The 144,179-nt window shown below is 42.5% G+C and overlaps 1 protein-coding gene across 1 annotated transcript; it reads left to right on the top strand.

Annotated features, from left to right (window-relative positions):
* The first annotated feature begins 23,085 nt into the window (after positions 1-23,085).
* ANKFN1 (ankyrin repeat and fibronectin type III domain containing 1) lies at positions 23,086-121,379 on the top strand. Its single transcript, XM_073311045.2, has 17 exons — positions 23,086-23,286; positions 33,017-33,227; positions 40,341-40,535; positions 42,306-42,419; positions 66,006-66,103; positions 76,706-76,796; positions 80,919-81,026; positions 88,988-89,087; positions 90,318-90,450; positions 91,644-91,760; positions 95,914-96,129; positions 98,121-98,287; positions 100,584-100,734; positions 104,018-104,186; positions 108,886-109,052; positions 114,861-115,080; positions 120,580-121,379. Exons 1-17 carry the CDS (start codon positions 23,101-23,103, stop codon positions 121,377-121,379), a joined length of 3,243 nt encoding a protein of 1,080 aa, XP_073167146.1. The 5' UTR covers positions 23,086-23,100.
* Positions 121,380-144,179: the final 22,800 nt, after the last annotated feature.

The raw sequence follows: 144,179 nt of genomic DNA, 5'->3' as shown, positions 1-144,179 counted from the left end.
GAAATTCAACATTCTCCCCCATGTACTTTGTGTCTGATATGTAAGAACGTTCTATTTTTAGACACTCTTGACATTGTCAATGTTCTCTTAGGCTGCTAAGCACATTCTTGTTTCCTTTCTGACTTTTTTGCCCCTGTCTTTCTCAGGAATCAAGTTTCAAAGGCTGAACTTTATTAATGACTAGCAGTTCTTTCAAACTTCCATGGGTATCTTTCAGCTGACGGGAAGATATAGTCAAACTGTGACATTTTGCTGTAATAATGTTTTCATCAATCTGCAGAATTACTTCTGCAGAAGGCTCTATCACATCTTTAGCATGTGCATCTACACTGTATATTTTCAGTTAAGAACTTCTTTACACGCCTCATTTCAAAACCAGTGATGGCTTGGGGAAATGGTAACAGGATATATCGCCAGTACTTTGCCCACTAAGCCTGTGTCTAGATTAATTTCATTTTACCTAATCTAATCTATGTTTTCATATTGCAGTTATCACCCTAATATGTGAGTGGCTTGAAATTCAATTGCAAAAGGGGTGGCAGTTCCAAGATAGAATTTTAAAAGAGAAAACCAAAGGTTAGCGAACCCTGGGCAAGGCTCTCCTCTCAAGAAGGCAGTGTGGATACAGTGTGAGTAGGCAGCACAGCCTAATGAATAAGGCATGCATAGACCTTGGGTCTATTCCTAGCTCTGCCACTGATCTAGTGAATGACCTTGGGCAAGTCACTTTACTTCTCTGAACTTTTGTTTCCCTCTCACCTATACAGCACCTAGCACAGTGGAGCTGTGATCTCCACTGAGGTATGTAAGTGCTACTTTATTGCTGCTAGTACTAATAGACCCAACAGTGTAAATCCATTGATTCCATGGAGTGATTCTGGATTTACACCAGTCTGTGAGCCTGAGATCAGGAACTATCTCCGTCTGGGTTGGGTTTGTTTGTTTGTTTGTTTTGTTTTTAATATTTCTTTATTGGAATGAGTAGGCAAGGAGTATCAGAATAGAATGTTCTTTCCTAACACAAAGCAGACAATTGTTGTCATTGTACTCCTTTGTTTTTAGCTTAAAGTGGCCTATAACAATGTATGATTTTACTTGGCAAGTCTCCTCTGCTCTTACGTCAAGTGATTTCGCTATAATAAGTGATTGCTATGTAGACAACAGAAAAAAGTGTGGATTTGTTTCAGTGGACAGCTTTAGCCTCAACAAATTACGAGCCCACATACAAGCGAGCCGTGGTTCTTCTCAGCTTGATTCCCCGTTCCCCCTTGTAGCTTAATGTTTGCCTCGAATGAAATTAATCTTATTCATAGCGTACGGTGGGCAATATAACCAGCTGCACTATTGATTCTGAGAAAATATCCTATATTGATAATACTTGTTCATATTGCTTTTCACTAAACACAGCTGGGACCTTTTGTTGTATAGTGAAGTTTGTTTATTTCAGAAGGAGGAGGCTGTTTCCTGGCTGAGTCCCTGCCAACTGGGACAGATAAGAAAGAAAGTTTGCAAGCTCTCAAGGATTTGAAAGATAAAAATTGAGTAGTATGATCCTCGTTTGTTTAATTGTCAGGGAAGAACTATTGGAAGATGAAGGCAAAATGCCTACTGAATAAAGTTCTGTTCGTTCAGGGAGAGTGGATAATCCTAAAACTCTCATTGGGGTCTTAATTAAAAACAATGTGGTGTTGTAAAACGCAAACCCTGCAAAACATCGCAAAGAAATGCACTGTTAAAGCGTTAGGGCTTATGTTAGTGGACTATATGTAATAAATCTGTCTTCCATCTGAGAATCTCTGGGCACTTTACAAGCATGAATGATTTAAGCTTCACTACACCTCTGTCAGGTAGTTATTTTACAGTTCGAACATTGAGGCACAGAGAGTGAAAGGGACAGATTTTTAAAGGTATTTAGGCACCTAATTCCCATTGAAATCAATGAGAATTAGGTACCTAAATCTCTTTAAAAATGTGGTTTAGTGTGACTTGCCCTGGGTTGCACATCAACTGGCATTGTAATCTAGGTCTCCTGAGTCCCAGACCTGTTTGTTAGCCCTCAGACCATCTTTTTCCTCCCCTTAAAGGAACAGGTCATTCCATCTGAAAAGCGGCTGCCCTCCCTAGCAATCGTTGAGATGAAAACATGAACCTTCTTTGCAAGTAGCACTGCCTTCCCCATTCCATTTTTAAATTCATAAGTAGTCAGTCTGTTTCGGCAATATACCAGTAACTAGAATGGTTTTCTATTGGAAAATGCTAATTTGTCAGAATTGAAATGTTCTGCTGGAACATGTCAATTTTGATGAAATTCCAGCTGACCCAGTCAGTTGGGACTAGCCCTTTAAATCATGTAGAAAGAGAAACAGAAAAACAAGCTCCCCCCAGAAAATCCCACCTGTCCTCACCAGTACTTTTGGGAAGGTGTGGTTTTAACGGGTCCTGACCAGGCTGGTGGTAATGGCAGCACCCACGTGATCCCTGCTGGCAGGCAGAGTGTAACCGTCATGTGAATTTTTGTATATAAGAATCATTACTTCTTCCATTTTATATGAAAAAAAGTATTTGAGGGAAAACAAAAGTGGGGCGCACATGAAAGAGGAGTGGTTTAGAGTTACAAAAGCTGGGGAAGGGAATAAATAATAATACCTAGTTCTTACATAGCACTTTTCAGCCATAGATCTCAAAGCACTTCACATAGGAGTCAGTATCATTATCCCCATTTTACAGATGGGGAAACTGAGGCACACAGATGTGAAGGGACTGGCCCAAAGTCACCCAGCAGGCCAGTGTCAGAGCCAGGAATAGCAGCCTGGTCTCTCGAGTCCCAGTCCAGTGCTCTACCTGGTTTTGCAAATCTCTATAGGTCACATGACTGATATAAGGCCAAGGTGTTTCATATATGCCTTTTCATGCCAGAGAGGCTGCCTCCTTACATCTCAATTCAGCTGATTTTAATTAAAAAGAGTAAGGGGGGATTCAGGATGGGAATCTGTCATCTCTCCTTTTGATAGTAAAAAGGGGCTGGTTCTCTGTTGTTTTCTTGGTTTCAGTTGATGAGAACTCCAAGTCTTCAAAGGTCAGGAGTTAGGTCTCAAAATTCATGAGATTTAATAAAATGTGGGTTCTTCTTATTTGCCTTCAGGCTTTTTGAATCCATTGGGAGCATTTGGGTCATATTTTCTCTCCTACTATGAGGGCTAGAATTTATTTTTTAAATGAAAGCTGAGGTTCTCTTGTAGATACAGGAGTCCAGGTGCTGCGAGAAAAACACCAAACATCCCAAAACTCAGAATAAAATCGCGTGTGTTAGCAATGCTGTAATTCTATGCATGTCCAAACCTTGCTCACATGCTGGTATTTCTTCTTTTAAAGCCCTACTAGTTCAAGTGATCTGTGACAAATTTTTATACTAAATTAGGAAGGTTGTTTTTCATGAATAGCGCCCTAAAGACAGCACAGATCTTTGATGTCTCACAGAGGCAAGATTCATTCTTTTGGCTGATGGCGTAACAACCATAGCATAAAAACTATGTAGCTTTCCAATTGCAGCACAGGCTGGATGTTCCTTTCTAGCATTTCGATAGCTGTATGGTCTATAATGCGGGAGAAAAATCCAGTGGTATCTTGATTAAAACTTTATTCAAAAGCCAACCTATATTTTAAATGGATCCCAACCCTGCCTCTGAATAATCCTTGATAAAATGTGGCTCTGGATCCAGATCTGAACTTAACTATGCAGGGGCCATATCATGTAACTTAAATTACTGGGAAATCATTCGTTCTCACAAACTTCTGCAAACCTCCAAAACAGTGAGATTTGCAAAACCTTGAACTCTAAAAGGGTTTCCTATCCCTTGTTACATTGCATTGACATTTAAACCAACACATTTTATACTGTACCAAAACTCAAGTGTTTTAGTTTATCATTTCATTGTTCAGTGGTATATGAAATGGCAGTTTCACCAGTCCAATATATGGTTTCAAGGGACTCTAGCTGAACATATGGGTGCTTGCATGCATCTCATTGTAGGACCAGGGCCTGTGTATGTGCATACATCATCTGCATGTGTATATGTGTGTATGTCTATGTTTATATATATATATAAAAACCACACACATACAAAAATAGAAACAGAAGAAACACACCTTTGGACTTACGAAAAATAATATAAGCGAAAAGTTATTCAGTCAGGTTTTTTTGCATTGTGTGAATTCAATTAATTTTTCCCTCTATTGCACCTCATAATTTTTCTGAACAGAGACTATTAATCATTCCAAGTTGTGTAAAAGTTTGTGGGATAGCTGTAAGACCACCAAACTCTGACCCGGGAGGAAATGAGTTCCAAAAGGTGAAAAGCAAGCGGTTTCTTAATTAAGCCACCTAAACCACCTGCTCTTACAAACACTTATTAACTCAATTCAGATGAACTCAAATTAGCACTTTTAGCTCAAGTGAATATGCGCTTCATTGGACCATGTGGCCTAGTTTGCAAACTGATATTCAATCATTTAACATAACTGCAAATTATTCTGCCCATCTGTCTCCTGTGACACCTCAGACTAAATTAATATTAGGGTGGTGAAGTGCAAACATTTTCTAAGTGTTTTCTTTTAAAAAAAATATATTTAGCAGATATTTGTAGAAGCTTGTTACATTTTTTACACCTTTTTGAAAAACTTATTTTAATGATTTTTCTTTTAAAAAATTGCTGGATGGGGAAGTGGAGTTGGGACTTACATATTCTACCTTCCTTCTAAAACGGGAGTCCATTAACATACAAGAGGGTCATTTTGTAACTAGGCGTGCCAGGCACCTTAAACACGTGGATTTAGTGAGTTTGGTATAAGGAGGACTACTTCAGACAGTGATTCTCTAGATGGGACCAAGAATTATCTTAGCAGCAATATGAAAGATAAAGGACACTTCTGTGACCCGGGGCCTGACTGGAGGCAGAGCTGACCAAGAGTATAACTTAGAGTGGCCCAAGGACTGTTCTAAATTACATAGACACCAGAGAACGCCTGTCAACCAGGGATCACCCAAGCCAGCCCAGAATCATCCTGTATACGTTGGGAAAAAGTGAGAGGCATAAAGAAGGAGAGTCGCCAGCTGTCCTGTTAGGGCAATGAAGGTGCAAAGGGGGCCAAGACAGGAGGTCAGGATTCAGCCCAATATTCCTGCCTTTCGGTGTTAGCTGTAGCCATCCTCCTCCCGTCTCTTGGTTGCTGCCCTGTCTTCTCTCAAACTGAACATATGACACATGCTTACGTACCTTGCTGAATCAGGGCTTAAATGGGGAAACCCATACTAGGAATCTTCTTATTGCTGCTTACATTCTCCTTAACCAGGAGGAAAACAAAGATAAATGAATTGCTGAAACTTGCTCTGAGAAGTTGAAAGGTGAAAACAGTTCAGAATCCTTGTCCTCCGCACCCTCCCCCCATGTGGGGTTAATTGATTCATCACTCAGGACATACTGGGGGTGTCAGAATGAAAAGAGAAGCTCTAAGCATAGTACAACTAAAGGTACATAATCAGGTACATAAAAGAACAGGAGAAACCACGAGGAGTCCTTATAGACCTTATAGACTAACACATGTATTTGGGCATAAGCTTTCGTGGACTAAAATCCACTTCATCAGAGGCATGGAGTGGAAAAAAAGTAGGCAGGTATAAATATACAGCACATGAAAAGATGGGAGTTGCCTTACATGTGCTTTTACATGCTTTCATGTGTTGTATATTTATACCTGCCTACTTTTTTTCACTGCATGCATCTGATGAAGTGGGCTTTAGCCCACGAAAGCTTATGCCCAAATAAATTTGTTAGTCTCTAAGATGCCACAAGGACTCCTCGTTGTTTATGCTGATACAGACTAACACGGCTACCCCTCTGAAACCTGTCAACATTAAAGAACAGGGATTGCCTTCTATTACACTTTGGACTGTGGTAGAGGAGTTGTGATACCAGCAGTGACTAAACAGGAAATTGTAAGGATGTTGATTATTACTGCGGGACTAACATAGCTATATTTGAAAACACGGATGAATCATCTTTGGGGCTTGAGGGAGGAGATGAAAGCGGCTACCCTTTGAAATTATTGTTCTAGTTACTTAACCATATTAAAAATCTGTTCTCAAATGGGAAGTAATGTGTTTTGACAGTACGCTGGGCGCTCTGGTATAGATCTCTTACGCTCTACATGGAAAAGCTAACCTCAAGTTTGGTTCAGTTCCCTGTGTGAATGAGTCAGGCCTTTCATTGTTCCATTTATAGAAGAAATGGGCATTTTGTTTGTCTCAGATGAAGAAAGGAAGTTGTGGTTAAGGCACTGGAGTGGGATGCAGGAGAGTACTTCAATTCCCAGCTCTGTCACTGACTTCCTGTGTGACCGTGGCCAAGTCACCTAGTCTCTCTGTGCCTCAGTTCACCATCTGTACAATGTGGATAATAGCACTTTTTGTCTATTTAGAATGTAAGCAATGTGAGGCAGGGACTGTCTGTTACTGGAAATATGTACAGTGTCTAGCACAATCAGCCCCTGATCTCAGTTTGGTGCTTAATGATGTAAAACTCACCTTAAGAGACCAGCAATACTGGCTGATTAGACAGGGTCTTCACTAAATGTAGAATAAAATTGCACTGGAAAGATTGGAGTTGCTTCAAAGTGATCATTTCTCTTCTGTCTGTGTTTCTGTACTGCTCCTATAAGACTGGGGTTTCCAACTGACAGCAATTTTCACCCTAACTAATAAATAAATAAAGAAATAATCAGATCTGCCCAGCTGATTCAAGTATCTACCAATTTTAGTCTTTGCAGAACTAGCAGGCCCCAAAAGGGTCATGTTCTTATGTTATTAAAATGACCCTATGTCACGGTTTTACTGGGATAGTCCTGATGTTTCATTTTAGTAATCAAAATATTTGATTTTTTTTTTTATCCCTACAGAACGTTTGTTCAAGACGTATCGCTGCCCTGAGTAGACACTGCTGTGGTTACCAGGAACAGACAGCCCTGTGAACAAATGTTTGGTGTAATGAACAATGTTTGCAGGCGAACGGGAAAGTCAAGCGATTGCAGACACTATCAAATCTGTTCTTTCGCTCAGACTAAAAACTAATGACACTAGTTCAGTGTTTCATGATAGACTTGTTCAGATGCTAGGTTACGGGGGTGGGGGAATGTGCCACTCCCAGAAACATCCCATCCTGCTGCTGAATCAGAAGCTGGTCATAGTGACACCGGCCTGCAGACATTTGTTCCTCAAGCACACCGTTGTCATTGGTGTGACAAAGGTGTCACACGGTTACAAAATGTGGCTGAAATTGTTCCACTTTCCAATATTAAAGATGCTGTCACCTCATAGCTAATGAGTAAATGAATACCTTTCTTTATATCTTTCTGGAATCTTTCAGAAAACGGTTTCTGCCACAATTTGTGCTCTTTTCACACTAGTTTTGATCAATGGCAGCTTTTTCCCCCTTCTTCCTAATCTAGAAATTGCCAGTTATGAAAAGCTTGTTAATTTCTCTTTGTAAAATGTGCTCCGATTACTTGGATATAAACACTGTTGCATCACTGCTGGAAGTAGTCCTAACCAATCGATATGTGACATAAATTATCTCCATGAGGAGCGGCTGAATAGATGGCATGAGACTGACAAAATATCACAGCTGCACTTTGGCTGTTGACAGCTTCATTATTCCTATGGCATTCAACTGGGTAATTCATTTCGGAGGAACAGCAGTATCTCCTGTTACTTCTAATGGCCTGAATGTAATTTTGCAAGCTTTTTGAAAATGAATGTGCTCCCTCATGTTTAGCTTTGCCCTGGAATGGAAAACAATTAGGGCAACCATTAGCTAACAACATTGGAACACTCACTGTTTTACCATAGGGCAGCAGCTCCAGCAGGAAACATTAGTGATAAGTTCCGATCTATGTATGGGTCATGGGTGGCCTTAGCAGCTGCTTTTTGATTCATAATGATTATAGTCTTCATGGGCCTGATTGTGTTCTCTCTTACACTAATGTTACAATGAAGTACCTTCATGGATCTCAGTGGAGTCATTCTTTATTTACACTCGTGTGGGAGAATTCAGACCCCCAAGTGACCAGATAGTTTTCTAACCACAGGAAATGATAAGCCTGTCCCACTGAAGACAAGGACAGTTTTTCTATTGACTGAACTGGGAGCAAGATCAAGCCCCATATGAAGTTTTTAAAAATCCTGACATGATTAGTTAGGCTTCTTAACCCCAAACTTTACTTCCAGTTTCCAAACCCCACTGTTCTTTTGAGCATTTTGCATCCTCTCTATGTGCATAGGGCCGGACTCTTAGCTGGTGTAAATCAGTTCAGCTCCGTGCTTAATTTGTGCCCGGGCTTGCCAGGGGTGAGCCATAGCCCCTCTGGGCTTGGCAGTTCAAAGCCCTGGCACCTCTGCGCTTGCCATGTCAGATATGAATGTAAAAAAATTGCTTGAGCTTTCGCACCTAATTGCTTGAGCCCCAGAACCTCTTTCATTACCAATTAAGCACTGGTTTAGCTCCATTGACAATAGTAGAGCTAAAGTAGCTTACATACACGGAGGATCTGGCCTAGAATATGCAAATGATTCCTACTGAAATATCTTGTGCAAATTTGCCTGGTAGTTAAGAGTTGGACGTGGTGTAACTGGGACAGCGCAGTACATGTGTGTTCCTGCTGTTCCGTGGTCCATTATCTTGCCTGTGAAGAACTGAGTGAATACTGCCACCTATTGTTTGATGAAATAAAAATTTAGTAAAAAGAAAAGGAGGACTTGTGGCACCTTAGAGACTAACCAATTTATTAGAGCATAAGCTTTCGTGAGCTATGCTCTAATAAATTGGTTAGTCTCTAAGGTGCCACAAGTCCTCCTTTTCTTTTTGCGAATACAGACTAACACGGCTGTTACTCTGAAACCTAAAAATTTAGTGTTGCCCACCTACCTTGAGATGCAACACACCATCTGAGCATTCCCATTCAGGTAAGCAAAATGCTACGTATGTTATCACTTTGCATAAGACATAAGTACAAATCTGATCAATGGAACTGGAATCCAGCAAAACATACTGCTTAGCTGCAAAAATATCTATTGTATATACATTTGAGGCTACCACAGGGTAAAAATTATGTTAAACATTCCAGTTAGTCAGCAAATTAGGGAGGCCATGGTAAATGAAATATATTGCAAAACTCACATCTACAGGAAAATAAATCATCTGCTGGAATGCAAAGTGGCTCAGTTAGTGATATGCTGGACGCAGCTCACCTTGTAAGGTGATTGAAAGAAGGATATGAAAATGTCCCCACTGCAACGTGTTGCTTCCCTAGTACAGTTTGTGGAAACAGAGTAGTTGAACTATTCAGCTCAACTAATTCAGGATGAAATATGGGCAGCTGAAATATTAAATAGCTGATGTGTATATAAGTCAACCAGTGGAATCCCCTTAATCGCCAAAGTCTAAGAACATGTGAGTTCCTGCACCAGATCAGACCAACCTGTGGCACTGTTTGTTTTATCTTAATCCCAACTTCTTCTTCTCTCTGTGCCTCTCAATCTTTTCTTCCTCTTCAGAAATCAATGTCGGTATCTCTGGAACTCATTTATACTCTCTTACTCAGTCACCTTTCCTGATCATTTATTCCATGTTTCTTCTCCTTTATGATAAGTTCCCTCCTTAGCATATTTATTCTTACTTTATTTATTAAATGTTATTTTATGTCCTTTCATTTCTGAACTTGCAATCAATGAACTTAAACCCACGTGGCAGGAAGGATTTTCAATGCATTAATTTCAGTTAATGTTAGCAAAATAGTTATTTGTTAAAGAAGTAGCCTGGACAAGAGAAAAGTCTTTGTTTCATTTTCTACCAACTAATGTTTGCACTGAAGAATACGGAGAAATACTAGACACCATGAAAAGATAAGTCATGAGGTCAAATCCAATAGCCAATCTTCAAAATGAAAGCAGAAGGGATAGGAATATTGGCACCAGGGAAGGAACCACCAGGAAATGGTCATGAACTGACCAGTTGTATTAAATTGTCATCACACTCTGTTTGTCCTAAAGCAGCCAGAGAGCTCTCATCCATAGGAGAGCTGCACAGGTAAAGAACCTAGATATAGGCAAACCTGTCCCTAGACTAGTGATGACTGAAGCTAAATCAAATATTTACATCTTTATTCCAATGGGGATACAAGAACCCCTCAAAGTGGCTTTACTTGCTTCTGTCGATTTGGTGCTCACGCTGTGGGTAAGTTAAATTAACTGTCATCACTCAGATTTTCGTCTAAGCTATGTATCAGACTTCATCTGGTCCTTTTGCTAAATTCATCTGGCCCACAGGACAAGATAAGACTCCACAGAAGAGAAGAAAATCGCTGAAAAAATAAGTTTCTAATCCTCGGTTTCAGAGTAACAGCCGTGTTAGTCTGTATTTGCAAAAAGAAAAGGAGGACTTGTGGCACCTTAGAGACTAACCAATTTACTTGAGCATGAGCTTTCGTGAGCTACAGCTCACTTCATCGGATGCATACTGTTGAAAATACAGAAGACGTTTTTATACACACAAACCATGAAAAAATGGGTGATTATCACTACAAAAGGTTTTCTCTCCCCCCCCACCCCACCCTCCTGCTGGTAATAGCTTATGTAAAGTGACCACTCTCCTTACAATGTGTATGATAATCAAGGTGGGCCATTTCCAGCACAAATCCAGGTTTTCTCCCCACCCCCCTCACAAAACACCCCCCCCCAACAAACGCACTCTCCTGTTGGTAATAGCTTATCTAAAGTGACAGGTTTCAGAGTAACAGCCGTGTAAGTCTGTATTCGCAAAAAGAAAAGGAGTACTTGTGGCACCTTAGAGACTAACCAATTTATCTGAGCATAAGCTTTCGTGAGCTACAGCTCACTTCATCCGATGAAGTGAGCTGTAGCTCACGAAAGCTCATGCTCAAATAAATTGGTTAGACTCTAAGGTGCTACAAGTACTCCTTTTCTTTTATCTAAAGTGATCACTCTCCTTACAATGTGTATGATAATCAAGGTGAACCATTTCCAGCACAAATCCAGGGTTTAACAAGAACGTCTTGGGGGGGGGGGGGGTAGGAAAAAACAAGGGGAAATAGGTTACCTTGCATAATGACTTAGCCACTCCCAGTCTCTATTCAAGCCTAAGTTAATTGTATCCAATTTGCAAACGAATTCCAATTCAGCAGTCTCTCGCTGGAGTCTGGATTTGAAGTTTTTCTGTTGTAATATCGCAACTTTCATGTCTGTAATCGCGTGACCAGAGAGACTGAAGTGTTCTCTGACTGGTTTATGAATGTTATAATTCTTGACATCTGATTTGTGTCCATTTATTCCTTTATGTTGAGACTGTCCAGTTTGACCAATGTACATGGCAGAGGGGCATTGCTGGCACATGATGGCATATATCACATTGGTGGATGTGCAGGTGAACGAGCCTCTGATAGTGTGGCTGATGTTATTAGGCCCTGTGATGGTGTCCCCTGAATAGATATGTGGGCACAGTTAGCAACAGGCTTTGTTGCAAGGATAGGTTCCTGGGTTAGTGGTTCTGTTGTGTGGTGTGTGGTTGCTGGTGAGTATTCGCTTCAGGTTGGGCGGCTGTCTGTAGGCAAGGACTGGCCTGTCTCCGAAGATTTGTGAGAGTGTTGGGTCATCCTTCAGGATAGGTTGTAGATACTTGATAATGCATTGGAGGGCTTTTAGTTGGGGGCTGAAGGTGATGGCTAGTGGCATTCTGTTGTTTTCTTTGTTAGGCCTGTCCTGTAGGAAATGGCCCACCTTGATTATCATACACATTGTAAGGAGAGTGATCACTTTACATAAGCTATTACCAGCAGGAGAGTGGGTGGAGGGAGAGAAAACCTTTTGTAGTGATAATCACCCATTTTTTCATGGTTTGTGTGTATAAAAACATCTTCTGTATTTTCCACAGTATGCTTCCGATGAAGTGAGCTGTAGCTCATGAAAGCTTATGCTCAAATAAATTGGTTAGTCTCTAAGGTGCCACAAGTCCTCCTTTTCTTTTTCTAATCCTCGTAGTTGCAAAGAAAAAGCTTGGAAAGATGACCCGAGTGTAACTGATGCAGCGATGACTGCTAACAGGATTCCACCAGTGGGGAGAGAGATGGCGGAAGAGTGGGTGGGTCGGGGCAATGTATATCATCCCCCATCACTGGCCCCACAGACCTCTGGGAGCAAATACATACCGGCTTATACTAAGGCCCCATTTCAGAAAGGCACTTAAGCATGCACTTAACTTTAGGCATGTGCCTAAATCCCATTTGCCTTGAGTAGAATTAGGCAGATGCTTAAGTGCTTTGCTAAATAATAATGGTTCTTATTATTCCTCTCATCTGTAATCTTTATGGGAATTAGATTCTTGTCATCGTAATTTACAATGGGCAGCTGTAGAAACTATTGTGGCATAACAAGAGGAGTATCAGGATATTAGCTGAAAAATAGGCAGCAAGAGCAAATTAAAATCCTAGCAGAGACAAAGGCCAGGTCGCTGTGCTAATGTCTACAGCTGAACAAATAATTGATACTGAACAATTTGCTGGATGAGTCTGGGCACTTTTTATGTTTGTCAGAATAACTGAGAGGATCTCATCTTCCTCAGATATGTGTGTTAGAATTTACTCATGAGCTTTCATGTGACGTTTCCCCTTCTCCCTCACTCTACGGATGGATCACGTTTCCCCTTTTCCCTCACTCTATGGATGGTTTACTCTTAATGTTCAAAGTGTGGTATTTTAAATCTGAGTTGTGTTGGTCATTGTATTTTTTCCGTTCCCTGAATCAGGAAGAGCAGGACTTGATCTGGGTCTTCCACTCCTCTCCCCCCCCACCTCCCAGTCTTCTTAAATGGAAACGTATTTTAAAAACTCAAAATTGCTCATGAAGCAAAATAGTTGTTTACCAGTCAGCCCTACTGTATATCCACATGGATATGTTACTAGCCTGAATGAGACCAAACCCAGCTCGGCCACTAACTTTCTGAGTGACATTGGACAAGCCACTCTGAAATAATTGTAAGCAATTTAAAACTGGAACAAGAAATTATTGATTCCGTATATTTGTCAGCATTGTTTAACTATTGGCTAACAAAGTGCTTTCTGAAATTCTAAGATAACTTCAGGAACTGATCCATTATCAGACCGAGTTATACTTCACAGAGCTCAACTCAGATGTCTGAAGCCAGCTGCGATTGACTTTGATAAAGAGACCTGCAAGGTGCTGTTCAACATGCCAGCTAGAAAAGAATCCTGAGCTGAACTGAAACTAAGGCATTTGTTCTTGCTTTTTAACATCTATACCTCTGTTGCCTTGAAAGGACTTTGAGAGGCTTTCAAGTTCTCACAACCCACACTAAATGCCCCCAGCTGGTATAAATGAGTGTCGCTATATTTACTTTGATTTACACCAGCTGAGGATTTGGCTCTTAAGTTTTATATTTGAAACTTAAATTAAAAACTTGGGAGAAATAGGGAGCTCTCATAATTATTCAGCAGTCCTTTAATTACATAAACAACACTTTTTTTTCAATTTATCCCCACACCCTCAAAGATTTCCACAAACCACGCTTTTCCTCATGAGAATATGTGAGCAAGATTGGCACTTCCATCACAGTGGGCCTTGTTTAGCCTTACGTCTCCCTGCTGATGTGCTTTTGAACAAGACCCATTCTGACAGATCTCCTTTGCCAAACGAGTTCATCACCACTGAAGTAGTCTCCAAACTAGTTCATCCTCCACCATTGACAGAATGGTGCTCAAACGGGCCCAAGCCGAGATGCAAAGATTTTCTGCAGTTGCAATTCACATGTGATTTATTTGCATCCCAGTAGGTTTTCACTGAGTCTTGAGATTGAATGAATCAGAAAACCTCAAAGCAAAACAACCACCAAGTTTCACCCAGTTCTGATCCAAAACCATTTCAATGTCAAATATTAGGCCCAGTTTGGCAAATCTTGTTACTGAAACCTGGGCTGGGTTGCCAGCTTAGAACAAAATCCGAAACCAGGTGAGTTCTGTGGAGTGCCAAGGTTTTGCAGGGAACACTTTGCACTGCTCTGACCAGTTAAACATAAGCAGCTAACATGTCGGCATTAAGCAGCAAACCTGTAGACGCTTAAAATAATTCCAGTGCTCGCCTTCATGAGTCCAGACCTCTTCTCAGCTTCACTAGGTTTACTGAAGTCTGACACCAAGTTTCAAAAAACAGATTGGAATTCTTACTCCATACTATGCAGCTTATGCCTAACAGATTGCTGAAGCTATAGTTAGTAGAAGGCTATGATCGCTATTAGTTGGCTCCAATCTAAGGATCATTGTTTTGACTAATCACCTGAGATGGGCTCACGCTGCAGAGCGCCTAGATCCACATTTCAAACTCCCCAAAGTTTGAAAGCACTTACCATTCAACACAGAAGTCAGAGTTATATTCAGCTGTCCAGCCAGTTCTGCTGCAGGCTGTGTAAGAACAGACCCCATGTCATGTAGGGGCATAGGGACAGATTCTGCTCTCAGCTGCACTGGCGTAAGCAGGACACCACCCTGCAAGAAGAAGCTCAGCACCCTCAACTTTCTTTTGAAGTGGGTGAGAATCAAGCGTGGCCACCATCTCCCAGAGCATGCTCAGCACTTTCCAGAATCATACCTGAGTAACTGCACTGAGTCAGAGAGGCTACTCCAGGCTCACTCTAAAACCCACAGTGCCTATAAAAAACTGAACAGTGGGCAGGCTACTAGTATGTGAGGTCCCTGCCTATCACGCTGGCCAGTACTGTTTCATTGTTCTGTTGTACCCCCTGGTTGGTCTGTTTGTATCCACCTGTTGTTTTATATGTAGATTGTAAGCTCCTTGGGGCAGGGACCTAGCACAGTGGGATCCTTGCCCATGACTGGGGCTCCTGGGCGCTATGATAATACAAATAATAATAGTAAAATCACTCTTATAGACAACTGATATAGACACATCCCAAAGTGAGAATCTAAAAGAGTCTTTTCATTTTATTCTGTTGCTAGGTGCTTAACTTTTATGGTTGTTCGAATTTAACCAGGAAGGCGATCCAAAAACATATAGTGCTTTACTTGAGCGTCTTTGTTTATCTTCAGTCCAACACATATCTGTATTTTTAGCATTCTGAGGTTTGGTAAACTTTTTGCATATTCTGACTTTGTAACATATTACTGGGTTCAATGGGATCCAGGTTTTACATTTTCTACTATACATTTAAAAAAAACCCCACCTCTTTTTTGTCACTGTTTTTGTACCAGGCTGTACTGTCAGAAGCATTTTAAAATTAATTCTTGGGGACCTGTTGTAACTAAAATATAAGCATCATTAAAGTTGTACGTGCTGGGGTGGGGGGAGTTACGGGTTTCATAACCTTTTAAAGATAACCTATTCATGCTGGGAGCTTTGAAATGATCTTGCAGATGTCCCAGAGCTATGGCTATGGTTGCTGCTTTTGTTGCTATGATTGCAGACAGCTGTATTGGTAGCTTGGTGAAAGAAAGAACAGTACATCATATGCAATCATGAATTGCTGGACAAAGTGTAGGGCGAGGATTATTTTTCTCTTATTGATTTAACTTAGAACTAATTGTTTTAAGATGACTGCATTAATGTCTTTTTGTTCATACTGAGTGACAATTGACTACAATTCTCGTTTTGTTTACTCTGGGCAGTGATTACTTGTTCTACTTGCATGCTGTGCTGATCAATTCTTAGAGACACAACAGGCTAAAAGCATACAGAAGTCATGGCATCTTTGACTACAGAAACAAGAGCCTTAGATACCGGTCATTACTATAGCTGCAGCACTAAGAGCACAAGTAGTGTTAAGACATCAGATATTTTACTTCAGATGTTTCATAATTTGTTTTTATCTTTGGTTTTTGCACTGAGATTTAATCAGTGATCTTGGACGTCAGTAATTGCTTGTAGTAAGCTCTTTCCTTTTTTGATCATTCATACAGTGTAGGAAAGAGGCTGAACCAGAAAAGAAAGCAAAGCCAATGTGAAATATTGAATGAAGATAGTGGACAATTACTACCAACTTGTTTCCATTCTGCATTGTACAGCCTAAGCTGGTAAGTCAAATTTAATTCTCTAACTCATATGTTCTCTAGCTATGTGTTGGTGAATGAAATCACTTAATAAATACGTGTGTGGGGGGGTTATTATTATCTATTGTGTGTGTGTGTTTTTTTTATCAAATCTTCCAAAGTTAACACATCTACACCTATGCTGTATTTATACAGTGTGCCTGTGTATACAGTATGTTCATATGTGTATAATCGACACACACCGATACGTAATCCAGGGATTTGTTTTTCTTTTGCAATGTGATTTTAGAAACTGTGCGTGAATATTTGATCAGTTCCCCAAGATGAAATAAGCTGCTTTCAAGGGTAGGTTATTTAAATGGATTTTATCTCAAATCTGCACTTTTAAAACACATGCCTGTTAGGAAAGATTACTTAAGTAGTGCCTGGGATGTGTGATCAGAAACCTGATCACAAAAATTAGATTACATTGTGTACAGTATGAAACATGTGTTGGGTGACTTCCCTCTCTTAGTTGGTACATGCTAAATGAGAGTGATAATGAGAACCAGTGTCTGCATGTGATGGCCATTACTAGTGTAAAATGTCTGCAGAAGACTGTTTGCTCGGTGATTCAGATATTCATTATTGGAACCATTTTTGTTGTGATTTTTAATTCGTAAAAAAGTGGACTACTCACAGTATTGGTTATGCCCAGTTATAATGTGAGCAGATGCTCTGCAGGCTACCCTGCAGAGCACTACCTATGCCCCCAAACCTGCAGCACATTTGTCGTCAATTTCTTGATTGACTGTGACAAGCGTTAGCCAGTTAGGTCAAATATTGTGACGGTTATTGTGATGTGCACAAAAAGACCTATTCAGAACAGCACTGAGATCACCTAACTCATTTAAATTTGTGACCTAAGCTAGATATGTGCTGTGGTTTCCAGAGGTGAAAGCCTTGAATATATCATCCCCACTGCACCACCTAGCACCTACCGGGTTTGTTTTTTTATAATACACTGCTACCAGTTTAACTCTAGAAATCATCCATCCTTCATCATAGCACATCTTCAATTGTCCATATGTTAAAAACATGAAGACATGTCCAATGTGTAACTTCAGTGATAATGATGTATGTTTTGCTGTATCATCTGACATGGCTCTGAAAGCTAACCTGAATTTCTTATAAAAAAAGCCTAAAGATGTTCTTATAAAATTGCTTAGATGTTATAAAACTGCTACCAGCCAATTTGAATATCCCTGCATTTGGAGTAGTTTTGAATCATGTGAGTTAGAGATGAAAAGACCCCATAGATTATCAAATTGCCTTCCCAATGCAGGATTGTTCCGTGTTTTTACTGAGTCTAGTTTCCATCAATTCCCTTGGGAGACAGCTCTCCAGCTTAATAAGATCACACTACTAGAAAGTTTTCAGTGAAATGCAGCATACATTTTCCCTTTCCTTTCTTTCATCTCATAACTGCTTATTACATATCCCATTGTGCTGTCCTAAATGCAGTAATCGTCAGCAATAATTTGCATTTTACAAACATTCTATGAACATGCTGATCAGGACTCCAATGAATTTGCATTACATTATTTCCAACTGTTACTTGGCTGTTGTGTGCTTAGTTCATGTGATGTTTTATGTACTTCTGTTCATATATAAAAATAGCCCAGTGAACATTTTTAAGGTCACTGATGACCTAATACAGGATCAGTGTGGATGTGCTACTATTGTCACATAGAAAAAAGGTGTCACTGAATCACTGCAAGCTTTATAGCTATGTTTACTCAACCTCCTCTTTGACCTATCTCTCCTTGGATAAAGAGCAACACCCATGGGGTTATGTGGTCATAAAGATGTATATTTTTCATATATGCACAAATAAAATAATAATAGGTTTGCTCTTGTATAGCAGATCTCAGATTTCTTTACAAATGAGCCATATATTATCTCCATTGTACTGATGGGGAAACTGAGGCACAGAGCAGTTAAAGTAACTTGCCCAACATCATCCTGCAGGCCAGTGGCGGAGCAGGAAATAGAACCCAGGTCTCCTGACACCCCATTTAGTGTTATAGCCATTGGGAAATACTGCCTTTGTACCTGCATATTGATTTTAAAGATCAGTTATGGCTAACTCATAAAAAACCACTCATGGGTAATTAAAGAGACAAGGTGGGTGAGATAATATCTTTTACTGGACCAGCTTCTGTTGGTGACAGAGACAAGCTTTCGAACTACACAGAGCTCTTCTTCAGCTCTGGGAAAGATACTAAGAGTGTCACAGTTCAATACAAGATCAAACAGATAGAATATATACTAACTACTAATGCTAAACTAAGGGGCCATTCAAGGTGAAGTGGCCGGTAACCCTCCAAGCTCAGCATCAGGAGCAAGCTCCCCACACACCAGGCCACATCAACTGAAAGCTGCATCAGACCCTGCCAGAACAACAGATGCAAAACCTGCACACACATCTCCACGGCTACAATGATCAACATCCCCCACAACACACCTTTCAAGATCCAGTGCACTAAATGTTCCAGTAACAACTATGTAGGTTGAAACCAGACAATCACTATACTCTCAAATGAGCACACACAGGAAAATGATAAAAGACAAAAACATCACATCACCTGTGGGTGAACATTTTTTTCACAAAGTGATCGCGCTATATGTGATCTATCAGTCCTCATCCTCAAAGGAAATCTGCACAACACTTTCAAAAGACAAGCCTGGGAGCTTAAATTCATAACTTTGCGAGACACTAAAAACCATGCCCTTAATAAAGACACTGAATTTATGGCTTATTACAAAATCTGTTACCAACTAACCCCCTTTTTGTCCTGTGACTGCAGGGGTGTTAATGGTTCCCTTTCCCCTGGAATGGCCCCTTAGCATAGGTGCTAACTACTTATGCTAAACTATATGTTCGATCTTTTATTTAGCTGTGACGCTCAGAGTACCTTTCCCAGACCTGAAGAAGAGCTCTGTGCAGCTTGGAAGCTTGTCTCTCTCACCAACAGAAGTTTGTGTCATAAAGGATATTACCTCACCCACCTTGTCACTCTCATAACCTGGGACCAACACAGCTACAACACCACTGCATACATCCATGGATAGAGCAATCTACTGCAATGGTCCTCAGAAGGGTGCTGTTCAAATGTTTGGTACCTAAACGTATTTTGTCCCTGAGGTTACACTAGCATCTTTCTCATTTGTATGTAGCAAGCCTCATTCACCACCATGTTACTCAAGCTGCACAGTGCTATAACTGTCGAAGTCAATGGAGCAATGATATCGATTTTTAAGGGCCAAAGCAACCATCATGATTATCAAGTCTGACCTCCTGCCTATCACAGCTTCCCAGAGGGATTGCCAGTGTGCAACACAATGGTCCAGCTGTCCATCCTTAGCAAATGGGGGACTGGGCTCTCCTTTAACAGAGCATCACCCAGCAGTCAGAAGTCATGGGAAATCAAGACTGCTGACATTTAGAGAAGATTTGTTCAGGCTCTGCCACCAGCAGAGGCTGAATTCCCCTTCTTATAAAAGAGGTAGGCGTTGGTGGCAGGGTCCACCTGGGTCGGTTAGTGTATGACACAGTAGTGGGCACTAGCATTTACACCCCCTGGTGTGGACTAATGCGCCATGTGGGTAAGCGCTTAGAATGGCATTGACAGGCCAATACATAGGTTGTTTGGCCTGGCTCTAGATGGAAAGGCAGCCTATTTAGTTGCACAGGCCTAGATTCTCAAAGGTGTCTAGGTGCCTAACTCCAGTTTATTTCAGTGGGAATTAGGTCTGTAGTGTAGACATAACCTGACAGCAGCACTGCTGTACCACTGCAGCTGTGCCGCTGTAAGGTCTCCTGTGCAGCCATTCTGTGCCGATGGGAGAGAGCTCTCCCGTCAGCATAATTAAACCATCCCCAACAAGCGGCAGGAGCTATGAAGTGCATCTCAGGCGGCATAGTGCTGTCCACACTGGCGCTTTTGTCAGTGAAACTTATGTCAGTCAGGGGGACCGGTGTTTTTTTCACAGTCCTGATATGGGTGTAGTTCACACTGTTGTTCTTAGTTCTTTAATGATTTAATGGGATCAGCCGGAAGTAGCAAGCATCGAAGGCCACCATTGCTTGTTCTTAGTCGTAGCATGATGGTATTTCTAGGCTTAAGAAGTCCCATTCAGTACCAAGCAGAGCTGTTTGACTTGTTCATTACAAATGAACCTAGCCCTTTTCTCTTGCTGTTATCAAGGCATTTGCAAACCATTCATCATCTCTGCAAATGCAAGGGGAGATTTTCAGAGGCGCAGATGGGAGTTAGGTGCCCAAGTTCCTTCGACTTTCAGTGAAAGTTGGGTGTTTCCTGGTCCCCTGGGCCTCTGAACATCTCCCCTGCATACACTAGTCACAAATATCTGCTCAGCCACTTGGACAAACTATTTGCAGCCCCTGGATTATTCATGAAACTTCCCCTTTTACTATTTGCAGTACATGACTGCTCACTTTTCTTGTGTGGGGTAGACTCTGCTCCATGACTGGATGCCTGGAACTTTTAAACAGGCGCAGAGTGAATTGAACTATGTTGTGAGTGTTTGCAAGACCCTTCACGTTATTGGTACACAGCGTTTGGCGCTGATTCTTCGCACACGCTGCTGTACAGAAGGAGCCATATACTGTAGTCAGTGCAGGGTAAAGCTGATGTGAGAGCAGATGCCCTTTGTGTTTCAAATCTGTTGCTCAGTGGAATACAGGGAAGCAGGTTATCATGGGGGCATTCCGAGGGGCTCTTTGCCATCACTCTGAGCGACTGAGAATAAAGTGATCTTTGGTAAGGTGCTGAGTCGCCATTAAATATTAATAACATGAGACTGTGGGATCTGATGATCTCTGGGGGCAACACACCAAATCCAACCACCTCTTTAAACGTATCTTCACACTTTCATTAGAAACTTATTGAACTAATGGCAAGAGTCTGAATAGGGAGTTAATGCGAGCACACTCTTAACAGCCATTTTTAAAAAATCGTTTTATTTCACTGACTGCACCTTTGCTCGTGTTTTCAATTAAAACTCCTGATTGAGCCGCTCACTGCATCAGTAAAACAGAATGGTTTTTGCACTTGTCGTGTGTTGGCCGGTAAAATCAGCGCTTACTGACCGTTTCCACATCTGGTTCATGGAGTATGTGGGGGCAGATCAATGCATGCTGCTCCAGATGTAACCAATGTGATTCCACCATGCGGATGAGGAAAAAAGGATTTGTGGCACCCATGCTGAGTGTTCACATCCCTTGTGTGCCATAGAGACCAAGTTTGGAGGGGCTCCTTTCATACCCCCATGTCGCTAGGTATGGGGAACTAGGACTAGGGGGAAATCTTCCAATATATGGATCCACGGGATATTGCCCCAGTAGGGGACGACTGCAGCACCATGCAGAGTGATTCCACTGCTGCTCCTCAGCCGGATGGGATGGAGGGGACCTTCCAACCCAGCTTCCTGCTACCCTTACAGAAACCCCCTTCCACTAAACTTGGCCACTCCTGTGTGTTACTTTGCAGGGAGGGAGGAGAAAAGAAGAGGATCATTTACCTCAATTTCCCTCTACTGCAAAAAGGAAAAATAATTCCAGAATTTCAGGTAAAGGTAGATTTTTATTTTTATTGTAACCTCTGTATAATATTACAAGGTTCCTTGGTCCAGTGAATGGAACACACTGTAATTCAAAAGACCTGGATTCTGTTCCTGCCTCTGCTGTTGATCTGCTGTGTGACCTAGGCAAAGGCACTGACTGTGTCTCTGTTTCCCCTGCCACCCTTTGTCTGTCTCATCTATTTAGACTAGCTCTTCGGGAAAACGACTGTCTTACTCTGTGTTTTGTGCAAGTGCTTAGTGCACTGGGGTCATAATTTCAGTTCAGGCCACTGGGCTCTACTAAAATGCAAATTAATAATAATGAAAAAGCAAGATAACTTCTAGCGTGTGCAGTCTCACATGGCCATCAGGCTCAATGAAAGACGATCCTGGAGATCTTCGAAGGCCTGCTTTGCCTTGCATCCATTTTTTGCTCATTAGTTGCAGGGATGCTGCTCACACAGAGTTCTGTTCTTGTTTGTATACACTGGTGTGCTGATTTAACCAGGAAGTCTCCTTGTCACATGTCCCAATTATCTCGAGTCTCTGGGCATATGTTCGTCATTCAGAGAACTTCTTTATTTGTAGTACCTCGTTAGCCTGGGAAATGTGTGAGGTTATTTGTAAATGGACACCTTTGTGTTCAGAATGTCTGCTGTGCCACCATTGACCAACGGGAATGGAAGACTTAGAGGACTTGTGAGAGTTGGTGTTGAGCTTTAAATCTTAGAGGCAAATTAAAGGCAAAGAGTAGCCGCAATTACGGGACAAGAAAGTGTTTAGTAGAAAAGCTTTTATGACAATAAATGGTAGGGCCAAATTGCTAGGTCCTGATTCTGCAATCCTGCTTGTTCTGGTTGAATTTAGGGAATATCATCACTTTACATACATAGAGTATAAATCCCTTTTCCCAGTTTTCATTTAACCCAAACTCCTCCCCCACTTTTTAATTTTTTTTTTACCAGAATTGTTGTTTTTCCCACAATGTGACTCACTTCGTCAGTTCCCTGGGTATCAAACCCACATGTTAGAGCTCTTATTCCTCCCATTGGCTGGCACTCATAGGGGTGGTCCCATTGGTGTCCACATCATACACACTCCCATCCACTGATGTCAATGGGACTATCTCTGTAAGCAGCAACTCAGCAATGGAAAGGATCTAAAATATGGCCCTTCGTATTCTTGGGGTGGGGTTGGCCTACCTTAATGGAAGTCCATTGCTGCATAAGTCTTGCTGTGTGTGTGACAACAATGAGTTTTGAACAGATGAAGATAGTGTAGCAAACCTGTATCCAATGGCTGCATTGCCTTCTTTCTAGGAACTGCCCCGTGAAAATGACACAGCAAATGCAGAACTTGAACCTTTCGCAGACAAAAAAGAACAGTGGGCCGTCGTCTCCGAATGCTGCTAAACGACTGTATCGCAACCTCTCCGAGAAGCTGAAGGGGAGTCACGCATCTTTTGATGAGGCATATTTCAGGACCAGATCAGATCGACTCAGTCTCCGAAAGACTTCTGTGGTAATTACTTCATTTGTAACAGACTGTCATATTAGCTAATTTCACCTTGACCTCGCTTCTCTGTTGTACCCCTGTCTTCATCCTTCTTCATCTGCATTTTGTCTGTTCACTGACCTGCTCGACACACACCTGTTCCTGAGCTTATGACACAGAGGAATCCCACTGATGTGAAGCACATGGTAATAAGCACTGTGCTTGATAGCAGATATTGGTTTTTTTCCTGGGGGCCAGATTCTGGAGCCCCCTTGCAGTACCAGTTCTTTATTCCATGAGGAGTCCACTTTTAAGGTGTAAGGTTCGACACAGTATGAGTAAATGTGGCAGAATCTGGCCCTAAAGATAAGGAAAACGTCGAGCCCACTTTGGACACATAAGGAACGATCATTTTCTCTAGAAGTTTGATGTATGCGCCAATGGCTCTAAACAGCAAAGGAAGTGACAGTCGAATAAGTACAAGGGTCCCAGGCTAGGATGGTGAGCACCAGATCAGAACCTAGACAGAGAGCCAAGGACCCATACACATCCAAGCTTTTGGCACTCTCCTCTGGTCGCAAAGCCCATCTATGGCCTTGATTGTACGAGATGCTGAGCACAGCACGTAGGCACTCACTTAACCAAGCGCAGGACTACTCCTGTTGACTTCAGTGGGGCTGCAGAGACAGCCTCGTGCGCTGCATTCTGACAGGCTCGGACAAACAGGCAAAGACCTCCATGGAATGACTCAGGCCCAGGTTCAGTAAGCAACACAACCTCATCTGTTTATTACTGGAGGGAGGTTCCGAGGCAGCTGCCCTCCTGCTGCTGGTGTTGCAGATTTCCTCCCCTCTGGAGGCAGGAAGGACACGCCCTTGGATTTCTACTCCGAATTGCTTCTTGAGGGAGGGGAGGAGCAGCCACCTGGAGGGGCTGCCTGTGGATGTGCCAAGAAATGTCTGCTCACCCAGCCAGCACAGTAACAACGCATGGGCTTAAAGTTAAGTGCTGTGCTGGATCAGGGCTAGTGTGCTCAGCACCTTGCAGGACAGTGCTGCCTAAGGCCCATATTGCTAATGGGAACCGTATGACTGGCCAGAAAAAGATGTATGGCTTAGATTTCCTTAACATGTGCAAATCTGCCTTATATGTAAGAAAAATTGCATGCAGCAGTATAAGTGCTGAAGCCCTAGGAGAGTTAATTCAAAACAATCACAGCCCGTAGATCAGGCTAGATGTTTCTTTCATGAAGTTATAGGGCTAGATTCAGCCTGGCCCTGTTAGAGGAGCATGGCAGTAGAGAGGGCATTAGCAGACTGCTGTTCTCTTACATGGCCCGCAGAAGAGCTAGGCAGAACTGCAGCCCCTGTGCGCTGGACATGATAGGACGGCTCTGTCCCCATTCCTATGATGGGCACAGGGGATTGGCTGTCTCCTGTCTTCCATGCACTGGCCAGGGGAGCTGCCTGGCTGTGGGAGAGGTAAGCAGCTGTGCATGGGCTTGGTAATGGGAACATAGCCTGTGTGCGTCAGGAATTTCTTCTTTGAGGCACAGCACCTCCTGATGCTGCCGTTGCGTCAGAGCAGCTACACCCCTCCCCTTAACAGGAGCTGCAAGTAAATGGCACTATCTAGCCCAGGGGTGGGCAAACTACAGCCAGGGGGCTGCATCTGGCCCTTCAGACGTTTTAATCTGGCCCTCAAGCTCTTGCCGGGGAGTGGGGTCTGGGGCTTGCCCCGCTCCATGTGTGCCATGGCTCTGCGTGGCTCATGGAAGCAGCAGCATGTCCCCACTCCAGCTCCTACACATAGGGGCAGCCAAGGGGCTCCTCATGCTGCCTCCGCCCCAAGCACCGCCCCTGCAGCTCCCATTGGCCGGGAACCAAGGCAAATGGGAGCTGCAGGAGCAATACCTGCAGACAGGGCAGGGCGCAGAGTTGCCTGGCCGTGTTTCCACATAGGAGCCGGAGTGGGGACATGCCGCTGCTTCCAGGAGCTGCTTGAGGCAAGCGCCGCCCGGAGCCTGCACCCTGACCCCATTCCATGCTCCAAATCCTTGCCCCAGCCCTGATCCCCCTCCCGTGCTCTGAACCCCTCAGTCCCAGCTTGGAGTACCCTCCTGCACCCCCAACCCCTCATCCCCAGCCCCACCCCAGAGCCTGCACCCCCAGCTGGAGCCGTCATGCCATCTTGCACTCCAACCCCCAATTTCATGAGCATGCATGGCCCGCCATACAATTTCCATACCCACATATGGCCTTCGGGCCAAAAAGTTTGTCCACCCCTGATCTAACCCATGAGAGGGGTTTGTACAATGAAGTTTGAATGGATCCATTTTGGGGAGCATTTGGATTTAGGGGGTTTGCTACAGGCCTAGGTATAGGAGTTAGCGGTGGAAAAGGCCTACTGGGTCATGATTTCCACCCCATCTCCTGTCTTTTTTTTGTTTCTTCTTACCAGGTTTTTTTAAATCATGTCTTTTGTATGATTACTGTGCTGGCAGATGCACTGCAATACCAGGCTGATGCATGGAGTGGATGGAATGAGTTCCTAGCCCAGCTCCCTGTTCCAAAAATCCACTTATTTTGCAGTCCCAGACAGGGAACACATCAGATCTTAAACTGTATAAATCTGTTCTCAGCCAAAAGGCTGCGGTGCAAATGATGGCTGTGGAGACTGAACTCCTCTGTCACCTAGAGAGCTGCTGGCTTGCTCTCTCACTGCCCACCATCCTTCTCAGATCTGACCTGTCAGGACCCCCTCTACGCATGGGAGTGTTTGTTTCAGTCCTCAGCCTTACTGACAAAACTCTATTGCCAGGTATGATGTGGACAGTTGTATAATGGGAAATAGATCGAGCCTCACTACTTTTATGGCCTCCAATCCATTATGCAGCCATGAAAGTGTAATGGCTTTTTGCCACGACTGACCTGCTGTAGGCCAAATGCTAGAGGTGAAAGTTTCTATATCTCATCAGTGATCCAGAGCCTGATCCAACACCCATTGAAGTCAATGACACAATTCCCACTGACCTCTGTGGGCTTTGGATCAGGTCCCTGCTAAGCAAGCCAATCAACCAACTATCTATTATTTTCACTGTTCACTGTGGAAAATAATCAGGAAACTACCAGTAAGGAGTAAAAATATGACACATCAAGGTGTTAGCTGATACGTTTTTTAATCCTAAACCTCAACTTAAAGGACATCTGTGGTATAGGGTCAACACACTGATTAAAATCAGATTTCCAGATGAGAGAACAGGATTTTTAGACCCTTTACTCACCGTTCAGTGGTGAACAGGTTTCTCGTCATTCTTTCTACGCAACACTTTCCATTCAAGAAATTTGTTGTCCAGCCAGAGACGTAGCCACCTCCCAAAGCTGCTTTATTCTCCCACTCATGTTTGTCAAAGCAATTCCTTGCTGGGACTAGTTTAACATTTTGTTTCCAACTCCAGCACCAGACATGGGCTTTTCTAGGTAACCCAAAGCAAATAGCTCCATGAGACTGCGTTTTTAAACACTCGGCACTTAATCACTTCACTGGAACATAGCTACTGCTTACCGCAAAGCAGCACGGTGGTTCTTTTCAAAGTGTACATTTTTGCATCTGTGTAACACCCTCCATAAATTAATCTTGTCGTGCAACTCTGTTAAGGGAGTAGAAACTTGAGAATTGTCCCTAAACTGCACTTGATCACTTGTAACTGGGCCATCAGATACTGCTTGCTCCCAGTGATGTTTTCACAGTGGAGAAATATACCGTGGGTGCAGATGAAGTCGGATGGCACTTTTGAGTCATTTTGATGGTACCAGCTGGTCTGAAGTTGAACATGTCGGTCTGATGAGATCACAGTCCTCCTTTTCCCCCATTTGAATTCCATCCCCAGGAGTTGCAGGTGATTGAATATAGTATAGCAAATACTAAGGGATGTGTTAAATAAGAGTTTGGTGAACTATTTGCGTTAACTGATATAGTATATAAAGATATTGCTTGTTTGCAAACTGCGCGCTACCGGGAAGAAGGATGGCCTAGTGGGTGCAGCACTTCACTGGGACTTGGGTTCAATTCCTAGCTCAGCGGCAGACACCAAGTGCAACCTGAGGCAAGTTACTTAATTTACCCTTTCCGCTCTCTAAAATAAGAGGCAATATTTTGCTCTCACACAAGCATATTATGAGAATAAAACCCAGTAATTATTGCAAGATGCTCAGATATGAGGAGGAGGAGGAGGGCCATATAAGTACCTAGGTAAAAAGAATAGACTACAGTTTCCATTGTTTTTTTTTTTCCCTCAGTGTTCAAAACTGTTAGACAATTATTTCATGCAAATACTTTTCAGCCTATTGGTTGCTTCTGAATTGTTCATTCAGCATATTTGCAATTTGGCCTCTGCTGTTTTGATTGGATGCCAAGAGTAGGTTACAATACTTGCTCTTCTCCTTGTCTAGATGAGAGCAACTCTGCATCAGATTTTCTGTGTGATTATGAACTTTCGTATTTGCATTTTGGGGTGAACTAATTTAGGCCCCAATTCAGCACAGCACTTAAGCACACGTTTAGGCGCATCCCTGTTCAGTAAAGCTTTTAGGGCCACATTTTCAAAGGCATTTAGGCAACTAAAGATATAGATAGGAGCCTAATATGATTTTTTGAACAATGTCTATGTAGATCTCACTGGGCACTTACTGGCATCTTAGGTGCCTAAATATCTTTGAAAATCTGACCCGTTAGCCTTTGCTTAACTTTAAGCATTTGTTTAAGTCCCATGAAAGTCAACAGGATTTAGGCATGCACTTAAATTTAAGCATGTGCTTAAATGCATTGAGGAATAGGGGTGGTTTGCTGAATTAAGGCTTTATTGAGCCTGAATTTTAAAAAAATCTCATCAAAGTTCCCCAATAATTTGTGCAATGTTCACCCAGAACTTGTTTTAGGTACAGCAGCTGTATAGCACCCAGCCTGCTGTCTAGTACCATACATATAAAAATAGTATATGTTTGAAAAAGAAAGGGCCAAATTCTGCTCCCAGTTATAGGCTAGAAATCCAGAGTCATGCCCCTGAATTCAGTTCAGCTAAACAATGCACACTGCACAATTTGGCCCCAAATTATAAAGCCTATTATTTTTTCTGCCTTTTCCTAATGCAAGGATTGCCCCTATATGATGTAATGTCTGTAAGACTGATTTTGAGCTTTGCATTAATATGAAGACAAAGTAAGTGGATGATTATATTTGGTCTTTAAATAGCGCTCCATAAACACTAGTCAGATAATCTTCATTGCACTGGTATAGTTTCTGTTTTCAAATTGGATGAACATGCAGGTGCTTCTGACATATATTCTGAAATTAATTTTGAATTTTGCTTTCTGTTAATGTATGTGGCAGTAAAATAGAGAGCTCAAATATTCACAGGAAATGAACTAGAAAGGGTACCAACTTGACTGAAATGAATTTATTTTAAAGTCCAAACAAATATGCCTGGAGAAACAAAAAGTGGCATTATTTGCCAACTCTAATTTTTAATATAAAGGTGGTTTTGGTAGGATATAGTTCATAGTTCTCCATCCTTAGCCTTAAAGCTGCAGGGAGAAAAGGAGTGTAACCCTTTTGCTCTTCTTATCTGGAATGTTAATGACCCAATTTAAAACATGTTAAATGTGCCTAGACAGCATAATAATGGGCAACTATTAAATACATGTAATAATATCTAATTCCCATTGACTCCAGTTGGAGTTGAAGACACTCGAAATGTTTCAGGATCCATGCCACTAATGAAAAGCAGTGTTTTATCATCTCAGATGGGAGGGGAACCCCACAAACACATGAAGAAAGTGCTGAGTTCTAATTTCAGAGTGATCCAAATCAAGCATTAGAAAAGGAGGGGAACAGATGTGTGGAGCTGCTGTGTAGTGCAAGGCAACTGCTGCATTGCAGTAAAAATTTCTCTCCTTTTAGGTTTTGCCTTACAATTGAGAAATATGTGACAGGATCTTTTCTTACATTGAGACGTGCCCTAACCAATGACAGTTTGCCTTTAAAACTATTCAAATTATGATTTAGATAACTGGATGATAATCTCTATCCATCTGCCATTCATTCATCTATCATTTTAAGATTTTTCTCTTGCACCCCTCCCACTAGCATCAAAGCACTGGGTGGGTATATGAAATCTGGCTATTAGAATTCCTTATATTAAATACAAGGAGAATTAATTAGTTATCTTGAGTGTCTTTCCTGAGTAGTGTTTATGAAATGGAGTTGCTTGGAAATTGTCAGAGAAAAACGTTTACTTCTCAGTTTTTTATCTTGGGCTCTCAAAATAAAATGTACAGAAAGACCTATTTTGAAAGCAACAGGTGTGATCTATTATACAACCTTCTTAGAAAGGATTGAAAAGCTTAAAGCAAATGTGTGTTATTTATGGTAGCTGAGGTGAAATGAAACAGGTGAAAATTTTGAGTGCAGACAATTTTAAATACTGCTAATCTCTGTTCTGGGTGGGCCACCGTATCTACTTTATCACAGTAGTACCACTTAGAGTGGCTGCCCGTTTAAACGTTTAGATAACGTCATCTCAGTAGTTGCAATATTTCTTGTATTTCCCATGTTGAGCAATGTCCATGTTTCCTCTAAGCAGAAGGTGTGCTGCACTGTTACATTCTTTCTCATAAAGTTATTGTATACGTTTAAGGTAGTTTGCTTGTTTAGAACATTATAGTTAGAGCTGGTCAAAAAATTTCTAACTAAGTTCTTCCATCAGAAAATGCCATTTTGTTGAAAATTAAACTTTGTGCTGGAACGAGTAGGTTTCAGCAAAGGTTTGTTTTTAAAAAAGACAAAACTTTGAAACAAAGTGTTTCGATAAGGTCAAAACATTAGGAACATTTTGATTTTTCATTTCAAAATGTACGTTATAATTTTTTTTAAAAAGTTGAAATGGGAATGAAACATTTCAATTGACCCAAAATACACAGATTTTGAAAATTTTATTCTATGAGAAATTTTGTTGGGGTGGGTTTTTTTTACTTTTTGGTTTGGGGGTTTTTGGTCTTTGATCTGCTTCAGAGCTCAGATCTATTGCACTGGAGTTGGGGATCTCATCCTAGTATAGCGCGTACATCACAGAGCCCACCACACAATGTGGAACAACTAGCAGAGTATTGATTCAACAATGCCATTGACAGGTATTAAAGATATACTAGCAGAACTGTCTTGAAAAGCTAGTATAGTCCTATATCCACCAAAGCATCCATTAATTTTTGGGTGCCCAACTCGAGACATCTTGGGCCTGATTTTCAGAGGTGCCAATCACCTGCAGCTCCAGCTGAGTTCAATGTTATCAGAGCTTCCCTTTCACAGGTAATAATTATTTTCCTCTAGAGGTCCACAGATGCCTCCTTGGAGTCTCCATAATCCCTTCATTTATCCCCTTTTTACTCTCCAACGCTCCGCCAGGCCTCTTGCAGCAATGAGGGCCTGAACGCAGAGTTCAGCAACGCTTCGCCTTCAATAGGCCAAACGGGAGAGCTAGTGAGTGCGCTGAGCAGGCTGCCTCTGTAACATTTCCACTTCCAGCAGCGAGGGAGAGCCAAGCTTCAGTCCTGAAGCTCTTTCTCTCTCTCATATCCAAGTATTTCTTTAATGCGCCCTTCAGCACAGTACATCCACCCAAACTGTAGCTCCCTTGCATGGCAACATGCTGAGCTCTCTTTGCACAGCTGGCCAGTTGCTTCTAATAATTCACTTTTAAAAGAAGAAAGCTGTTGGGTAATTATCACAAAGGGACATTGAAAGGGAGTTTAAAGTAACTTGGCAAATAACACGTCACCACTGTAGAGCCCTAGAAGGATGTTTTCATAAACAAAAACCCTGCAGACCATGCTAGCTTCCGGCACCTGCTTCTCCCCAGCTCAATTAAGGAGTGATATGTTTCTTTACATCCTATCTCTCTTCCTTTATCACTTCTCTTAGTTCTTTTATCTATTGTTGAGGGGAAAGAGGGCCTCACTGTCCTTTTCTAGCCTAGAATAGCGGAGAAGATGCTAATACATGGTATATCCTTGGGTTCTATTTTTCAGGTGCTCACCCACTCAATCCTGCATTTTTCTGAGTACCACACAGATACACGTATTTGGTTGCCTGCCGATATTTTGGAGGTACCCAGACAGTTAATCTACTTCAGTCCCATCCCCTCTTCTTACTTAATGATGACAAGCTCCACTGAGTTTCAATCCTTCTCCTAGTCACAGGTTTCCTCTGGAAGCAGGTGAAATTATTAGGGTATTTAAAAGTGGCCTAGGGCTTGTCTTCACTGCAACAGTTAGCTTGAATTGGTACACTCAAGTTATTGCCGTCGAGCTAACCTACCCTAGCTCAAGTGAGACTGTCTACACGGCACAGCAATAGTCAAGTTGCACGGAGTGATTACATTCGCAGCTGCTGGGTAGTTGTGGGTATGTCTATACTGCAAAGTTTCCTCTGCAAAGCCTTACCTGCATTACTGTATCCTCCCTGTTTCGGCTGTCACTTTTGTGTCTCTGGAGGTGTATCCCAGGGTTCTTTGAGCTGAGAAAGGCTAGGATTCTTTCACAGTCAGTTCTGTCAGTTGTGGGAGAACTTGTCTGTCCTTTGGGGGAATTGTGGGAAGGGTGTTGGAGGATCATCAGGACTTATGTGATCTTGCTTGAGTCCTCACTGCAAAGTGGGTGGATTCCAGCCTGAGCTTTCACCCATACCCCAAGCTGTTGAAGCAAGCACAGGTTCAAAGCACAAATAAGCACATGCTTGGGGGGGGTTGTGTGTGGATGGTAGAGGGATGTGGGCAACAATGCATGCATGCGCTAGTATTACAGTGCAGACATACCATTTAACTTGAGCTAGAGGTTTTTTTGGGTGGATGGGAGTCAGATTACGAGCAAAAACTCAAGTGATAACTCCAAGCTCTTACAGCAGTGAAGAGAAGCCAGATACACTGCTAGCATGCAGAGACCGCTGCCTATTATGCTGACAAATATTATCTCTCTTTTTTTTTCTTACTGGTACTCCTCCGTCAGTTGTGTCTTGTCTTATAATTAGATTGGAAGCTCCTTGGGGCAGGGACCATCTTTTTGTTCTGTTTTTATACAGAGCCTAGCACAGAGATGTCCTGCTTCATGACTAGGGCTTCTTGGTGCTATGGAAAAACAAATAATAATAATAAGCCCTGAAGAGTTCAGAATTTATGAGCAATTTCAGAACCAGTGCCTGGTACCAGCTCATGATAAAGCTGCAAAACACTTTTTGAGTTTTGCTTTGTTTTAGCTGGATGTTGATTACCTTGGGTTACATCCCCCAGTGTTTTGCTTTGAGTTTTGGAGTTTGAACAACCTCAGAGTCAAACCCTCTGCCAAAACCACAAACTTTCACCCCGTTTCACATCTAAATCTTAAAAGATCACTTCTGTGGCTTGGTTTCAGGAAAAACCTGTAAATCAGCTCAGATTTGCTTTGGAAGGATTGTGAACCTCATTGAACCTTCCAACGAACCTGAACTGAGTTCAAGGGTATAATGAAACCTGAAGCAAGGGGAGATGGGCTTTGTTGAAAACAATTTGCACATCTCCAGGGGGAGACGAACCTACTGGTAGGGCCCTTCCTGTAGTTTTTACGCTTGGACTATAGGATTGGGCCAGTGGTCCCTTGAACAGGATACAAAATAAAACTTGTGGCTGCCATAGGAAGAATTGTAACTAATTTCTGCTGTTGCTGATGTACAGAATTTCCAGTGCAACGAAGCTATGTTTGAGGCGGTGGAACAGCAGGATTTGGACACTGTTCAGATTCTCCTCTATCAATATACACCAGAGGAGCTGGATCTGAACACACCGAATAGTGAGGGATTAACTCCCTTGGATATTGCCATCCTGACAAACAACGTGCCTATCGCTAGGATTCTTCTGAGGATTGGCGCAAAGGAAAGCCCGCACTGTAAGTATAGCAGAACACAAATTGTGTTGCTCCAAATAATCCATACGAAGGGCTTCCTCATGCTCTGGGAGGCTTAATTAAATTACATAAAAGAGAAAAGCCCATCTGCTTTTGTTTGTAAGATGAATACAGGCAGCAATGACACCACGACAACTGGAGACAGTTGCAGAGGTATTTGCTTCCTGAGCACAAGCTCAGCAGGTCTTTCCTGTCCCATGTGTCAGCAACTGGGGTGCAACCTACCAACCCAGCAAATCCCAACCTCTAGACTAGCTTTAAGTGGCTCTGGGGATAAAGTTAGCTGCTTGCCGTGTGCCGTAAAGAGGGAACACACCAAAGTCACGTGGGAATGGCCTCAATAATGTCCAGACATAGCTGTTCACTTTCGCTGGTTCAGTGTGTCACCCATGAGTCTCCATAGGTATAGCCGTGTAGGAACATGAAGACATACGTATTCCACGTAGGCACAGGATCCATATTTATCAGAGTTATTGTTATGATAGTAGTTAGTGTGAGACACCCTAGTGCACACTAGAATTTACACCCCTCAAGTGCAGATAGTATAGACAATGGTAGTTTATATGATGCTATAGGGTTAGGGCTCATTAAATACTTGACAATTACCAATTATAGCTGCTCAAGTTACCATGGTATGTGCAGTAATCTCCATTTTAAGTATTAGGTTTATGTTTTGAGGCTTGTTTAATCTTCATTTTAAAGCTCTTTGGGATGAAAGACACAAAGCAGAAAGCAAAATCTATTACTTGACTGCATCCTCTCTCTCTCTGGGTCACACGGCTCTATGGACCCGTCTGCCGTAGGTACATTGTCTACAAATGCCCCATTGCTGCTAAAACTGGTTCATGTCCACTAGTGTTAGCAACATTGCGAGCCCTAGCATAGCTGTACCAAGACAAGTGGCAAATTAATCACTTACTGTCTTTCAGTAGAGACAAGATGTCTTTCTAAAGTATATGCTGTACTTCAACTATAGGTAGGGCTTCTGATTTTAGGTTTTAAGTAAAAAACACCTATAAAACACCCCAAATACAAAAAAAAATTAGTGTTTATCCAATGAACAGCCAAAAAGATATTGGAAATGGTTACTCAATTCAGGTTGACTTCCCTGCTTTCCCTATAGGCAGTGTCCCTGGCTTGTATCTAACATTAATTCATGCTAGGTACTTTAAATCTGCTTCCGCTACTGAGTGCAGCCAATGCCTACATTCCAGTGGACACTCCATAGATAGGGAGGACTGTACATGCAAACAGAATTTACAACACTTCTGCATTATGAATTGTGGATGCAATTAAAAAAACTAATAAAAATTTTAAAATCCATTTTGCTTGAAGATGGAAATGACTATTCTTGACATCATAAACGTACTTTTTGACTACATTGGGATATTAATATGATGGGAAAGGACACAATCTCTCTATATGATGGTGAGCGTATTTGTATTATTTTATTTTTTTATTAAATATCAGCTTCTATCTGTGGTAAATATGCGTTATAAAAAATGTCAGCCTAGTGCCAGGGAGAGGTATATGAAATGCACTAAATGCTAAACCAGGGATCCATAACAAATTTACAAAGCTTAAACTAACATGTAAGTCATTTTTATACATATAATAAAAATTAAAGTTGATCCTATTTAAACAAGAATTTTGGGATGTACCCCCCAAAAATCTTCTCATTACAGTATATAAAAAGTGAAAAACCCTGATGTTTGCATATCATCACAGAACACAAATTGCTAAAAAATGAACTTAATACACCCTGAAAAACAGAAGCCGTCACTATAAATTACTGGACTCAATCATGTTCAGGTACCTGGTCTGGGTTATGCAGGAGGTCAGACTAGATCAGTGGATTTAGGCCCACATTTTTATCATTATTTAGGAACCTATTGATGTAGATAGTTGCCAGTGGGGGATTTTCAAAAGTGTTTAGTGCTTCCACTGGGCACCTAGCTGCATTTTAGGCAAGTAAATACCTTTAAAAATCTGGTTCCTAGTTCCTATTTAGAGCATGGCCTATTTATGCCATTCAGCCAGTATAAAAGGACCTCAGTGTACCCAGCCTTAGGAATATGTAAGATGGACTACCAGCTGCTGGCAGGGTTACCAGAGCTAAATAACCGTGTTAAAAATGATTGCCTCAGCCAGCACCCCATCCAAGCTAGGGCAGTTTAACATTATTAACACCAGTGGAGCTGAACTGATGTTAGCAATAGTGGGAAATCTTTAGAAAATAGGTAGACAGGGCCTGAGTCAGTAATACAGAGCTCATAGGTCCCTAATGGCACTGAGTATATGAAACAGGCTAATAGACTGTTATGCCTATGGAGTAATGGGACGATTATTCTGGTCCACGCCATGGTGTCCCAACGAGGTAGCAAGGAATGTGGAGGTATATCACTGTTGAGCTAACAGTCCCATTAAAATCAGATTACCACAATTTTAGGGCCTGATCCAAAGCGCAGTGGAGTCAATGGGAGTCTTTCCATTCACTTTGTTGGGCTTTGGATCAATGAGAGAATGACAGTAGCAATGAACTGGCAGGATGGCATCGGTAAATATGTGGTAACTGCACCAATGAAAACTCAGCTCAGATTATACCTCCTCACTGCACGGGAACACTAATAGCACTTATTGTGGTTATAAAACTATCCTTTGTCTTCTGTCATGGGACTTTTCCTGCATAATTTGGGGAGTGCGGGGGAGGGGGGAGAATTTACCAAGTCAATTAATCAACCTTAAACCATGACACAAACTCTGACGCCTTACTTTTGGCTAAAAATACACAAATATATACGAATTTGTTTTAAACTGTCAATGCCTATATTTAGGACATTCCCAGCAAGGCTATAATGAGACTGTGTTTGAAGGGTTCAGCCACTGCAGACTGTGTCATTAATTTGAAGTTAGTTAAATTAACAACATTTAGGACTGGCATGTCAATCTCAGTGCTCCAGGAAATTGCACCTTGAGGCTACTCACATTGCCAATTTTTTTCACTAGAGAGTGTATGTGTGTGCGTGTGTATGGGTGTGTGTGTTGGGATTTTTTGCCAGACCCTCAGTGTTGGTACACCTTTATTGCTTTTCTATGTCCACAGCACTTATATTATCATTTATTCTGGCCTCCTTTAACCTTCCCAAGAGATTTTTGCATAGTGTAGCTGCTCAGTGAAAAGAGTTGTGTTTTTTTTTGCTTTATATTTATTTGTTTATTTTTCTGTCATGGTTCATGACTGAGGCTTTAAAAAAAAGTGTGACAGCATTTAGAGTGCATGATTGACTGCTGAAGCAACATTCATTAACCATGACAAATCTAGAGGAAAACACAGTCTTGAGTGTTCTAAACAGCAGTAAAAAAAAAAAGAAAAAAAAAGACTAAACTAATTTTTCATTGACCTCATCTGTAAATAAATGCAGTCTGATGGCAAGCAGGGGCAATCATAAATTAGTATTCATTTCCTGTAATTAATGCAAACATGCCTATGAACACGGAGAATATGAATATATAACCACTTCATTTCCATTTCAAAATATGCCCACCAAATTTCCACTTCACTTATCATGATTTTCAGTTTTTCTGATTGAAATAATGGTTAAGGCTTTCTCAATAAAAACCAAATCACTGGGTTTTTGTCCTTGAGGATCTAAAGTCGCTGCTTGAAAGTGAAAAGGAAAGTGTCTCATTCAAGGCTCCATGGAATGGCTTTCAGCCCCTCTGTATTTGTCTCCATTGTTCAAAGCTGGCAGTAATCGTTGTTTTACCCTATTCTGCCCCCTTGCCACACTTCACAGACCCTCCTTCCCTGTTAGAGTGAAATCCCCTTCACCCGCATGGCATTTGGGCTCTGGAGGCCTGACCCAACATCCAATGGAAAGACCCCCATTGACTTCAATGGGCAGAGGGATCTGGAGGTAGAACTCCCACCTGTCCCTTCCCTGTAGGACGCAACTCAGTTGCAAAGGCTGTTGGACAGCTAGACATGTATAAACTTGGCCTCTCGCTGGCTGCCTCATTTGAGACCCTTTCTGTGGTTCAAGGTACCTGTGCCTGGCAACTCTGCCCACTATCTCCGCCCAGCACAGCCCCTGGCAGTCATGCCATCACTCTTTTCTGTCATGTGGCTGTTACACGTGAGGCTCAGAATTCTTTGTTTCCTCTCCAGGGCAATGTGGCCTTCCACTGGCCTTCACAGTGGGCCACACCCTGAAACCCTCCCTTAGTTTCATCAGTTCCCTGAGTAAGGAACAAGGGAAATCTCTTTCTTCCTCACCCACCCCAGCAAAACACACAGGAGTGGGCCACGGTGCGGAAATCTCCCCGAGGTCACTCTTGAAGAGCTTTCCTTGCACCACCCCCACAAGTGGAAGGAACTCGGGAGCTATGGATTGTGGAGGGCATGCCACCTACCAACCCTCACAGACCTCGGTGATTCAGAGCGAAAGGAGCCCCGACCCCCAATTCCAAGGGAAAACAGCAGCCCTGCTACAAGAATAGCTCTTGCTTTTCCTCTCCCCTTTCCTCTGCCCATTAGCAGCAGGGGTCCAGCAGGAATCACATACCATTAGCTGGGTCCCCTTGTAGCTACACTGCCATCGCTTTAGAAAGGACACAGGTGACATACCTCCCAGCTGCGTTACTTGGATTTCTGTGTGGAAATCCAAAAGCAAATCAGAGAGCAACAACTCCCACTTCCAGATCCACGTGGAGCCCAGTCTGTGCGAGCCCCAGCACAAGCTCATTCTTCCCTTAATTACCAAATAGGCAGAAGGATATAGTGCAGTCCCTAGAACATTTACATTAAAAATGTAAAGCAGGTTGCTTTACTCTCCCTGCTCTCAGAGTCCACTTTGTGCTGTGTAACCATCTCTCTCTCCTCCACTGATTTTATTCATCATTTGTTCTCATCTTGGCTTATTTGTGCAAAACTAAGTACAAATAAAATTAACATGTCCAGTGGTTGTTGCCTGTAAACATTCTACACCTTGCCAAGGCCTGACAACTGTTGAGTTGAATCTTGATGAGGGAGATAAGGTTAGATCATCCTCTGGAACTTGGAACAATGCCAGTTTACACCAGCTGAGAACTTGACCCATAGAACCTTCCCTCTCAGTCCTGATATGCTATCAGATATGCTCCACACTTACCATTTGCATGGATCCAGGAAGGTCTGTCACCCTTTGCTGGTCTCACAGAAGGTAGCGAATTCTGAAGATGTCAGCCGAGTGCGGTAAGCATGGCTATGTGTCCACAAGATGTCCACATGAAGAATGATCGTACTTGGAGGCGAGAGGCTGCAAGCCAGCTTCTGAAAGCAGAGCTCTAGAGACGACCATTCTTCAAAAACCTTTAGGATGTCAGAGGTGTGGAGTAATTCTTACTCTTCCCCTTGTGGTTGTTAAATGCCTGATGACACTTTTCACAGTAGTAAGTGGGATTATCCTTGGACTCCTGGCTAAGCTCCAGTCATGATACTGGGGTTTGAAATGAAAACGTGTACACATATATGTATTCACATCAGAGTATCGCTCGGCTTTTTTCCTGGTGCAAAACTTCTGCTTTATCTGAGCTGTTGGACTGATTTTTTGATATAGTGGAGTAGCTATAGAAGGCATCACTTAACACCCAGATCTGGTTGCTTTTGCTTTTATGTGGGGTGTTTTTTATGTCACAGCAGGTCAGAGTCCTGTCCCTATATCATATATGTTTGCATTCTCAGAGATGCCTTGGTCCCTTTTTAAATGGTCATTGCAACTTCCTCTTTGGCAAGGTTGGTTCAGATCCCATAAAAGTCATAAAGGAGCCAGTAGCCTGGCTGTGTCCCTAAGCCCCATCTTCCCCAGCATTGCTAAGAGCTGTGGCTTGTCGTGGTAAATTATTCTGATGAATAGGGCCCTTTTTTTTTGGTCCAAGGCAATTATGACTCTGATGTTAAAATCAGACAGCTCTTGTGGAAAGTTACTGCACTCCACAGCAAGATTATTTCTGGTGATTTCAGGAGTCCTCCTCCTTTACACTATGTCCTGAATTTTGACCACCACCTGGATTTGCCACTTTTCCTCCCATGTTAAATTAAGCAGCTTTGCAAATAATATTTTCTAAATTGCGAATAATTTGATCAAACTCCCCTAAATATTTCAGAACAAGAGCAATTCTAAAACAGTTTGCTCCACGCAACTTCACTAGGCAGTCGTGGCGGTAGTTTGCATTACAGTAGTGCTCCCAGACCTCGACTGAAGTTGGGCCCCATTTTAGATTTAACCTCTGTAGCTGTCATTTTCCGTATGTTTATACAGCACTTAATGCAATGCGGCCCAGACCTGGCTGGGCTGTCAGCACTACTGCTATATAAATGTTAAATAATAATAATACACACACAGAGACACGTTCAGACAGTCCCTGCTTACAAGACAAGGCAGGCAAATGAATTATTATTACCCTTCTTTTACAAATGGGGAGTTCAGGCACAGGGAGACTAAGTGAATTGCCAAAGGTCGTTCTGGAAGTCTGTAGTAGAGCACAGACGTGAATACCGATCTCCTGAGTTCTACTCCAGCACCTTAACCAAAAAGCCATCCTTCCTGGGCTTCCAACAGCTGTTTCTTTTGACCTGTAGATGTTTGTGAATTTTATGTTTTGTCCATCGTTGACCACAGCTTTTTGTTCATTAGAAGCGTATGGGTTTTTATGACCAAGTAAAACTGAAAACTGGGTGAAAACTGAAAAGCTTTAATTTTGGCTGTTAATCTTTTGTAATAATCCGTCAACGTGAAAGAAAAGGAGGTAGGGTAATTTTGGTTTGCTTAAGACACTTTCAGACATATGATAAATACTTGAGCTTCAACTTCCTCACCTTACTCATGTGGTTAGTCTCATTTAAACAGGACAGATCCTCAGCTGGTATAAATTGACATAGATTCATTGACTTCCATGGAGCAATGCCAGTTTACACCAGATGTGCATCATTTCACTTCAGTAGGGCTACTCGAAGGATGGAGAGGATTTGGCTTTAAATGGGTTGTGCTAGTGTAAGTGAGGACAGAACTTTATCATGCCATCAAGCAGTCACTTGCATTCCCCTTTTCTTGGCAGTTGTTAATATGGAAAGCAGGTCAATGCATCTGAGCACCTTGGTCCAGGAAGCCCAGCAGCGAGTAAGTGAGCTGTCTGCACAAGTGATGAGTGAAGGTCTTAGTATGGACAACACAGACAAAGAGAAACAACTAAAAGCGTGGGAGTGGAGATACAGGCTATACAAGCGCATGAAAGCAGGCTATGAGCATGCCAGTAAGTAGAACCAAGGTGGTTATACACCTAAAAGGAATATGCTTTAAATAAGAATACTTTGCACTTGTAGAGCAATTCTTTCTCTACAAAAATGCTCTAATCAGTCCTCATGATGCCCCTGGAAGCAGCTGAAGGTTATAGGTGGGGAAACTGGGCACAGAAAATAAGTGACCTGCCCAAAAGTGGAAAGGGAGTTGGTGCTAGAATTTGAGAGGCCCAATTATCCTGACAATTGCATGTGTGCAGCTTCTACAGAATGGGAGTTGTGTGTTCAGAACTGTTCGGATATTCAGACCCTAAAGCTCCTGGTACAATGTCTAATTCTTGCACCATTAAGCCACACTCCTTTTCCCTTTCCCCTATTTCCTTGCTTTTACATTTTCCTTTCAGGTTTCATTTAATGTGATTAAAGATAGTTGCAAAATAGGGACATTTGAGGAAAAATGCGGGGGAAATTCAACCTTTTTATCATAATTTGAAAAAACAATTAAACAATTCTGTTGGTGGTGAAACACCAGAATGAAGTTTTCACACAGAAAATTGTGAGAAGTTAATCCTATTTGTTGGCATTGAAATGCAATACTTCGACAAAGAAAATGAGCCAATTTCAAAACTTTGGATCTTTTTAAGCCCCTCTAAATGTGGTTCTGTGCAGAAAGGCACACTGTGGCACTTGGAGAGGAGTAGACTAGAGATTGAAACTTCTGTTTGTATAAAATTTAGATCCTTTGGCTGTAATAGATTCAGTGACAAACAATCATTGTCACCATTAACATCTTTAGAACCACCTTTCAAAAAATCTGTTTGCAAATAATTAACTTTATCTAAAGGGTATTACACACCGAGAATACTCCTCTAATGTATTTATGGTGTTCTCTGAATTAGGATATGGGGAATACTACACATGTAATGTTCATTACTTGCGATGACAAAATTGTAAACATATTAGGCCACATCCGTAAGTGATTTCAGCCAGTGTATCTTCATTTAATTCAGTGGTGCTACACTGGTATATACCAGTAACCAGCTGAGGATCTGGCCCATCAGCCAGCATGTGTTATGTTACATGACAAGAGTTTGCTTAATGCCCTTATCCTAAATTAGATGTAAAAAGTTAGATAACTATATCATCTTCATCCACATCCAACATGACTTCAGAGTCGTTTACATGTTCAAAGGGATTGCCAGTTTTTCCTACAAACAATAGGTAATTAATTTGATTTCTGGACTGAATTATTCTTCGAACTGATCTATATGCTCAAAAGAGACTTCATGCCACGACACATTAGAATGACCATAGTGAAACATATACAAAGTAGCTGTTACAATCTTGGTCATTTCTAAACCAGAATAATGTAAAAATGTTTTTCTGTCATGTGATACATTTGAATCTGTTAGTGAAATCTTGATGATTTAATTAGCTCTTTATGGTACTTTTTGTCCCTTTTCTTTCCTCCCACCCACACCAAAAGATTTATAGGGGCTTTTCATTGACATAATTAACATTATTCTGTTCTATTGGGTTACATATGTACAGGAAGATATTTTTAACCCAAAGGAGCTGAAAACCATGATAGAAACAAATGGTGTCTGCAGGATATTGTTAGTTGAGGCACTAATTAAAATGTTCAAAAGGCAAGGAACACAAACACTTACGAACCAAAGCTCACAATTGCCGGGTGGTTTTCAGTTGGTTCTTTGAAGACACACAAACGTTGTTTGAATAGGATTTGTTGTGCTATGGACCTGATGTTTTTTCTTCTCTCCCAGGAGCCCCTGAGGCGCCAACCAATGTCTGTTTCATGGTAACAAGCAGCACATCACTCACTGTCACCTTCCAAGAACCTCTTAGCGTCAACTCGGCTGTAGTGACCAAATATAAAGGTACTGGATTTGAACATATTTCATTTACCTTTCTTAAGAGTGCGCAGAAACGTTAGGGCTCAATCATGAGCTATTTACTTGCAGAAAATATTTTGTTCTGAAAGTCTCATTTGGATAGAAATATTTCATTGGTTATTTGTGTATACATGAGAATGTTTTGGATGGGATTCCCTAATGAGACGGTAAGACAAAAAGACAGTTCACCCAAACCATTATCCATGGTGCCTTGAAGTTAGCTTGACTCATTGTGGTTAGAACATGGGATGAGCCAGTTTAAAAACATCAGCTAGCCTGTGGGCTTCTTAACAACCCTGTGTGTCCTTGCCCATGCCAAAGCCACACTGCCATCCCTTAAAGGAATGCCTCTGGAAGCTGAAGCCGCTGGCTGTGGTTTCACACAGCCCAGCTAATTAGCTGTTCCAGTGCCGTCACATAATTCCTGGAAGAGTATCACATTAGGGGTGGCACCAGTTACAGTCTTTAAAGTGGAATGAACAGAGAAAATACCTTTCTCTGAACAGTCCTGCTAAACACTCCAAGCACATGCAGCTCATCAGCATTGTTGTAATGAATATTAAATACAGTTCATGAGGCTGCGGAGAGGGGCTTAAGTATTTAAAATACTTCTTTTTGTAAGCAAAGCAAATCTATTTTTAAAGCCATTGGTGTGTTTACATGGACTCTATTAAGCTTCATCCTGACGAATTTTAGAAAGGAAAAGCATCATTTTTTCTTTGCTGGAATATTTCACGTGAAGCCCATTCTAGTTCCTAACCAGATTAATCCTGTACACTTATACTAATCACCCTAGTAGCGGTAATACTCTACAATTCCATGGGACCTTTCATCTGAGGATCTAAAAGCTATATGTAAACAATTAAGCCTCAGTTAATTAAGCCTGGCCCACACATTCAGGCTGTGTCTAATTCTTGCAGCTTCTTCCTTTACGACATCTCCAAAATCCAGCCTTTTGTCGCAGCCCACACTGCCAAAACTCCTGTCCAAGTCCTTATCATACACTGAACACAACAATCTTCACCTTTCTGACAGGTTTATAATGGTTTGCAAATTGGTTAAAATGAAGTGGAGAGAGGCGAAGGCCAAAACTTTCAAACTTGGGTGCTTAAAGTTAGGCATCTACATTCACATTTAACACCTAAAATAAGTAATCTTGTTTTCAAAGACACTGAGTAACCGTGGCTCACATCAACTTCAGAATTCATTGTCAATGTTGTGTCCAGACACGCAAAGTGGCCCCAAACCTGATGGTTTTAGAAGAGAGTTAAATCACCCATATTGCAGCTAACTAGCTGTGCAAAAGCGATTTAGTGATTAAGAAACTAGACCCCATTTTTCAAAAGTAACTTAGGAGCCTTCAAATGACTTTCACCGATAGTTAGTCTCCTAGGCATCTAAGTGCCTATGTCTTTTCTGAAAGTGAGACTTGGGTACCTAAATCACTTGGGTTAAATTTTCAAAAGCACCTAATAGGACAAAACTCAGATATATCCAACATGCAGGGGACCAGTGAATCTTGTACAAGTCATAACTTCACAATAATGTAAATTCCCAAATACAATTGATTATTTTTTTAAAATATGTACTTTCCAAAGGTTGTGTGATATTTTCCCCACACACAGTTGTTTAGTTTGAATCTGTTTTATAGCCTCTATCCTCTTTTCTGCAGATATGAAGGCAAGAAAAATGTTACCCAAATTGACATAACTTTCCTAAATCTGATTAGTTCACACTCGAGTGCCTTCATGCTTTGAATAATCCATACTGCTGACTGTTCTATGCTTGGTCAGAATGGCCATGAATTCTACCAAGATGTTCATTTTAAACCCTTTATCCCAGGAAACTTGCATATTTAAGGTTAGATGAAAAGAAAGAGCATTAATGGGTCCTGTTGGCGACTTGTGGGGATTAATTAAGCACAATATATGGAATTGTTTATTACACTGCAGAGCAAACTTCTTTATGTTAAAATTAACCTTTCAAAAGAGCACTCATGTTTTGAACAAGGTTAGAGTTACTGTTCCCACAAAGATGGTTTGATAATATTAATTGAGAACCTTTTAGCGAAAAGTATAAACCCCAATTCAGCAAACCACCTGAGCACATACTTAAGTGCTTTCCTGATTGGGGGCCATAAATAGTACATTACTATTTATTTTTAAGAAAGAAGGAATCAGGAGAGATAGTAGTCTTTCTCCTCCTCACTACCAAACTCTAATAATGATGTTTTCAATGGATCTATGGATTATTTTGGATAAGTATCAAGATTAAAGTTGCTTCAGGTACTTAGCATTTTGACAAGCTGCCAAGGCCCTTTTCATGGCATGTCTTTTGACATGTTTGATATGTGGCTTGAATCTGCATTGTGGAATAACTTTTTTCCCCATGTGCCTATTTGTTCAAAGTGATTCAGAAACATGTATCAGAACATTATCTGAATCCTGTGCAGGGTTTTCCTTGGTAATTATATAACTTCTAAATAATAAAGGACAATAACATTTTGCATTCTCTTTAACCCATAAAAGCAATTTACTTCCTTTAAGAGACTTAATTGAAGCACACAAGGTAGATGGGTGTTAACGTTGGGGTCCCAGCTAGTTTCCAGTTCTGTGACTGCATTCTGCCAAGCCATTTCTTTAAGGATCTGAGATATTCTTTACTTCCTACCGTGGACTGCCGTTCAATCTTACTGCCACAATCCTAATGGCTCCTTTAGTTTCCCTCCAGAGAAGGCTGCCTTATGTCAGTGTCTGAAGTGAAATGATTCCTATGTATATAGTAGTTCAGTAAAGTGTTTTGAGGCTTGAGACAGGCATGACATAAATCAATAATAATAATAATAATAACAATAATTGTAATAACCATCTCCAAGCTACAGAGAAATATTCATACCAGTTCCAGAAAGACCCCACCCCAGCAAAAGGATATTAAGGATTACATTAACTCACCAGGAAAAAATCTCAGATTGACTAATCATGCCCTGAGGACAAGCTTTGCACCTGAACCTGCAAACACTCGGACTTGCCTACACTGTATAAACCTCTTTGCACCCTCATGTAAATGTGCTGCGCCGGTGTTAAAAAGTGAATTACACCAGCACGGCTTACTCCAGCTTGAAATTGGGTCAGTTATTTTGACATTGAGGCAGTGTGTCTACAGTGGAACTGGATGGGAAACAGTTTTCCCATGCCGTGAAGATCTTCAAGATATAAAAATATTTTCCCATTCCGAAGCAGGATGAAAACGTCGAAATCTTGAAAATTTTCACCAACGAAAAATCTAAAAAAAAAAAAAATCTTGTTCCAGGTCAATTGATTTCTCGGGTATTTAAAAAAAAATTTTACTCTAATTACCTTAAATTTGGAAACAAAAATGTTTTGAACCAGAAAACTGAAATTTTTCTTTTAGAAAATGTCAAAACATTTTTTTCAAAAAAATACTTTGAGTAAAAAAATTCATCGAACCTGACCTTTTAAAAGTTTCTGCTTCAACAAATCAGCGTATTTCAATAAATAAAAGGTTTGATTGAAAACTTCCTGACAGCTCCAGCCTGCACTACATGTTTGTACAAGCATAACTATACTGATGCAAAAAAACCCACAAAACCATAACACCAGCATAGACGAGACCTTATTCCTCACTGTTGTCCCATTGGAACCTGGAAGTAGGGCATTCAAGAACTGTTGTCTTCAAGAAGTAATCCTTTTAACTGGTGTCCTCTCTCTCTCTCTCTCACGTGTGCACACGCGCACACACACACACACACACAGAGTTTAATTAAATGAAAATCACTTTTCAACATCATTAACCAAAGGTAATTGTAAAGATTGTTGCGAAATTCAAAAACTGCACTGGAGGAAAAGTATTGCCAGTCTGGAAAAAATGCTACGTCTCTTTCTTTTCTTTTTTTTAAGCCAGTTTTTTGTTGTTGTTGTTGTTTTCCCCCTACAATAGATGTAATTTCAGGCATATATAATCTCCTTTTATTGCACAATATTATTTTATACGAATCTCCTGTCAGAAATGCTTGAAATTCCCCAGGCATCAAGATAAACAAGAGCATGTGTAATATCAGAAGATAACCACTGAATGAACCACCAATGAAAAATTACCATGAAATATAGTCTCAAATTATACCCCTGAGTTTCGTATATCTTATTAATTTTGAAGAAAACATATGTTAGACAAATAAATTTTCTTTTGGTGAAAAATGTGAAGCTGCTTATGGTTTTGAGTTTAGTTATGTAGCCAACAGACCTGAAAAATTCAAGTCTGAAGCTGTAGTAGGAAACAGAGAGAGATTCAAAGTCGCCCTTTAACTGAGCAATTTGAGCTTCTCTACTATCTGCGTGAACGTTGATCCCAAGGCCCACATGACAAGCTTCACAAGCTGTTTTTTCAGTAGCAGTATTTGCATTTAACAAGGTCTTACAAAGTTCTCTGGGTGGGTTTTGAAATAGCTTCCCAGCCTGACATCGAGTTGGGGGGACGATGATTTGTTTAGACCACCTGATCCCCCTGTTACTATTTTCTTTTTATTAATTTTTTGGTTAAACATTTTACACATTTCTGTTTGTCAATAGTCCCCCACTACCTCCTAGGATTTCTGCCTGGTGGAAAGTATGTTTTTCTTTTGTGTCAATTTTGTAGCCTTAAAGAAAAAGTCAAGCAGTCAGGTTAGATCAAGACGAGGTGGAGGAGGGAGAAAGCAGCTATTGCTTGCTCAATTTTTTACCAAAAAATTATTCCATACCTCCTTTCCTCCAGGGCAATTTGTGGTTCACCTCAAACATTTTTTGCATTAGTATAATTTTCTTTAATTACCTCTAAGTCACTGGTTCAGCCCAGGTCAGAAGTGAAGTGGCCAAAACTTGTTACCATCTGATGGCTGGCTTGGTGTCCTATGTGTAGTGAGTTTACTGGGCTCAGCCCTGCTCCCAGAGAAACGGGTGTCGATATTACCAGCACAATCGATGCAATTTGACACTTTTGTTGGAAGTCTCAGGAGAGGGAACTGAATGGATCTTGGAGACTAAAAACCCATTTCATACTTAGAGGGGAAACCCTTTTAGAGTCAGAGTTTGGGACCCCCAGCGTGGCAGAATGGGGAAGCTTGCACAGATTGGCTTGCATTGTACACGCTGTATAGATAAATAGACCTTCATTGACCCAGGGTCTCAATCAGTTACCCTTTACAAGCACTAAGGGGAAGATCCAAAGCCCATTGAGGTCAGTTGGGGGTATGTCTACACTGCATTGTAAACCTGGGTCTGTGGGACCCAGGCTTGTGGACTTGGTATGCCCAAGCCCATACCTGTGCATTTTATATGCTACACAGACGTTCGGACTCGGCTCTGTGGCTTGAGCTGCATCCACACTGCAAAATGACAGGGGTTGACCTGAGTCACACCGGGACTTGGCTCTGACCTATCCCCCAAGCAGGATCCTAGGACCTGAGTCCTGACGGCTTACTGACCCCATCAGACTGGTTTCTGTGTGGAATGATTTGTGTGTGTGGTTTGGGCTCAAACCTGAGTCAGAGCTTGGGCTTAATGTGCAGTGTAGACACACCCTAAACTAGGAGTCTTCCCTTGAAAATCTTTACTTGAAAAATCACAGTTTAAGATTGTAAAAAGAATTTAGGGAGTTTTCCTGATCCATCATATTTTATTCCTGTGAATAATCTGTACTCTCATTGACTTCTCTGGGTCTACACACTGTGACAGACCCAGACCAGTAGGATACAGGAGTCTGGTAGAAAGCAAATATACTGGCCACTGGATGAATAGTTTTCTGTTCCCTGAGTGACCAGAGCAGGGGCTGCCCTAGAGCAATCGGAAACCTTCTAGAATCAATTAAGACAGGCAAGCTAATCAAGACACCTGGAGCCAATTAAGAACTTTCTAGAATCAATTATGGCAGGCAGGCTAATCAGGACACCTGGTTTAAAAAGGATCTCCCATCAGTTAGTAGGGGGATGTGCAAGGAGCATGGAGTGAGAAGGCGTGCTGCGGAAGGACTGAAGAGTTCAAGCATGATCAGGCTTCAGGAGGAAGATCCTGCAGTGAGGATAAAGAAGGTGCTGGGGAAAGGCCATGGGGAAGTAGCCCAGGGAGTTGTAGCTGTCACGCAGCTGATATAGGGAACATTGTAGACAGCTGCTATCCACAGGGCCCTGGGCTGGAACCCAGTGTAGAGGGTGGGCCTGGGTTCCCTCCATCCCTCCAACTCCTGATTGGACACAGGAGGAGTTGACCCGGTCTGTGAGAAACACCAAAAGGGAAGGTCTAAATTGCAAAGGGATCTGCCCTGTTCCTGACTCACTAGGTGGGACACAGAGACTGCGGGGATTGTTTCTCCATTTCCCCCTTGCTGGCCAGTGATGAGGTTAGCTGAGTGGATGGCAGGTTTGAGCCAAACTGAGGGCTGCCGAGAATCTCTGAGGCAAGCAGATCCGCCAATAAGCGCAGGACCCACCAAGGCAGAGGAGGAACTTTGTCACAACACACACACGCACAACCTCCCTCTCGTTCTTTCTCTTTTTATATATATAATAGACAGTATGTATGTATGTGCAGGTAATCCAGCGCACATATGCACACAGGTTTTGTAAGGCTGTATTAAACTGGTCTATCAGTAGAACTTGCACGTGTCCTTTTTTTTCTTTTACATATGACACCTACAGCCTTTTCCCCCATCTCTCTCTCTCACGACAGCCATCCCCATTAAACGTTGTCACTGAGGAGTCAATAAAACAAATACACATACTTCAGCTCCTTTTGACTTCAGTGGGTAGGAGCTAAGGGTGCTGACATAAACTCCTAGTGTATGTTTACACTGCAGCTAGAAGCCAGCCTCCCAGCCCAGGACCAGACTCTCACTAGCAGGGCTCAAGCTACCATATTAAAAATAGCAGTGTGTATATTGCGCCTCTCGTGGAGACTCGGGCTAGCCAACCGAGCTCAAGCCCGGAGGACTGGGAGGGCTTGAGAGACTGAGTTCACGCCCAAGCCGCGATGTCCACACTGCTATTTTTAGCATGCTAGTCTGAGCCTCTGACTTCCCAGGTTGAGCGCTCGCTCCCAGCTGCAGTGTAGACATACCCATAGGACTGAGCCCTTACCAAGAACTGTGATGCTGTAACATTAAGTTCCAATGAATGTTTTATAAAGTGCTGCAGCAAATGCTACATCACAACTTGAGTCTACCCACAGCTTAATGGCACCATATATCCAAATTGGTCTTTATGCCATGTTTGCCAACCATTCTAAGTATTTCTGTATATTTTTAAACGTTCTTTTTCCTTCTATCCCCAAATCAGTTCTTTTCTGCATTAAAAATGAAAGAATACATTTCTTTGTAACATATTCAAGTTTATGCTGCAGAATAGGTGTGGTCTGGTTTTTTATTTTTACAGTAGTTCATTTACGGCATTTTATTAGGTCTCATGGGCACTTTATTTGCACACTACATTTCGGTAGCTAACAAGACTGTGCAACTTGATTTCTATTTTTATGCCCAACAAGTACAGAAATGTGGACATGTTAAAACAAACCTTTCTATTTTCAAGTCCTCTCAGCTTTTGTAGTATCCTTTGGACTTTTTTTTTTTTAAAAAAGGCTCTTAAACTTTAGGACTAGTTTAAAGATACCAGAGACAGATATGACAATTTCCTGCAATATTCTGGGTAGCTTTACTGAATTAAGTTTAAGTGTGTTTGGAGTTCATTGTATTAAAAATGCAAAAGTTGATGTGTTATTGCCAAAGTACCATAAATGAACTACTGTAAAAATGAAACGTGGTGTTGTGGGATTGTATGTAACATATCTGGGGGGAGACAAGACTAATGTAAACCCTGGGAGAGTTATGAGCATCAAAGGGCTATTTGAGACAATGGGCCAGACAAGAATGAAATTTTAATTAAGTGGGTTTTGCAGGAAATCAAAGGGAGGGAGGATGCAAATGTACCCCCTTCAGCTATGCCAAGATTCAGCCTTTTAGAGTTTCTCTCTGAGGAGGAGACTTTTGTCTGGCTGATTACCTCTTCACGATCTCTACAGATCAAAGACCCAGGCTGCGTGAAGGAAAGGCTAATGTACACATTAGTTTCCTTGTTCCGAGTGAAAGGGTGTTATGAAATTGTGACCACAAAAAACCCCCTGGGTAGAGTTTGAAGGACAGACTCCTACCAGAGCCCTGGTTGGAGTTGAGGGTTGCTGGAAAGCATATTAGCTTCGGTTTCTTTCATTGGTTTGTATATGTTTTCTCTATAGTGCTTTCACCGTAAGAATTAATGTGCTTGCTTAGGAAAAGTTGTGTGGTATCTAAGAACTGTGATAATTACACTATTCATAACCTCTGAGAAAAAGACAACGCAAGCCTGCTTAGTGAGTCTGACTCGCTGGGAAACTCACAGTGTAAGCAGAGAGCTGGGCAGCCTGGAAAAACCCCAGTCAGATGGGAGAAAGACATGGGTCTCCAACCAAGAGAGGTGACATCATCTGAGGACTGGGTGCCCTTGTAGGACCAGGAGATGGAGTATAGTGGCAGTTGCCCTGAACTGGGACAATATCCATCAGCTAGGGTTAAATATTAAATGAAGGTACAAAAACTAATGTAATTGATCAGCCAAAAACTACTCAAGTCAGTTATTCTGATCTTCTGCTTTGTGTTTTATGAGCATTTTGAGCAGCCAGTCAAAGTGAATGGCAATGAGAAACCCAGAGACTTAGGGTCTGATCCTGTCCTTATTTTGGGTGAACAAGAAATACAGCATCATACCTTTGAATGGATGATTTTAGGAGATGTTGGTTTACCTTTTACATTTGCTTTGACTTAATAATAATTAATAAGTAATAATTAGGGCTGTCAAGCAATTAAAAACATTAATCATGATTAATTGCGCTGTTGAACAATACTAGAATACTATTTATTTAAATATTTGTGGGTGTTTTCTATATTGTCAAATATATTGATTTCAATTACAACAGAATGCAAAGTGTACAGTGCTTAGTTTTTATTTATTTCGATTACAAATATTTGCACTGTAAAAAACAAAAGAAATAGTATTTCTCAATTCCCCCATTGCAAGTACTGTAGTGCAATCTCTTTGTCATGAAAGTTGAATTTACAAATACAGAACTCTGTACAAAAATACTGCATTCAAAAATAAAGGTGTAAAACTTTAGAGCCTACAAGTCCACTCAGTCCTACTTCTTATTCAGCCAATCGCTCAGAGAACAAGTTTGTTTACGTTTGTCAGAGATGATGCTGCCAGCTTGTTTACAATGTCACCTGAAAGTGAGAACAGGCGTTCACATGGCACTATTGTAGCCAGCATCACAAGTTATTTATGTGCCAAATACCCTAAAGATGCATGTGTCCCTTCATGCTTCAACCACCATTCCAGAGGACAGCATCCATGCTGATGATGGGTTCTGCTCTAAAAGGATCCAAAGCAGCGTGGACCAACACATAGAATCATAGAATCATAGAATATCAGGGTTGGAAGGGACCTCAGGAGGTCATCTAGTCCAACCCCCTGCTCAAAGCAGGACCAATCCCCAACTTAATCATCCCAGCCAGGGCTCTGTCAAGCCTGACCTTAAAAACTTCTAAGGAAGGAGATTCCACCACGTCCCTAGGTAACGCATCACCCCTATCAAATTTATGAATCTCATGGACATGTTCATTTTCATCATCTGAGTCATATGCCACCAGCAGAAGGTTGATTTTCTTTTTTGGTGGTTCGGATTCTGTAGTTTCCGCATCAGAGTGTTGCTCTTTTAAGACTTCTGAAAGCATGCTCCACACCTAGTCCCTCTCAGATTTTGGAAGGCACTTCAGATTCTTAAACCTTCGGTCAAGTGCTGTAGCTATCTTTAGAAATCTCATATTGGTACCGACATATGCTGGGTCATTATCTGAGATGGCTATAACATGAGATATATGGCAGAATGTGGGTAAAACAGAGCCAGAGACATGCAATTCTCCCCCAAAGAGTTCAGTCACAAACTTAATTAATGCATTATTTTTTTAACAAGCTCCATCAGCACTGAAGCATGTACTCTTGAATGGTGGCTGAAGCATGAAGGAGTATACAAATGTTTAGCGTATCTGTCACGTAAATACCTTGCAGTGCTGGCTACAAAAGAGTGCACACCCCTTTTCTCACTTTCAGGTGACACTGTAAATAATAAGCAGGGAGCATTATGTCCCGTAAATGTAAACAAACTTGTTTGTCTTCATGATTGGCTGAACAAGAAGTAGGACTGAGTGGACTTGTAGACTCTCAAGTTTTACATTGTTTTGTTTTTGAGTGCAGTTATATAACCAAAAAAAAAATCTACATTTGTAAATTGCACTTCCATTGCACTACAGTACTTGAATAAGGTTAATTGAAAAATACTATTTTATCATTTTTAGAGTGCAAATATTAGTAATCAAAAATAATAATATAAAGTGAGCACTGTACACTTTGTATTCTGTTGTAAAAGAAATCAATACATTTGAAAATGTAGAAAAACATCCAAAAATATTTACTAAATTCCAATTGCTCTTCTATTGCTTAACAGTGCAATTAAAATTGCTATTAATTGTGAGTAATTTTTTAAAATCGTGATTAATGTTTTTAGTTAATCATGTGAGTTACGTGTGATTAATGGACATCCCTAATCATAATAATTAATAATTAGTATTTTGCTAGTACTTTGCATTTTGAAAGCACCCTTCAGACATTAGATCAATAACCCTCACATCACCCCTTGGGCTTCGTGAATAACTATTATCCCTACTTTGGAAATGGGAAACTGGGATAGAAAGGTAAAGTATATTGTGTAACTTTGGGCAAAATATCAATGGCATTGCCAGGATTAGAACTCCAGCCCTCCTTGTTCATAGCCTCATTTTCATTCCACCAGGACACCCTGCTTTTCAGGTGGCTAAGAAATGTCCCTGTAGGATGGTTCCTGCCTCTGCAGCTCTAGTGAGGGCTCCCAACCCCTGGGGTCACCCACTGCAAATTTTACAGGAACCAGAACCCCTCCCGCTGCTGGAAGATGTTAAGCGGGAAGCTCCGAAGGAGACTCTCATGGAGATTCCCTGCCTTTCTCTTGCAGGTCTCACTGAGCCAGAAGGTGATTTGACCCATGGCATACACAAGTGCATTGGGCCTGAAAAATATTGTGAAATCCACTTTCCTATCAAGTTAGAAACATGTCACAGTCTGACAACATTTCAGTCACCTCATCTAAAGCCCACAGTGGTCTATGGGATTCTTTCCATTGACTTCAATGTGTTTCGGATCAGGACCCTACATCTGGTACCAGCTCCTTGCCTGGCTGCAGGATCCAATTTTTCATAATGTACTGTGCAGTTGGGGATCCAGTCAAGCTCATCTCTGTGGACCTTGCAACATCCAAAAAGCCTCAGTGTGCAGAATCCAGGACCTTACTGTACTAATATTGGGTCTCTCACATGGTCCTGCCAATTGACAAATTACATTGAACTACCCCATTTGCAAGTCCTGCTACACTTTGTGTTCCTTCCTATCCCCATGCCTGGATCATGTTTCCTGTATGAAGAAGAGTTCCTTGCTCAAAGTAATGCAAGTACAGTAAGCAGCAAGGGACACGTTGGGCAAGTAAACCCATGTTTGTGTTTGCTTTATCTTCACTGAGCGCTCTGCTTCTGTCTCTAATGCTTCTGATCCTCTTTCTTCACCTCAAAGTTGGTACTTTTGTTGGTGAAAGTAAAATTTCACAGCTTAGGCAGCCCCCATGCTGAGCAGAGAATTTCTTTGATCCCCAACCACTATCTAATGGCATTTTAAAAAGAATTTAGGGATTAACTTAGAAAAAATAAAACCCCTAAACATAAGTAATTAATGCTCTCGGCAAATAAGACTTTTTTTTTTATTTAATGTTTCTAACACTGCAGCACTAAAAGAACAATGCTGGCATCAAACAATTTCACTTGATGGCTGTTAGTGTATTTTCTTTTGTTCGATTGCCATTAAACATTCTGATACCTGAAATGTTGGGCACATGTGAGTGAAATGACCTTTTTTCTGTGTATGCGTCTTTACGACTGTTCATTTTTTAATTGGATTTTTGAATGTAGCAGAGTTCAGAAAGAGCCTGAGCGTAGACAATGCATGCATCAGTCATGTGTATAGTCCTTACTGGTGTGCACCATCCCCATGGCTTTGGTGGCACAGCTTGCTTGAGTCAAAACTATTCCCTGGGAATGGGGGGCTTGTAAGATTGGGGCCAGAAGCAGTTATGCTTTTCTAAGACATGTTGCCTTTGGACTAGAATCACACTTACGCTAAGGCCCCTAGTAAATTACATGTGATCAGGTGCTCCTATCTCCTCATCCCCTGCCCTTTAGAGAATTTGAAGGAAGATCCCAAGTGTCTGTTGGGGAAAGTGAAAATTGTGTATAGGTCTTGGGGGGGGAGTCGTGCAATACTTGGAATTAGAAAAGAACTGAAGAAACTGAAGCAACAAAGATTGGCCGCAGCTGGAGAAAGGAAACTGGATGGAGTAGACTAGTGCTGTGAGGTGGTACAGAGAATCCTCTTTCTTAGATGCCTGGCTGATGAGTCTTGTTCACATGCTCACAGTTAATCTGATCACCAGATTTGGGGTCAGGAAGGAATTTCCTCCCATGTCAGATTGGCTGGGACCTTGTGTATGTCGGGGTGGGTGGGGGGCTCCTTTCTCTGCAGGATGAGGCATGGTTCACTTGCCTGGATCATCTGGGTATATCTCACTTAATCAACTCCGTGCTGTTGTAAAGGCCTCTGACATTGAAGCACATTGCTCCCTTCTATTCTCCGCCTGTGGCACACAATAGTTTAGTCCCCCAGGGACTTTGGTCTAACTTCCCAACATAAATCAAATCTTTGGATCTAATTAAACTACAGAGCAACTTGGTAAGTAATTTAAGTGTGAGTGAGGAAACAAATGCCAAAAGAAGTGACCAATTCTGCTGTGGCTTGTGCTTTCTGTTTATTCAGGAAAAGGTGCTCCTTTCCTGAATAAATCAATGATTGGGGTGGGCGAGATGTTTTATTACCTTCGCTGTATCTCTTGTCCGTCCATCCCTCTGGTGAGCTGCCCTACACTCTGCGCATCGCCCCCAAAAAGGGAGCGGTGGGAAAGAAACAGGTGACAAGAAGCCTATCCCTTGTTCTAAAATGTAAAGTGCATGAATTGGGTATTTTTTTTAAAAAAAAAAAAGAAAAAAAATCTTGGCTAAAAGTAGGTTACATAACTTAAGCCAGTCTAAAATTATGTGCCAGCAATTTACATGAGTTTTATGTAACTGTTTATACTGCTGTTTATTTAAAAATTACTACTTATCTTGGCAACCGCAGCTACACACCGTGCATTTGCTAGCTCCGGAATACAGGGCACCTTCATTAAAAACACATAGTCACCAATATATTAGATACAAAAAAAACCCCTGCTCTGACATAATGTTAAGAGTCAGATAGAAACCCGCAACAGCAAGGACATTCAGTGTTCAAGACAAAGCAGGCCTTTCGGGTGTCGAGAACAGGGCTGGAGCATGCTCCATCCTTAATTCACCCAGCAGCGCTAAGGTATCTTACAGCTCAGCTGCTACAGTCTATAAGACAAGCTCTTGTTCTTGAGCTCTTATAAAGGACCCTCTTCATCCGTAGATGTTTATACCTCTGCTTTTGTGGGTTCAAGTCAGACCCATCACACTTTTAAAATGCTGAGGGGAGACGGTCTTTTGTTCTTTCTTAAAGTCCCATCATCATGTTATTTAGAGCTTTAATTTTACCAACCTTTAAAATGTTGCCGTCTCATGTTTTATTTTATGTTTTCAATCTACCTCTCCATAACCAACATTAAAAAAAACCTTGTCAATGGCCATTTTTTATGTAGGACCTACTCAAAAGCAATATTTAGTGCCCTCTCACTGCTTCTGCATGTACATTTTTAAGCAACAACGTGCATACCCCAAATCTGTGCAGCCGTCTTTGAAAAGGGTTGTGCATTAACAATCTAAACCATGAAACAAAAGGGAAAGAAACTAATATTTGTGAAATGGTAAAAGAGACAAAATTGGTAGGAAAGTACCTTTTGTTCTCAAGTTTGAAGAAGGGAATAAGAAACAGTGAAGAGTTAGAGGCTATTAGCCATATAACGGTCAGCCTCACTTCAACAAAACAGCAGTATCATCAGCATGGGACAGTTCCACAGACAGAGCCACTTCTTAGCTTGGCCTCATGAGGACTTGCAGGATTATTACAGTATTGTTACTGCCCTGTATTGCAGCTCAGACTGGAGGGTGTCCTATGACACTGGCTTCTCTCTCTCATTGCCCCATGTGAGTTGCAATATCCGTTGCAAATTGAATCCAGTGCAATAGCAGTAAAGCCATGTCATACCTCCATAGTCCAGAGCCCTTTGTCTAAGCCTTTCACCAGTAGAGGCCCCGCCTTTCACCAGTGTAGCACGTCTATATGAGGGGTTTGCAAGTTACAGCAGTGAAAGTTGCTCTAATACAGATAAAGGCCGTCTGAGGCATTCCAGCTAGCAGTCTCTTGATTTAATCAGGAGGAGTGTTCTCAGCTCTGGCACTTGCTTTTTTGCTTTGGTTCACCATAGCCCAACCCCGATGTTCTCCATCATCCAAGTTGTCTTCAAGGATCTGATTCTCGATTGCCCTGCATCCCAGTACAAAGTGAATGTAAAGTGTTGAAGTTCTGATCTGGTGGTGTTTTGCCCTCCCTTTGCACCGGTGTGAATAGCAACATCAAGTGCAGGGCAATCAGTGGTGAATTAAGGCCCAGACTGTATGACTACACTGGGGGGGAGGGAGGGGGAAGAGTGGTCTTAACTTAGGTTAGCTAACTCACATTAAGGTAGCAGTGTAGACATGGCAACTCAGCTGTGAACTCGGGTTAACAGCCTGAGATCCACCTCGGCACCCCTACAGAATTTCACCTGAGCCGCTAACCTGAATTAAAAGCCAAGCTGCCGTGTCTTGACTGTGAATTGAACCTGAGTTGTTAACCCAAGTTAAGAACACACCTTTTTTTGTTTTTTGTTTTTCTACATAAAATGTGAGTCAGGAACTGACCGGAACAGGAAGGGAGTAGAGTTTGGAGTACAATGGTGGTGAAGAGCCTGGGGAAACTATTTGGAATAGAAGTCTCAAATAAGACCCAGAAGTCTTAATTCCCAGTCTCCTTCTCTAACAAGAAAGGAACAGACCCTGCTTCCCTCTGAAGTCTATGGGAGTTTGGCCATTAACCTGAGCGGATGCGGGATCAAGCCCTAAATGATGCCCACAATTCTCTGGTCCTACCAAGTTGTGCTCAGTGCAGGAATGGGGCTTGGTGGAAGGTGGTTTTGAGCGACTTTTGTGCTTCCCCTATTCTCAGGCTGAACAGTCTGTGTCCAAATTCCAGCTACTTGGAAGCCAAAGTGAATAGACATTCTGGCTACATTCCAGCTATGCCCAGTACACTAGAGGAATTCTTTGACAAGCAGCTCCATCTGGCTTATCGCCTTTTTGCACCACTGGAATGATATAAAGAGGCTGTAAAACAATGGAGCATTAGTCTCTTAATTTCTGTGTATGTGTCAGATTGTGGATGACACTGTGATGCATCATTAATATTCCATGTCCTTTTAAGCAGCCTCCTGAACCATTGCTCAGAATATTACCATCCCAGCAACTAGTATTCTTACCAGGAAGTGCATTTCTGCAACATCATACCATTGCCTTTTATTCATACAACACTAAAAAAAATGCATTCAGATCCGGTGGTGCCGGTAATTTATTCATTTCAACCAAGCTTTGCAACATACACTAACACATAGTTAAAAAAAAATTATATGCAATGAAACTTCTGCCAAAATTGCTCTCAGTGCGCTCTGAGATGCACCAATAAGCACATTATCCTTACCGTGAAGTATTTTTCTGTATTGTGGGCCTCATCAAATGTCAATTGAAGTCAATGGATGCAGTCCTGCAGTTAGAAATTATTACAGTGACTGTGAAGACTGTGTCACAGACATGCTAGCTTCTTTTCACTGGGACTGTGCTATGTAAAAATACTACTGTGTAAATAAATAAGCCACAGAACAAGGTTTACTATGCAGTAATATGCTTTTAATTTGCAGTTGACTGCAGTTTATTTCAACGAAATCTAAGCCTAAACAGGCTCAAAGTGTAGACATACCCCTAGTCACACCCGCAGAGTGGCAGCCACTCTCCCCTGGACACAGTAGCTAGGCACCTGCCAATTGCTCAAGGGAGTACTAGCTGAGAATGTTGGCCAGGTGCCGAGTGAGCATATTAGAAAGAATCACTTGCCCTTATCTCATGCCCCCAGCTAACTGTGTGAGACAGGGCATCGGTTTGCTCGGAGCTGTTAGCACTGCTTTCACCTGTTTACAATACATTTTTGTTTTATTATTTTGAAAACCTCCTCTTTTGTTTTGATGGGTACAATAATGGCTGTGGAGGGAGGGGACCTCAGCCTTTTCTTGCTGTTCGTAAAATGCACACCTTTTTATTACCCAGTTTCTTTCTTTGAGTTCTGTGATCTCTGAATATTTGGGGAAATGGATTATTATTTTTATTATTTTATTTAATAAATTATTATCCTTCAGTACTACATCATGGGGATGTTTTGTTGGGTTTTTTTTTTAAACAAATAGCCTTCATAACGTAGAAGATCTTTAAGCATAAAAGGGAAAGTTACTGTCTAAAATATATCCCATAAGTCACCAAAAAATCCTGATCATGACTCTGTACTAGGGCTGTTGATTAATCGCAAATAGGTCACGGGATTAACTCAAAAAAATTAATTGCAATAAAAAAAATTAATCGTGATTAATTACAGGTTTAATCACACTGTTAAACAATAGAATTTTAGTAAATATTTTTAGATATTTTTCTACATTTTCAAATATATTGATTTCAATTAAAACACAGAATACAAAGTGTACAGTGCTCACTTTATATTATTTTGTGACAAATATTTGCATTGTAAAAATGATAAACAAAAGAAATAATATTTTTCAGTTCATCTCATACAAGTACTGTAGTGCAATCTCTTTATCATGAAAGTGCAACTTACAAATATAGATTTTTTGTTACATAACTGCACTCAAAAACAAAACAATGTAAAACTTGGAAGCCTACAAGTCCACTCAGTCCTACTTCTTGTTCAGCCAATCACTCAAACACATTTTGTTTACATTTACAGGAGATAAAGCTGCCCACTTCTTAATTACAATGTCACCTGAAAGTGAGAACAGGCATTCGCATGGCACTGTTGTACCTGACATCACAAGATATTTATGTGCCGGATGCGCTAAAGATTCATATGCCTCTTCATACTTCAGCCACCAAGCCAGAGGACATGCTTCCATGCTGATGACACTCATTAAAAAAATGTGTTAATTAAATTTATGACTGAACTCCTCGGTGGAGAATTGTATGTCTCCTGTTCTGTTTTACCCGCATTCTGCCATATATTTCATGTTATCGCAGTCTCGGATGATGACCCAGCACATGTTGGTTGTTTTAAGAACACTTTCACTGCAAATTTGACAAAATGCAAAAGAAGGTACCAATGTGAAATTTCTAAAGATGGCTACAGCACTCAACCCAAGGTTTAAGAATCTGAAATGCCTTCAAAAATTTGAGAGGGATGAGGTGTGGAGCATGCTTTCAGAAGTCTTAAAAGAGCAACACTTTGATGCGGAAACTACAGAACCTGAACCACCAAAAAGGAAAATCAACCTTCTGCTGGTGGCATCTGACTCATGATGAAAATGAACATGCGTCAGTCCACACTGCTTTGGATCATTATCGAGCAGAACCCATCTTCAACATGGACTCATGTCCCCTGGAATGGTGGTTGAAGCATGAAGGGACATATGAATCTTTAATGCATCTGGGCACATAAATATCTTGCGACACCGGCTACAACAGTACCATGCAAATGCCTGTTCTAACTTTCAGGTGACTCTGTAAACAAGAAGCAGACAGCATTATCTTCTGCAAATGTAAACAAACTTGTTCTCTGAGCGATTGGCTGAACATGAAATAGGACTAATTGTACTTGTAGGCGCTAAAGTTTTATATTTTTATTTTTGAATGCAGGTTTTTTGTACATAATTCTACATTTGTAAGTTCAACTTTCAAGATAAAGAGATTGCACTTCAGTACTTTGTATTAGATGAATTGAAAAAATGCTGGTTTTTTTACAGTGCAAATATTTGTAATCAAAAATACATCTAAAGTGAGCACTGTACACTTTGTATTCTGTGTTGTAACTGAAATCAATATATTTGAAAATGTAGAAGACATCCACAAATATTTAAATAAATGGTATTCTATTATTGTTTAACAGCGCGATTAATTGCGATTAATTTTTTTTAATCACTTGAGAGCCCTACTTTGTACGATTGGATAGTCGGGAGTTTTGTTAACCCCTCTGCAGAATTCCTGCATTTTGTGTGCTCAGATACAATCATTCTCCTTTGCCTTTCCTTTAAATTCTTCCACTGCCTAAGAGCACTGTCTGCTGGAGGTCACTGATCGTGATGTTTTGCACTCCTAACATGTCTTTGAGCAGCTCATTCAGACCCTTCTGGGTTGCTCCAAGTACTCCAGTAATCACTGGATCATCTTTGTTCTTGTTGTCCATAACCGTTCCACTACATGGCAGAGTTCTTCAGACTTTGCCATCTTCTCTTCTTCTTTCTTTTTTGTGTTTCTGTCTGCTGGTATGGCAATCTCAGTTAACATGGTCTTATTTGTCTTCTTTTCCGCAACAACTGTGTACGGCCTGTTTGCCTGCACTGTTCAGTCTGTGACAATTGCCAGATCCCATAAAATCTGAGCCTCTTCATTCTCTAGAGCGCTTTCGGTTCAGTGGTTATAATACCGCATGGTGCGTTTAAATCCGTACTTGCCACAGAGGCTCCAGTACAGACTTGGCGACCTCATTGTGTCTGTTCACATATTGCCTCCTGCCCAGGCTCTTCTGAAAAGGAAGAGACACTGGAGCATGTGACGGGTGCCTGCTCAACAGATGCTCCACCATCGCTTCCTTTTCAGAACACATTCTGCAGTTCGGGGAGCAGTTCTGATGGTCAATTTTGTTTTGAATGCAATTAGTCCTTAAGGTCTACTCTTGTGCACTCATAATGAGGCTTTCTGTCTCTTTTTTGAGGTATCCTTCTACAAGCCATTAGCCGTTGTTAATATTATGTAACTGTATTAGCATCCAGTGGTCTCAAGCAGAAATGGGGCCCCATTATGCTAGCTCCTGTCCGAATACATACAAAGACACAGGAGCTGATTCTCATTTACACTCAGGCCTTTTTACACCTCCCTGGCATCTTATAAGGGGCCTTAAAATGGGCATAAATTACAGAATGGTGTCAAGGAGCCTTAGTGTCAATGAAAATCAGGGCCACACTCCTTGAAGGACTTTCATTATATTAAGGACCAGGTTCTGAAGCTAGTCGAGATCTTCACCCCTGCTCCAAATCCTTCATGTTGGGTAAACCAGGCAGAGCAGTGTAAAGGGACCCTAAACGCCCTGGTTCCCACTGAAGGAGGGTTCTCCTGGCACATGCACTGGTGAAGATAGACATAATGCTGCCTTCCAAGGACTCCCCTGTAAGCCCTGAAGCATGTGGATGTGCTGGGGCAGGAGGAGCGTGCTAGGACAGGGCTGCAGCATGCAGCAAGCCAGAGATTTCTGGTAGCACTACAGCCCTCGGGGCTTCCTGTGGGGGCTGCCATAGTTTAGATGGCCTTCCTGGGCTGTGTAAATTTATGCACAATCCCCAAAACAGCCTAGGATTGGGAAGGTCCAAAGGTGGCTTAAAGCTCCCGTAGTCTCCGCTCTCTCAGAGTTTCGAGCATTTGTCTTACATACACAGGACACACACCATTTCTCATGCTGAGAAGTACCTTACTCTGGCTCTAGTCCCATTGGGCTGAGTGGAGCAAAATGCTGTTCCACAGAATCTGGCCCTAAATGTCACCATCTTGTTTTACCTGGATCTGTGAGAAGAAAAAAGGCAGCTGAAATGACGGAAAGCCTGTTTGTTAGATGCTCAGCAGCTTAGGACTGGCTTCTCCAATGTACCCTACTGCAGTAAGGGAACATGTCCATGCTAGCAGCATGCATTCCAGACTTCAGTTCTAAGTGATTTAATACAGCTGAGTTATAAAACCCTGAAAATCATGGTTTACAATGGAAACTCTGACAGGCCATCAAATATAATGGCACTTACAGGCACTGCTATAATTAAACCCTCCACACACCAAAAACCCTACAACATCTTACAGTAACAATCTCTACATGTTCAGAGAGGCGGATGGAGATTCCCATTAAAGCCAGTGGTAAATAGGTAGTTAAAACTCCACGGAACTCTAGGGAAATGTGTCCTGAAAAAAGCCAGAGGCAAATGGACAAAATCAAGAACAACAGTGTTTACTTAGCAGTGAATGTTAAAGTGTTTGAGAACATAGCATATAATATCTAAGATCACACAGCACTGTCAGGGAGAAAGGGAGTGCTGAGCATGCGGGATGGAATGAGAAGAGAAGGGAAAGGTGGTGGCATGAGCCTCTTGTTCTGGCAACCCTGCAGACATATGGAAATTAATTGCTAAGCAGAAAATATTGTGAAATATTATTTTCTTTTTTTCCAAATAAGGCAGACTCAGCTTTACCAGTGATCTGTATGAGAATCATATGCTCTAAATAGACTTTTATCTAGTGCTTGATCTTAAAAACTAAAGCTGATAACAATTAAACCTCTGAAAATAGTAACCTCTCTGGGGAATTTTGGGGGTATAAAATGCAAAAATCTTTGCAGCAACTTCTTCTCTCAGTTACATTGGTGTAAATGCAAAAAACTAATGGAGTTTTTCCACACTTACATCAGCATACCTGAGAGAAGAAGCTGGTCTCTAACCTTTAATGACATTGTGGGGGTTTGTTGAAATAGATGTCCAGGATGACAGCTTGTCCACAAGTTTGAGTCTGATGCGTTTTTGAAGTGGACAACTATTAAATCCCAGATGTGTGAGTCTTCAATAGTAACTGGCCTTTGACTATACCCCTGGTACCTGCCATTGCTAGAGTATAATTTTTTAAAAAAAAGAGAGGCTATTTTCCTGTCAGCAGTCACACTTCCCCACTTGCTTGTGCTCATTTTAAAAACTATTTAACTTGTCTGCATCGCTCTATTTTATATTATTTTTATGTTCTCATTCATTTTTGCAAGGAATGGAGGGGGGAGATTGATGGCAGTGGGACTGGTCCTGTAAATCTTTCACTCATGAGAACTTCTTATAAGTTAATGGGAAGACTTAAGTGAGTAAAGATACCCCAGCATCTGCTTAAGCCCACAGGATAAGCCCCTTCAGTTGCAAAGTATATGTCAATACAGCATCATTTGATTCACTTTCATAGTGGGCTACTGCTTAGTAATTCCTCATGGTTCTGTGTGACTTCTGTGATTATGTAACACAATCTGAAATGGAGTAGAGATCTGGTCCTATGTCCTCTGAAGTCAATAGAAAGACTCCTATTGACTTCAGTGAGCTTTGGATCAGGCCCAGAGAGGATAATTCTGTTGCGGGTTGGGCAAAATATCATTGAAGCTGGTGGTTGCAACTCCAACCCATCATTTAAGATAGCTGATGCTCCTTTATAAAAGTCCACTCCTAAAACAAATATGTTTGCGAGTCGACCCAGGAATGAGTACTACATGTACAGAGGGTTTCACTGGATATTGTTCTGGGTGGGCTGGTGGAAGAGAGAGAGAAGAAAACTACACACACAGCACGGACAAGCACAGAGTGGTGCTGGCTAAAAGAGTTTGGGGGCTATATGCCAAGAAACTATCTCCTCTTTGATTCCTCCTGTGTTCAAGGAAACAGGACTTTGTACATTCTTTGTAAATAAACAAGATTGCATCAGAGGTATCTGGCCCCATCCCATTTCTCCTCCTAACTGGAACAACCTGCAAGAACCCAAAGTTTTATTAGCCACTCAGGCCAACTTTTAGGCCAAAAAAGGGGTAATGGCTCCTGCAGTAATAGCTACGTGATGTGTTATAATATGTAGGCCATATTTACTCTATCCTGGGATGCAATGACTGAAAAATACTTGGAGCTGAACATGAGCTCCCAGTGGGATGCTATAGCCAAAAGGGAGAATGTGATCCTTGGATGCATAAATAGGAGAGTAGAGTATTTGGTACCATTCTCACTGTTGCTGGAATACGATCCATTTCTGGGATTGGCAGTTCAAGAAGGATGTTGATAAATTGGAGAGGATCCAGAGAAGAGCCATAAGAATGATTGAAGGGTTGGAAAACGTGGTTTATTGTGATAGACCAGTGGTTCTCAAGCTGAGGTGATCCGCTGACCCCTCGGGTCCATGGACTATGTCTAAGAGGTCCGCAAAAGATTTAGACTGAAAACTGACTGGCCAGAATTCATATATTTACAGACAATAGATTTCCAAAGGGGTCTGCAGCTCCATTCAAAATTTCCAAAGGGGTCCGCACATCCATTTGAAATTTTTTAGGGGTCCGCAAATAAAAAAAGATTGACAACCACTGAGAGAGACTCAAGGAGCTCAACCTGTTTATCTTACCAAAGAAACTGTTAAGGGATGACCTGATCATAATTTATACATACCTATCTGGGGAACAAATATTTCATAATGGACTCTTCAATCCAGCAGGCAAAGGTATAACACGATCAGCTAGTTGGAAACTGAAGCTAGAAAAATTGAAACTGTAAATAACATGTACATTTTTAACAGTGAGGGTAATTGACGATTGGAACAATTTACCAAGGATCAGGGTGGATTCTCCATCATTGCCTATTTTTTTAAATCAAGGTGTTTTTTCTAAAAGATCTACACTAGGAATTATTTTGGGCAAGTTCTGTAGCCTGTGCTAAACAGGAGGTCAGACTAGATGATCACAATGATCCCTTCTGGCTTCGGAATCTATGATCAGAACTTGGCACTCGTGTGAAACTTCACTGATTCCCTGGGGCTCTGCATAGGCACAAGGGTCCACCCACGCAAATCCATTTGCAAGATCAGGGGCTTTCTATTGATTTTTATTTATAGGCTTGCTTCATTGTGTTTGCAGACCAAAGTCCTCCACACAAGATGTTTTTCCTGCTGCTGCTTTTTCTTTAAAAGGAAGTTGCTTAAATGAGAGCAAATGCGAACTGAATATAACTTGCATGCCAAAACATTTTAAATGTACTTTTATGAAAAGCTTTTGAGCTATTTTTTGTTATTGAGAGACACACAAACCACAGTCAATTGCTGTTCACAGTGTTGTGAAACATCATCATTTTGTCTCGCTATAGTCCCATGGGAGAGCTAATAGGGAAATGGGAGGTGGCGGGGGGAAGAAAAAGAAGGCTAGTTAATTTCCGAGTTGCTAAACTGCCTCAATTTCTTTACCTGACACTGAAATCTGATTACATTTCCCCCTTGTTATTTATTTTCTAGTGGAATGGAGCTGTTCTGAAGACTTTTCTCCTTTGGCTGGGGAAATAATCATGGACAATCTTCAGTCTTTGAGATGCACCATCACAGGCCTCAGAATGGTAAATGCCAAATCATTAATTTAGATCTTAAACTCCCCAAATGGTACATGGGCTGTGACATTTGCATCCAGGCCTCTTGGCAAGAACAGCCAAGTGCCATTCCTCTGACAACAACTGCCAGTTATTAAGCATAATATGTCTGGTATCCATAATCTGAAAGTCACAAAGGAATAGAGAGACAGCAGGAACTGTTTTGTAAATTGTCATGTTATGGGGAGATCAGAAAAGATTGGAATGAAAGCCGCTGCTCTCTGGATCACAGGATAATCTTAGTGCAGATCAAAGGCTCCTGAGAGATCCAATCCTGACTCCATGTCTGATGGTTAAAATAACAATTCTATCTCCTCTACCTCATTCAGGAACAAAGTCACTGATTGCAGTCTTTTCAGAAGATGTGTATTTTCATACAGATAAGAACTGGGTCAATGACGGAGAAAATCTCTCATGAATATTCACTTGGATTTTTAAGCAGGCTAACTTGAACCATATGTTTGTAACGCTTTTCTGCAGGCTTTTTGTGAACATTTGTGCAAGCAAATTTTGGTTTTGCAAATACTTGCCGAGAACAAACCTTGTTCAAAATTCACACAAATATTTGCGCTGGAACCATTCACTTGGGGCTTGATCCAGCACACACTGAAGTCAATGAGAGTCTTCACTCGGGATTGAATCAGGCCCTTAAGACAAAATAACAGCAGAGAGAAAAACAAGTTTATGCCAAAAACCCCTCGCCAGTACCCTGAAGCACAGGTGTTCGAGATCTGACTGTCTGCTTGGGTTAAAATTCTCAAATGTGTATGCCTGGAAGCATGTCTACACTGCAGGTGGAGGGATGATTGCAGCCCATGTAGGCATACGCAAGCTAACTCTAAGCTAGCAGTGAGGCTGCAGCACCACAGGCTTCAACCCAGGCTGTACAAGCCCACCCTGGTCACTTACTTAGGCAGCTAGCTGCTGGAGCGTCACTCCTATAGCCACTCATGCTAGCTAGGTCAAAGCTAGCTCAGGGGTGCCCACCCCGCAGCAGTCACAGGTCCGATTGTAGGGTAGATAGGCAAAGAGTAAAGTGATGGGCACAATATAAAAACCTCCCAGCCAGAATAGAACAGGCATTTTTTCAGTCTGAAGAGCTTTGATTTGAAACTTTTCCAGGCTGCCGGGCCATAGCTGTATTTCCTGCATTTGGGCTATGTTCTCAGCAAAGTACCTCAAAGTACCTTTATGTTCCTCAACGTACCTCAAAGTACCTATGTTCTCAAAGTACCTTTACTAGACATAAAAGCACCTCAGCTTGCATAGTCACTTTCAGGGGCACATGGTAACAGCAGAGCCAATTGTACGCTGTCTGCACTCACACTCTCTGCCAAGGATGCCGTATCTTTAAATGAAGGGCAGGATTTTCGAAAAGCACTCCTCACTGGGCTAACGCTAGTCTCATTCAAATCAATGGTAAAGCTTGATGGGAGCCGTGTTAGGTGTCCAGACGCTTCTGTCTGCATTGGCGCGCAGGCTGTGATGCAGGACTGTGGAGCTGTCCATTAATGTCAAGAGTCTCCCTAAGTGATAATTGATAGTTTGTAATGTCTCTTTTGGACCCACTGTGGTCCATTAACTCAGGGATCCACCCGTACTGGGATTTTGTGGAGATCTTTGAACTATGTCTTCCAGTCTCTCATGATATTCTGGTCAAAGCACCTTGGGTAGTATGTTTGGAGGAAGGTGACTCTGGGTGTGGGAACATTGTCTAGTGGTTAGAACACAGGTCTGGGCAAGCAATTGCTGATTCTGTTCCCAGCTATGTGACTGAATTTTTATGTGACTTGGGCCCAGGATCCACAAAGGAATTTAAGCTCCTAACTTCCATTGATTTTGTGGATATGGGCCTTAACCTCTGTTTCACCATGGGGGAAACAGATGTAATATCTGCTACTTCATGGGGTGTTTTGAGGATTGAAAAGTGCTTGGAAATCATCTTGATGTCCTAAATTTAAAGGTGTCTCATAAGTGTAATGTATCACTTATTTGCACTACACAGTCTCAGTCAAGAGACGATCTGTTCCAGCTGAGATTGTAGTTGTCAAAATGCAGTAAATTGCAATCTGCCACACACTCAATCACTATACATTCCTTCTCCTGCCTTCCTTACCTGATGCTTTGTAGCTGAGCTATTTAAGTACTCAGCTGTACTACCTAGCTACAATGGAATGAAGTAAGGAGTGAACACCAGCCCTAGTTCTGAGTATCCTAGCTCTGGTGGTGTGACGAGGTGTAAAGGCACTCGAGCGTGTAGGGAGTTACCAGGTTCCCGCCTATCGCATGGCTGATCCAGGCAGAGTTATAAAAGGAAAGAGGAAGCTGATGCAAAGGAGACTGCCACAACAGATGTGGCCTCTCTCCCAGTTGTGTGAGGCTGGAAATGCCTGAGGCATTTATAATTCAGTAGCTTGAGTTTATTTGCTCTAGTTTTGAATTTTGGAAACAAAACAAGTCCTGAGGAAATTGCTGTGAGTTGCAGGGGAAGGCTGGCCCAGTGACTAGGGCACTCATGTAGGAGTGGGGAGGCCTGGCTTCAGATCCCTACACTGCCACAGACTCCCTGCATGATCTTGGGCTAGTCACTTACCCTCTCTGCCCCCACTAGGACTTCCCTACCTCACAGAGGTGTTGTGAGAAGCTTGCAAGGCACTCGGATACTGCAGTAAATTGACCATGTAAGTACCTGAGATAGAACAAAGAAGCCTGTAGTTTCCTTCTGTGGCTGGTGAATCTGCCCACAAGCTTACAAGCAAGTTAAGGTCCTGATCCTGCCAACACATAGTGCTGGAAGTAGCTTACTACTGTGGTGTTAGTGGGACTAAACACTATTCGCAGGACTGGGTCCTAAGGACCAGAATCTGCCACCCTGATGCACCAGTAGTCCCACTGAAGTCAGTGAGCCTGATTCTCATTTATACTGAGGCCTGTTACCATTGCCAGAGCGGCATACGGACAACTTCATGCAAATGAGAATCAGTCCCCTAGGGATTCCTTGTGAAATAAGGCACTCTCCAATGTGACAGGTTTCAGAGTAACAGCTGTGTTAGTCTGTATTCGCAAAAAGAAAAGGAGGACTTGTGGCACCTTAGAGACTAACACATTTATTTGAGCATAAGCTTTCGTGAGCTACAGCTCACTTCATCGGATGCATACTCCAATGTGAGTAAGGATATAAGGACCTTATCCTTAGTTATATTCGTAGGGCTTGTCTACACATCACCAGAGTCTGGACTACAGGGGTGTGAATTGTAGAGCAATCTAACGAGTCATGCTCTAACTGTTCCAGGTTGACTCCGCCAGTGTAAACTAAAAGGTATCTAGTATACAATCATGTAATCCTGTTTGAAAGGGGACTACAGTAGAATCTCAAAGTTATGAACACCTCGGGAACGGAGGTTGTCTGTAACTCTGAAATGTTTGTAACTTTGAACAAAACGACAGGTTTCAGAGTAACAGCCGTGTTAGTCTGTATTCGCAAAAAGAAAAGGAGGACTTGTGGCACCTTAGAGACTAACCAATTTATTAGAGCATAAGCTTTCGTGAGCTACAGCTCACTTCTTCAGATGCATATCGTGGAAACTGCAGCAGGCTTTATATATACACAGAGAATATGAAACAATACCTATTCCCACCCCACTGTCCTGCTGGTAATAGCTTATCTAAAGTGATTTCCAGCACAAATCCAGGTTTTCTCACCCTCCACCCCCCCACACAAATTCACTCTCCTGCTGGTGATAGCCCATCCAAAGTGATAACTCTTTACACAATGTGCATGACAATTAAGCTGGGCTATTTCTTGCATAAATCCAGGTTCTCACATCCCCCCCACCCCCATACACACACAAACTCACTCTCCTGCTGGTAATAGCTCATCCAAACTGACCACTCTTCAAGTTAAAATCCAAGTTAAACCAGAACATCTGGGGGGGGGGTAGGAAAAAACAAGAGGAAACAGGCTACCTTGCATAATGACTTAGCCACTCCAAGTCTCTATTTAAGCCTAAATTAATAGTATCCAATTTGCAAATTGGATACTATTAATTTAGGCTTAAATAGAGACTTGGAGTGGCTAAGTCATTATGCAAGGTAGCCTGTTTCCTCTTGTTTTTTCCTACCCCCCCCCCCCAGATGTTCTGGTTTAACTTGGATTTTAACTTGAAGAGTGGTCAGTTTGGATGAGCTATTACCAGCAGGAGAGTGAGTTTGTGTGTGTATGGGGGTGGGGGGGATGTGAGAACCTGGATTTATGCAAGAAATAGCCCAGCTTAATTGTCATGCACATTGTGTAAAGAAAAGGAGTACTTGTGGCACCTTAGAGACTAACCAATTTATTTGAGCATGAGCTTTCGTGAGCTACAGCTCACTTCATCAGATGTTTACCGTGGAAACTGCAGCAGACTTTATATACACACAGAAATCATGAAACAATACCTCCTCCCACCCCACTGTCCTGCTGGTAATAGCTTATCTAAAGTGATCAACAGGTGGGCCATTTCCAGCACAAATCCAGGTTTTCTCACCCTCCACCCCCCCACACAAATTCACTCTCCTGCTGGTGCTAGCCCATCCAAAGTGACAACTCTTTACATAATCAAGTCGGGCTATTTCCTGCATAGATCAAGGTTTTCTCACATCCCCCCCACCCCCATACACACACAAACTCACTCTCCTGCTGGTAATAGCTGATCTAAACTGACCATTCTCCAGGTTTAAATCCAAGTTAAACCAGAACATCTGGGGGGGGGGGGGGTAGGAAAAAACAAGAGGAAACAGGCTACCTTGCATAATGACTTAGCCACTCCCAGTCTCTATTTAAGCCTAAATTAATAGTATCCAATTTGCAAATGAATTCCAATTCAGCAGTTTCTCGCTGGAGTCTGGATTTGAAGTTTTTTTGTTTTAAGATAGCGACCTTCATGTCTGTGATTGCGTGACCAGAGAGATTGAAGTGTTCTCCGACTGGTTTATGAATGTTATAATTCTTGACATCTGATTTGTGTCCATTTATTCTTTTACGTAGAGACTGTCCAGTTTGACCAATGTACATGGCAGAGGGGCATTGCTGGCACATGATGGCATAGATCACATTGGTGGATGTGCAGGTGAACGAGCCTCTGATAGTGTGGCTGATGTTATTAGGCCCTGTGATGGTGTCCCCTGAATAGATATGTGGGCACAATTGGCAACGGGCTTTGTTGCAAGGATAAGTTCCTGGGTTAGTGGTTCTGTTGTGTGGTATGTGGTTGTTGGTGAGTATTTGCTTCAGGTTGCGGGGCTGTCTGTAGGCAAGGACTGGCCTGTCTCCCAAGACTTGTGAGAGTGTTGGGTCATCCTTTAGGATAGGTTGTAGATCCTTAATAATGCGTTGGAGGGGTTTTAGTTGGGGGCTGAAGGTGACGGCTAGTGGCGTTCTGTTATTTTCTTTGTTAGGCCTGTCCTGTAGTAGGTAACTTCTGGGAACTCTTCTGGCTCTATCAATCTGTTTCTTTACTTCTGCAGGTGGGTATTGTAGTTGTAAGAAAGCTTGACAGAGATCTTGTAGGTGTTTGTCTCTGTCTGAGGGGTTGGAGCAAATGCGGTTGTATCGCAGAGCTTGGCTGTAGACGATGGATCGTGTGGTGTGGTCAGGGTGAAAGCTGGAGGCATGCAGGTAGGAATAGCGGTCAGTAGGTTTACGGTATAGGGTGGTGTTTATGTGGCCATTGTTTATTAGCACTGTAATGTCCAGGAAGTGGATCTCTTGTGTGGACTGGACCAGGCTGAGGTTGGTGGTGGGATGGAAATTGTTGAAATCATGGTGGAATTCCTCAAGGGCTTCTTTTCCATGGGTCCAGATGATGAAGATGTCATCAATATAGCGCAAGTAGAGTAGGGGCTTTAGGGGACGAGAGCTGAGGAAGCGTTGTTCTAAATCAGCCATAAAAATGTTGGCATACTGTGGGGCCATGCGGGTACCCATAGCAGTGCCGCTGATCTGAAGGTATACATTGTCCCCAAATGTGAAATAGTTATGGGTAAGGACAAAGTCACAAAGTTCAGCCACCAGGTTAGCCGTGACATTATCGGGGATAGTGTTCTTGACGGCTTGTAGTCCATCTTTGTGTGGAATGTTGGTGTAGAGGGCTTCTACATCCATAGTAGCCAGGATGGTGTTATCAGGAAGATCACCGATGGATTGAAGTTTCCTCAGGAAGTCAGTGGTGTCTCGAAGGTAGCTGGGAGTGCTGGTAGCGTAGGGCCTGAGGAGGGAGTCTACATAGCCAGACAATCCTGCTGTCAGGGTGCCAATGCCTGAGATGATGGGGCGCCCAGGATTTCCAGGTTTATGGATCTTGGGTAGTAGATAGAATATCCCAGGTCGGGGTTCCAGGGGTGTGTCTGTGCGGATTTGATCTTGTGCTTTTTCAGGAAGTTTCTTGAGCAAATGCTGTAGTTGCTTTTGGTAACTCTCAGTGGGATCATAGGGTAATGGCTTGTAGAAACTCGTGTTGGAGACCTAGAATCCTATTTTCGACGTCTCCGTCTCAAGGAATATTTCCAAAATACCTCTGAACAACATACTAATCCACAGAGGTCTCCCTGCCAACACTACAGAAAGAGGGATTCTAGATGGACTCCTCCTGAAGGTCGAAACAGCAGACTGGACTTCTACATAGAGTGCTTCCGCCGACGTGCACGGGCTGAAATTGTGGAAAAGCAGCATCACTTGCCCCATAACCTCAGCCATGCGGAACGCAATGCCATCCACAGCCTCAGAAACAACTCTGACATCATAATCAAAAAGGCTGACAAAGGAGGTGCTGTTGTCATCATGAATAGGTCGGAATATGAACAAGAGGCTGCTCGGCAGCTCTCCAACACGAGTTTCTACAAGCCATTACCCTATGATCCCACTGAGAGTTACCAAAAGCAACTACAGCATTTGCTCAAGAAACTTCCTGAAAAAGCACAAGATCAAATCCGCACAGACACACCCCTGGAACCCCGACCTGGGATATTCTATCTACTACCCAAGATCCATAAACCTGGAAATCCTGGGCGCCCCATCATCTCAGGCATTGGCACCCTGACAGCAGGATTGTCTGGCTATGTAGACTCCCTCCTCAGGCCCTACGCTACCAGCACTCCCAGCTACCTTCGAGACACCACTGACTTCCTGAGGAAACTTCAATCCATCGGTGATCTTCCTGATAACACCATCCTGGCTACTATGGATGTAGAAGCCCTCTACACCAACATTCCACACAAAGATGGACTACAAGCCGTCAAGAACACTATCCCCGATAATGTCACGGCTAACCTGGTGGCTGAACTTTGTGACTTTGTCCTTACCCATAACTATTTCACATTTGGGGACAATGTATACCTTCAGATCAGCGGCACTGCTATGGGTACCCGCATGGCCCCACAGTATGCCAACATTTTTATGGCTGATTTAGAACAACGCTTCCTCAGCTCTCGTCCCCTAAAGCCCCTACTCTACTTGCGCTATATTGATGACATCTTCATCATCTGGACCCATGGAAAAGAAGCCCTTGAGGAATTCCACCATGATTTCAACAATTTCCATCCCACCACCAACCTCAGCCTGGTCCAGTCCACACAAGAGATCCACTTCCTGGACATTACAGTGCTAATAAACAATGGCCACATAAACACCACCCTATACCGTAAACCTACTGACCGCTATTCCTACCTGCATGCCTCCAGCTTTCACCCTGACCACACCACACGATCCATCGTCTACAGCCAAGCTCTGCGATACAACCGCATTTGCTCCAACCCCTCAGACAGAGACAAACACCTACAAGATCTCTGTCAAGCTTTCTTACAACTACAATACCCACCTGCAGAAGTAAAGAAACAGATTGATAGAGCCAGAAGAGTTCCCAGAAGTTACCTACTACAGGACAGGCCTAACAAAGAAAATAACAGAACGCCACTAGCCGTCACCTTCAGCCCCCAACTAAAACCCCTCCAACGCATTATTAAGGATCTACAACCTATCCTAAAGGATGACCCAACACTCTCACAAGTCTTGGGAGACAGGCCAGTCCTTGCCTACAGACAGCCCCGCAACCTGAAGCAAATACTCACCAACAACCACATACCACACAACAGAACCACTAACCCAGGAACTTATCCTTGCAACAAAGCCCGTTGCCAATTGTGCCCACATATCTATTCAGGGGACACCATCACAGGGCCTAATAACATCAGCCACACTATCAGAGGCTCGTTCACCTGCACATCCACCAATGTGATCTATGCCATCATGTGCCAGCAATGCCCCTCTGCCATGTACATTGGTCAAACTGGACAGTCTCTACGTAAAAGAATAAATGGACACAAATCAGATGTCAAGAATTATAACATTCATAAACCAGTCGGAGAACACTTCAATCTCTCTGGTCACGCAATCACAGACATGAAGGTCGCTATCTTAAAACAAAAAAACTTCAAATCCAGACTCCAGCGAGAAACTGCTGAATTGGAATTCATTTGCAAATTGGATACTATTAATTTAGGCTTAAATAGAGACTGGGAGTGGCTAAGTCATTATGCAAGGTAGCCTGTTTCCTCTTGTTTTTTCCTACCCCCCCCCCCCCAGATGTTCTGGTTTAACTTGGATTTAAACCTGGAGAATGGTCAGTTTAGATCAGCTATTACCAGCAGGAGAGTGAGTTTGTGTGTGTATGGGGGTGGGGGGGATGTGAGAAAACCTTGATCTATGCAGGAAATAGCCCGACTTGATTATGTAAAGAGTTGTCACTTTGGATGGGCTAGCACCAGCAGGAGAGTGAATTTGTGTGGGGGGGTGGAGGGTGAGAAAACCTGGATTTGTGCTGGAAATGGCCCACCTGTTGATCACTTTAGATAAGCTATTACCAGCAGGACAGTGGGGTGGGAGGAGGTATTGTTTCATGATTTCTGTGTGTATATAAAGTCTGCTGCAGTTTCCACGGTAAACATCTGATGAAGTGAGCTGTAGCTCACGAAAGCTCATGCTCAAATAAATTGGTTAGTCTCTAAGGTGCCACAAGTACTCCTTTTCTTTTTGCGAATACAGACTAACACGGCTGTTCCTCTGAAACCTGTCATTGTGTAAAGAGTTATCACTTTGGATGGGCTATCACCAGCAGGAGAGTGAATTTGTGTGGGGGGGTGGAGGGTGAGAAAACCTGGATTTGTGCTGGAAATCACTTTAGATAAGCTATTACCAGCAGGACAGTGGGGTGGGAATAGGTATTGTTTCATATTCTCTGTGTATATATAAAGCCTGCTGCAGTTTCCACGATATGCATCTGAAGAAGTGAGCTGTAGCTCACGAAAGCTTATGCTCTAATAAATTGGTTAGTCTCTAAGGTGCCACAAGTCCTCCTTTTCTTTTTGAACAAAACGTTATGGTTGTTCTTTTAAAAGTTTACAACTGAATGTTGACTTAATAAAGTTTTGAAACTTTACTATGCAGAAGAAAAATGCTGCTTTCCCTTTATTTTTTTTTTAGTTATTTACATTTAACACAATACTGTGTTTGCTTTTTGTTTGTTTGTTTTGTCTCTACTGCTGCCTGATTTCATACTTCTGGTTCCAAATGAGGTGTGTGGTTGACCAGTCAGTTCGTAACTCTGGTGTTCGTAATTCTGAGGTTCTACTTTACATCAGTGTGAGCTGGGTATCTTTCGGTTTTGTGCCAGCAAGGTCTACATGGAGCAGTTACAGCTCAACACGTTAGAGCACTGTACAGTTCATACCCCTATAGTCCAGATTTGTGCCATGTAGACAAGCAATGGTCAAAACAGATTGGATTAGTAAGGAATCAATCATCTTTGTACCTCTGGTTTGAACTGAACCAGAACCTATTTTCAACTTCAGAAAAGTTGTTTTAACGTTTAGTTTGTTTGCGTTTCACCTTTGCCAGCCTCAATGCTTCCTGGGTTCCTCCAGGACCAGAGGAGAAGGACCAAAATATCACAGAGGGAGGCTGTTTCTGCAGTTTTTCCAACCTAACTAGAATGGGAAGTGCTGTAAATCTAGCAAAAACATCTGTTCTCATCGCAACTCCAGCCCAGTTTTTTAGACCAAAGAGGATGGACAGTTAGATAAGCTTTGGGTAAACTTTTAGTATTTAAACAAAGCAGATTTCTATTGATCCCAGTCATAGGGATTACTCTACTGCTGGGAGACAAACAAACAAACAAAAAACCCCTAAAACTGTAATCATTACTTCATTATATATTTTCATAGGCCCTGATTCTATGACCTTTAGAGTGAGTAGTACGTACATACTAATCTCTCTGATTTCACCACTTTGCCACTGACTCACTGTATAGCCCCGGGCAAGTCATTTAACTTCTCTGCACCAATTATTGAGTTCAGTGGCCCTATTAGGTATGAGTTAGGAATGTAGAACTGGCTATAAGTAATTTTAAAAGTCGCTATGATAAGGGGTTCATTAGTTGATGTTTGTATGGGGCATTGAAGAAGCAAAGTGCAAAGTATTACTGTTAATATTTTAAGTGAAATGTTTAATAACATTTTGTTTCCATTTCAACGCATTTGCAGGGCCAAAGTTATTACGCTCGTGTCTCAGCATACAACATGAAAGGATGGGGACCTTCACAGACTACCACTCCTGCCTGTGCTTCTCCTTCTAGTAGGTTAAGATCACCATGATTGATTTATTAGAGCTACTTTATCAGAGTCTTTTTGTTTTTAAAGTGAATTTGACCCATTGTCACCCAGGAATGAAATAAATAAAATATAACTTCAAACAAAAAAAACCTGGAAAGAATTATCCTGTACTGTTTCCACTTCCACACTTTTTCCAGTCCTTTGTCAGCAGGTTGTCTCTTTAGGACCTGATCCTGCATACATATATGCACAAGAGTTAGGATTTTGATCCTTATGTCCTTTAATAGGCTTCTGTCATATTGAACTTTCTATAATGTAAGGAAAAGAGAAGATCATAGTCTGAATCTGAACTACCATCAGGAAAACATTGATAGCGCAGACAATTCTGCCCTGTGCATTGCACTGAAACAAACATTGTGGGTCCAATCCTTTAAGACTTTGAGAGGTGTTAATTCTCAATGAAGTCAATGGACTGCTCATATAAGTAGAGATACTTATGTGCATGCATGTTCACAGTAGTAGTTAAGTAGTAGTTAAAGTGTTCCACATGACTGAAACCCGCCTTCTTTTTAAAAATCATGGTGGGTTTGCTGAAACTCCACTGGGACCGTAATTTTTCTTTTGCAATTTTTTAATTTATCCTAATGGCATCCTATTGTTAGTCACTTTTCCTGGATTAGTATTCACTGCTGAATTGGCTAGGCACATTACAGCTTCCCTTGTATTGATTAGTGTGGTGAAGGTTTTCATTTTATTGCATTCGCACTTTCTTTTATTAGGCTAATGTAACCAGTTAATAAGCTTGAATGGTAATGTGAGAACATAAAGGAAGCTGGACTGACACTAACTAGCTGAGAGTTGTGGGAAGTGGAATTTGGGTAAATGAGGCTGTTACAGTACTACTGGCTTATTCTGGACCGAATTCTGCTCTCACTTACACCAATATAAATCCAGAGTTACTCTAACAAATTGACCCCCGGTGGATTGATCGCCGCAGAGTGGGTCCACCAATAAGTGCAGACAAACCCTCAGTGTCAGTCAACAGCATAACCCTGCAGAGCAGGGAACCCCTGACAAAACAAGTGGCATTTTATACTGGAGCCCTGTATTGGACTGAGGTATTATTCTGGGAATATTGTATTGTCCCATCCTTCTGACAGTGCCTCTTTCTTTGTATTCTTGTTCAACCTTTTAAAAATACTTTGCAAGAAGGGCCTGATCCAAAGCCCATTGAAGTCAAATGAAGTCTTGTCACAGACTTCAGTGGGCTTTCCATCAGGCACTATGAACCCAAACAAGAGCTGGTCAGAAAATGGGGTTTATTTTCCTGGAGAAAGTTAAGACTTTCTAAAAGAACCTGCTTTTTTTTTTTTTAATTGAAAACTTCTCCCCACAAGTACCCCCCCCACACACACACACACACCCAAAAAATTGGTTTTCAAGTGAAAATTTTTGGGATTGGCTTTTTCGGTATTCCAACAAACAAACATTTTCAAGGAGAGCAGGCACATTCCAGCAAACTTTTCCTTTTATCAAAAACCCAATTTTATGTCGAAAGCAGTTTTGATGGAAAGTTTTTGACCAGCCCTAACCAAAACCCTGTGGCCCTTCCTGCAGCCTGCCTATGCCACTCTGGCAGCAGTATGGTGCTTCAGTGGCCTGGGAGAGAATGTCCCCAGTTTAGGAGCAGCCTAGGGCCGATATAAGCAAATGAACAGTGGCCTTCCTTGTGGGCACTGTTGCTCTGGAGGATCACGGGTGGGAAAGGAAGTGCTCATAGAGCTCGGTGCTGCAGGGACACAAAGTTGCAGAGCAGCCATAGGCAGCCCCAGTTAAGTAAGAATTAAGGCCACTTTGTCCCCACAGCTTCTGAGAATCTAGGTGGAGTAAAGCCACCTTTCCCCTACCTCCTCCCAGTCAACGTCTTCTATGACAATGGTGCCACGGCTGCAGGTGGGGCACTCGTGGCAGGCTGCAGTGTTATTTTTAGAAGAGGCAGGCATGGCAACAGTAGAAAGAGACCAGTCATTGCCCATGATACATATGGAAATTTACGCACGGCCCCCGTGCAAAGAACTGTCAAAGAACAGTGTTTCAACAAGACCATTGGCATACGTTTTCTTCGGGGAACACGGTACTATTAAGCAGGCCCAGATCCCGTTGTATAGCTGGCCATTATGGTGTATTTTCATTGTTATGTGTCCTCAATGACACACGCTCAAGCTTGAGTGAGACTCTGTTAGCCTAAGTTTCAACTCTTTTTATGAGGTAACGTTAACGTCAGAATTTCAGCTTGCTAAATAGCAACATGCTATTTATTCATTGGTCCACTTACAGTCAGCAGGACTTATTCTAGTGAGAAGGTCTTTATCCAGGGGACTGCCTTTACCACTGGGTTTGAAAGCTAGCAAAGCAAGTACTCAGCAAGAGCAGTGTGCCCCTGGAATGACCCTGGTGTAACCGAGCAGAATTTGGCCCTAAGCTACGAACTAAAGTTAGATTCTTTAACACTCTATAAAATGGTCTATAATTACCGCCAGAAAAATATGCTAGTGCAGAGTTTCTCAACCTTTCTGATCCCAGAGACCAGCTTGCTGCCTGTGCCAGGGAGATCTCAGAGACTGGCACCGGCCCGTGGACCGGTCGCTGAGAATCAATGTGTTAGGGGAATTAAAGATCCAGGGTTCAAGCTTGACTCCCATTCCACCCCCAAGGCACCGAGGGATTGCAAAGTCAATTAATCTTCTTGGCTGGAGATTCTCCTGGCATGGGGGACTCATTGAGTGCTGGCTTCTAACCCCTCTCCCTCCCCCCACCCCCCACCCCAGCTCCAGTAAATGTATTCGAGGAAAACTTCGGCAATAAAAGAGGTATGGCCAGAATGCTGCTCTGCTCTGGCCATCCCCAGCTGGCAGATGTCCCTCTGAAGGCCAAACCAAGCTGAGCTGTTCTAAATGACACCAACTTCCAGCTGGCCCCAGGATCCGCGAGCAGCAAATGGTTTCTATGTGTCTCCCCACATACCTGCACCCAGTGGATACCGAATATAGCTAAGAATTGATCTCCCAGTGTTGACCTACAAAAGTTATTGCTTTTGACATCCACCAGAATATCTGACATAAAGGATACTTCTCTACAGCTGTTACTTCCATAGCCTATAGGAGTAGCCACTGTCCACTACATCCACCCGTATGTGGGGCTTGTTATCATTGTAGCAAGTCAAGGCTAAAACACATTTAGGGCTCTGGCATGTTGAGTCTCTGGGAAGGAATATGTCACTCTCAACTTAAATTAGTACTGTATGTTCAGCAAGTGAGCAGTTAGCTGGTGGCACATGTCTTCTGTGCCCGCTGAGAAGAGAAGAAGGAATCTGTTGATGCACTGACATGCCAAGGGCACGCTTTTATTTGTGAAACCGGGGTGTGTGGGTCTTTTTTTATTTTATTTCATTTTATTTTTGTAAATAAAAGAAGTGTGAATATAACATTTTAAATTATCTGAAATCATGGCTCGCCTGGATTTCATGAACTCAGTTGATTTTCTCATGCCCATGACAAAGAATTTGTGATGGAAGGTCTTAGTAAGGCTGAGATTTTAGCTAGCAAACCAGGAACAGGTTTTCAAAAGTGCTGAGCCCAGCAAGCAAGGATGTTCCAATGGTTTGGGCACCATCAGGAGACCTGGGTTCGATTCTCTGCTCCACAACAGATTTCCCATGTGACCTTGGGCACGTCACTTAGTCTCTCTCTGTGTCTCAGCACCCCATCTGTAAAATGGGATAAAGGATAATTATATTAACGATTGTGAGACATTCAGAGGCTATGGTAAACCCCATTTTCTGACCAGCTATGGCAGTGGGGGGCATATAGGTACCTCAGCTAGATGTTTCTGGCAGTAATTGTCACAACAGAAGCTGCTGGGAGCTGATTTCTTTAGAATCTCTTGCCCTATATTGCTATTATTATATTATCTATTTTGCAGGGGGAGAGGAAACTTATAGTGTAGCAGTGCCATTCCATCCCATGTGCATATATGCAAATCCCCCCCCCCCACAACAGCCAGGAAACATGAGGAGCAAGAAAACATTTTAGAGCCCTCTTCTCCTCCTTTACATTTCCATCTGTTTATTTCTTTTGTTCAACAGACTGGAAAGACTGCGATGGCAGAGAACCTAGGCACTGGGGACATACCGAAGCCCTGGAACGTCTCCTTCAGCAGGTTCGAGCGGCTCATCAGCATTACAGTTGCCGAGGTAAGGATAAAAAAATCTGTGGTAGGGCACCAGTCAAAGCCTCTGTGGCGCCTGTAATTTTAGCAGTTTCCTAACTGGGTCATACCTTCTCATTCATCAGGAAAAGAAAGATATTAATATTGGCCCATCTGGAATCACTTGAGCGTACTATCTTGCTCTTAACCCTTGCAATAAGTCAGATGCAAACATGTGAAAGCAAGCGTGCATCCCTGCTCTCATTTAATTGTTCTTCCCTGAAAATTGTTTTCATGCAGGGATCCATGAAAAAGCTTCAAGGATCTCTCTTTCTATTCTCCGCCCCCCACCCCAATAATTTTTTTTAACTATTTTGGATCAACAGAGAGGACTTGGCCGCCTCCAGATGGGAGACACTATGTACTCTAGCAGAGGTGGTGCCAATGGAATGAAAAATTGTTGTACTAACCAGTGTGAGGGCAAGACTGCTACGTTTTTTTTTTTAACGTAACAACCCAAATCGGGGAGAGGGTTCGAATCTCAGCCAGTTCTGCGCTCTTCATTCATAGGAACCAGACTGTGCCTTTGATAGCTCAAGAGTCAAAGCAGCAGCCTGGGATACTTTTTAAAGCTGTTTAAAAGTCTCTCTTCTATATCGACTGTTGAAATGTTCCTATTTATTTTTTAAATCCGATTTCTAACTGGAATAAAGCTTGGAATTTGGTTTTAACTGAAGAAATCAAACTGCTGAGAAGTTGTCATTTTCCCCTGCTGTTTTACTTATCATATTCCAAGCTGCATCAAACGATTCACATTCACAGAAGTGCTTAAGACTGAACATGAAAGATGCAGCCTTAGTTCTCTGAGTGCAAATATGCCATAATCATGATGATCAAGGGTCTGCCACAGTCCTATTGTAACTATGGCAACTTAATTCAGCAAGGCTATTTGGAAATTGAAAAGAAATATTGCAAGAAAATAGAATGTTTCTCCAATGAAGAGTCACAAAAACACCATCGTTTGTAGAGGATTTTGGAAGTGAGCTGCAGACTGCATATTCTGACTCTTAAATAGCTGGCTTCATATAGGACTATGAGAGGGGCTGTTTTGCATGAGACTGTCTCCCCTCTCTGAGCAATAGCAGATGTCCAGGGTCTTTCAGGTCAACTTCTCAGTGGAGGAGAAATAAATGATACAGAGTCTGGGTATATTCTAAGTGTAGCTTATTTTATTTGCACACACACCAGTCCTGGAGCAGAAGTGGTCACAAACTGCATGCAGGGCAAGCCATTCTTTCAGGAATCTCAGCCCTAAGCCAATGCCAAGTTCCCAGGGAACACCTCTGCCTCAAGAATTGACTCCAATTGGAGATCAAGGCAGAAAGCAAATTCGGCTGCTGCTTTCGCAACTCCCATTTCTGTTCCTTGCCTAGAAAAACTAATAATAATACAGTGAGTTTTCCCAAGGCTGAGCATTTTCTTGCATGCTAAGAAAAAGAATTTGGAAGACTCTCTGGAACAGTACCATCTGGCAGCACCCGCCATGGCACACATTCTTACTTTGGATCATATAAAAATTCTCAATCGCTTGTGTTGTAGCAAAGCATCACATATTGGATGAATGAGAATTGTAACATGATAAAAGAGCCTTTGGAGACTTGCCTAAGCTGTGTAACTGGTGTCAGCCCCTTCCATTTCAATATTTTTATGAAATTAGAGGCGCCTGGAAACTGTTTCCATTGAAGTACAGTGGGGGGAGGGAACTACAAGGTCACTTTTGCTCTGCAATTTGCAGCTGGGAGTTGTCAAGCTGAACGGAAAGCCAGGTTTGTAGCAGGAGAAGGGTTGCCTAGTGGGTGGATCACGGACTGGAAGGAAGGACCTCATGACTCCTGTCCACTGAGAACTGGCTTTCGTAATAGTTTTCATCAATCTAACACTTTGCAAAGACTGAGCCAGCCCCTCAGCTGGAGTAAATCAGCACAGCTCCACTGATCTCAATGGAGCCACACTGATTTACACCAACTGAGGAGCCGGCCCATTATTTAGTTAGGCCTCACAACACGTCCAACAGAGTGTAAGTAAATGTTGTTACGTCATTATACAGAGGAAGTGACTGAGGCTCAGAGAGGTGAAGTGGCTATGAGTTAGTGTCACAACCCTGATCTCCTGACACTCAGTCTTATGTCAAATCCACTAGGCCACACAGCGCTCTTCAGGTTAAACCTTAAAATCTGAGGGTCAGAGTTTCAGCCAGTGTAAATCAGCATAGGTATATTGACTTCAATAAAGCTTTGTTGATTTATGTCCGCTGAGGATGCGGCTCTCTGAGTCTGTTTCTGCAGCATAGCTGAAAAATAGGACAGAATTTGCTCTCAGACCATCTTTACCTGTGTAACTCCATTGATTTAAGTGAGAGCAGAATCAGGCCCAGTGTTTAGTAGAAATTAAGACTAGATAGTAGTAGAAGTAGGATTTTAACACAGGCCTTCCTGGCCTCCAGCCTTGTGCTCAATTCACTAGACCATGCTGCCTTGGTGAATGACCATCAGTAACAGATCCATGACTGTGTAGATCCCACTGACCAAAATCTCCCTATATAAGGGGAACTCTAAGGGCAGCAGCTGCGTTAGTGCTCCAGCATGATAAAGGAGGAGTAAATTCCCCAGTCTCCACAAAGAGCTCTGCACAAAGCCTGGTTGTCAGGCTTTGCACGAAAGCCTGGAATTTGGCCTGGTGTGTAGAAAAGCTCACAAAAGCACCAGGAAGAATACATTGGAATGTACAGTGAGTTTAAGAGCTTTTGGAATTAGATCAGCTGTTGCTTTTGAACCTGCTCTGTGATATGATGAAATCTCCTAGGGAATTGCTTAGGAAGCTTTGCTTTCATATGTTTAATCTTCTGGAAAATCCTGATGATTACAAACAACAAAGTCATCCATTTGTCTTCATAATACCATGCTACAGAATAGCGTAACCAAGTTACTACAATTACATATGTCCTGGCAATACTTCAGTTGTACTTTTAAGTGCTTTTTTTAATGTAGGATCATTGATTCCAAACAAATTCTGTGCAGGAAGAAGTAATTGTGTGGTGCTTTGTTACAAGAGAAACCCTTGTCTTCACTGAAATGCTTTCCAAATATTTTCTTTCTGGGACATAGTTGTAAATATATTTTACTGGACAAGTCAGAGGTTAATTTTTAAAAATATTTTAGTAGTAATTTCTTTCATAAGCAGCAGAACCCATTCTTTTCATTTAGCAAAGGGGTCGGAGGGGGCTCTGATTTCATAGTGCATCATATTTTAAAAGTTTTTAGCTTGAACTAAATGTTTAGCGTGAATATGAAATACCAGGCCTGAGGGGGCTTTCATAATGCCATGGGTTGAAAACAACGCACAAAACTATCCATAGATTATAAAGCCAGAAGAGACCATGATGACCATCCAGTCTGAACTTCTGGTATAACTCAGGCCAGAGAACCTCACTCAGTCATTTCTGCACCAAGCCCATAACTTCTCTTTGAGCTAGAGCATCTCTTGTAGAAAGACATCCAGTCTTGTTACAAAGGCTTGAGGTGATGGAGAAGCCACCACATTCTTAGGCAAGTTGTTCCAGTGGTTAATTGCTCTCACTGTTAAAAATGTACGCCTTTTTTTCTAGTCTGAATTTGTCTCACTTCAGCTTCCAGCCACTGGATCCATTTTCACGCAGGGTGAATTTCAGCCCCATGTGCCAAGTCAGCACAAAGGCTAGGCACTGCTTATGCCCTCAAACAGAGGTAAGTGGGCTCTGAGTCCTGAATAGGACTTGTGCTGACCCGCTTCATGGTTGAATTTCACTCTGAATGAATGTAACTTCTATGGAAACCCCTGGCCTAATTGGGTTGGAGTCTCCTCTAATAACAATCTGACGCTGGTGTAATTCCATCAACATCAAAGGAGTTACTTCTCATTTACACCAGTTGTGAGAGAGGTACTTGCTTCTGCAGTGATGGGATGATAGACAAGCAGACCCTTTCCATCCAAATGTTCTTCCTTGTCAGGAAAACAGAAGAGACAAAGTAACAGAGATTCTTTTAGAGACTGGTGCCATGATTATTGTACACTGGAAGCCTGGGTGCAATTTTGCTCTTATCCCTCCACAACTCTATGTGTGTTGCTTTTTTTAAATATCAGTTGCATTTTCCATTATTTAGTGGACAGCAAAGAAACAGTTAGACATCCTGCCTAAAGAAAGAGAAACTGCCCCGTTATAAATTTACATTGGTGGTTAATTGCTTAGCACAATCCAAGTTTAAATGTTTCTGATCTCAATCTAATCACTAGCAATTCCCTAATTTCTGCCAGTAAATGTTTGTGCTAAGGCTTTTGTTAAGTGAGCTCATAGCGTGGTTGTCTTATCATTTATTAATGTTGACTTGCTCTGCTGCTACTGATATTTTACTAGTAGGGGCACTCCATGTTATTTATTAGTTAATTAAATAACAGACTATTAAAATTCCATTTCCTCTGGATTCAAATTATCCTCTAATCCCAGCTCCACATTGCTGGCTTCTACTTACAGAAGATTGTAAAACAAAAGCGAACAACAATGTGGGAAAGTTTACAGTCTTTTATGTAGCTTTACATTATTTCTTTTGCTGTTGGCATCTAAGAAGCTGTGGACTGAATCCAAACCACTGAATAGCCCAATAGCATGTGTGCTCACTTTAAATGTTCCCTATTATTTCAGTGCTATAATCTCTGGGCATTTTATGTGGAGTTATGTTGCTTTGCCTGTAGCAACTCAGCTCCCGCATACACAGGAGAGAATCTAATTTACATAATTAGGATGGAAATGGTATTGCTAAACTGGTTTTAGTCAAGGAGGAAAGGAAGCATGATCCATGAGCTTTAACACAGTGTTTGGTTTACATTATGGAGATACACTGACATACACTCACTTGGCAGTAATAATGATCCATGAGAATGTTTTCCAAGTACTGTCGTTCTCCAGGGGGCGGGGAGAAGGCAGAACCAGTATTTGAAGGATGTAAACACTGAAGAAGGAGTCAGGGGTGTTACTTAGAGTAATGGGGTAAAATTAAGGAAAAGTAAATTGAAGATGAACGTCGGAGAAAGGATCTAGAGAGGGCATGAGAGAAGGAATAGCCCTAGTTAAGGCACTGGCATGGGAGACAGGCTTCAATGCCTGGCTTTCCTTGAGCCACTCATTTAATCTCTCTCTGCCTCAGTTTCTCATTCTCTGTAAAACAGGGATAATAATCCTTCCTTTGTCTTGACTCTGTAGATTGTAAACTCTTTGGGGCTAGAACCAACTCTTAATTGCAGTGCCGAGCAAGTTTGGGCCTCTAGTTGCTACTGCAATACAAAGAATAAGAAAACATTACATTATGGGAGACCTAGTTGTGAAATTATTGCTCAGATTATTCTTCACCTATCTTCCCTCCACCTGTTGCCTCTTGTCTCTAAGACTGTACGCTGAGATGTTTAAAAGCAACTTAATGTCGGCCTAACTCTGCTGTCACTGATTTCAATGGGAGCCGTGATACACTAATGCTGAGTCGAGCCAGTTGGGAATTTTTCAACGACGCATTTTTTTCTGGTCAGAAAATGCCAAATTTGTCAAAACTGAAACTTTTTGCAGAAACGTATAGGTGTTGATGAAATGTTTGTCAGGAAGTTTTCTCAGGCCCATGTTGGAATTTCTGGTCAAAATGGGAGAGTGAGAAGAGGGGTTGGCGGAAGGAAGGAGAGAGAGCGAGGGATGAACAAGCCTACCCTTGAATATCCATTAACTCAGTGGTTAGGGACTTAGCTGGGATGTGGGAGCCCCGGGTTCAAATTCCTGCTCAAAATCAGGCAGAAGAGAGAGCAAAAATAAATGCAAAAGCCTCAATTTTTTTCACACAGCGGAATTCTTGTTTTCCAGCCAACCCTAATACTGGCTATTTTTGAAAACCCCATCCATAAATTCTTTGGAGACGAGATTGTTTTACAGTGTGGGACAGATTTTGCTACCTGTACTCATGGTGAGTAGCAGCTTACTACCGATGTAGTCCCATTCAAATCAATGAGAATACTTGTGTAGAAAACAGCTACTCAGCATAAGTAAAGGGGGCAGTATCTGGCCCTGTGTCTTTGCAGAGCCTGGCCCAATGGAGGTATGATCTGATTGAGGTCTCTATGCACTAATAAAATACAATTAGTAAATAATAAATAATGATAAAAGGAATAATCTTCCAAGGAAGAACTTAGCTTGAGACATCTAAAACTAGACCAGACAAAGCACTAGAGACAATACAATTGAGAAGAGTTTTGCACTGGAAAGAGTATGGATTTGATGACCTAATAAGTTTTTCCCATCTCTGAACTGTATCATTGCATAATAAATTCACCTCACTTGTTCTCTTTGTGTTTGCTGTTCGGCAGAGCAATAATTATGCTAACAATGTATCTTCTTTCTGTGGTCTTCAATGTGCAAATTACGGTGCAAATTTATTCATCATTTTAAAATATGTTGAGTACTTCCACAGATGGGGTATTGACAGGAACAAATTTAAATGTTCAGACTTAGAACTTGTTAAGGAGCCACAGTCAGACACCTTCTATTGAGCATTAGAGGCACGAGGAAAATATGTTACCCTGAGAATATCCAAGGAGACTGATTAGCAACATGCAACAAACAGTTTTCGGCAAAGAGCTGGCAGAATAATAAGCTTTTCCGAAACAGAAAGGTTAACCTACAGATGTATTGGAGGTTCAGTCCAGATGCTTATCCAGACTTCATCTAATCAATGAGAACATCTTGGCCTTTTAAAACTGAACTGTAATTTCACACAATTACCCTTCTTTCTTTCCAGATCAGCCAGAAATACCATGAGACTTGTCTCTCTCGGACTGGTTCTCCTCTCTTTGACGCCAGTGTTAAATAGAAGTGACTCCGTTGAAGTCAATGGAGTTTCATCAGTGTAAAACCAGTTTTGAAAGCCTGCTCCTCTTGAGAGCTGCATGTAAAAAACTATACACCAAAAGCGATTTGCAAAGCACAACAGTGACTTTTACTGGTTGTACAAAACCTGTGCACAGTGCTGCAAGTTCTTGAGTGCTATTTACTGGCACATCCTCTAAAAACTATTTACATATATCTTTTGTAGAGCACTCTCATAACAGTTCCCCCCAACTCCCATTGGGAGTCTTTTTATTGGCTTCAAAGGAAATCGGATCAGGCCCTCAGAACACTATTTTAGCAGAGACTCAAGAAAGCTAAAAGCGATGTAACCAATAAAACATTAACCAAATTTTTTAGAACCTCTGAAAAGGGTGATTTCTTCTGTTATCAGATCTGATCCACCCATCACGCGTTTACAGTCAGACACACAGTAAGGTAGATTTACACCTCAGCTTGCCACGAACTAAGTATTCATGTAGACACTTACGCTGTCTTATTTAATCTTTTATTGATGTCACCAAAATGTTAATGCCTGACATTGCTTTTGTAAGTCTCATCCCTCCTTTCTAAGTGTTTAAAACCAAAACAAGGAGATCAATTGTTCCATTACTAGGAGCTTGAGAGTATAGATGGGCTCAAGTCACAAAATTTGGAACATGACTTCAAGCATCATAAAATTCAAGGGCATTCAGATCTGGAGCTTTGTTTCCATCCATTATAATTATAGGGACCATTTGCAAAATTCAGAACCAGATTTTGAATGGCATAAAGCTCAAGATCCAAGACATTGATTCAGGCCTGTCCTTGCTTGGGAGCAAACTAACAAGATTTTTTTCCAGATTTCATTGGCATTAGGAGATCATTTTAATCTTCCTGATCACCGACAGCATGAACACGTAAGGAAAAGGGGTGCATTCTTGAAATGCTTGTCTGTGGATAAGCATAAACATACTGAAAGTAATGAGATGGGAAGACACAAATTTTCTTTATATTTTCCTGTAACCTTAAAGTCACACTCTGATTTTTTTGTTGGTTTTTATTTTCCATTTTAGAAAGTTCTAAACTACAGAATGCTGGTCGCAAGCAATCAGTCTCCAGGAGCCTGAAGCATCTTTTCCATTCTTCAAACAAGTTTGTGAAGACTCTGAAACGGTTTGTCATATATTTCATTTTCCCAAAATGCCAATTTAGCTACAAATGGGAGCTTAGACACCCAAAAGACCGCAACTCAGACATAGCTATGGACACGTTCTCCTGTGGCTTAAATTGCCATAAATCAGACATAACCGTGGTGAAGTCCATGAAGGTATAAAAAACAGGGGTGGCTGAGTGGAAAATGAGGCTCATTGAGCCTGAGCCAGCACCCACTGAAGTCAATGGGAATCTTGCCATTGTCTTGCTGGCGGCGGACTTATAACATCATGGAACTTTGCACGCAAAACCACAATGCTGTGATTTAAATGTTTTTGACATGCTGGTTTTGTTGCTGCTCAGTAGTGGAATTTCGTTTGTTTATGACATAAAATGTAGGGTGTTGACAGCCTGCTTACGTATATTTATAATACCCCTTCACCAGCAAGCAACCCACCTGAGAGGTCCCTAATATTTTTAGCTAGTTCTGCGACCTTGGTGACCCAGGCAGCACTGAGCCTTGATGGTTTGGTTTCAGTAAATGAAAGTTGCCCACACTGGATTACTACTTCTTTCATCACCAAGAGCGTTCCGTTTGCTTTTTCTTCTTTGTGTTTTGATAAGAGTTTTGATTCTTCCAAAAGTGCTCTCTGGGGTCTTTAAATTCCCTAAAGCGACTGGTTTATGTCACTAATTACAAGAGTAAATATTGAAAGGAATGATTTCTATGACCAGTTTTGCAGATATGCTGGCCAAATTATACTCTGGAACATTTATGTAAATCCATAATAGCCCTGTTGATTTGAGTGGATTTACTCCAGATTTACACTGGTGTAGAAATGAGCAGAACTTGACCCATTATTTGTACAAAATACTAACATTTCATGATTTCAGAAAACATAATGACCCCAATCATCCACCATTTACTCAGGCAAAAATCCCGCTGAAATGGATGTCAACGGGTTGTTTTACTTGAGCAAGCCGTGCAGATCAGAGTCCTAGATAACGACATTGTGGTAGTTTCTTTTGTTTGGAGCGATACATTTCCTGTGACCATTTTGCAGGAATCACTGGCTGAAGTTCTATGGCCTGTGTTACGCAAGAGGTCAGACTAGATTATCAAAAGTGTCCCTTCTGACCTTAGAATCTATGGATCTATGTGTCTTTGCCTATCCAGGACACTTGGTGCTGATTTAGACAGCTATTGAGACTCTGATTGCTCGCTTTCTTGTTTGTCTTTCTTCCTTTCAGTGGACTCTACATAGCTGTCATATTTTATTACAAAGACAACCTGTTAGTAACCAATGAAGATCAAATCCCCATTGTGGAAATTGATGACTCTCACACCAGTTCCATTATGCAGGATTTTCTGTGGTTCACAAAGGTAACAACAGGCATCTAATTTCACATAGTGACTCTCAATGAGTGGTCTGTACCAGAAATTGCTCCGACCTTAGTATATTTCCGGAACAAAACTTGACAGGAGTGAAGAAGCTAAGTGATGAAGCACAGTCAGGGCCGGCTCTAGGTTTTCTGTCGCCCCACGGAAAAAAAAGTTCCACCCCAAGCTCAGGTGGGGCTGGGGCTCGCAGGCGGCGCTGGAAGCGGAGGGAGTGATGTCACCTTCTCCCAGCGCCTGCAGGGGCTTGGCCCCCTCCCCCGCCCGGCCGCGCAGAGAAGCCCCGATATAAGGGGTGGCACAAGGCAGCGCAGCAGCCAGGGCGCAGATGAGGGGGCGCAGCCCCGGCTCCCCGGCAGGACTCGGCCTCTCCTCCCCAGGTAGCGGCAGGGCCCTGGCAGCTCAGCATCCCGGAGCTGGGGCTTCCCCTTCCCTCTGCAGCCGGGGGCGCGGCGCCCTCACCCCGTCTAAGGGGCGCAGCTCAGAGAGCACAACTGCCCCGAAAAGAAAGGGTGGCCGGAAGGCCGCCCCTGGAAATGTGCCGCCCTAAGCACGTGCTTGCTTTGCTGGTGCCTAGAGCCGGTCCTGAGCACAGTACTTTTTGCTTGGGTTAATTATTTTTCCTTCTAACATTTTTAAGGGATAAATCCTGCCTAACCCATTGATGGGCATGGAAGGCACTGGCCAAAGCAGAATTCATTCACTGAGATGTCTAATCCCACATGACCAGTTACTGTTATTTAAGGGCTTCCAGTTTTCCAGTTACTGTTATTTAAGGGCTTCTGGGGAAAGAAGGAAGGAGTTAAAGAACATTAACCACGGACCAGAAGTTTCAAGGGCTGGTGTTTTGATTGTCCAGGATTAAAGACATCTTCACATTATTTTTTAACCCAAGTGGACACTGAATCAATCTTACATGAAGATCCACAGATGAACCGGGATAGGTGCATGCTGTTTATGAAATGCTCGCTCTCTCTGTAGCTAGATATGGGATCTTTTTCTAAGGCGCGCTCTCTCTTTCTCTCCAGTCAGTAACTCTCTGCTTTAGTACCACCCACAGAAACTCAAAATGAACAATAGCTACTGATTTTTCCAAAGCCAAATATGCTTTTATTTTTGCTGCCGGCTTTTCAAGCACTGAGAACAAAGGGGATTGAACTGTGACATATATTTTGCAGCTGTCTTGTATGTGGGATGATATCAGATGGCTGAGGCAGAATATGTCCATATCCATGTCCTCATCAACAGCACTTCAAGCCAGGCAAAAGATGGTCTCAGCAACTGCACAGTTACAGGTTAGTTGCACTGCATATTTTCAGTCGTTAATTTCATTCATGGTCTCTGAGGAAAGGTGCTACCAGCTGTTCTCTGCCTTAGCACTCCCCACGGGCTCGTCCTTGGGAGTAGTATTACCATCTGCTGTGAAGTGAGCTGCTGCACCTATATCTCCTGCTGGAAAAGAGTGGTCAGGTAAAAAGTAAACCCTAGGAAGCGAGGGGGAAGGAGAAACAATGACAGAAAAAGAAACAAACATAATGCAGCAAATAAATATCCCAAATACGTCCAAGATTTTGCAGGTCGGGGACACACAGAAAGAGAGCAGCAATCATAACCCTGAGATATATTACTCAAAGGCCAAGATGCTTCATATGGAAAAGACCTTTATATTACCGTTATTTGTATTACTGTAGCACTTATAGGCCTCAAGCAAGATTAGAGCCCCTTTGTGGAAGGTGCTGGGCACACACACAGGAAGAGACAGCCCCTGCCCCAGAGAACTTGTAGTCAAAAATGACATGGCAGACAAAAGTTTGGGTGCATTATTATACTCATTTACAGACAGAAATTCCATCACATGTCAATGGAAGCCCACAGTTACATATGAAGTCTGTGGTGGCAATTGAATTTAGCTCTCCAGAGTCACAGGTCAGTGGTGTAACCACAAGACCATCCTTCCTGGCTATAGGCTTACAGAATTGAATAGAGATTGTCAAAGAAAAATTGATCAGACACATTAATAACACTTCCTTTTCCCCACCTTTGGTGTGATTTGTGTATGTAGACTGTAAACTCTCTGGGGAGGGCGGAGTGTCATGCGTACATAGGGTGCCTAACACAATGGGGCCCCTTTCTCAGTTGTGGTCTTTAGATGCAAATAATTATTGATAATGATAATAATCCTAGATCTCAGGAAACTGCATGGTGAAATAAATGACTTACCTGGGGCCTTTATACACCAGAGCTGTCAATCTATCTGAGTATTTCTATGCCCCCCCATCCCAATCACCAGGACATTAGAATTATCAGGGTTGGAAGGGACCTCAGGAGGTCATCTAGTCCAACCCCCTGCTCAAAGCAGGACCAATCCCCAACTAAATCAAACATTAATGTATTTAGTTCATTTTACAGATAGGGAAACTGAGGCACAGAGGGGTTTTGGTTTTGGTTTTTTTGTTTTTTTTTTAAATGACTTGCTCAAAGTTACCCAGAAAATCTAGAGCAGAGCCATGGAAGGAACCCAGCTTGCCTGAGTCCCAGCTGGTGTGTCACTACAAGACCACTCTTATTCCTATTCCAGATCACGTCAAAAACGGAGTTTTATGGTATCCATGATATTCTGGCACCTAGTGACAAACTAGCGATGTGGGCATATTAGGAATATCTTTATATTAGTTTTTTATTTATCTACAATGAAAGCTGTGCCCGAGACCAGCCTTCCCAGGCAGCCACCTGTCTTGGGAGGTAGACCCAAAATATCTGCAAATGTCTGGAGTACACGTCTGCTCCCTCTTCGGCTATGACTGCACCAATCGAGGAGGGGATGTGAGCCCCAGCTCAAGTTGAAAACTTGCAGGAGTTCTCATCAAGCTACTGTGCTAAAAATAGCCATGGCGATGTGAGTGGCAGGATGGGCTAGCCACACCGAGTATGTACCTGTTCGTGACCCTAGGTGTGTACTCAGGAAAGCCAGCCTGTTCTGCAGCTCATGCCCCCACAGCTACTATGTTAGCTTGATGAGAGCTAGCACGAGTATGTCTCCTTGAGCTGGGACCGCCCTGCATCCCCCCAGCTTGAAGTGTAGACATACCCCTTATTATAGAACCACCTATTTTAAGCAATAGATGCTTGTCAGAGCTTTGAGTGGTCACTTCACAGATTTCACCATATTTGCTGAATGCCTCCATATAGAGCAGCGAGCTTGGTTTCTGTGGCACACATTCCTATGCTGAGCTGAGTTTAATTTTGCCTGCGCAGATTGTCTTTAACAGACCATTGTTGTTAATACTCTTTGTAAATGTACAGAGACTGTATTTTGAGATACCCAAGATATTGGGCACATTGCATTCGATTTGCTAGCAGCAGTTATAAGAGAAGAGCTGGAAGCATAGAAAGATGGTGTGTTTGTCCCTGTGGTATACTGCTCTGGTGGTTTTTTTGGCAAATTTATCATCCTAAACATTTGTTCTATCAGTTTGGTCCCCTGATGAACATAGGACTGTCACCAATCTGCCAACCTTTAGCAGTATGTGGTCTAATGGAATCTACCCAGGAAGGGTCTCAATAAAGTTTATACAGTTGAATAAACTTTATTGAGGCTGTTTAACAGACTGACTCCATAGGAACTTAGGACAGAGTGGGAGAAATCAGTGACAACACAGCTGGTAAGGGACTGGATCAGTGGACTCAAAGAGACTGGGGATTGTAATTTTGCCTGCTGCTACCATTAGACAACTAGAGCAAACAAAACATAAGTGATAGAATGCCACACCGCGGGGGGAGGCTCAGAAATGTTTTTTGCTTGTGTACTAGCAATATGTTCTTGAGTCATCATAGGCTCTTCCATTCTGTCTGCTGGAATTCAGTTCAGAATCTAGTGCTGTCAATAATCCCATTACAACAGGTTTAATTAAAAATGGCAAATATATGACCAGCTTCTGGCTAGTGTACTGTCTCCCATCCCCTTCCTAGACACATATGCCAGTACATACTGCAAAATCTACCCCCTGCCATGCTGGTAGGGTTAGGAGGCTAATCTTTACAGGCAGCAAAAAAGAAGAGCATGTGGCAACATAGCCTTCTCCAGTATGCCCTAGAGAGGGCTACATAAAACTAAAATAGCTACTTAAAGCTACTTATAAATGACAGCCACTGTACTGACTACCTTGAGTGCTTAGTTTATAAACAATTTAATAATACAGATTATAAGTAAATAGTGCCTGCTAAGTGCAGATAAATCAACTCAGGGTAATCTATCAGTGCAGAATGTCATTAAGTTAAAGTACAGCTACATACTTTCCTATATGTACAATGTGCTACATTGTCAATTGAGTTTTTCCTTTTAAACAATCTCCACCCCTTACCAGCTTACTGTAGATCTCTTGAAAACTCCGAAAGTCATGAGCATATTTTAAATGTTAGGCATTTTTCTTTAAGACATCTGGGAACCTCTTCAGTGGCTGGTCACTGAAGTCAGTGTGCTCACATCGACAGGCTGATTCTTCCTATGTGGGGAAAGGGATTTTGACAGAGGTTAGTTTTGTTCTTTTTAATAAATTTATTTAATCTTCAGATATTTTGCCAGAAAAATTTTGGCCTGGCAGATTGTTAGGGTCTCTGCTGTTTTTGTCTAGCACATTTTTGGTTTTCAAAATAAAAGGGGCGGATCAATACCTCTCAAAAGTCCCTCTTGTCAAGAGACATCACTCATTTTAGTCCCAGATTTACCTGACCTGCATTCCGCACATATTTGGTGTCCCCTCACTTTTACTGCTGGAAATAAATTACATCAGAAAAAATAATGAACCTGAATTTATAGAAAGTGACTGACCCTAAAGGAGGGAGTTCAACAGCATTTTAAGTTTCCAGAATCAGTCATTTTGGTGTCCCTTGTACAGCATCTTTGACACCCATTGTATCCCACAATCAGACCTGGATAGGTTGGAATGTGTATGCAGATCTTCAGTCAATATAAATCAGCTTGATTCCATTGAAGTCAATGGGAGCAGAGTTAGGCCAACACTGAGTGCTTTTGAAAATCCCACCCTATATTCACAGACCTTGATGCAACTAGAAAAAAAATTCTGCCCTAGGTTGTGTATGTAAATCACATTGCAATTTGGTCTTTTAAAAAGACCTTTTGTCATAATGATCAGATTGATATTTACCAGTAACCTCTGTCTACACCAGCTGAGGAATTGCCCCCAAATTCTACAATGCAATTCTCACACATGCAACCCAGGGCAGAATTTTCTCTGATTGCGCTGAATGATGTTGGACATAGGGTTGAAATAGCAGAAGTGCTTTGCATTGGCCTAACCAGCTCCTCCTGAGGTCAGTGGCAAAACACTCATTGAGTTCAGTGGGAACAGAGCTAGGCCTACGCCGGAAATGTCACCCTCCTGATGTGTAATGGCTAATATTGTCCTTTGTAATCTGCTTCCTTTCTAGAACTTGCTGGGAACTCACAACTTAGGCAGAGTTTATTACGAGCCAATCAAGGACAGACATGGCAATATCCTGATAGTTACGATAAGAGAAGTAGAGACTCTCTATTCATTTTTTAATGGCAAATGGATGCAAATATCCAAGCTACAAAGCCAGAGAAAATCCCTTTCAACTCCCGAGGAGCCAACGGCATTAGACATCTTGCTCATAACAATCCAGGTAGCACTTTTATTAATTTTTAAAAGCCTGTGACTGTGAGCATGCTTTATGGAAAAGTCTTACAGGTTTTAGACCCTGATCCAATGCCCATTACAATGCATGGAAAGGCTCCCATTGAGAGTAAAGTCTTCCATTGCCTTCAATGGGCATTGGATTGAGCTCTTAATATGAATAAAACTAATAAGATTCTATAGAAATGACTTTAAAGACCTATAGTATATAAAGGAGACTGATATATTTTCTGTAGGTTTTTGGAACCATGCTGTAGAATTGTATAGCAAGGGATGTAATTCTCTCTTATAGGATGGCTCTGAACAGCTATAGAGAAGCTACCATTTTCTATTATAGACTATATGATTTTTCCATCAGAGATTGATCACTAAAACCAGGTTTTATTTTTGAACCCAGACAAATTCAAGTTTCTGGGAGTTGCTGAGGGCCCTCAACTCCCAATGAAATCAGCTCCCATTGAATTATCTACAGACCATATCCTCCCATCTGTTTTTACGTCAAATTCCCAGTGGACTTCAGTGGTGGAATGACGCCAAGATATTGGAGTGATCCTGCAAGGTGAAGAGCACCCCCAACTCCCATTTAACATCTGTGAGTTGCAGGTGCTCTGTACCTTGCAGAACTGTGTCTATTAAAGTCACATCCTTCTGTTGTCTCATGCACATAACTCATATTGAAGTCAAGAGAAGTTGTGTGTAAGTGACAGCAGGATATATCCTACAGAACGATTTATCAATATCTCTTCTCTCTAAACCTAGGGATCACCTCCTCATTGGAAATACTTCCAGACAAGTTATTGTCTTAGCTCTGTCTTGGGTCACTTCAGCTAGATATTGACTACTGTGGCTAATTGTGATTTATGGTCATTTTCTTGGGTGGTGACTGTGTGCTTTTGTGCACCAGAAGCTGATGGGTAATCATATGTACACATTGCAAGGTTTGGGGTAAATTAAAAGATTTCCAAATGACAATAAAATATACTTGATCTGGTGCTCGACGTACTATATAAAATATGTCTCACAGGTGCAAAAAATCCCAATCTGGGCAAAAGTTTTATATCAGGAAACACAAAATACAGGTCCGATCAGGTTTCCACAGAGATCCTAGTGGAAAAATTTCCCCCTAATGGTTTGCACATTCCTGTGTAATGCCCTCCCTTTCTTGTATTACATGTTGAATCATCAGGCGGGTATTTTGTTCATGAAGTGCTCATGAAAATGAAGATCTAATTGCACTAGTTAGAGCCAAGCATAGCACTGGCAAATAATGTGATGGTTCCAAGGGTGAAGGCAGAGGGCCAGGTGGCTTAATCCTTACTCATTGCAGAGGGACACATTACTCAGGATGGCCGTCAACTTCATTTATTAAGGTAGTCTTTGGGGAATGCTATACATAGCCCGGTTAATGTCTGCTAGCTACAGCAAAGAGAACATCGGTGCCAGTCCTTTCCAGGCTCTTTTTGATGGTAAAGTTCATTGTGTTGAAAATGTAGTAATTCATTTGACAATACATTTTACTTTGGTACTATACTTGACAACCTGGTGCACACAGAAAACTCCTCATTGATGTTAGTAACTGTAGAAGGAGTTCACTGGCGACTTACACTGTGCATAAAAGAGCCCGGAGCACAGATCAGAGAGGAGAATTTTGCTTTAGGACTGCAACATGCTTCTTATTTTTGGATAGTTATTGTTTTACAGATGACTCCTACAAGGTGCTGAGCACTCTGAGCACCTGATCCACCAAAACATTTAAGCACATGCTTAACTTTAAGCACGAGTAGCCTCAGTGCATCAAGCTTAACATTCCTAACTGCAAGAGGATTGTGGCTGTGCCGAGAGTTAAGCATGTGCTTACATGTTTTTCTGGATTCAGGACACTCTTAAAGCAAAAGACCTGCTATAAAAGCATTAGCAGATCTCTCTTCTTATCTGGGGGAAAACGGGCATTTATATGTAGGAATGTTTCTGTTCGAACAGGAAACACTTTTCTACCACAAAAGAAGCCAGCAGCGCCTCCCTCCTGGCTTGTATCTGGGTTACCTGAAACTCTGCAGCTCTGTAGATCAAATCAAAGTCCTTGTACTGCAAAAGCTGCCCAACATTCTGTGTCATGTTAAAATCCGAGACAACAGCAATGTTTCCAAGTAAGTGATTTTTTTTTAAATACTCATTAGTTTAAGACAGTTGATCAAACTTGGAAACTCAAGTGCCAAGTGTGTGAAAATATGTTTGGTTTATGTGGCACCAAATATGAAATCTACCATATAAATAGAAAGAAAAGGAGGACTTGTGGCACCTTAGAGACTAACCAATTTATTTGAGCATAAGCTTTCGTGAGCTACAGCTCACTTCATCGGATGCATTCAGTGGAAAAACTCCTTTTCTTTTTGCGGATACAGACTAACACGGCTGCTACTCTGAAACCTACTATATAAATAGAAACAGAAGATGCAGATAACTAATAATTAATGCTGATAGTCACAACAGTACTGTCAATAATTGCATCACATTGAATAAAGAGGAGTAAAGTGAACTCAGAGGTTTGCAACCTACAAAACATTGAGCACACTGGCCCTGAGATAACAAGAAATTTAGGCACTGAGACATTGAAGTCAGGAGGACTGCACACCCACGTAAAGATAAGCATGTGCTTAAGTGCTTTGCTGGTTCAGGACCAGAGCACTCACCACCTTGCAGAGCCCTTGGAATATAATATTTATTTAGTTTATGAATTCTACTGTATACCCCTTATCGACCATCTATCACGTTACTTGTTAACATTTAGAGCTAAATTCTACTCTCAGTCATAATCCCACTGAATCTATTGTTGGTTGAGCAGGTATAATTGTCAACTAAGTTTGGCACAAGCTGCGTATCATAGAGCTCCATATTGATCTCAAATGTGCACATGCTTACGTCCATCTATCTGGTATACAGAGGGCCTGATCCAAAGCCCGTACTGGTTGAAAATCCCATCGGTTTCACTGGGATATGGCTCAGGCCCAAAGACCCCAATCCTGGGGCTCTGCCTGGGTCCTCCAACATGACTCTGATGGTAGGATCTGGACCGAAAGGCCTGATCCAATGGGAGTCTCCTCATTGACCTTCAGTGGGGGAATGATCAGGGCCTAAGAGGGTGTTAAGTCAGTTTAAAATATACTCTGATCTGTGATACCTTGTTTGTAACTCCCTCCTGCCCCTAAACGATAAAATAGATGATGATTGAAAAAACACATTTGTTCAAATGCTGTCAGCTCTGGATGTGCTCTCTGTTGGGTCAACACATTCTTCCTGGTTCTGTCTCCACAGTCCTCACCCCTGGGGCAGTGCATCAGTGCATTTTCTTTCTTCCTCTGTTTGTTTTGTTTGTTTGTTAGCCCACATGGTTCCATCAACCAGCCAAGAACTTGGCAAGATTCAAATATGGGCTGGACATTAATATGGATAACAAGACCATCCAGCATTGTAATAGTTAATACTAACAACAGTTTTACATTACATTACATCCTTCCCTTGGTAAACAGGGCAGAAACTAGTATCCTCTATTCCCCTCTGTCATTTGCTATTGCTTCCATCTGCTCTGTGGTGTGGAGCTTGACTATTCTGCCTAATTCTAAGGGTTCTTCTTAAAGCATCTCTTGGGCATCCTCGTTTCCTCACACCAGATGGTTTGCACTTGACAGCTTCATGTGGGAGATGGTGTTGGCATCCAGGGTACATGTACCAAATATATCCAGTGCTTCTTTCTGATTCTTGTGAAGATGAGCTGCTGGTTGGTGTTTTCTTGGATCTCTTAATAACAGTTTTGGAAGGGATGCAAAACCTCACGTCTCAGGGTTTAAAACAATCTCTACTATTAGGAATTAGGTTCAGACCTTCATATGGGGCAGATTGCCCCATGCCTGCCTATTGTGGGGTTTCTTGCACCTTCTCCTGAAGCATCCAATGCTGGACGCTGTTAGAGATAGGATACTGGACTAGATGGACTATGGGTTTGATCCAGTAGTGCCATTCCTATGCTCATCTGCTCTAGAGCTGAATCCAGTTCATTGGCTGCATTCAGTATAGGAGATGTCTGCAGCTGATCAGACATTGAACTCGTCAGTAAAAGCAGCTGTAGACCAACGTATGTTTTAAAGGACATGGAATGGAGTTCTTCTCCAAGAAAAAATCTTGCTGAAATATTTCAAAGGCAGTCGATTTTCAGATGTTAGCAAGGAATGGGTCAGCTTGATGTACACGTGCTAGAAAAATTAAACAGAAAACTGTTTTAGGTTTTTTAGGTTTTTTAACCACAAACAAGCAGGACTGCATCATTTTAGAACATTTGACTATTTTAGGATTAAACCCTCAACCGATCCCAAATGCACATACTGTAAATTCTTCCTTGTGCACTGAACTTTTGTTATATTTCTAATTTTAACTCGACTCAACATACAGAAATGAGTGGGAATGGCTCCAAATGCTTTCTGGCTTGGAATCGGTGGAAAGTGTGGATCATGCTTCAGACTGCCCTACTCAGTTGTTCTTCTGTGAGCTCCAGATGGCAGTGAAAGCTCTCCTCAAACAGATCAATCTACCTCTGCGACAGGTATTGTGCTTTGTGACATTTATCACCTTTATTTTTTTTCAACTGATTCTTGGGAACATGAATGAAATCTAAAAACTGTATATAGTTCTACTAGCGATTACATGTTAGAGTTGCAAAAGCAAAGCAATCAGAAAGAGTTTATTTAACTAGGGTTATTTTAAGTGTATTGGGAATATCATCTGGTAAAAATCACCTTTAGGATAGCATGCTTTCCTGGAGTATATGAATATATGGGACTAAAACACTCAATCAACAGGGCCAATTTTTCAGTCGTCTTCCTCATTTGCATTTGCAGGCACATGCCTTTGTATTTGTGCAACTGCATGCATGAGCAGACAGGCACTTTTGCACACACATCAAGCAGTAAGGTGTCCCTTTATCCTACTTGCAAGGGCAAATATGTATTTGCCTATGGCCATGGAGAATTTGCAAATTCCTGTGGCTGCATCTGCAGCTATTGTAAGCACTTATAAGAAGGCCAGCTGAAAGTTTGGCCCAACATGTACTATTGAGTTTAAATTCTTTTACATCCAATGGAAATTTGGTGCTTCTGAAAATGTAGCTCCGGTCTTCCAGACTCACTGCCCTGGAGACTGAAATCCTCCACCCACTAAATAGGGATAATATAGGCAGGAGCAGTGCAAGCTTCCCTAAACAGTGGATGAAATCCTGGCTCCACTGAAGTGAATGGCAAAACTCCCATTGACTTCCCTGGGGCCAGGATTTCACACAGTGTGTCAACTGAGATATCACCCATTGAGGTGAGAGCATAGGTGAGCCTCCATAGCCCATTCAATCCTTGGCCTCTGCTGATGCTGCCATTAAAAATGCCCATTAGGGCCAGCCGTAGTAGTGGAGACCTGTCTAGTTGGAACTGAACTAAGTCCCAACACAAATGTATTTCACATCGGCCATTAAGCAAGCCTATAGTGTGTTTATAATTTATTTTTCACTCACACAACGCTGCATGAAGTAGGAACTTACTGTGGTTATACAACAAAAGACACTTATCCAATTGTAAGCCACTGGTAAGTGGTCGCTACCAGTCCACCTCTGTGCCCAAGCCATGGGAGATATGGGTCTGTTACAGCCCCTGCAAGGGACTCTGGATCTTTAACTTAGGCTATAGCTGCTCGTTCTTTTAGGTCCCCGATAGGTCTCTGGTGAGTTGGCCAAAATAGCAGCAGATGCCCAGTCACGATGGACCAGATTGCCTACCCTTTACTTACACTTGTGCGCAGTTGCTCACACAAGTATTCGCCCTGACTTTAGTGACGCTACTTGTATAGCAATATACAATGCATGGTGAGTGAGGATATCAGAATCTGGCTGTATGGCAAACTGAAGAATAAAGCAAATCTGAACAGGTAAAGAAGTTGCTGGAGAAAGGATAGAAAAGATTAAGAGAGAAGCCAAGATGTGGCTGTGATGGAAGAAAAAAATTAAAACCCATAAGCCTAATTCTTATGTGCAGGAAGGTCACTTTACCTGCTCTGGCAATGTAAAAGAGGCCTTACAGTGGAACTATATTATTGGTATAAAGAAAAGGAGGACTTGTGGCACCTTAGAGACTAACCAATTTATCTGAGCATGAGCTTTCGTGAGCTACAGCTCACTTCATCGGATGCATACTGTGGAAAATACAGTGAGGAGATTTATATACACACAGAACATGAAAAAATGGGTGTTATCATACACACTTAAGTGATCACTCTCCTTACAGTGTGTGTATGATAACACCCATTTTTTCATGTTCTGTGTGTATATAAATCTCCTCACTGTATTTTCCACTGAATGCATCCGATGAAGTGAGCTGTAGCTCACGAAAGCTTAGGCTCAGATAAATTGGTTAGTCTCTAAAATGCCACAAGTACTCCTTTTCTTTTTGCGAATACAGACTAACACGGCTGTTACTCTGAAACCTGTCATTATTGGTATACTCGCTTTAAAGGCTGTTTACACTTCAGAGAGGTGTAAAGTGGCCTTAGTGTAAATGGAAATCTAGTCCAACTTTTCAATGAAACTTTTTTATTAATACTGAAGGGCTGGGTTTAGGCCCCACACAGACCCTGTGCCAATGCAAAATCCAAATAAGACCTAAGTATATCCAAAATTAAGACTTTCTCATAAACTTTAAGGTCAGAAGGGACCATCATGATCAACTAGTCTCACCTCCTGCACATTGCAAGCCACAGAACCTCACCTACCCACACCTGTAATAGACCCTAACCTCTGGCTGAGTTACTGAAGGCCTCAAATCATAGTTTAAAGCCTTCAAGTTACAGCGAATTCACCATTTACACTAGTTTAAACCTGCAAGTGACCCGTGCCTCATGCTGCAGATTTGCGGCCACTTCCTCCCATTTCAGAATCCTATACGGGGCTCCATGCTACCGGGTCCCCAGGCAGACTTGGAGTGCTCATGCCAAATTATTCACTTTTTAAAAAACTAATGGAGTTCTACTGAAGTCAGTGGGGACTGGGCAGAGTGTAAGTCAGAATTCAATTTGTTCCTTAGGCCCCAGTTCAACTACGCACTTCAGCACATGCTGAGCTCCATCTCCAATCAATGAAGCACTTAAACACATCCTTACAGCATGTGTTTAAATGCTTGGCTGAATCAGGTCCTTAATTGTGGATTAAGGAATTTAATTTTGGATTCAACAACGGTATATAAGTGTTGTTATTTATTATTTGTATTGTGGTAGCACCTAGGAGACCCAATCATGGCCCAGGATTCCCTTGTAGCCTGCACCATACAAATACAGAACACAAAGACAGTGTTTTCCACGGCAGCTACACAACAGCCTTCATCCAACTACTATTTGTGCCGGTTTCCCTTCATGCAGCACTTGCTAAATCTTTTCAGTCCTGTGTTGGGGGAAGGGGGGTTCGCATATTTCTCTTAACCAGACCTAAATTGAATCTTAAAGGCTTTTAATTGAATCCATTTTCATGTTTTCACATAATTATGCAATCATAATCTTGAAAAGCATAGGGCATGTGATCATTTTCTGCCTAATAAGAAACATAAATGTTGTTTTCAGGGGGGTTGTTTGTGTGGGTTTTTTTTTTAATGTGGAACATTACAGCTTTAAAGCCTGATTTTATGTAGCGACATTAACCCGAGTTTAAGTCCCCCTAATATTTATGTTTTATAAAAATTCCAAGCTTGATGTTGTGCACGTTTGCTTTAATGTTTTATACCATTTGGGGTGTTGTTTATATAAGTGCCATGTTGTAACTCTCTCCCACTTCTTTCCCCGCGCGTGTCCCTCTGCAGGCTAAGCACTTCCGTCTGTATACACAGGAGGTGTTGGAACTGGGTCACAATGTCTCCTTTCTTCTCCTGCTCCCCGCCTCAGACGATGTCTGCACTGCCCCAGGACAGAATAATCCTTACACCCCACATTCAGGATTTCTTAACCTCCCTCTTCAGATGTTTGAACTCGGTATAGTAGCTTGCTTCACCTAGAAATATTAACCTAGACTCCTTATAATAAAATCACAAAGTTGTATCTGTTTTCCCCCTTGTCCCAGTGGAGAGTCAATAAATCACATGATGGCTTTGGCAACAACACTACCTATAACTGTGTACAAGTTATAGAAGGAGCATAGCGGCTGGAGTATATACTATAGCCATCATTATTGAAATGCAAAGCATAGAGCAAAAGCCCACAGTTATCAAGCATAAGCCCTAGTCTATTATGGAGGAGGAGGATGCGGGGGTGGGGGGTTATACTGCTCATAAGATGCCAAGCCTGATATTCTGAGAGCAGCCACAAAAATGTCTTTATTCTGAAGTGAGGTTGGCATCATCGTGGAGAAGAAGTAGGTCAATGGACAGATCTTGCAGTTTTATAGTGCAGAATTATTGCAGCTTTTGCTATAGAGGATCCTACTCAGGGCCTGAGACCCCGGCGCTTTAAGGATGTTCACACATCAGGCCCATCTCTTTGCTTTTCATCCTGAAATACCAAAGGGCCCAGTGTTAGTACAGGGATGCAGCAAAATCCCCATGGTGAGGCGAGGAAGAATCCTGCATCACAGCCACTTCAACCTCCCTGTCCCACTGCAGTGCATGCTGGGGTGGCATTCCATAGAGCGGGATCTCCTGGCTGACTGATGGTGAAGGAAAAGATGCTCCTGACACCCCTTTCTCTCAGTTCCCTCCATGGAGCGGAGGGGAGCAGCACAGAGGATCTCACAGTAGGTTTCAGAGAGGGGATAAGAGAGGCAGCTACTGAGCCTGACATATTTGCTGGAGGAGAGACACGGGGGAAAACCCAGCCCCACACTCCTGGCCTCTTTCTGTTTCCTCCTTCTCCCCTTCCGCTCAGTCACCTTGGAGGGGAAGGCAAGAGAGGGGCAGCAATGGGCAGTCCCTGAACCCCAGCAAAAGCTGTCACTCCAAGATAGGGAAGGGCAGGAAAGTGCATTCGTGGTGGGGGTAGAAGGGCTGCAGTAATTGTGTGTCTCTCAGGCTGCATTCACTGATCAAGGGGGGGCTACATCCGTTGTGTGTGCAGGGGGAGAGGGGAGCTCGTATTAATTGGGAAGGGGGGGCTGCATTAGGAATTGTGTATGGGCAGGTGAGAAGGTAGCATGAACTGAGTGTGATAGGGAAGAAGGAACTGGACAGCAGGAGGCTATGGGAGGTTAGGAAAAGGGAATCCCTGCCCGGGTGTCTCCTGGGACACCAGATACAGGAAGAGCTATGCCTGAAGAATGGTCTGTTTTGGGGGTAACTGGACAGAGACCTCCCCTTCCTCCATAGTCCTTCCTCAACCTGGTATCCCATAAGAAACCCAGGCAGGGACTTTCTCTCCAAACCTCCCAGGAGCCAGGATAAGAACACTGGTTCCAAACGTTGGAACACCTGAATGTTGTTACATGTTTGGACCAGAAACAGAGACCCACTTTTAAATATAAAATTGTTTTGAAGGATGTTTTCGCCCTGGGCGAGTCAAGTAAACCAGATTTCACTCTGTAACAGGCCTCCTTCCCCTCACTGAACCTCTACCAGGCCACAAAGCTGATTTAGTGGTGAAAATTTATACATCAAAAAACATGAATGTTGCTTAGGGTGCAACACACAACAAAGCACACATGTTCTACATTTTGGTCATTGTCCCATGTCTCAGTGGTTTGGGCCACACATTGGCAAGCTTGAAAGTAGAGATTTATCAACACGCTGTTAGCTGCAAGATAGAATATAGTCATGAAACAAATAGCCCAGTTTCAATTTCTCTGTCTTCATTCAAATATATAGTGGATGTGAATAGGGTCGCGCTTTTGAGTCTAGTCCTGTACAGACGAGGGTCTTGTAACAACGCAGCAGAAGGCAAGGAATGTGAGAATGCAGCCGATTGAAATATAAGGAAGCAGGATGTACTGAGATTACACTTTATGCTTCTTGTGATTCAGAAATAGAGAAATCAAGCATTCAAGTCACAGGTGTGTTATCCTCTGTCACTCAGTTGAATCCCCAATTAAATCTATTTTGGGTTCTTATCCCAGCACCTCACAATCTTTAATATATTTATCCTCACCAGGCAAGAAATTTTATCCCCATTTTGCAGATGGAAACCGAGGCCAAGATAGGTTAATTACCTTGCCTGGGGTCACACAGGCAGTCTCCCCAGTGCTAGTCTAGGGCTCTAACCCCTGGACCATTCTTCCTCATGGATTCATTTCTGCCCTTGCTAAAGCTGAGTCAATTCAGATGCAGAGCGGCCAGCTCACCGCTGTTTTGACTAGGGTGGAGCTGTGTTCTTTCCCAGGAGGATGTACAGCTGTGTTATTTCCTAGGCAGTATTCTAAAATTCCATTGGAGACAGTGTGGTGGTAAAATAATAGATCAGACAGGTAAGGAGAGGGTAACTCAGGATCTACAGTCAGGCTCTGGGTACAGACCATGTTGCCCATGTGAGAGGGGAGAAATTAACTCGATTTGCTTAAGTGCATTCACATTGGCTGAAATTCCCTCCTGGGCAGAGGGCCTGTGCACCACTGAAACCTCACTGTGTGATGCATAGGTCCTAGGAGGAATGAGTCTTGCCTCTTGTGCACTCCATAGATTAGTCATAGACCAGGGTGAGGCAGTGTAGCTGCGACAGCTTGCTGCATGCAGTAGGGAAATGGTGATCACTCCTACGGCGTTCTGGGCCCACTCCTCGCTGCCCAGCGAGGCTCCGGTGATAAGAATGTGTAATATAGTGGAAAGAATAACAATGAAGGCTAAATTTTACTCTTTAAATAAAAAAGTAACCAATCCTATGGCCGAAAGCCGATGATACGTTCTCTCTGATTTATTACATACGTCTCCCCAACATTCTATCAAATGGCTGTGTTTCACATCGAAAATATTAGAAGCTTCCATTCCCCATTAGCTGGTGGCTACCAAATATATAATTGCAAAACCACAAAAGACTATGTTGAAGTAACATTTGTTAAAGTAACATTAAAGGCTCTGCCTTAAAACCACAAAGGCTAGGAACTTCAGCACTGAAGCTGAAACCACGGCTGTAATTCACTCAAGAGTGCAGCACATATGGCATATATGCTGTAAGACCACACACTGTTCAGACTAGATCTTGGCAATATCTAGAGACAATGAGGGGAGAAAGCAGAGCAAAGAATTCTGTCTTTGACTCTCCATTTTCTGGGGTTCTTGGGTTCAGATTAGACCTCTATTATTCTACAAACAAAGTTGTTGTAGCTTGATTTCCTATATTTGTTCTGTCACGTGGCGTGCAAAAGAGAGAAAAATATATTTCTCTATTTTTGATTGGAACACAGGCACAACTACCCCATCTCTAAGTCCCCTGCCAAATGGTTAACAAACCATTCCATAACAAGACAAAAAGTACCTCACTACCATACCAAGATATGTACTATACGACTGAGGTTAGTAAAGTACAAAGGAAACTTGAAGTCCTCTGATAAGTTGTAGGGACAGTACCAGGTCCCCAGTAAGCAAGAGGTTGTATTCTGGGTTTCCTTCTTTCTCCCTATGCCTGAATTTTCAGGGGATGGACTGTGAGGAAAGACCCCGAAAAGCATAATTGTTCTGCCCAAATTGGGGCATTTTCTGAAATACAGGGTATGTTACTGCAGTGATCAACACTTTAATTATTGCCCTCAAGTTAGCCTTGCTTGAGTGAGAGCAGGCCTGCTCAAGCTGCTGTGTCCACACTGGTTCTCCTGTATGACACTAGGACTTGTGGGGACATATCCCATGGTTCTTTGCACTGCAGTAAGCTCTCCGAATTCTCTCTCAGTAAACTGTGGGTGAATTTGTCTGTCCTTTTTGGGCAGAAGAGGAGAATTGTGGGAAGGACTAAAGTTAGTCATCAGCATCATCAAGGCCACGTACAGAGACATGAAGTTCTCTGCAAGGGTGAATAACTGTCAGTGATCGGGATGTGGGCGGTCATGTCCAATGGTTAGAGCAGGAGTCAGGTGTCATAGGCCAGGTGCCAGAGCCAAAGACAGAAATCAGAGCTGCGGGTCAAGGCTGAGTTACCTGGAGTGAGGCAAGGCAGGAGCTGTCGCAGCTGTGGGCAAATGCTTTGAGCAGCCACCTGTTGCTGCTGCTAGGCCTCATAGCAGGTTTGCTGACTCTTCCAACCCATCAGGTGGTGTCACCAAATTCATTAGGTTGCCCAGAGTCTGGCTGTGCTGCAGCCCTGATTTCTGATTATTGAGCAGTTCTTTGTGGACACTAACTAGTGTAAAATAGGGCTGCATTTTATCTCCACTGTTGTTTGGCATAGCCGTAGGCTGGATAATGAAGCGTGTTAGCCAAACAGACAATGGTATAGCCTGGGTACATGGCAAATGCCTGGAAGACCTAGACTTTCCTGATGATATCACGCTATTAAGTGACACCTCTGGAAAGCTACAAAGGTAGACAACCTGGCAAAAACAGCAGGCCAGGCAGGGCTCAAAATCAGTTTCACCAGAACAAACATCCTTGAAACCCAGACATCAAGTGAGAGGAGAATCAGGTCTTTATTATTTATTTCTGGTTCAACGTGTTCCATCAGGAATTTCAATAACTGTCTAATTAAAATTTGTGTTCAAGAAGGTAAGGATTTCAGGAGCGGAATGTAATACTAATTATTTTTTTCTCTGTCATTTTCACAGTTCATTTTTGCTGTTACAAGGAGAAATTTATTAGTCTGTATTGCCACCTTTCTGCTGTCATAGAGCTGGACTCTCTGAAAACCCAGCAGTCCCTAAGGGAAGCAATTTCAGACAGGGAAGTTGCTGCTGCCAAACAAAGACACCAGCAAGTTTTAGACTATATACAGGTAACAGTCTGTGTCTGAGTAGACCAAAGAGATTTTTAAGGTCTATAATTTGGAATCTAAAAGTAGAATTATTTGTAGACATCGTAAAAAGACTAGTGGTGTCAACATTTTATTTTTTATGAAATTCCAAACCTAGAGCACAATTTCTCCAATGGTTGTTTTTATAAAAGAGATTTTTGTAATGGATAAAATCAAATGACAATTACACTAGAATGTTGTAAAGAAATGTCTCAGTTTTGGTTATAGAACTGACTCCCTCCGTGTGAGGGAAGCCAATGCCAAGCACAGGGCATTAGTCTGGCTCATAGCTTCTCTCTTCTACAGGACATACATTTTTTTCTCATTGGCAGGTTGCAAAGAAAAAAAATGAAAGTTGTTTCAAGGGCACAAGCTATAGGAATAGATCATTGTCAATAAAAATGATCTGAAGACAATGTGATCCAGTGACAACACAAAGAACCAGGCAGAGGCGGGTTATCTGTGTGCTAGGGGGCCTTTACACCAGGGTGACTCTTGCAAACTATTTTGGTAACTAATACTCCCTGGTTGAAACTTATGACTCTTCCACAAAGCATTTATGGATGCAGTCCATCTACAGGACAGGACACAAATCAGCTGTACAGCCCTTACTCTCCTGCAACTCAAGCTGTTGGAATATGGGCCAACACAACTGTTCACCCCCTCTGTAGAGATTGGTGGCCACTTAAAACTACATAATTATGGACCAGCTGACCATGACTGTGCTGATCTTTGTCGTGCAGTCAAATCCACCTTTGCAGTAGCCTCTTTGGAGCTGCCTTGGAGCTTAGTGTTACTTCACACATGGTGGCATATCTCACTGTGCTCCCACTTTAAAACTGCTTTCTCCCCAAGTCCCTCCACACTCTCACACTCAGCAGAGCCAAATTGGTCCTAGTGCATGAAACCTTCTCGGGTTGCTGGGGGAATGCATGTATTTTGCATGAAGGGTGAAATTCACCCAGGAAACCCAGCAGGTCTCAAGCATTAGGACCAATTTGGCTCTTCTGAGCATGGGAGTGGGAAGGGATCTGTGTGCGGCAGGGGGAGAAGCAGTTGTCAAGTGGCAGCGAAGTGGGACATGCCACCCCATGTGCAGTAAAACTAAGTTCCAAAGCATCTCCAAAGAGGCCACTGTGTGTGTATAAAATTGCAGGGAGAGCTGTAGATGCAGCAACTGTCCCTGCTGCTCTAGGGTGTCTCAGTTCACATATATATTCTGAAGAAAACTTAGGAGAGTACTTTAAACCCCCATGTTTGGTACTGAATTATTGTGAAAACGTATTAGCCTTGTCAGTTTTCCTCTCAAATGAAAACCAGCTGTATTCCACCTATTGGCGAAAATATCTCAGCCCACCACATACTGCAATCTTCAGTGGCAACCACAAAACCACAAGAGCATTTGTGTGATCCCAGATCTAAGACAGTGTTGAAGTTACTACACAAACCAAACATTGTAAAGAGCAAAGGAGTCTATATAAATGCAGCTCTGAAAAGGAGTCAGAAGGCAGCCAAAAAAAAAAAGAAAAAATAGCAGATAAGGTACTTGGAGTCTAAACCAGCATGGTAGTAAGAAAAGAAATGTGTAGGCATATTCTCCAGCAATTAAGCTGAAATTGCAATTAAGTTATAATTTATATACTGTAATGCTTCAAATACTCTTAAACTGTATAAGAAGCCTAGCTCATTAAATGTGACTGGCCAGGTATCCCAGGAGACACCTTATAATGGTATTGGGGAGAAAACCGATTGGCTTTACATTTTAGTGAAAATATTATCTCTCCTGCATGCAGCTAGGGAATGAGTTATGGAATGGAAATCTAGATTTCTCTAAGCCAAATGGGCGAGGCGCATGCTAGCTGATTGGCCAATCACATCGACCTCTTGGAGTTACACTGAGACCTTGAAATGAGATGGAATTATGTTGTCAAGTCCCTTTATTTCTCTACAGTTTGCAGTAAAATAGGTGAAAAGCTCCACTTCTGAAGATGCTCTGAACCACTTCTCATTACCCTGGGGGTGAACATCCCAGTCCCATTGAAGTCAGTCGCAAAACAATCATTGACTTCAGCGGAGCCAGAATATGCCCTTGATTCTTATTGTATGTACTGCTTGCTGCTTCTCTGCAACTTGGGAAACCATCCTGATTTGGTGTAAGAGAATGGGCCTGGCACAAAGGGCTCAGAGTAGAATTCTGGGGTGCCATAAAAAGTGATGCAAGTGACATAATGGGCCTAATTCTCCATTGCCCGGTGCCTTGTGCAGCCACTTGCACCAATGCCAAGCATCGGCAAAATCCTCTGTGCCCTCACTTTGTGTTGGTGGAGATGATGGCAGAAGGGGCAAGGCAATGGAGAATCATGCCGGATGGGTGCAATTTGCACTGCTATGGCACTGAGTGTGCCACTTACACAACAACGGGGCAGAATTGGAGGTTAAGCAAGAAGGGCAACCAAAAGAGAGGATGCGTTGAATTGAAAGCCCTATGCAATCTTCATTTGCAGCCTCCTATTAATTGATTCCCCCACTGAAGCCCCATTCCACACTCCCAGCACGGAAGGTACCACTCTCTTATGCACACTCACCGACTCCCAATTCAGCACAAGTTATATTATTTTATCACTCACACCCTTTCACTGACCAACTCTCCCGTTGCTCTTGCCATCACTGCAGAAAGTTAGCTACTTTGGCTTCAAGGCATCTCCATTTAAGCAGCTTTAATGCTATCCCTTAGGACTCAGTCATGCTTTATGTGAAGCAGCCTGCACTGGAAGAGATGTGGCAGCCCACAGGAAGCTCTGGAAAGGGACCTGCATCACAGGGAGCTTGCACCCACGGCTACATCCCTTCAAATGGCTGCAGCAGCATCCATTCCGTTGTCAAAGCACTTACATCGATTAAAAATAACCACTCAGTTTCACTATCAAAAGACATTCTTCACTTTAACAGGTGCCCGTTTTCCTCTCTGTGCAGACACTTAAAGTCACATCCTGCTATCGATTTATCCACACACCTCCCATTGCCTCAAGAGGAGTTCAGGGCATGGAACTCTGGCACAGATCCCATTAGTATTAATGAAATGGATGCGAACTAGAAAGGCTTCCAGGAGAAGGCGGGGGCTTTCGGGCTATTGATCCAGTGCAGATGCTTTCCCTCTATGCGTAATGAACCAGTGTGCTAGAGGTTTTGAGAGGGGCATTTTCTTTTATTGAAACCAAACTAAAAAAATAAATAAAATCTAACATCTGACCAGTGGCCATGATGAAATATGTTAGTGGATTCTGTCCAGTTCTCAGCCTACAGCTGTGGCCTTCGTTAACATTGTCACCACAATAATTAGCCCCTTGTCACCTAACTCAACTGATGGGTAAGGAAACTGAATTGCACCTCAACTAGCCCTACAGGTGATCCCTTCAGGCCAGTTTTGAGGCCCTTTGGCCCAGTTGATAGAGAAGGTCAAACGGCTATTGTATGTGTTGTGCCTGTTTGGTTTGGAGGCCTTCATTCTCCAGCCTGTCACGTTTCACGTGCACTAAATTCTCACCAAGAGTTTATGAAACCGCAGGCTTGATTTTAATTTTCACCAGCAGAACTCCATTGATTTCTGTAGAGTTCTCCCCCATCCCCGATATTACACTGGGGCAGCTTAGCGCTGAAGCAGATCCACTCTTGTTAAAGGAGGAATCTAACTTACAAACCTGTCACTTCACTCTGTTTGCCAGCTCTGATGAGGAACATTACTGATCACAGACCTGAGTCAATGAGCTCTTTCCTTTGACTTCCGTGGGCTTTGGATTCCGCCCTCTGTGCTTTAAAAGTTCTACAGGGAGCAAAAAAAATTCCCATGTGAGCACAGAATCTCCAGGGATTTTTGGTGAAATGTCACAACTTTTTGTAATCATCATGTGAGTTAAAAGGCCAAATTTAACCTTTGAAGGCACCCAGGGAGTTCCCATTGACTTGAGTAGGAGCTGAAAAGCCAACATCCTGCCCTACTCTTCAGTTTTCTTCTGAACATCCACTGTGATTCTTACAGGTAGAGCCCTGCAAATCTGCGGATATCTACTTTATATTTGTGGAAATCCACATCTGCAGATGCGGTTGCATTGTTTACCATCTTTGCGGATCGGGGATCAGATGCGGATCCAAATTTTTGTATCCACGCAGGGCTCTAACAGTGAGATAAGGTGCTTGTGTGGGTGTGGATGTAGATGTGGATACATATAAAAGGTAGAGTGCAGCTCGTGAGTCAGATACAAGTTAATTATTGTGGATCAGAGACGGATCCAAATTTTTGTATCTGTGCATCTGTAGGCTCTACCTACAGGAAACTGCCAGTTGCTAATGGCTAGACAGATGGCCATCGGGATTTATTATTGTTATTAATATTTATAATTTATTTATATCTTTAAAAAAATCCATCCAGTTACGCAGGTGACTAGTCTACACCATCATGTTGTTCTTTAAAAATCTGTTCTCCTGGTTCCCTTCCCCCTAACCCTGCAGAGTATTTGTCACACCTGCTTGTTGATGTTCCTCAGGGAGCAATCATGTCTCCATATATATATATATGTACAGTGCCTAGCACAATGGAGCCATGGTCTGGATGGATTAGGGACTCTGGGCATAAATGTAATATCAATAAAGATAACAGCAGAGGCCAGATTCTGTGCTGGCTTGAATACTGTGGAGCCCCATTGGAGTTCTTGAGAATGGGGAAAGCCAGCGGGAATTTGGCTTTCCATGTTAAGGGCAAGCTTAGAGAGATAAGGTGGGTAAGGTAATACCTTTTATTGGGAATCGCCAAGACCTGAAGCAGAGCCCTGGGTAGCTTGAAAGCTTGTCTCTCTCCCCAACAGAAATTGGTCCAATAAAAAGTATTACCTCCCCACTTTGTCTCTCTAATATCCTGGGACCGACACAGCTACAACATTGAAAAGAAGGCAGGATTGTCACTTGCCCAATGTGCCAACTTGTTCCCCTGCAAGAGCTACCCACATTGCAGGTCACAGCGTAGGTGGAGATCCCCATGAAGCCACTACTCCCCTGCGATACAGACGGGTGGAGATTGTGCAGAGCCTTGACTCCGCCCTCCCCCAATATATATTGATTTAGGGGAAGGGGTGAGAGAGAGAGAGACTGTAAGTTGGTGGTTAGGACACTGGCCTTGGATGTAGGAGACTCATGTTAAAGTCCCTGCTCTATCTGATTCAGAATGATCTGGAATGAACAAGTCTGCTCTGAATCAGGCTCAGCAGGGACTTAAGTTGGGTCTCATACATCCCAGTCTGTGCCGTAGCCACCAGGCCACGCTCACACATGCCTGCTTCCCGAATCAAAAAGCTCAGGTTTTGATCCAAAGATGGACATTTTGACACAATTCTTGTTTTCCTAAAAATGTTCCAGAGTCTTGTTTTCATTCCAATGCAAAACCAAACCAAACTTTCAAAACCTTGAGAGTTGCCATGAAACAGAATGGTCATCCTCGAGGCAGCCTAAGCATGGGCCTGAACATGAACATGAACCCAAACCCCTCAAAGCTGGTCTGGATTTGAATTCCCTTGCTTGGGCCCATCTCTCTATGCTCTGTCAATGGTGCTATGTAGATTTGTACCCTGGTTCTATACATCTTTTTGTAAAAATTAAATGAAAAAATAAAAATATGTAAAAAGAACTGGCAATTTCTGTATATTTTTTAAAGAAAACCAAAATCAATACCTTCAGCACTGGGTGATTAAAAATTTTCACTGTTTTTGTTTGTTCTCTTTTTTTTTTTCCTTTCTTCCAAAGCAAATTGACGAGATCTGGCGTGAAATGAGATGGATCACAGAGGCACTGCAGTATGCCAGGTACAAACAGCCAGTGGCTGGCTTGCTCATAACAAAGCTTGTGGACCTGTCAGAAGAGCAGAATCAGAAGAAAATAAATTCAACATCCTCCCATCTAGATTGTCTTCCATCACCACCACCCTCACCAGAGGCCAGAAGCCAGAGGAGAAAAGCCCTGAGTGGTAAGAGAGGGATTTTTTTTCCCCTGGGTGAAACTGAGTAGAAAATCAAGACGGCCCTTTGATCTCCTATTTGCATCGGGAGCTAGTCTGTGGTATTTTTTCCATGCCTGTTGAGGTATTTTAACAATTATTCCGTTTTATTTTTTTATTTTTAGTGTTATTATTTATTATTTAAACTGACAGGCTGGATAGGATAATCATAGATTGGGGGAAAGAGGTATCAAATTACAGTGCCTTCCAATACCTACTTTCAGTGTTTTTTTCTTGAATGTTCACTCTCAGTATAATCTCAGAATTATAGAAATTGCAGATGGAAAAACCATCTATTAGCTCAGTCTCCCCGTCACCGCAGTATCATTCCCTGCAGTTCTCCTTTCCCCTCACCATCAATGGTACCCAGTCTTCTCCTTCTTCCTGCCCACCTCAGTCTCTTTTTTCACACCACCCCCCTTCCCTCCCCACACATGGAATGCCTTCCCCAGACTGGCAGCCTAGACATCACCTTCTCTGCATTCAAGTCCTTGGCTTCGGGCCTGACCCAACGCCCAGTGAAGTAAGCAGAAGGACTCCCTTTGGCTTCAGGGAGCAATGAATCACTGTCACTCCCATTTTCTGCAGTCCCCACAAGAAGTGAACCAGACAATACAAAACAATAAATACATGCGTGCACATCCCTCAGCCCACACCACTTCCCGCAGCCCCCATTGGCCTGGAACGGCGAACCACAGCCAGTGGGAACTGCGATCGGCCGAACCTGCAGACGCTGCAGGTAAACAAACCATCCAGGCCCGCCAGAGGATTTCCCTGATGGGCCCCTTTCCAGTCTCCATCAGTGCTCCACCCCACACCTGTCTCCTTGGGTGTTAAGCCTCATGCCCTTACCTGTCTTGGGGTGGAATTCACAACTCTCCCACTCTTCGACTGGGATCTGGGTACAACACCCTGTCTATGACAACTATTTATTATCATGCAAAACCCACTGGATACCTGCATTTCTTCACTTCAGGAGTCCATGACCAGTGAAGTAGCAACCAACAGCCTTCTTAAAACAAGTATGTTTATTAGTAAATGGAACAAAGCATTAGAGAAAATGGTTTCAAAACAACAAACAGAGAAAACACAAATTTAGTCTCATCTAACGCTGTACTTCATTACAAGATAAATTAAGCTAGCATGCTTCTTGAGTTACAAGAATAAAAGAGACCCAACTCATAAGACCCAACTCTTAGTGCGTCAGACCAATGGTCCATCTAGCTCAGTATCCTGCCTTCCAGCAGTGGCCAATGCCAGGTGCTTCAGAGGGAATGAACAGAATAGGCAATCACCGAGTGATCCATCCCCTGTCGCCCACTCCCAGCTTCTGGTGAACAGAGGCTAGGGACACTCAGAGCATGGTATTACATCCCTGTTCATCCTAGCTAATAGCCATCGGTGGACCTATCCTCCATGAACTTATCTAGTTCTCACATCCTGTTAACAACATGGGCCCTGGCAAAGAGTTCCTGGCAAAGAGTTGACTGTGTGTTGTGTGAAGAAGTACTTCCTTTATTTGTTTTAAACCTGCTGCCTATTAATTTCATTGGGTGACCCTAGTTCTTGTGTTGTGTGAAGGAGCAAATAACATTTCCTTATTCACTTTCTCCACACCAGTCAATCTTTTATAGACCTCTATCTTATCCCCCCTTTATCATCTCTTTTCCAAGATGAAAAGTCCTAGTCTTTTTAATCTCTCCTCATTCGGAAGCTGTTCCATACCCCTAATCATTTTAGTTGCACATCTTTGTATCTTTTTTAGTTCCAATATATCTTTTTTGAGATGGATCATCCAGATCTGCATGCAGTATTCAAGATGGAGGTGTACCATGGATTTATAGAGCAGCATTATGATATTTTCTGTCTTGTTATCTAACCCTTTCCTTATGGTTCCTAACATTCTTTTAGCCTTTTTGACTGCTGCTGCACATTGAGGGGATGTTTTCAGAGAACTATCCACAATGACCCCAAGATCTCTTCCTTGAGTGTTAACAGCCAATTTAGACTCCATCATTTTGTATGTATAGTTGGGATTATGTTTTCCAACATGCATTACTTTGCATTTATCAATATTGAATTTAATCTGCCATTTTGTTACCAAGTCACCCTTTTTTGAGATTCCTTTGTCTCTCTTCACAGTCTGCTTCGGACTTAACTACCTTGAGTAATTTTGTTTTGTCTTCAAATTTTGCCACCTCTGTTTACCCCTTTTTCCAGATCATTTATAAATATGTTGAACAATACTGGTCCCAGTAGAGACCCCTGGAGGACACCACTATTTATCTCTATCCATTCTGAAAACTAACCATTTATTCCTACCCTTTGTTTCCTACCTTTTAACCAGATACTGATCCACGAGAGGACTTCCCTCTTATCTCATGACTGCTTACTTCGCCTAAGAGCCTTTGGTGAGGGACCTTGTCAAAAGTCCAAGTACACTAACTCACCTTCTTTTAGCAAGTCCCATAGCTCTTGGGACCCAGCTTGGTCTTCCCTTGCCTTCCAGCGAGTATATCTCCCTTAGAGCTGTGTGGAAAGCTAATGTTTTGTTTGGCTGGCAGTTCTGAAAAATGAAAATCAAACAATTGTTTCGGGTCAACCCAAAATAAAAACTTTTCAAAAATTTTGGCTCACCAAAAAGTTTGTTTAAAAGATTGTTTCAGGTCAAACAAAACATTTTATCTGACCCAAACTAAACCTTCTGTTTCAGTTTTGAGCATGTTTAAAAGGTAAGGGTGGTAAATAAAATTGAAGGAAATTTCAAAACAAAAAGTTGTTCTGACTGGAAAAATCATACAGAAAAATTTCACACTGCATTAGTCTCCCAGAATCTTCCCCTTCTTGGGAAATTCCCTTTTCTCAAAGCCCCATCTTCCCTGTGTCACCTGAGCCTAGTTTCTATATTTGATTGCTCAATTTTTTTGTTACAGGGCCTAGCTGTGAAGCCTTCCTTTTGCCTCAGACTGGTTTTGCCCAGCCAGTCAGCCAGGCCATCTAGGAGAAAGCCCTTGCAATGGTTGCTCCATTGTATGGGTGGCATTTAGACCCATAAATGGCTTGCAGTCACTGGTGCATGATTGTCAGAGAGTGTGCTGAAAGTGTCTGCTCCTTTCCAACCCTCCAGTTCAGGAATCCCATATGCAAAACACATCTCAGCGTACAGGTCGATACTAATCACTGAGCAGCCCCACATTCATAGCCATCGAGTTTAAGGCCAGAAAGGCTCACTAGATCACCTAGTCTGACCTCCTGTATATACCAGGCCACCCACACCACTGCATGCTAAATCCAACATACGCATTATATTCAGGCCATACTGCATTTGATGCTGTACTTGGGAGGTAGTGTAGCCTGTGGGGATGGCAGCATTGGCAGTTCTGGTTTCTGTTCTGCCACTTGCTATGTGATTGTGGACAAATCACTTTGTCTCTCTGCCTCAGTTTCCCCATCTGTAAAGTGAAGATATTAACCTGCAGTAGCTATCCCATAGGGCTTTTGTGAAGAGTAATTAATGTTTGTACAACGTATGCAACATATATGCAACAATATCAACGCAAAGTATTCCAGAATTAAATTCATCCTTCTGCACATGGCCAGCACAAGATCTGTGCATCTCTTAGGTCTGTTTTGAGGACATAAGTGGTGTGCTATCCCTGGGCTGGTATGCATACGCATGAATTTCATCCATGATGATTAAGTCCTGTGAACTGCAAAATATGAAATATAAGTGGCTGAGGAATAGTGAGCCCAGGATGTCTCTTATCATGTCTGAGGATTTAGTGCTCCACAGAGGCATCAAAGAACATTTCAGAACATTGAGGTCAACTGTTCCATGTTCATCTCGGATCATATTTTCCTCCCATCCTTTGACAACTCTTTCTTTTTGCACTATTTCTTTCCTATGCTCATCTGGTTTTGTATTAACGAAGCAGCTGACTTTCTGAGCCATTGGGTCCAGTTTGGTTTAATTGTTGTTTTCAGATGGCTCGGTGTCCCAAGTGATCTGAGATGGACCCTTTAAGAATATAAAATTAAGCAAATTAGTAAAATGCTATACCCACTTCATTGGCTGCTATCGCTGCTCTGAATAGCTGGAAAATTAAATCGATGAAATAAATGGATTGCAGCAAAGAAAATTGGAGGCAAATTAAATGACAGTGCCTGTTTCATTAATAGAATAAGGACTTCGGGGGAAAAATAAATCACTGTTCTGCTGAGCTGTCATTAAGCAATGAGTTAATGACATGGTAGAAACAAAAGCTGCAGATGCTGCATGGAACAACTGCCACAGCCTTTTTGGTCATAATAATTTATTTTTACTTCTAAATGGCAGTTTCCTACTGTCAAGAAAACCAAATAAATCTGCTCTTATTTGAGTAAAAGCAAAAAAAAAAAAAAAGCTCAGAGAATTTGGGTGGAAACTGTGGCCTTTATAGAAGCATGTGTCCCTGACTTTGATTTAATCCATTATATATTAATGTTCTCCTTTGATTTCATGGTCTCTCTCTAGGCCAAATTCTCCTTTGAATAACATGGTGCAAATGCAGAATAATCCTCTTGGATTAGGTGGAGATAGTTAGCATTAACACCATGTATCTAAGAGCATAATGTGTCCCCTAGGTGGGCCTGATTCATTATTGCCCTGCGCCTCGTATATGGTCATGTACACCAATGCAAGGTGAGTAGTGGGCATTATTTTATACCAACTCTGTGCTTGCTTTGTTCTGGTGTAACTGACGACCCCTATAGAGGGCAGCAGAGAATCGGACCCATGAGGTCACGTCCACCGCTATTTACGTTCCTGCAGAACTTGGCCCTAATGCTGCCATGACAAAAGAATGGCAATGACGTCGGTGCGGAAGCCAGTCTGAACTTTGATTAATAAATTCACATGTGGATTAAATTTGTCAGTTTGGGATCTGGATAAACATTCCTTCAAAAGGGCAGACTTTGCTCTTGCAGCTCTATATCTTTTCTCCATGCCCGTTAAAGACCGGTAAGGCCACATCCTGCTCTGGATTACACAGGTTTAAATCAATTCACTGCTTAACAGCGGATAGAATTTGGGTTACAGTTTCTCAAAATCCAAAATTTCAATCTCCATGAAATTCAGTTGGAAACTCAGAAAACAAGATTACTTTAAAATTTCATCTCAACCCCAGTTCTTCCCCTTTGCTCACCTCCCATCACTTCATTAGTCCTTTCTTCCCTTCCTGTTTCTTACTGTGACGTTATCTCCTGGCTAGCATGCCCATCAATCCACCACAACCATCTCCTCTTTGCAACTGTCACCTGGCCCCATGGAAAATTCCACAATGGAAATACACAGAGGTTGCCAGAAACGTGTCTGATATTCATTTTGCTCCCGAGTTAAGAAAATATGTTAAGTGTATTAAGCAGTTCTTTTAAGTGGGGCTGTGTGTCATGTTAGTGGTTATTCGGTTTTAATGAGTCTTCGATTTTCAGATTCCCAGCCCTGCTCGGACGAAGAGGGCTGCTCTGAAGTGTTTCTTCCAACCGACAGCGACTATGATTCCAGTGATGCATTGAGCCCCAGAGAACTGGATTTGGTTTATTCATCCTCACATGACATATCCCAACAGGCAGCGGGTGGCCTGGGCGGCAGTGCACCTGATGTCCTCCAGGTCCATGATATGAAGCCTCACCTGACTTTGAAAGAAGACCCGAAAGGGGGCAGTGACTTGGATGCCGATGCCGAATACTGCACGGAGTACATGAACAGTCTGACCACGGGAGGGTTCACATCAAAAAGCCTGGACAAGACTTCCAGCTCCAGGCAGCCTTTGAGTTTCTTGGGGAAAAAAACAAAGCAAGGGAAACATCAGCACTATAACTACTTCAGCCGGCACCATCGCTGGCTGCGAGTGCACAGTGAGACGCAGCCCACCTCTCTTTCCGAAGGCGTGTACACACAGCATCTCACACGAGCCACGGAATTATCACAGGAGCCTACCTCCAGCCACCAAATAAGGATTCCCGTCGATTGTCCTCGGAGCGCTTTCTTACCTCATGCTTCGAGCCTCCCAGAAGATGGGAAAGGCAAGTACCATGAATCAAGGCAGAATATCCGTAGGATATACGTAGAGCCCTACAAAACCACGTTATCAGGCGAAGAGGGAAAGCCCTGGGCCCTGAGTATGCAGTCCGTAGAACATGGAGATTTGCATGATACCACGGGACAGGAAATGGGTTTGGATGATCAATCGAATTCTCCCATCTCTGAAGTATTCAGTAGCACGCTTTAGGAGTTTGCACTGGGTCATTGCACTGCCTCGCACTGCCCCCAAAATGGCCTTGTGAGCATTCTGAATTTAGGACCATATTTTCAAAAAGACCTTTAAAATGCAGATCCTCAACGGGCGTCTCGTTCCACTTCCTTTACCAGCTGAGGATCTGGCCTTAAATGGGTATTCCCAAAAGCGCATGCCAAATCACTCGCATCTGCAATTTTGCAGGTGTAAATAATAAACATTTACCATCTAACTTAATGCTGCATGGTGGCAAATCAGATAGTTGGGCATTGAAATTTGCTTAATTACTCACACCAATGTCTGGGCATGCAGAATTTCAGGCACATATGATTTTGCCTGCAAAATTTGGGGGAAGCTGGTTAAAGTCACTTTAAAAATGTGGTCCTAAGCTTTTATTACTTTTTTTTTTTTTTTTGCTATAAATATTTCCACTTCCCAACATGCACTTTGTGTGGATTTGGCTGGAATACAAGTAAAGCACTGAGTGCTCTGGTGAATGAAAATGCCACAGCTTCTGGCCATTTCAGTGTGTCTATCACAAAAAATTAGTGCCAACTGTAAACACTGGCATAGCCCAGTACAATTGCTAGCATAGGAGGCTTTGTTTCAAAGGCTTAGATTTAAAAGAACATAAATACCAACTTATTCCGCAGCCCTAGATGAGAGAGAATCCTTCTAGATCAAGAGCAGAGGGTATTGGCGGGGTTTGCTGTAGCTGGCCTGACTAGTGAATGAATCATAGGTAGCCACAGGAGTTTCTCTAGCCCTCTGCATGGGGATGAAATTCATCCTGTTATAGGCAATCTCAGATTGCCAAGGGAGGTGGATCTAAACCAGGGGTCTCAAACACACGGCCTGCGGGGTTATTTTCTGCGGCCTGCCAGCTCCCCGCGGCACCCCCACCTCCCCCCAGCATTTACCAAGAGCAGCTCTGGCCTGGTGCGCACCGGGGGCAGGGCAGGCTCCCTGCCTGCCTGCCCTGCCCCCGCGCCGCTCTGGGAAGCAGCTGGGACCTGGGGGGGGGCACAGGGGTCTGTGTGTTGCCCTGGCTGCTCCTCCAGGTACCTCCCCCAAAGCTCCCATTGGCCGGGAACGGGAACTCCAGCCAATGGGAGCTTCTGGAGAGGTACCTGGAGGAGCGGCCAGGGCAACACACAGACCCTTGTGCCCCCCCACAGGTCCCAGCCGCTTCCCAGAGCGGCGCAGGGGCAGGGCAGGCAGGCAGGGAGACTGCACTGCCCCCGGAGCGCGCCGGGCTGGACCTTCCCCCCGAACCTCTCCTGCAGCCAAACCTCCTGTCCTGAGCCCCCTGCTGCACCCCACGCCCCTCCTGCACCCCGACCCCCTGCCCTAAACCCCCTGCCGCACCCCTCCTGCACCCCCTGGGGGTGGAGTTGGGGTGGGGATTTCAGGGAAGGGGTTGGAATGGGGGTGGGGCTGGGGCAGCAGGGCGGGGGTCAGTGGTGTAGCCCTGGGGCCAACGTACTAGTTCTCATGTGGGCCTCGTGGTCATTTGAGTTTGAGACTCCTGATCTAAACCATAAAATTCAGATCCAGACCCTTTTCTTTTTTTCCAAATACCCCCTCCAAACTTCAGGGTTGTTTGGATCAGTGGTTTTAGATTTAGACCATTATGGTAATTCTGAGTTGGAACTAGATTAGGGAAAAATTGGGGGGCAGTTTGCATCAAAGATTTTGGTTCAGGCCTCATCTCTGATCACTATGTAAATATCAATATCATTAACAGGAGAAAAAAGATTGACTTGAAATGCCCCATTTCTTAAGGATACATCAAATCCACCATTGATATGTCACTTCCAGCTGAAATAAGGACCACAGTACTCTCACCCTCCAGAATATGTCCTTGAAAACTAAATCCATATTAATCAGAGGTGTAACTCTTGGGTCATGTTACTACGTATATCTTTAAGACTTGGAGAAATTAATTAAAGGGGAGAGACACCTCCACCCCAGCTGTTGCACAAGCATTTGACTTCTATTTTTTCTTACACAGCTCTTGAAGTTTAATTTTATAGGCCATCTTCCTGTGGGTTAAATTCCCTCATTCCATGTATGCCCAGCCTTCTCCGTTTCAGTGTTTTAAATTCCACATGGATAAGTTGTAAGGCCTCCAATAAAGAGACTTGAATTCAATATAAAGGTAAGGATTTGCCCCATGATCTGTGGGCCATATTAAAATACCACATTCCTATCCCCAATGCTATTAAAATCCCCCTAATGCTTAGCACCCAATCCATAAATTCAAAAATTGAAGTTATTTGCCATTTTATACTCGGTTGGTGTGTGGAAGCCAAGAAAAGAGTCTTTGCTCTGATATAAGGGAGCTCAGTTTCTTTGAAGGGTTTAAATATGTAATTCCTCTTATTAGAAGTGGAAATTGTATATATAACTCCTGATGCATCACACCGGAAACGTATTCAATCAGGCTCAATGAGGATGGGAAGACTCCCATTGAGTTCAATGACTTTGGATCAGACCCACATTGAAAATTCTAGTGGGGAGAAGGGGGTGGAGAATCCAGGTGCCAATCTTTAGTTGGAATTGTATGAATTGTAGGTTTTATCTCACATGGGAGGGGAAATCCTGATGCAACTAAAAAGTGTACCACAGAACCAAAAATTGGTGATGTCTACTGTCAGCAAAGTCAGTACCAGCTTGTTACGTTGACTCACGGTCACTGGTATAATGCCCCTATCAAAACAGACCAGAACAATCTGGTGCTTTTGAATTGCAGGCAAAACATGCAACTGTGCAAAATATAGTGCCTGGCCCAATGACCTCTCAGTGCTACTGCCACAGAAGGTGTTTCATAATAGTGAAATACTAGGCCCAAAGCTTTCTGCAGACTACGATGTGGTAAAAAGAGATGTTACATGGGCCTTGCTAGAGAACTGCTTTCCTAAATCGAAAACCACCTCACCTTGCTCTGGCTCTCCAAGGATATGGCAACCTTAGGACTGGAGGTACCAAGGTCCACATCAGAAAGAACAGGCCACACCCTGCTAGTCAGACATAGATGGAAAACTGCCCACCCCCTTTTTTCGGGGTGTACCACTGCTGTTTGATTTTCCAGAAGCAGCCCTTCCTCTAATAAAATTCCCAGGGCCAACTTCTCTGCTGGTGTGAAAGGGTTAACTTTAATGGAGCCTGGCCTATTTACACCAGCAAAGAATTTGGCCTGAAGATTGCAATCCAGCTCACGATTCAGCCCCCATCTTCATTCCAATGTTGCTATAGGTAACACTGTTTAAATAACATTAATCAATGCACAGTTCCTTCATCCCATTACCTCCACGCCAAGGTTCTCACACATACTTTAACTTTCAGAAGTACAACCACATGTCATCACTTCATTTTGAAACAGACCAGCCGAACCGTCGAAGCAGTGAGTGATAGGTACTGGGTATAAGCACTTTCAGTGGGAAGACTTTGGGGGCGTCATTTGGGTGGAGTACGTGTCCTACTAATCACCATCCCTGGCCATCAAGTGAGTCATTGAGTCCCTTATAAGAATGTTAATAAGTGCCCAGTGCAATAAACCGTAGGGAAATTGTGCCTTTCTGTATTAGAGAACAAAATACAGTTATAATCATAATACTTTGCACTTCTATAGCACCTTTCATGGCAGGATCTTCCAAATCCTTTCACAAGCGATTATGATTCAAAAGAGACCCCTGTGAAGTAGGTAAATCTTAACCTCAATTTACAGTTAGGTAAATCAAGGCACAGGAAGGCTAAGTGACTTTTCCAAGGCCACAAAATGATAATAGAGCTCAGAATAAAGCCTTAAAATCAAGAATAAAACCTAATGATGAATCCCAGTTCCTTGTTCTAACCATTCGACAGCACACCCAGTAGAACTCAGTTTCCCCTCTAAGAATCGTGCACAGATATATAAAAGGCCAAGGTTCAATGCCTACGATTCAGCTGAATTTCATGGGTCACATCCTCCTCTGGTATAAGTGAGCATAGCTCCATTAAAGTCACTCGGGCTGTGCCTACTGTCACCAGCTGAAGACCTGGCCTTCAACGGGCATTCAAGATTCACACGCATCCAGATAGCTAACTGGATTGCTGCTATAAAATCAGGTACCCGACATTCATTCTGATTTGCCCACGAAGGAGAGTATTTTCACTTGGGCTGAGTGTAACCCTTCCTGTTTCCAAACCTTATGTGTGCCTGCACCTGGTGCACCCCCAAATGAATTGCGGGCCCAAGTCTGCATGGGTGCATGTCTAACTTTCTAATTTGCGCCGGCAATTAGGTAGCTAAGTGTATAACTAGGAAGATACTGCATCTGCAAGAAGGTGGCCTGCGCATTGACAAGTTGTCTCAAAAGACCTATGGCTAAGTGTATCTCTCTCCTGTGCTTGCATGTTTGCTCTGTGAATTAGCCTCTACACACTAATTAACGATTGGATTTGCCATGCAGCAAGGGCGCACGCACAGAAAGCTATAAATTATTACTTCATTGCTGTAGTGTAAATATTTGAAAATGGAGCCAGTGAAGTGGGGGAGGAGGGAATGGAATATTTTATCCCAAAAGTTTATGTTTGGAGTATTTAAAGAGCAATGTTTTGGAAAGAGATGGTGCATCTTTACGTTCAGTGAGTTATAAAGAAATGCATTAAGTTGCTGGTCAACTCTTTTAAGATGTTTAAACACATGGCTCATGACTGTTATGTAAAATTTCAATGCAGCCTTACAAACAACAAGGGTGTAGTGTATTTGAAAATATGCTGTACAGTCTGGAAACTTATTCTAAGTTTTTGATTCAGAGTTTCTCTGAGGTGTTGAACTTTGCCATCAGCAAAAAGTATTTTTAGAACAGGGCCTTGAATTTTCATACAACGCCGATTTCATCAAGTTTTGGTCTCCGTTTTTTCCACTACAGCAGCACACAAGTAGTAAGAATACTTCTGTATCTCCCTCCGTATATATATTTTTTTCTCTTCTGCTTCCACTGAGGAGGATTAACAAGGCTAAATCCTGCCCTCGCTGACTCAGAGAGGGGAAGTAGGGGTGCGGGCCCGTGACATCCTCTGCAAAAAGTCAGAGCAAGATTCCCTGAGGTGATCCAGGAAAAGTGCTCTAATGCATGTTTTGCCGCGCCTCTGTGCAGGAACAAAAGGCAACCATACCTGCTGCCAGCTAGTGCTTGCAATGACCATGGTAGTCTTTCCGTTGACTTTAATGGGTTTTGGATAAGGCCCGACATGTAGCCAGAAGCTAGTTATGCCTCTTACTAACCCACAGATCATGACTCTCAAAACTGATGTACATGAGCCTTTACGTTGTGTCTTCTAGCAAACCCTACTTCTTGAGTGAAAGAAGAGCCCACCTATAACCTTTTTGCCCTGCTTTTATGCATCACTGCAGCTGGGGTAAGATTTAGCCTTCAAGTTGGTCATCTTATGACAGGACAGTGTAGCGTTATTTGTTTTTTCTTATCACTTGACTGCAGAAAATCTCCTATTTTGCTAGGAAGAAAGAGGGATATTATTTTGTTTTCTTTTGTCATCATTGCCTTATGTTTTTATTATTCATTAATTCTGGGGGACAAAAGTTAATATTTAGTTTCTCTAGAAATAAAAAAATGTGATTAATTTACTGCTATTCTTCCTTCAAACTGTGAACTACGGTTATTTAACCAGCAGCCCAGTGGCAAATTTTTTGCTAAAGGGCACAGACTTCTTGCATTGCATTTTGATTTATATAAAGATCAGTTTGGGCCCACTCATATGCTTCTTGGGCCTAATTCCCCTCTTTTTTTGATACCAGTATAAATCAAGTGTAGTCCCACTGAAGCTGGGCCAGGCCCTCAATGGCATAAATGAGCATAGCTCCATTGACTCCAAAGGTGCTATGCTGATACACCAGCTGAGGATCTGGCACAAGGGATTCACCATGAACCCACTGGAGTTATACCTGTGCAAAGCTGGTACAAGTCAGAGGTGAACTAGGGCACTTATCTCAGGCAAAATCCTTCTTGAAGTCAATGGGAGTTTTGCCAGAGGAAAGGGCTGAAGGATACAGCCCTCAGTGCTTCCGTGCTGTGTATTGTGACAGAGGCAACTATTTCATAATTAAACACTACATTAAAAAAAGAGAAAGGACCAACTTTTATTCCCTTACAAATGCATCCTCCGTTAAATGCAATGGGAGTTGCATGGGCTTGCCCCTGGGAAGAATTTGGTCCCAGCTTTTTTAATTGAAAAAGAATTAAAGGCTGCTTTTTTTTCCCCAGAGAAAAAGTAATTTAAGTGAAATGAGCAAGGCAGTGTTTAATTGCTTCCTGCCTTGTTTGTACATAGCAATTTGGCTGTTTATTGGTTGTCTTTGTTCAGATTTTTATTGTAACCCGTTGCTATATATGCAACCGAGTGTATGTTAAAGTTTAAACTTTGGTATAGTATAATGCACAATTTTGTGTGCTTTAAATCTTTGTAAATATTCAGATGCACAATATATGCTCTGTTAAGTGTGATCAAGGGACCTTACACTACACTATTTTCATGCATATGTATCTATAAACTGTTTGAAACTATCAAAATATATGTTGAGGATGGCCATGAGCCAAGAATAAATGAGTGTGTTTTGACTCATGCTTCTTGAATAATTACTGGAAGAGGCATATATATTAAGTAAAATAGAAAATGAAAATAATTTTCGAGACTACAGGTATTTTTGATAACTTCAAATTTGTTAAATACTATTTTAGAAAAATAATTGGTCAGATAAGAAATATTAGATCTATTCGAGTGAATCATAGTCCTCAAAATGTTCTTTACATGGAATACTATTTTTGTCTGATCAGATATCATGGAAACCTAGTTCTTTTTGAGTTTTAGAAGGCAAGTGCTGTTGCATTCTTGCAACTCACATAAGCTGTTTTAAATCACATTTCCAGAGCCTTTATTCTTTCCTAATTTTAAAAAAAAGTGTTACCATATATACATGTGTATAATCCTAACTACCATCTATACTTGTGTATAATCTTCAAGTATCATCCCACAGATCTGCTGAGTGACCACTATCAGGTCATCATATATGTGGGTCATACAATCAGTGCACAGTGGTCATCGGGCATATAAGGAAAGCAATTTCTTCTTAGGCCAAAACTTTCAAACCTGGGTGGCCACAATTTGGCTCATATCCCTATAGTCAGGCATCTTAACAGAAGTGATCTGATTTTCAGAGTGCTGGGGGAAAAAACAGCTCCCACTGAAGTCAAGGGAAATTGCAAATATGGTATAACTTTGAAAATCAGATCACTTAACTGTAGGTGCCCAATATGAGTGTATGAGCCACGCTTTGAAAACCCAGGTTTGAAAAGTGTGGTTTCAGTCTATACATTCTGTTTATAGGACAGGGATCCACTAGTGGCTGCTGAAATTCAGGCACCAGGACTGCCAGACAATTGACAATATAAGAACCTGGCTGGAGGGCAGACAGATAGTCTGGCTGCTGTGCAGGCCTTATTGTTTTAGAAGGTGTGCACGTGCAATGACATGGCAGACAGAATCTACACCTGGGTGTGTTTCTGGTGTGAATCTGTGCTTTTAAAGCATGTTGTGAAAATATAGTAGACCCAGCACAGTGGGTGTATAATATAATCCAGTTGTTGTAGTCAAGAGCGATGGCAGACGTTGCCTATCTAGGGAATTGCTCTGTCAAGGAGAAGCACACTCTTCTGTTGTAACTCCACTTCTCCTCTTCACATGTCCCCTCAGAAGACACAGGAAAGCACTGTAACAGCAATATGATAGTACTTAAGGGGATTAAGATTGAATTTGCAACATTTAAGCAGGAAAAGGAGAACACTGTCATTTACAGTAATGAAATACAATGGGATTGATGTCTACATAGGACACTGGTGCTTATTTAGGTCATCATTGTTTCTGCAATGGAGGGGTCAGCATATTTATTTTAGGTACTCAGATGGCCCCAAATGCCATAATATCTGAGCACCGTACAATCTTCCATGTACTATTAGCCCCACTGTACAGGAGGAATAAGTGAATTGTCCAGGGTCACATAGGAAGTCTGTGGCAGAGCAGTGTATTGAACCCAGCTCTCTGGCAAGCACCCTAACTACTGGCCCATCTGTCATCTCTGTCTAGCTCCTGCACAAGTATATATGGTAATGTACACTTTAGCATGTGCCCCTAACTCAGCCAAGACATGTGAACTCATTGTAAGCGTCAGAACATTCACATCCCATTGGAAACCCTAGGGCACTTTCATGCATTAGAAAATATTTCAACAAAACATAGCCAAAGTGGTGTTAGACAACGGGCCAAAAACCTTCTTAACATGTGAAGTAAAACATGATCCTCAATCATATCTCCTTCCTTACATTTTAATTTCTGAGAATTAACAATTTCATCACACGTCCTAAGCTACACGAAAATGAGTAATTAAACTACTGTCACAATAATACAAAGGAGATTTACTAGAAAAACACCACCACTAGCAAGAAGGAATATTTTGTCTGCTTGTGTTTAAACGACTTTGGTGCATTTTTGCATGTACCATGCATTTTTAGAGTATGGTTGTTTGTACATTTTTGCTAACCAGGATTTTAGATTTCTTCTTTGTATAAGAAGATATCCAGGTGAGCATTACACTTCTTATAAGACTTTACAGCAAGTTTGTCATGGTTATTGAAGAGGAAGGACAGTGCTGTTTTATAATTGCCTCTGTGTCGTACATTGTTTTACGGAAATGCTTTTGAACCAACTGGAAAAAAAATAACAAACTCTTATTGGCATGTTTGTGACTTGCTCTTCTGACAGCAACAGATAACCATTTTGTTGTCTTATCCAATTGCATTGTCTTTTCCTATGTAAACTATCATCTTTCCAAGCAAATTATTACCTTATTTTTTAATTCTATCTTCAAATAAAAGGTTATTTTTTTCAAACACAAACAAACGTGTCTCTTTATTAATAAACCATCCGCATCCTGGATTGCTATTTTGGAATTTTTTTTTTAAATGATGGTACATTCAGTTAGATTAGAAACACTTTATTAATTATGCTGGTGGTTTCTTATAGCTTTTCAACCAACGGTCAATAAATATTTGATTGTCTTCGGAATAACCCTTCGCATAGAACTTTAGCCTGAAAGTCTGTGGGACTTGTGCACTTAAGTGACTTAGGCACATCTGAAAATCTCTCCCCGAGGCAAAAATTTTCAAATGTGGGTGCCTAAAATTAGGTGCCTAAATCCATATGTATGTAGGTGACTAGCTAGAAGTGGCCTGATTTCCAGCCCTGCTGAGCCTCTACAGCTCCCCATGAAGTCAAAGGTGTTTTGGGGCATTTCTCATCTTTGTAAATCAGGTCATTTTATTTAGGTGACTACATATGCACTTGAGTGCCTAATTTTAGACACACATTTTTAAAATTGTGGCCCTAAAGCACTCACTCCCCTCATCTTGCTTCCCCGTATTGGATCATGAATAACAAAGCACCGTGCTCAGAAGTCCTGCAGGGGGATGTCATCTGCACCCTGGGAGGAGCAAGCCCAGCTTGAGCAGGACAGAGAGGAACATTTCATGGTTCCTTTTAGATTGGTTTGAGTGGGAAGAATATTGCTGTTTTATTTGTGTTGTTTGTGTCCCTTGCTCTTCTCTCCCCAAATGGTCACAAACAAAGGGCCAAATGGACTACGTAGGGTAACTACATTGATGCTGATGGTTACACCTCTGTAGGTCAGCTCTGAATCTGGCCCCAAACAAGGGTTTAAAAACAAAAAAAACTCTTCTGGGTCACCCTTGCTTCAGCCCCCGTCACACGCCTGTGGTTTAGTTCTGAGCCCCTTCTCTCTCTCCTGGCTCCATCCTGAGCCTGCTCTTCCTTGAGTCTGAGTCACACGAGCAATAACCCTGACTGCTTAGCCCTACTCTGTGCCTCAGCTGTTCGGGCAAAGCCTCCCGAGGGACTCATGTTGGAGTACAACCCCAGGATTGTCAGGCCTCTGGCTGGCAGTGCTGCAGAGGTGACATTCTAAGGACTCTATTTTAATCTTCTGGAGTTCAGCCAAAGACTGGAATTCAGCTGCCAGCGTGGGGGGAGGAGCGGGGGTGCGTTCATTGAGTGACCTCCCATCAGGAGAGGTGCTGGTGTTCCTTCTGAAACTACTGGGGGCTCTTTCATTGAGCCTGACCTCCCATCATGAGTTTTACCAGGGATCCTTCTTCAACGGCTGGGGACTCAGCCCGGCACAGCTCCAGCATGCAGTATTCTGGGCTACTTGTCTCCAGATTTGTGTAAGATGCACCAACTGTAAATGCATGGCGAGTGAAGTTTCAGGTACCTTTTAGAAACAGTCCTGGGCGGCGAGGTGGGGTACCACTGACTTCACTCTGCCTTATAGAGGTGCATAGAGTCCTGTGCCATTTTAAGCTCTCCCTCATCTCCTTGGCCAGGCATATATATGTGCAACCAACACTTCAGTGTGTGTCCTGTGTCCACTCGGTGCTTGACTCACAGAGCCTGGTTCTTCGAGCTCCTAGGTCGAAAGATCTCTGGTTTAAACCTGGGCCTCATCCAAGACGGTGATGGTCCCATAACTGAGGTTTTATCCTGCATTCAGACTTCTGTGGGCCTCAAGGGACTTCTACGCTGCACTAAAAGACCCGCGGCTGGCCCAGGCCAGCTGGCTCAGGTTCACGGAGTTTGGGCTGAGGGGCTAAAAACTGCAGTGTAGCTGTCCAGGCTTGGGCTGGAGCCCAGGCTCTGGGAGGGTCTCAGGGCGGAGGTGCCAGCCCGACCCCAGCTGTCTGCTCTGGTACTTTTAGCCCCTCAGCCTGAGCCCTGTGAGCTGCGTCCGAGTCAATTGACCCAGGCTCTAAGACTTGGTGCTAATGGGTTGGTTTTTTTATTGCAGTGTAGACATGTCCTCAGATGCTTGGGATGAGCTTGCTGTGTGCAGAGGAAGTCCATAACCCACTGTTCAACAAGTATTGTGTGATGAAAGTCTGTTATGGACCCCAATCTCAGAGGTGAGCAATTTAGCTACCACAAACGTGGGCGAGTGCTACCACACTGAAAATAGCTGGGTAGATGTTGTGGCTCAGGCTCTGGGTGGTTGACCCAGGCTGGGAGGCTCGCTGCTACAGGCTGTGTAGCAATACCCATAGACACCTCTGGTTCAAGCCCTCGGGCCAGCCAAAATGGCGGATGTCACAGATGTGCTTATTATATCCTTGCACGATACTGTCCTATAGAAGAACATTTAATGCATCAGAAGCACAAACTAAAGCCTATTTAAGTCAATGAGTCTGAGCAGGCTTTAGATCAGGCCCCAATTCCACAGTTAGATCCCACGTTGGTATATACTGCCAAGCGTTCTATATTAATCACACGCATGGATAGTCATGTCAGCACATATTTATCTGATATTAAAGGGACACTGCTGAGGTTGATGGGTTAAGATTTTTACCTCCTTTAAATAATAAAATTACCTGTTTTTTTTGTATAATTCTTTTTTACTGAAACAGTGTATTTCTCCTATCATGATTGTCTAATATACTTTGAAATAATAATACCTTCCCAAAATAATGCTGGTCATTCAGGGAAGGCTATAAAGCAAGATTCTCCTCTAATTTACACTGGTTTTAATCTGTACTAATTTCATTGTTTTCAAGCATGTTCTGCTGAAAAGCATTTAGGTACCCCGGTGATGAGGACAGTATATAGAGTTATTCTGGATTTATACTGGAGTTCTTGAATGGTGACTGGTGTTATTTTTAAACATTTTGGCCACTTCATAATAGAATTTCCCTTTACCCACACTCACACCCCCTTTTATTCGCTTTTCATGACCACGCCTGTGAGCAAAATTCATTTTGCGACTCAAGGTGGAATGTCCTCCTAAAAGATATGGTCCAGTTCAGCCACAGGCTACTGGACTGAAGAATTACTGGGTGAAATTCTCTGGCCTGTGTTATGCAAGAAGTTATCCTGGGCTCCAGCCCAAGCCTACACAGCAATGAAACAGCCCCACAGCCCAAGCCCCGCGAGTCTGAGTCGGCTGGCACGGGCCAGCCGTGCGGGTCTAGTTGCTCTGTAGACACACCCTTAGCTGACCAGTAGCACAGCTGAAATATGGAACTACAACTACTGAATTCTCAAAGCAAGATTCTGAAACAGATTGATTTTTTTTAACTACTGCATTTTCAAGCGGTATTGCTGGCTGTTTTGTAAGTGTCCTGAATTTGTCAAGGCTGCTACAGTGCCTCTACTATTGAGATTAGGTTTTTCATTGCTGAGAGGACAATTATTATTATTAACTATTTGTATGACCGTAGTGCCTACAATTAGTTATGTGGCCAAGGTTAGGGAACTGTTGTGCTAGGTGCTGTGCAAACACACAATAAAAGACAGTTGGCGTGCTCAGAAATCATCTGCGACCCAAAAACAACAAGGAGACTGGTGGCACCTTGAAGACTAACAGATTTATTTGGGCATAAGCTTTCGTAGGTAAAAAACCCACTTCTTCAGATGCATTCTGGGACCCAGGTGCTTGAAAGAGAAGTTCTTTATTCAGTGATCAGTTCCAACTGCCTCTGTATGACAGACCAGGGACTCTGCAGCACCCTTTCCCTAGACTTCATAGATATGAAACTAACCCACTTAACTGCACAGTTCCCTCTACCTTAACAGCCTCTGCCCCAAACAGCTTACCCTCTGAACAGCCAGAAGAGGCAACATTCTCCCCATTTTACAGATCAACTGAAGCCCCAGAATAAGTGACTTGTCGAAGGTCACACAGGCAGTCTGAGGTACAGATGGTCAATCTCCTGAGTCCCAGACTAGTACCTTGCTCACAAATCCACTTTTCCTCTCAAAATGTGATGTCGTTTGCAAAGCGTGGACTATGGACTAATTCCGACTGTCAGTGAGGGCAAGTGCGGTGTGATCAGCAATTCATTCCATGATGACTTAATTGGGGCCAGGATTTAGACAGACCCTTGGTGATAACACTGCACAGTCCAGGCTAGAGCCAGAGAGCTGCAAGGAGCTGTTCTTCCCCCACCTCCCTTCTCCCTCCCGCTCCCCCGGAGCCTCAGTAAAAGAGCCCCTTTGTGTTTGCTACAGGAGTCCTGTCTACTCTCTGTCACAGGGGACACTGTGGGATGGAGGGCCGAGCCCACATCAAAGTATCATTATGTCTCAACAATCATATCTTTTTATGTAAGGCTCTATTATCAAATACTGGATTGACTCAGCTCAAATAATAATACGTATTTCTTGTCTAGGGCTTTTCAACGCACTTCACAATCTTAATAAGATTTATTTGTGTTTAGCCTCACAATAACGTGTCAGGTAAAGAAGTGCAGTTATCCCAATTTTATAGATAAGGAACTGGGAAGCTAAGTGACTTGCCCAGGGTTACACAGGCAGTTTGTGGGAGAGCAGGGAATTAAACTCAAGTCTCCACTAGAGCCCTCACCACTGGACCACCCTTCCTCTGGCATGTTAACAGCTCTCATAATGATGAACTCTTCCAGGGAAGCAGATTTATAGAGAGTCGCTAGACCTGAAGAGATCTAATACTAGGCTGTAAATAAATGCTGCCGGGCTGAGAATCGTTCTTCATGTGTGGGCGTTCAATGCTTGGCACAGTAGGGCCCCATTCTTGATGGGCATCTTTGTATGGCATCATTGCACTCTAAATACTAATCATTTTGCAGCTTCGCTCTTCACTCAGGTGCCTGGTAAGCTGCACCGCTGTGTTTATGCCACTGCATGGTGCTGTGGGAGGCTATAAAGCACCTGCATTGCTAGGGCCCCCTCATGTGATTCTAAGATGGCTTCCTTCGGAAGGAGCATAGCGACTTTCCACCTGAGAGCCAGAGGAAACCCAGAACACTAGGGGAGTCCCCCAGCCACCCCAAGGTAAGAGTGTCTTCTGTACTGTAAGGGAAGGAGAACAGAGGAAGCTGGCACTGCCCTGTGTGCCCTCCAGCTGGTTTCTCCTTTTCAAACACACCCTTGAGGTGTCATATTAGGGAGCACATTGTGGGCATTAAGGAAACTTCTGGCACTTTTTGTAAGAGTGTGGGGGTGTTACCCTTGTCCTGAAGCATGGCAGTGCCCATGTGGGGAATTGCATCCTGCCTCTCTAAAATTCCTCCCATGTATAGCATTCCCATTCACGTCCTCTACCTTACCTGGGGCAAGAGTTGCTGAGTGCTATCAGGCAGCTGCCACATTTCACCCCCCAGCATAACTGCATTTTGGGAAGGGACGAGGAGATCCCTCTGTATGGCCTGCAGGTTATATTGTAAAGCGTTTTGGGGGCCATCAGGATGCTGGCAGCCCTGGCTGTCCTTAGCATTATTCTCGGGAAGCAAGACGTGTTTGTGCTGTAGCGATGTGTGCCCTAAAAGGGGAGCTTTCACTCTGCTTGGGAGTCTCATGGCATGGGCAGCTTTGAAACACCAGATTTAAAAAAGCTGTTTCTGACAGGGCTGCGTTAACTTGTATTAGCGGTTTTGCTGAATCACACATCGTTGACTCATCACAATCTAGTCATCTGACTTGAATGCTGTTTGGCAAGCAAGGCCCATTGAAGTCAATGGAAGTCTATCCACTAACTTCAGCACACTTTGGATTTGGTGCCATGGGCACAGCAGCCCACTGCTTATGCCATAGGCACCGACTCTGGGGGTGCTCTGGGGCTGGAGCAAAATAGTGGGTGCTCAGCACCCACCAGCAGTCCCACTAATCAGTGCCTGTTCCTCCCCCCAGCATCTGCTGCCTGCCGGTGAACCCTGCCGATCATCTCCTCCTCCTGCTCCCTTCCCCCTGCCCCCCACCCCCGTGCCTCCTGCCTGCTAGTGATCAGCTGTGCTGGGGCAGGAAGAAGTGGGGGGAGGGGCAGAATGGGGTGGGAAGAGGCAGGGATGGGGACTTGGGGGAAAGGGTGGTGTGGGATCAGGGCCTGGGGCGGAGCGGGGGTCCAGCACCTCCAGGGGACTCAGGAAGTCAGCGCCTCTGGCTTACGCCGTCATTAGGAGACACCTGGCCCACAAGACCAAGTGGGTTTAGGTTTCTGTATATGAGGCTTATTGACAATCGGGGGCAGCCTATGTGTCATCCCTATAAAACACCTCTCTGTAACATGGTTTGTACATGCATTCTTGGCAATGGTGAACGCACAAAGATTACTCTGTTCGAATGATTGCATCACCGCAGGCTTCTGAGTTACTCCAAACTCAAGATGCATATTTTAAGTCACCCCTGCTGTTGCTGATAATTTGTTCCATATTTGCCATATCACTTAGCACTTGCAAATGGGATTCTTTGGAATGTAAATATTAATTAAATTAAATAGCTGTAGTTAAAGCAAGCCAAACTCATCACTGACGCTTTAACTCCACAAAGGAGTTGACACCAAGAATGATTTTGGCCCCAGTGACTTTCACCTTACATCACTTTAACACACATGAAAAACCAGAGAGGAGCTTTTCTCCTTCCCTTATATTTAAGTTTAAACACTGCTTCTTGCATGGCTGACTTTAAAGCGGATACTGAAAACTAGAGTGATGTCTGCCCAAAGAGAGACCCATGCCCAAAGAGTGAGGTTACCCCAATTGTGTTGGACCATTGTTTGTTAAAACATAAGCAGATGGAAAAATGCAGAGTAAAATTGAGAGCAGTGGTTCTCAACCAGGGGTGTGTGTACCCCTGGGGGTACACAGAGGTCTTCCAGGGGATACATCAACTCCTCTAGCTAGTTGCCTAGTTTTACAACAGGCTACATATAAAGCACTAGCAAAGTCAGTATAGTATAAACTAAAATTTCATACAGACACTGACTTGTCTATACTGCTCTATATACTATACACTGAAATGAAAGTACAATATTTCTATTCCAATTGGTTTATTTTATAATTAAATGGCAAAAATGTGAAAGGAAGCAATTTGTCAGTACTAGTGTGCTGTGACATTTGTATGTTTATGTCTGATTTTGTAAACAGGTAGTTTTTAAGTGACGTGAAACTTACGGGTACACAAGACAAATCAGACTCCTGAAAGGGGTACAGTAGTCTGCAAACGTTGAGAGACACTGATGTAGGGTTTATTCAAAGACCAAAGTCGCCATATTATTTGCCACAGTGGAAACATGTGAGGGAAGGTTTGGGCAAGAGTGCAGGTGCACTGAAAATAAAATAAAAGGCCTAAAACAAACAAGCTGTTATATAACCACCAGTGCATAGTTGGAATTTGTATGGAGACCTTATTCACTAAAGTATTTTGCTGGGCTCCCACAATAGCTGTAATAAAAATGGCAACTCGGAAAAAACTACCTCCAGCATATTTTCTACCCACCACATTCCACCCAGCTTCTACAATAACCTTTCAATTCAATTTTAACAACTATTTTATATCTAAAATATATATTTCAAATGGCATATTTAGCCCATTTGTGAAGAGAATGCCTTTATTCAGCCCATGATGCCCAGTTTATGGCTTGCATGTTTCTCATTTGGGACCAGGCTTAAGATGGATGAGATCAGCCCAGTTGGGACCATCGCTGAACCAGCTGGTGAGCGAGAGGTTGCTTTTGGAACCTAGAAACACAAGGATCTCTCTTTTGACTTGGTCCACGATATTTGCTAATTAAGTTCCATAGAAAAATCAGCTCAACCAGTGATGTAAAGCAAAACCTTTCAGCTCTGGCACCTGAATAGGTGAGCTGATTTTTAAATATGCTAAGCCCCCAGCAACAACCATTGGAGTCATGACAGCTGAAGAGTGCTCTGCCCCTTTGAAAATTAGGCCATCTCTTTATGTTCCTAAATACAGATGTTGGAGCCTATTTTTAGGCACCCCTTTTTAGAAAATTTGCCTGAAGTGGCTACATTTTTTCCTTAGGTGGTTTTCTTCTTCCTCTTCCCCCCAGCCAGATAACACTTCTTTTTAATCTCCAGCCTTTTTGTTACTTGTTCTCTTTATCCACTATCAGATTAACCGGACAGAATTCCCTGCTGTTGCAATAGTGGGACCATTACTGAAATACTCTGTCCAGTTCTGGAGTCCAAACTTCAAAAAGGAAGTTGACTAGTCAGAAAGGATTCAGGAAAGAGCTACAAAAATGATTCAAGGTCTGGAAACTTTAAGAAACTCATTCTATTTATCTTGCCCAAAAGAGGGTTAAGAGATGACTCAATTGCTGTCTACAAGTGCCTATCCGTGGAAGAGATTTCTGACAGCAGATAGCTCTAATCTAGCATAAATTTTCTAGCAGGAAAAAGCATAATGAGATCCAGTGGTTGGAAGCTAAAACTAGAGACATTCAATAACTAGAGATCAGGTCCAGATTTTTAACCATGAGGGTAACTAAACTTTGGAATGAACTTACCGACAGAGGTAATGGGTTCTCCATCACCTGAAGTCTTCAAATTGGATGTCTTTCTAAAAAAAAAAAGCAATAGCTCAAACAGAGACATGGGCTTAATGCAGAGTTTACTGCGTGAGGTTTTTTGGACTGCCTTATGCAGGAGATTAGGCTAAATGATCATAATGCTCTGTTTTGGCTTTAAAATCTATGCATCTGTGCTTCCAGAATTGCCTCCAACACACAGAAGTGTGGTTGAACTGAGCAGTTTTACAGAGAGACTTAGATGACTAGTTCCGTTTTTGTGAAGCTTGAATTTATGCCGCAATTAGCTCACAGAAATTATCCGGAGTTGCTGCAGGCAAAGACCCAGTGAAGCAGTTGGGCTAATAAATCAGCCATAAAAATCACTTCCCTATTAGATCTTCAAAGGCCTGTGGAAAGAAAAAAAAACAAATAGCATAAATCTTCATCAGGACAGGTCACAACCGAATACGAGGGCCCTCCTTCTGTAAGGCAATCAAGAAGAGAAAATTATTTCTCCTAATCAGTAGTGGTAGGAGTAATTTATTAAGATATTTTTAGTTTCATGGCTTATATTGGTACCCTTGCCACACAGTATCATTATGGGCTAGATTCAGCTCTGTCTGACATCAGTGGGGGTACTCCAGATTAATGCTGTTGTAAGTAGTTGCTCGGGGTTTACACCAGGATACCAAAGATCAGAATCTTGTCCTATGTGCACGTAACTCCCACTGACTTCAGTTGGAATTGCTGATGCATATGTGCTGAATGTAATCATAACCCGTAATATAGCACTTTTTAGCAGCAGCTCAAAGCCCTTTACAAAAGCAGATAAGAATCGTTGTCCCAATTTTATAGATGGGTAAAACAAGGAACAGATAGGTGTAGACTTGCCTTTGGCCATTCTAGAGCTAAAGCGGCCCTCGGTATAACTTAGATAACCCTGGGGGCTGTTTAAATTACTGCAGCCTCCCCAGGCTGCCCCAGTATAGCCCAGAGTCTCTACAGCACTGCATCTTGTGGCCTCAACCTCAAGTTTCCCTTCCTGCCCCCAGCCTCCTCTACTGGGACTTGCAATTACGTCCTGGGAAGGCAGCCTCACATTTCCCAGAAATAAGCTGGATAAAGATGAATTCACTGGAAGGAAAATGAATACAGATTTGGTACACCTTAGCCCAAATGGTAACCAAAGGGCTGCTTTTTCGAGGAAAACTGAGAAACAATAGTGCAGACCCTGTACAGGGAATTGAGCTTTGCTTGAGTTAAACCTGTAGTACTGGGCCTTAATTTAAATCCAGAAGTATCTGCTGGATGCCTCCTCTACCAAACTGTGTCGAGCAGCAATTCCCAGTTTTTTTAAAGCTGAGCCTCCTTTCATGAAAATGAAACCCATCCCACCTACCCTAACATCTTCCCCTCAACCCACCATATTTTGTTAAAGACCTACATCTCTTAATGTAGTACATCTTCACTGCACCCCCAGCTAGTCCTTTGTACCCCTCCTGATAGATAGATCTTCATAACAAATTTCCTTTCCTTGCTTATATGCTCGGATGAGCAGTAAAATAGTTAAGTGTTGACAGGTAAAGTATAATAACTGACATTTGACTTAGCACCCACTGAAATGAATCAGGCAGTTCAGAGCTATTGTTTCAGGCTCTCTGCAAACTCCAGCAAATATTGCTGCCTCAGTTATACTGCCTTTTGAAAGTTTCCTTTGCAATCATAACACCTAGTGACATTTTTTAAATGAAAGCTGAGAATATGGAAAACAATGGCGAGATCTGGCTGTGTCCCCCACTTTTCCATCCCCGCAGTCAGTCCTTCACACCCTACGCTTTGGGAAATATTAGTGTAGGGCATTCAGCACAGAGATCTGGGACTCAGTGTTCACTTTCCCCAGAGATGGGCCTGGACTAGAACATTAAATCGTGGGTGCAGTATATGCATTCAGTGGTCATTCCGAAATTATGCTGCTTGCAAGAGCTCTGCTCTCTGGCTGGGCAGCTCAGCCCTTAAAGGCACAGTACCTAAAACTCCAGGGTGGGGAGTGCTGGAATTTGACATTCCCATAACAGCACTGGTTGTGGGATAGGACCGAACACAGATGGGGATCTATTTTTCACATCCAGATTGGATGCAGCAGAAGGTGACTGAGTTAACCAGCACTGAGCGCTTTTGAAAACCCCGCCCTGACCCTTTCATTCTCTGGGGCAGTAAATTCCCCCATGTTAACTATATGCTATGTGAGTAGATACGCAAGTACTTCGTTATTTGTCGCTGAATCTCAGCTTGTGCTCTTCCTAGGATGCTCTTTCTTATGTACCTGTAGGCATATTTGTATATTATCTGTGAAGTTCATTTTGCCCATGTGGTTTCTGAAGCATGTCTGGGCGCAGGAGATCTTTATCTCTCAGTCACTCTGCCTCTTTTAAGGTCCTCTTCTGCCAGAACCTGGTCTCTTATCATCAGCACTTAAGTATCACAAAAACTCAGAGGAGCTTTATGACCAGCGGACCTGTTTGTGCTGCATGGGCCACTGGATGCAAACTGTGTCCTGTTTGTTAAGACTAGTCCTCTCGTAATGCAATTACAACAACACTTTGTCAGCCGCAATGAACATTTAAGTAGCTGAAGTATCTATTCAGCCAGAAGCCTGCCAAGTCCCCAGTGTGAGCATAGTTTTGTACAGAAATATGCAGCTAAACTGGTGGTGGCCATTGAGGAATTGAGCTGCAATCAACATCAACACCACAAGGACACAATATTTTTCTCCTGATTACAACACGTTCATTTATTTTGGAATTCTTGTGCCAGCTGAGGACTACAGGGCAGTGACAGTAGAAAAGCTGTCCAAGTGCCAAGCAAAAGAGAGAACAGCATATGTACTTATGTTCTGAAAAGGGTATGCTAGAAAGCAGTGAAAAGACTGGGTAGAGATTTAAAAGAATATCCTTCCATTAACATTTTGAAGGCAGCTCGTAGATTGGTCCCACAGCAGCTGCCAACAATGTGCTGAAATGATGCATAGTATATCGCTGCTTGCTGGATTCTCACATTCAGTCATTTCACTTGAGAAGGGTTCTGAGTTTTGCAGGCTCAGAACCATTTTAGATGGGGGGGGTGGTGTTTTAAAATTAAAATATGTGCTTGTCTTTCAGATCGTCTTTGCAAGCCACAGTGGGTATGTATACACTGCAAAGAAAACCCCGTGGCACCAAGTCAGAGCCCAGGTCAATTGACTGGGGCTCGGGCTGCAGGGCTAAAAGTATCAGTGTAGATGTTCCTGCTCAGGCTGGAGCCCGGCTCCGAGACCTTCCCCCTTTGCTGGGATTTGGAGCCTGAGCTCCAGCCTGCCTGAGAATGCCTGCACTGCTACTGTTAGCCCCGCAAGCCAAATCGATTGACCTGGGCTCTGAGGCTCAGTGCCATGGGTTTTTCTTTGCATTGTAGACAAGGCCAATGATTGTAGGCTGTTTGGGGGTGCGGTTTGTCTCCTCACAACATAAGCATGTACCCCCTAACACAATAGGGCCATGCTTTCTGATTAGGACCTGTTTTAGGACCCACTGTAATAAAAGAATAAGTAACCAAGAGATAATTGGTTTAATTTTTTACGGAAAATTAAAATCAGCATTCTGCTCTCCAGTATATACAATATACACTTTTTTTTTTAGCTCTAGAATGTGATGCATTCAACAGTTTGAAGACTGTCCCTCCAGCACCGTTGTATTGCCTAGTGTCCTTTTGGATTTAGTAATGATTCAAAGCATTGAGCTGTTAAAACCTACTGCCCTCGTTAAAGGATACTGAGGCTCAGGAGACGTGGAATCTATTCCCCGCTTGGTCACTGGCCTGCTAGGTGACCTTGGGCAAGTCACTTTACTGCTCCGTACCTCAGTTTCCCCTTCTGTCAAATAGGGATAATGATGCTTACCTAAAGTGCTTTGAGATGTAGTGAAGAAAAGCACTATCTAAGAGCTAGGGGATGGTATTACTTGTTAAGAGAAGTTGTCAGGTGGCCATTCTGATCTTATTTCTCTCTCAGATACTCAGGAGTAAATCCTCTGAAGTAAATGGAATTGTTCAAGTGTGAAACCAGTGAAAGTGAGATGAGATTCCAGGAGAAATGTAATAGGTGCATATTGGTATTTGCCATATTACTGTGCAACGGCAGCTAAAACTTTTATAATATTTTATCTCACTGAAGCATCGAAGGTTTAAAATAATAAATTAAAAACTAATTAAAAGGACAAAAATAAATGTTTTCAATCTAGACTTCAAGGAAAGATAAGGCCATACCTGATGTCAAAAGACAATGCATTCCACAGAGCCGGGGCAAAATATTAAAACGCTACAGCAGAATACCAAAAATGCAAAGGACGAAAACAAGGTCTCCGATAATGCTCCCAGTATGTGTGCATACTAGGAGGAGCTGGAGTGGATTTTCGCCAGGGAATTATGTCCTGGACAGTTTGGAAGGCACCCTAAACGCTGTACGGACACCTAGTAAGAGACAACCCCTGCTCTGAAGAGCTTACAATCTCAAGAGACAAGACAGACAAAGTGTGGGAGGGGAAACGGCACAGAAAGGTGAAGTACCAAGGTCACAGAGCAGGCTCATTCCAATGCTCTCTCGTTGGACCATGCTGCCTCTCATGTTTGTTTTCCCCTCAGTTCCCTTTCAGTTTTAGAGCTATTCCCTATGCTTAAAGTGAGGAATACCACTCAAATCACTATTATACCTAGAGCCAGGAGGAGCCTTTAATAGGGCCTATTGGATATCAGCAAGAACTTTCTAGGTTTGACATGCAACTTTGCCTATAAACCTAACTGACATGTCTGGTTGTGGCAAGGGGCTCGGGAAAGGAAGCACCCAAGCGCCAGAGGAACGTACTGAGAGATAACATCTAGGGCATTATGAAGCCAGCTCTTTGCCACTTGGCTCATTGTGGGGTGTGAAGCTCATCTTGGGCCTGATTTCTGAAGTGACTCCGGGAGGGTCCTGAAGGTATTTTTGTAGAATGTGATCTGAGATGCTGTCACTTACACAGAGCATGCCAAGCAGAAAACTTGGATGTGGTCTATGCTCTAAAGCTCCGAGGTCATACTCTGTATGGATTTGGAGGCCACACGTGTCATTTTTATACTACTTTATATGTTCAAAGCACATCTCCCACTGAGTATGGTTGCAGCTCTGAGCACTTAGCATGTTGCAAATCTGACCCCAGGTGTCTCACCTTTGGCATCCAGAAAATGAGAAACTCACCATTCATGGCCACCTTGATTTAAGTGACTAGTCCGGCATTGCATAGGAACTTGGTAGGAAAGGAAGGGATAGAATCTAATTGTACAGGGTGGCATTCAACTGCCTAAATCTTGAGATCATC

Source organism: Lepidochelys kempii, chromosome 14, assembly GCF_965140285.1.
Source record: "Lepidochelys kempii isolate rLepKem1 chromosome 14, rLepKem1.hap1, whole genome shotgun sequence".
In the NCBI taxonomy this organism is placed as follows: Eukaryota; Metazoa; Chordata; order Testudines; family Cheloniidae; genus Lepidochelys; species Lepidochelys kempii.
Note: the sequence above shows the minus strand (reverse complement) of the source record. Positions and strands in the feature narration are given on the sequence as shown.

What these genes read in the sequence shown, in the direction of transcription:
- ANKFN1 (XM_073311045.2), top strand. Translation starts at nt 23,101, where the DNA reads ATGACACAGCAAATGCAGAACTTGAACCTTTCGCAGACAAAAAAGAAC. An exon ending in CCATCACAGGCCTCAGAATG is followed by an intron (nt 66,104 to 76,705) that starts GTAAATGCCAAA and finishes ACGCATTTGCAG; the next exon opens with GGCCAAAGTTATTACGCTCG. An exon ending in TGCCTGTGCTTCTCCTTCTA is followed by an intron (nt 76,797 to 80,918) that starts GTAGGTTAAGAT and finishes TTTGTTCAACAG; the next exon opens with ACTGGAAAGACTGCGATGGC.